We start from the raw sequence: 144,179 nt of genomic DNA, 5'->3' as shown, positions 1-144,179 counted from the left end.
GCTGCAGTAGAGTGAGAGGTTTTCTAAAAGGGACTCTGGTGCTCAGAGACACTACCAATGTTGTCCACAGGGGGGCGACAGAACCCCCACAAAGATAAAGTTAGTTTTAACGTAAATAAAAACTTGATCATCGTCACACGGACGTTTCCGGCAAGACGGACTTCTTCTGTATTCTGTCAATTTCACCATCAATACTACAATTATAGAACAAGTAGAAATATATAATAATTATTATAAGTATAGGTGACCCAACAGGGGGGGGGCACAATCTCTCAGTCACATGACGTAAAATATTCAAACATGAAATAAACAAGAAAACAACACAGATTGTTTTCACTTCATGAGAATAAAAGACTCAGATTATATCTCCTCATTTATCTCGTTGGGAATGATGTCGCTGTAGTCAAGTCTCAAGTCCCAACCATGTGCTTCTACACGTCCTCCACCCTCTCCACCCTCTGCAGGCCGTAGCAGAGCGAGAGACGCCAGAAGGTTTACTGCTGTGCAAACATCCACCTGTAAAACACACTCTGCTCCACCTCGCCCCCCGTCTGCAACAATCTCACCCATTCATTCTGTCAGGCTTCATTACTCATGTGACATGAGGTCAGTGTGTTCATTCACACTGACTCCATCCAGAAACCCTGACATGATGTCAAATGTAGCAGTGCAGAGATACATATATATATATATATATATATATATATATATATATATATACACATACATATATATACGTATATATATATATATATATATATATATATATATATATATATATATATATATATATATATATATATATATATACGTATATATATATATATATATATATATATATATACGTATATATATATATATATATATATATACGTATGTATATATGTGTGTGTATGTGTGTGTGTATGTGTAGTGGTTCAGTATTCAGTACCTGGACACAGTCTGTAGTCTCCTTGGGGCATCATGCTCTTCATCCTGAAGGCTTCTTCAGGGTGGTTGAAGCGGAAGAAGGCTGACTGGCCGAAACACAGCATGCAGCCTGGAACACACACACACACACACACACACACACACACACACACACACACAGACACACACACACACATCATTAGTGTTAGTGCAGGAAGTTAAAGAACACGTTCAGTGAGGTTCACAGCATGTATCTCCAGATGTAAAGACGTTTGAACACCATCGCTCCATCTAGAAAACACCAGCCAGTCACTTCATCAATTCATCCAAGGAGCTTGTTGGGGGGGGGGGGGGGGTTGCCCTGATGAAGCAGTGATTTCACATAATTTAGCCAATTAGTGTTAGTCAGCCTCACTAAGCTAACAGACTCCCAGCACTATAAGTACCTCACAGTAGCTCTACTGACACGTTTTAGGACCTTTTTACCAGATGTTGAGAAGTCCTTTCACACAAATACAACATGATGTAAAGCTAGTCCTGAGCTAACAGGATGAACTGTTCCTTTACTAGTGATATATAGTAGACTGATATACATACTGACGGAAGAAACATGTTCTATGTATGCCAGCTGTGATTGGTTGTTCCTCGTCACATGACACGCTGCAGCGAACGAGCCTTCTGCTCGTCTACATTGACAACAATGGATTTGAGGGACCAAGTCAAGTCCCAAGTCAAGACCGACAAGTCCCAAGTCAAGACCGACAAGTTCCAAGTCAAGACCGACAAGTCCCAAGTCAAGACCGACAAGTTCCAAGTCAAGACCGACAAGTCCCAAGTCAAGACCAACAAGTTCCAAGTCAAGACCGACAAGTCCCAAGTCAAGACCAACAAGTTCCAAGTCAAGACCGACAAGTTCCAAGTCAAGACTGACAAGTTCTGAGTCAAGTCCCAAGTCAAGACCGACAAGTTCCAAGTCAAGACCGACAAGTCCCAAGTCAAGACCGACAAGTTCCAAGTCAAGACCGACAAGTTCCAAGTCAAGACTGACAAGTTCTGAGTCAAGTCCCAAGTCAAGACCGACAAGTTCCAAGTCAAGACCGACAAGTCCCAAGTCAAGACCGACAAGTCCCAAGTCAAGACCGACAAGTTCCAAGTCAAGACCGACAAATTCTCAGTCAAATTCCAAGGCTAGTCCCAAGTCCCAAATCAGGTCCCAAAGGTCTAATCCAATCACATCAATGAGTTTGAGGGCAGTAAAGACACGTGAAGACTAACACTACTTTCATGTCTGTGTGCTGAATATGAAGCTGAAGTGTGACCTGCTCCTTTAAGTTGACCATCAGAACCCAGAGGACCGTCGTGTTAGAGGTCAGTGAGGTGAAGACCAGGCGTCAGAGTTGAAAGCAGTGCAAAGAGCTAAAAACAGGAAGTAACAACACCAGGAGGAAGTGCTGACTCAGCCTTCACCATCATTAACAGAGACTCTCACAAGAACACGAGTCCCTGGTCACTATGTAAAAGTGATGATGATTTATTAAAATTTCCACAAAAACACACATTTTTATTTGCATTTCAAGCGGCATCAGAAGTGTAAATGACTTTTTTTTAAATTATTAAAATACCCCCCCAACATCAAATAGGTCTTCTCTCTGATTGAGAGATAAAAAAAAAATGACTGTAATGTAATCCCATCGGTCTACAGACGATCTGATGAGCCTCGCCCAGACATCCTGCTTCTGCAGGAAATACATCCAATTAAGGAGATAAGATGCTCCAACAGTAAACACAGCGATCATCTACTTAACGCTCAGTCAGTCTGGTAGAAGTTCGTTAGCTGGGTCCAACATAAGGGTCTGTGAAGCCTACAAGTCAGTTGAGGTTTCTAGGTCTGAGGTGTTTTTATCTCAACTAAAGTGCTGCTTCTGGGTTTAACTTCTTGGAGCTCTTCAAAGCTGCACTAATCAATAATATTATAATGTTAATAATGGATGAAATCACTCTGTGATGGTAATAAGGGATCACTCACAGTTACAGAGCAACTTAGATTCATCACCAAACTCTGCAGTTCCCCTCATCGCTACAGGCCAAAGACTTGAGCCTCAACTTGTGGACTTGTGACCAAAGATTCAACACTAGACTTGGACTTGAGACCAGACAGACCTGACCTATAGCTCAACAACAATACTTTACTTGGACTTGTGATTAAAGACCTGAAACTAGACTTGGACTCGAGACTAAAGACTAGACTCTAGGCTTGGACTCATGACCAGAGATTCAAGACTAGACTTGGACTTAGGACCAGAGAGACCTGACCTACAGCTCAAAGACTAGACTTGGACTTGTGACTAAAGAACTGAGACTTGACCTGGAGTGGTGACCAAAGATTCAAGACTAGACTTGGACTGGAGACCAAAGAGACCTGACCTATAGCTCAAAGACTAGACTTGGCCTTGTGACTAAAGACTTGGACTTTGCTCCATCTCTGCCTCAAACCTGCTGAAATAAATCAGGTTATTGGTTCAAGAGAAGTGAAAGTTGCTGACCATGGTTTACTATTATTGATGATTATTTCATCCATTCATCATGACTGACTGCTGACGCTGATCAGCCTGTATTCACATGACTCACTGAGTCTCTATGGCACCATTCACCATCGTTTAGCTTCCACTCACCACCCTGGTCTGAAACGTTTAAACCGTAACGTGCATCAATAACTCCTCCCCTTCATGAGCCGCGAGCTCCTCCACAGATAAGCCGTCTGGTGTTCACCGCCTTCACCAAACACAGCAGCGCCGTACCGCTGCGATGACGAGGTGCCGAGATAAGATCCGTCTCCGTCGTCAGCCGGGAACACGAGACGGGAAAAGATGGAAACTTCTCCGTTACGTTTAAAGGTCCCAGATGCTCTTTTATTTTGGCGGGACAGGAAACCGCCTGATTGTGAGCTGCGTGCAACGACGCAAATAAATGGAAAACTACGCAGCTCATAGTATGAATGTATTCCATCAATGGAGCCGGTTGTTGTGAGCGAAGCGCCGGTTTAACAGAACGTAGCTTGAGGCGTTTGGTGACGGATCTGATCCAGTTCTGATCCAGTTCTACTCAGCGGTTAAATGTGTGATGGAGGGTTTGATGGAAACACTGATGGAAGGTGAATAAAAGACCAAAAGTCCACTAATGTCATGTTTGATCATATAGTTTTATTGTAATAAAACACCTAAAATAACCCAAGAAGGAAGAAATTAGGAACATGAATCTATTGTAGGTAAAATATTTCTATTACTATTCCAGAGTATGCAAAGGGGCGGAGCTTCAGGGCTCTACTTATTGACTGTAGTTCACTTTTGCTGCTGGATATATAAGTTCTTCAGAGCTTCACGTGTTAAAGCTGCATTCTCTCTAGTGTCCACCAGGGGGCGACTCCTCTGGTTGTATAGAAGTCTAGTCTAAAATGACTCTACTTCTCTCTTGATTTATTCCCTCAGTAAACATTGTAAACATGAGTTTATGGTCTCAATCTCTAGTTTACAGTCTTCTTCAGTACAGAATGATGTTCATGTGGTAAATTATAGAATCTGGTGCTTCGTAGATCGTTCAGTGTTTTGTGGACATTCAGGACAAAGAGGACGCTACGAGTTGACGGATGAGAAGAGACGTGTCTCCTCCTCTTCATCGTCCTCTCAGCACAAACTGCTGCCGGCAGCTGACACTCACTCTCTGCCCCTGTGTGTGTGTGTGTGTGTGTGTGTGTGTGTGTGTGTGTGTGTGTGTGTGTGTGTGTAGCCACCAGGGATTAGCACACGATGAGTCAGCTAACCAGAGAGCACACATTGTACATAAACACAAACACACAAACATGCTCGTTCAGAAACAAAACACTGAGGTCGTGTTTTCCTCTGACAGAAAGTAAAGTACACTAAAGTTACTTTACTGTACTGTATGTGCAGCACAGACATGCTTAGGTGGTAAAAACATTCAGGTAATTATTATTTTTATATATAAAAACAGTGTAGTGAGTCTCTAAATTTAGAAATTTACAAGTTTACATTAATTACTTCCTGTTTTATAGTAGTTTTCATTAATAGTGGCAGAGTCCGCCATTGTTGTTTCACTCTACTAACATCTGCATTAAGTGACTGACGCAAAATGAGCATTTCCTACTGAGGCTGTTTCACAATAAAAGCATCCAACGAATCAACCAGGACTGAAATGTTCAAAGATTTACAGCTTGATTTATTGTTTGCATGTCTTCCACTTATATTGCTCCTATTTCTCTTTTTCTAAAATACACCTCAACATTCAACATGCTTGACGTTTACTGACGCTCATGAATAAATCACACGGAGACACTTCAAAGGACAACAGGACGTAAATATAGAAAACTGACCTTTTAAAAGATGCTTTTCAATAACAATAAAAAAACTAATTAACGGTTGAATCACAAAGTGAAGCCGACGCATCAATCATCCGGTTTCATCCGTCGCTGTAAATCTCTCGATGCCACAATTAGCGCTCATCAGCCAGGAGAGACACTTCAGGGAGCGTCCGACCACAGAGCTCCACAGAGCTCCACAGAGCCGGCGTAGATTTATGGAGTCTTTATCCAGGTCCCTGGAGGGTTCTGGATCTAAACGGATCGTGTATCACACTCAGCGAGGCGCGTTGGGATCATAAATCATGTGGTTATTCATTATAGAGCAACCGGCAACGTGTTGACGCGGAGAAACTGCAGCGCTTCATTTTGCAATTACAGGAAATGAAATGTAATTCAATGGACGCGCTTTGTGTAAAGTCAATAGAGTGGAGGTGGGGAGGTCTGCTGGGACGCTTCCAGCTCCAACAACGGTAAACGTAGAAAGAAGCGACTTATCTTTAGTGTTTATGGAAACAACGTCAGCCAGTCTCCACTCAAACATCGGGGGGGGGGGGGGGGGGGTTCCAAACCTTATCTCCAGACGAGGACGCTCTCATATTGAAAACAGACAGCCGGGCGTGGGCGGTTAATGAGACCGAACCCAAAACCACGAAGAGAAAACAGCCCCACCTCAAACACCACTAAGTCCCTGTATTCAGGCTGGAGAGGCTCTCAGTGGAGGACGATGAGGGATGAGTCCATTTTTCCGGCACGTCTGAATGTTGCTCAACACATTTATGACTTTGTGTTCCTGACAACTACATAACAAGACTCAGCAGAGGGGAGGCCACGCCCTCCTGGGACCTCAGCTCGGGGGAAAGAAACACGGTAGTCAACGGCAAAAGACTATTTAAGAATGTAATAGTATTTATGCTAGATCCACATTACTGTTTGTTTTAAAACACAAAGGATCTCAGTCCAGATGAAGCAGGAAACCTCCAGGTCTGAAAAGTTCTTCAGAGCTTCATGTGTTAAAGCTGCATTCTCTCTAGTGTCCACCAGGGGGCGACTCCTCTGGTTGTATAGAAGTCTAGTCTAAAATGACTCTACTTCTCTCTTGATTTATTCCCTCAGTAAACATTGTAAACATGAGTTTATGGTCTCAATCTCTAGTTTACAGTCTTCTTCAATACAGCATGATGTTCATTTAGTACATTATGCTCCATTTAGAGTCAAACAGACCAGAAAGCAGGGGATGCTTTAGGGGTGGGGCTACACGCTGATTGACAGGTCTTGAAGATGCAAAAACGCCGACACACATTCTTTCCAGATAGCCCATCAAGCTCACTTCTCCCTCGGTGGTCCGGTCTGGTTTTAACTTTCAAGGCCTCGTCTTCAAAAAGGTCACGTTCTCCAGGGCGATCAGTCCTCACAGGAGCTAGTCAGGAGAGTGAACCCGGGGGTGACGGAGGAGGTTGAGCTCAACTTTCCCCACACAGAGGGTGGTCTCTTTGACATTTGGAAGTCTAAGTTTCCAAACTCAAAGCTGAGGGAATGAAAGAAAAAAAAGCTGCTTTTGGGGTAAATGAAGGAGAAATGTTGAAATGTTCTCTCTGGGTTTGATTCAGATAAAATACCACTGAATGGGGGTTTTTCTGCAGATTCAGATCTGCATATTGAAGCGGTTTCCATTCAGTATTTTAATGCTGACACTGACAATCCTGTTCTCTACAGAGCGAAACAGATTTACTGAAAGCTTCTGTCTCCTTCCCACCAGAGAAAATGAAGATATGGATCTTTGTTTTCTGCCCCTTCAGTTAAAGAAGCGTCATTCAAGACATCCATCGGGCTTTTTTAAAGTCCAAATGAAATTCATGTGTGTCACTTTATTAGCTACTGTCCCATCGTATTAATGGTACAACTATTTCTCAAGAAATCTAGAAAAATTCAAACGTAGAGTCTCCTCATATTAGATCTGGTTCACCGTCCAAATCCAACATGGTCTGATTCTATAGAGTTATTCTTGATGATGTCATCGGAGCCACCGGGTCGGATTCTAGTGAAACCAGATGAACTCATGCAGGTTCACCAGAAACTCCTTCAGCTCAGACTCCAGCAGAGACCTGGTCCACCGTGGACAGACCCAGATCCTCCAGCAGAGACCTGGTCCACCGTGGACAGACCCAGATCCTCCAGCAGAGACAGGTCCACCGTGGACAGACCCAGATCCTCCAGCAGAGACCGGTCCACCGTTGACAGATCCAGATCCAGAGCGCCGGAGGGAGTAGGAGAGCTCAGCTCCCGGCAGCAGCGTCTCCTCCTCCTCCTCCTCCTCTTCCTCTTCCTCCTCCTTCTCCTCCTCCTCCTCCTCCTCCTCCTCCAGGAGCAGAGCTTCTCCTCTCTGCTGGAGACCCAGGACGTATTGCTGGACCCTCTGGAGGGAAGGGAGGCAACGGGAGAACCAGAACCAGGACTGAGAGGGTCAGACTGTCAGACCCTGCTGCAGTAGAATGAGAGGTTTTCTAAAGGGACTCTGGTGCTCAGAGACACTACAGCTTTAGTCCACAGGGACCGTCTTTTCTTTTGGAACTAGTCATACAAACAACTTATTGTATCGCGATGTGAAGGTTGTGAAAATGCGTCCTAAAAGGAAGGAGCTCATCTCCAAACATCACTGCAGGGATGGACCGAGAATTGGGTCCTATTCCAATTTAAAATCACCAACAGCTCATTAACGGTGATCTGGATCAGTGCTGCTACTGCTTGCTTTCATGTGCAGCAGTAGAATATATCAGCTCCACATGTGGCAGAAAACACACACCAGCAGATCTTCTTCTCTCTCTTCACGAGAACCCTCTGACCGGGAATAAAGAAACCTCTTCCAAGAACACTGTGGTTCAGGATTAGTTTTCTCTGAAGCTGAGCTCAGCGAAACCAGAGAATCCACTTAATCAACGGCTTCGAAAAACAGGGAGAATATGACACATTGCCATTTTCATAATTACAACAGCGTCGTAAAAGGAGAGGAGAGGCGGCGTTGGTGAGACTGTGGAGAGAGTGTAGTGTGTCCTGTGAAATCCAGCCAGGTAATCAGCTAGATTGATTCCCTTAACCGGAGCGGGAACCATTTCTCCCTCAAACACTCCAGGAATGATTCATCTAATCGCCGCCGTCCAATCGCGGTGAGTGCACTCCGAGTGTTTACTGCAAGATCAGCATCTTCCAGCCCGAGCGCCGTCCTCCAGAGCGGCTCCGCTTCGAAACCAAAGAAACGGACGAGAACGGCGTGCCAGGAAAACGCTCAAAGGGCGGTGCATTGAAATGCTTGGTGGGCGAACATTCATCACGTCCGCACAGAGCGTCCCGCGTGGCTCGTCTTCTAGGAGCGAGGACACATAAAGATGCTCGCTACCTTCCCTCAAGGACACTTCAACCCCATTCTCTAATAAAACTAAGTGGATTATTGAGAACATGCGGTCATGCAAACAAGGATCCAAACAGACTGAAGGTGAAGATCTATAAATAGGACTTGTCTGTCAGCAAAAATAAAAAACACACTTCAGTGTTTCATCCTCATAAGTACACTATGAAATATATATTATACGATGTGTACTACTGGAAATACTCGTTATACATTAGAGAACCAGATAAATTACTTCAACAATCAATTGACTCTCAATCTGCAGGTTAATTAGCTGTCAACCCAGTTTTTAAATTATAATTTTATTAATTTTGTTCCATATATTTTTATGCATTATGCAACTGGAACAAACTCCCAGAAAACTCTGCTTCTGATTGGTTGGTACTCGTTGTCTTCTTTGGATAATGTTTAATAAGTGTGTTGCTGATGGAGAAGGTTGGTGGAAGGTTTTTAATGATTTAAACTCAGATGTGAATGTTTTATTTCCTGTAAAAGTGCTCTCATCTGTAATTATAATGTCCTGATTGTGGGAGGAAAATGTTTTTTAAAGATTGCTATGCACGATGTAATAGATGTGCAGATTTTAAATGACATTTGAGTGAAAACAAAAAGGACTTGTGCTCAGAAGTTATGAGTCTGGAGTCTTTTTCCACTTTTGATGACGTGTTTGTGGTCAACGATTTGTCCCGCCCCTCCTCCCCTGTGATTGGACGGTTGGGTAAAAAAGTAAACCAAAGTTAAATATTTTTCAACTTTCAGCACCCAGAAAAACAAACGCTAGCATTGGCGAAAAAGGTTTTGATGAATACAGGAATGTCTCAACAGAAACCCACATATATATAAATCACTGGGCCATTGAATCAATCACCACTGAGATATCTCCTCCAGTGATAGACTGTGACTTCACACACATTTATGGAACAGAAATCCTAGAGATTGACACTTTAAACGTTGATTAACAAGAATACGTAACAGTGGCTGCTGTCTGCTGGTCTAGTAACTCCTCTACATGTGAGATTTAAGGCTGAAAATTAATTCAATAATCTTTAGACTAGATTTTTCTAATACTGTGTCACAGTGGTCTAAATGACAAGTGAAAAAAGATGGGACCTTAATCATCTATTAAAGCTATGTATTTAATACCAGAACAGACCAGAACGATCATTGTAAACCCTGTTGAGAGTCTTCCTCTGAAGCCAGATCCTGCCTCGAGGGCTCTGTGGCATTAAGATGAGAGGTCTGTTCAACCTATCCGACATATGTGACCAAATATATTCCATCATTGCTCTAATAGCATGGGTTTTTTTTTCCCCTTCACTCTGGTATGACCACATGAAATCTTTCCAGTGAGTCAGCTCTGAAGATTAGATGAGAGGAACCAGAGGTGGTCTGAGAGAGAACGCTTCATGTTCTTGTAGAGTCACCAAAACTCATCGGCAAGATTCACAAGATTGGGTTTTTTTTAAACAATCGGAAAAAACTACCCCGTTCATCGAACTAGAAGCTGTAAAAACAGACATTATCGTCAGATTTTCATCTTTTCGACGGACCTCAAAAACGCATCATGTGTGACGAAGCCTTCTGTCAGGAAAAAGCAGCCAAATCAAAGCTTAAAATTATAATTTCATCAAAAACATTTTATTCTACATGTTGTCATTATAAATGTCTCCTCTAACAAAGAGGTCACTTTAACCAGATTGTGTTAAAAACATTAAGTTGTGAACTCATCAGTGAAACTATGACGTCATGATTGATTCATCTGAGACCAACAGTCATGTGACAACAAATCAGAGAAACTTTGACTGAACTTCAGGAAGTGAACACAGAAATTCAACTTACATTCTTTTTAATGACTGATGTCATCATAACTGTTGTTCTGCACTAAAGACATGTTCTAGTTCTCTCTACTTCTAGTCATGACGGTTCTGACGGTTTCCATAGAGGAGCAAGAACTTTATTTTGAAATGAAAAACAAGACCACAGAGAGTAAAATGTGACGGGAGCATGAAACTGCTTGAGGTTCAGAGGTTTTAAGTGTTGCTCACACTTAGGTATATAAATGCTGGTAGTAACACATCACAGCTGTGACTTCCCATCCAGCTCAGGACTGCTGTCACATGTCATTGCCTCTCTGCAGCACGCTGCCTGTCAGTGAAAACATATTTCATTTCATGCACACATGTCCACAGGAATCCTGTCATCCAGAACACCAGAGAACACCAGAGAACATCAGAGAACATCAGAGCACGCAGAACGGAAGAAAAACAGTGAGAATGTGTGGATTCAAGCACTGTATGTAGTTTATTTTACTGGATTTGTATTTGATGAGGTTTCTGTTGTTAGCGCTGTTTTCTCTTACTGTTCAACAGTCATGCCAACTATCGAGTCCTTCTGTTTATTGTATCCTGATATTATCTTATCCTGACTTAAATATCCTGATATTATCATATCCTGATATTATTGTATCCTGATATTATCGTATCCTGACTTAAGCATCCTGATATTATCGTATTGTGGGGTCTCTGGTGAATCTCACCCCTAAATAAGAGAATTATTTCCAGCACACATTTCAGTCTGCTCTTCTAAAAAAAGCCTAGCGAAAAGCTGAAAATGTGGAGTTTGGTATATTAAAGTTTTCCACTTGATACCACGATGAGAGCATAACTCATCCCAGCAGCATCTGAGGAAAGTCCTGACTGTGATTCACAGCAGAAAATCACCATAAACTACCCTGAAGCTATGAATCTACGAAGCTTCAGCTACACTTCATGCCACAGAATTCATTCTCCTCGCCAAGTCTCTTACTTTTTAATCAGTAAACTATGAGGAGAAACTCTGCTCATGTTGTGATTATAAAAACAAAAGCACGGCGACGTCACGGTGAAGTGCAGAGGAGCTGCAGACAAAAGAGATGCCCACAACTAAAGCCGACGGTTGCTATGGAAAGCTGACGGTTTACAGCCTCGCCAAAGGCCGGGGAGTCAAACCCAGCGGTTAATCAATGACTTGTCTTCAAACACAGACGCACATACCAGAGGAAGATACGGGGCTGGTTTGAAAGGAGGGAGAGGGAGGAGGAGGAGGAGGAGGTCTGACCCGGCATTCCCATCATGTGGCGAATGAGCGTCTGAAAGGTTGGAAGAAGTGATCACATGTTGGAACCAGCCTGACGCCAGAGAGATGCCACGATGGAAGATATCTGGAGACGGCGGTTGCTCCTGTGACACACATGTGCTTTTGACTTTATGTTGTGCAGCGAATCCACTTAGAAATGTGGGTCACATACAAAAACAACATCCAGTCTCACAGACTGAGATCATAGCGTTATGTGTGGAATAAAAATATGAAATTTTTGGGTGGTTTGAAAACTAATCAATCAAATGTTTTATGGTCACAACTCAGCTCCTAGTTGGTTGGATGGGTTCTATGATGAAACCTCTTCATATAATCAGGATTTTCTCTCAGACTGTAGATAAGAAGTGGATGTAGTCGTCGTGACGTCACTCATTGGTTTGTGTTCTGAAGCCTCAAAATCAGCGTTTTGGACGTCGTCATCTTGGTTTTTTTTGCAACCAGTGAACAGGAAGTGACCATATCTGGACGTAGAGACACCGTATACATCTCTGGTAGAGACCTGAAATGACTTGAACGGAAACTGAAAATATGTTTAGTTTGTTGTTGTCATCGCAGACGAAGACTTTACTCACCGATCTCAGTAACCCTGGTGGAATAATGTACTAAATGAACATCATGCTGTATTGAAGAAGACTGTAAACTAGAGATTGAGACCATAAACTCATGTTTACAATGTTTACTGAGGGAATAAATCAAGAGAGAAGTAGAGTCATTTTAGACTAGACTTCTATACAACCAGAGGAGTCGCCCCCTGGTGGACACTAGAGAGAATGCAGATTTAACACACTTTAAAGAACTGGATGTTGCCTCCTGGGTTTTCTTAACGTCAATGGAGTGAATGAATTGGAAATTCACCTTTCAAAATGTTCCCAGTTGGACTGGTTCCCCTCCTGACGTAGACACTGAGCTTCAGGAGTAAAACCAGCAGACTGTCCCTTTAAAACTCTTAATCAGATCCCGTTGCTCACACGGACCAGATGTAGTCTCCAGCAGGCTGTCAGCTGCAATGGACGCTCTCCACGGTAACATGTCCGAGGCTTGTCAGAACAGATGTTCCACCCCCCCCCCCACGCTCCCAGAGGCAGATGGCTGCAGGTCTGAGCATCAATAAACATTACCCCAGACTGTGATCTACACGTGGCTTAGAGGAAGCCTGTTGATTGGTTCGGCCCTTTTTAAATAACCAATCAGTTCAACTTCTAAAAGCTGGTTTTGTTGCTTTATTTCATTTGGAGGTATTGTTATGTTTAGGCAACTAAATAAATGTTGTGTTCAGAAAAGTCTCGTGGTTGTTTTTGGTCCCTTTTCTGGGAGGGAAACGTTTCAATAAGACTCAACGACAAGTCCTTCAATGAAAACGCCACACAAGCTCGTCCTGCTTCCGTTCGTTCCCCTCCACGTGTTCTGGAACCACCACAAACATCAGAGTCAGCAGATACGACACCTCTGGTGTCTCTTTCCTCGGTGTCGTCGGAGGATGTGCTCTTCAGAGAGTGTGTCAAACACAACGCGCAGCAACACGACCGGCTGCTGCCAGCTTCCCCTCCACACATGCCTGACCCGGTCTCTGGGCCCCGCTGGGAGAACCACATCACATCCACTGAGGACTGTTTGCAGAGGGGGGGGTGTCTCCTCTCTCTGACTCCTCACATCCTTGTTCTCTCTCTCTCTCTCTCTCTCTCTCTCTCTCTCTCTCTCTCTCTCTCTCTCTCTCTCTCTCTCTCTCTCTCTCTCACACACTGGGGTTCAACGCAATGTGTCAGGGAGATGCCATGAGTTGAGGAGGTGTGGTGGAGCAGAGAGGACGACACGGTCCTGGTTTTGTACCGGGACCTTCGGATCCACAGCGATACTTCTAGTACGTGCATCGAACACGGTGACGACTCGTGGACCCGGAGACCTCTGGATGAGCAGAATGCATGAAAGCAAAGCTCAAGTCTATTCCAGTTAGCAGCCCCGGTTAGGTCACATTGGCAACCAGGAATAGCAGTGTAACAGTAGACAGACACAGAAGGCTCTGGTCATGCCAGGCTAGATGGGGGGGGGGGGGGTCTGGTAGACTTGTATATGTTTGTGGTCTATAAACAGAAGTCACATGGAGTCAGGGGGGAAGTTAGAGCTGAAGAGAGCAACGTTAAAGCAGGTGTTGCGTGTGTGAGGTGACAAACCAAACTCCGTTCAGAAAACTCGCATTTTAAAGTTTCCACGCCTTTAGGGGGAATGTAGTGTGTTGAAACGAGACTTAAACAACTGGAAAATGTCAGAAGGGTATTTCTTAAATAATCGGCATGAAAACTAGCCCGAAGCAGCTCTTCATGTAAATAAAATCTATGTTTTAGTGGTGTGCTAACATAGCTAGCTGCCACCCAGCAACGTACTCCAATGGACGAGAAACCCGTGAAGAACAGCCACTAAAAGTAGATTTATTAAACGCTCGAGTCAGTAATGTTTGGTGTTATGTATGCCAAATTGAACAATGACTCCTCATAAACCTCAGAAAGCCAAAAGTAACATTCTATCACGTGTAGTTTACCGATATGCGAGTACAACGTTACAATCGACAGGTTTCTGAAAGGAGTACGGTGCGAGTGAGCGTTTTGACTTAAAACTGCAACGCAAGAAGCTGAAGCAATGCAAGAGCGTGTGCCCACAATCTGCTGACCGCTCACTCGGAGTCGTTAACCCCACGAGCGGCTCTTCGGTCCCCGCAGTCTGTAACTCCATCTACCGGCTTCAACTCACTCCGGAGCCCCCCGAGCAAAGCCTGCAGACCAACACCTTCAATAAAAACCTCCAAACACTTCAAAACAAACTTACTTTAAGTCCACTGCACGAGCCTCCTCTCTCCCATCGTCTGCTCCTCTAACACGAAGCCACGTGTTTTCTTCCTGTGGATTTATGGAGGAGCGTTTATGTCTCTTTATTGTCCCGACGCGCTTTTGTTATGATAATCCTTTTTCTTTAAAAAGCCCCAAAAGACTCTGTAATATATTCTGCAGATATGTTGAGTCGCTGTCTGTTTGTCCCGCCGGTTGAGAGGAACACGGCTCCACGGACGCGATGCTGTAATCCACTTTATTAAGAGGAATGAACAAAATGAAGAAAAACACATCGTTTAAGTCATTGTTTTATCCATTGTCTCAGTGTGGAGACGAGACCAGGGAGAAACAGCTGGCTCTCAGTCCGCAGAGAGTCGGGACTGTCAGAGAGGAGGAGGAGGAGGAGGAGGTGGAGATCCTGAGTCAGAGCTGTGCAATGAGAGGGGGGGGGGCGACCACACACATCTAAATCCACAACAGAAGAACTTAATCAATAAAGTGAAATGAATGGATCATAAAAATGATCATCCTCAGGACTCTTCTCTTTAAATACACACTTTAATAACGTACTCTATTAGTTTATCTCATTCTATTGTTACTTTATTGTTCTCTTCTCACTGTTGCACAATGTTCATCGTCTTTCATGTGAGACGTTTCTGATTCTTTAATATGTGTTCAGACTGACACAGATCACACTGAGGTGTGTCTCCTATCAGATCATCAGGGACAGAACAAAGTATTACCGCGCCTGAAACCATATAAATACACAATAAAGGAAGTATTCAGTGTTCCCTGGAGACACGTAAATACTAGGATACTGTGTGTGTGTGTGTGTGTGTGTGTGTGTGTGTGTGTGTGTGTGTGTGTGTTTGGTTTTAACACACGTATCTCGACTTTAAATAGACTCAATGTGAATCTACTGAAACAACAGTAGAGTTAAGAACCTGTTCCTGTTCAGAACCGGGTTCACAGCAATAGTCGGCATGCTAGCGGTTAGCATCTGCGGCTAGCAATTAGCATCAGTGCTAGCAATTAGCATCAGCGCTAGCAATTAGCATCAGTGCTAGCAATTAGCAGAAGCTAATTAAAAAGGGTTTAGCGTCCAGCGTGAACAGTGATATATAAAAAACAACACAGCGTAGGCCTATAGGAAAACATATAGAGAGGCCAAGTCCCGCCCCTTTTCACTGTCCCCCCCCCAATGGGACCTTATTTTGGCGACAGACAAATGACATCACTATGACATCCCAGTGTTTCCGTGAGCCTAAATGAAGCTTCTCCACTGCAGCAGGAGTCCATATATATATATACATATATATATACACGTATATATATATATACGTATATATATATATATATATATACGTATATATATACGTATATATATATATATATATGTATATATATATACATACATATATATATATATATACATATATATATATACGTACGTATATATATATGTATATATATATATATATATATATATATATACATATATATATATATATATATATATACGTATATATACATATATATATATATATACGTATATATATATATATATATACGTATATATATATACGTATATATATACGTATATATATATATATATATATGTATATATATATACATACATATATATATATATATACGTATATATATATACGTACGTATATATATATATATATATATATATATATATATATATGTATGTATATATATATATATATATATATGTATATATATATATATATATATACGTACGTATATATATATACGTATATATATATATATGTATGTATATATATATACATATATATATATATATATATATATATATACGTATATATATATACGTATATATATATATATATATATATATATATGTATGTATATATATATATATATATATGTATATATATATATATATATATATATATATATATATATACACATATGGAGGTTTTCCCTCCACCTCATTTAAATCTGAACAGATCACCGCTTTTCATTTCGCAACGACGCCGACGTGTCGCCACTTGATCCACTACTTATTTGCAAAAACCCACATTACATCAGCGACCCGCCTCGCTGTGATGCGTCCTCTACTTCATGAAGTGTGACGTCTCACAGTGAATTCAATGTTGTGCAACCAGTCACTCGCTGTTGCAGCTCTTCCAAAATCCTGACACATGAACTCTGGTTTACCCTCACACGCCTTCTCCAGCCTGAAACCCCCTCTGGGGCTAAAGTGGGATCCACGGGGTAAGAGGGGGGGGTATAAATATAGCCCCCCCCATGTGTCCCCGCTCCGGTTACCCGGCCAGAGTCCAGGTTGAAATACCAAAAGACAAGAGGGGACGTTCTGTAGAGTGAAGCCAAAGCTTCATGAGTTAAAGCTGCATTCTCTCTAGTGTCCACCAGGGGGCGACTCCTCTGGTTGTATAGAAGTCTAGTCTAAAATGACTCTACTTCTCTCTTGATTTATTCCCTCAGTAAACATTGTAAACATGAGTTTATGGTCTCAATCTCTAGTTTACAGTCTTCTTCAATACAGCATGATGTTCATTTAGTACATTATGCTCCATTTAGAGTCAAACACACCATAAAGCAGAGGATGCTTTAGGGGCGGGCTACACGCTGATTGACAGGTCTCTACCAGAGACGTATACAGCGTCTCTACGTCACTCCTCCTCAGTCCAGATATGGTCACTTCCTGTTCACTGGTTGAGAAAAAAACAAGATGGCGACGACTACGTCCACTTCTTATCTACAGTCTATATTTAACCGTTTACGTCGTAGCAGATTCTGACATCAAGCAAACATTCAGAACAGTTTTAATTCAACGTTTATAGTTTTTAAAGTTGTCTGGACAACGTATTCTGTAAAAGATGAGTTATTGTCTCATAAGGAGAAATAAGACTGGAGGGTGTGATGACACATCCATTGAGTCACGGTGAGTCGTGTCCCTTTAACTTACTCACATTAACACTGTACTTCCTCTAAAGGTAAACTTCTAGGAATTTCCATGACTGCAGTCGATTCTACAGTCTGATGTGTTGAAGCAGCGCTGGTTATGATGTAAAGAAGTAACTGAAACAACATTTATGGTTTCTTTAAGATGAAAGGTTTTGTTTTTCTGGTGTTGGTGTTTTAGGAAATGTAAAAAATAAAAGTATTATTATCATCACTGCGTACTATAAAAAATAATATCAGTAATCATCAACTGTACTGTAAAAAATATTATAATAATTAACTCCATTGTTAAGTTGGTGCCGTGTCCTCAGATCGGTCACTAAAATCTTAATTGTAGTCCAAACTTTGACTTCCTGCAGCCTCACTGTTCTCAGTCAAACTCGCTGACCTTTTCACTGAAACTATCTTCAGACCTTTAGACCACGTCTTCCTTTACCTTCAGAATAACAACCCCAGCGGATCGCTTTAGTCAAATGCTCAGCAGTGATCAATCTAAGATCCACCCAGTGTGAAGCAAACTGAAAATCAATCCGTCCCTCCCTCTGGTTCTTCAATACCTGCATGCCTGAGCTCGTTAGCTCGTTAACACAGGAGCCTCGGGCGGTTCTTCAATCGATCGGCTGTTTAAAAAGCATTTTATCGACCAGACCGGCTGCCTCGAACGCTGTAAAAGATGTTGTTTCATGTAAAGTTAAAGTAATCAAAGTAAAAGTGCTGCAGAGACCCGTCCAGTCCAGCAGAGCATCTCACGGGACAGGTGTGAGACCTTGTTCCTCACGGACAGGTGTGAGACCTGGTTCTTATGGCCAGGTGTGAGACCTGGTTCCTTATACAGACAGGTGTGAGACCTGGTTCCTTACAGAGAGGTGTGAGACCTAGTTCTTTACGGACAGGTGTGAGACCTGGTTCCTTACGGACAGGTGTGAAACCTGGTTCCTCACAGAGAGGTGTGAGACCTGGTTCCTTACAGACAGGTGTGAGACCTGGTTCTTTACGGACAGGTGTGAGACCTGGTTCCTCACAGAGAGGTGTGAGACCTGGTTCTTTACGGACAGGTGTGAGACCTGGTTCCTTACCTTGTGACAGGCGGACTGGCTGAGAGACCCGGAGCCCGTCGATGGCACAGAGGTTCCCACAGGGGTGCAGCATGATGACCCCCGACCTGTTCTCGATGTAGCAGTGCTGGGCCTCCACCCCGGGGCCCTGGATGTTGACGTCCATGGAGCCATGACCCAGTGTGGTCCGTCCTGTGGAGGGGGGGGAGATTAACATGTGACGTGCATATTTGAGGAAAATATTAAGATTAAATAAAAGTATACATCACATTAATGAGAGGTCTCTGAGAGCTACGAGGTGGAAGTGGAGCGGCCATGTTGGAGGGTTCCAGCAGGGGGCGCTACACATATAGGGTTAGGGTGTTGGGATGTTGGGATGTTGGGATGTTGGGGTGTTGGGTGTTGGGTTCTTGGGATGTTGGGGTGTTGGGGTGTTGGGTGTTGGGTTCTTGGGGTGTTGGGTTCTTGGGGTGTTGGTGTGTTGGTGTGTTGGGGTGTTGGGGTGTTGGGTTCTTGGGGTGTTGGGTTCTTGGTGTGTTGGGGTGTTGGTGTGTTGGGGTGTTGGTGTGTTGGGGTGTTGGGGTGTTGGTGTGTTGGTGTGTTGGGGTGTTGGGGTGTTGGTGTGTTGGGGTGTTGGGGTGTTGGGTTCTTGGGGTGTTGGGTTCTTGGTGTGTTGGGGTGTTGGTGTGTTGGGGTGTTGGTGTGTTGGGTTCTTGGGGTGTTGGGTTCTTGGAGTGTTGGGGTGTTGGTGTGTTGGGTTCTTGGGGTGTTGGGTTCTTGGAGTGTTGGTGTGTTGGGGTGTTGGGTTCTTGGGGTGTTGAGTTCTTGGTGTGTTGGGGTGTTGGGTTCTTGGAGTGTTGGGGTGTTGGTGTGTTGGAGTGTTGGGGTGTTGGTGTGTTGGGGTGTTGGGGTGTTAGGGTGTTGGGGTGTTAGGTTCTTGGGGTGTTGGGTTCTTGGAGTGTTGGGGTGTTGGTGTGTTGGGGTGTTGGGGTGTTGGGTTCTTGGAGTGTTGGGGTGTTGGTGTGTTGGGGTGTTGGGTTCTTGGGGTGTTGGGTGTTGGGGTGTTGGGGTGTTGGGGTGTTGGGTTCTTGGGGTGTTGGGTTCTTGGAGTGTTGGGGTGTTGGGGTGTTGGGTTCTTGGAGTGTTGGGGTGTTGGTGTGTTGGGGTGTTGGGTTCTTGGGGTGTTGGGGTGTTGGGGTGTTGGGGTGTTTCGCTGTGAAATAACGTCACGGCTCAGAAGACAATGACACTTTAAGTTCACCGGGACGTGAGACAGTCAGAGGACAACGTTCACAGATCAGCAACATGGAGCTGGAAAAAAAGGGGGAGGAGCTAAGAAGAGTTGAGGTAAAGACCTGCAGGGCTCAGTGAAATATCACAGGGAGGTACGATACACACACACACACACATACACAATGACTCACACACACTATCGTTGCCTGGACTTAACCTCTGGAATCTCCCTACATACCAACCTGCAGAGGTACAGACAGACAGGAAGACCAGCAGACAGAGAGACAAACACTCAGACAGACAGACAGAGAGACAGACAGACAGACAGACAGACGTCTCTTAGCCGCTCCATTGCTTGTGTCACTCGTAGTGTGAACTTAGCATGAAGCTAACTGCCGTGTTGTGTTCTCACCCTCAGGTAGCGGCAGCAGGGTGATGGCGGTACTCAGGCGTCCACTACCCAGACTGACCAGGTGGGGGCGCTCTGCCTGGAACTTTAGCCCCTTCCCGGTCTCGATCAGGTCCAGAGGGGTGCTCTGGGAACAAACGTCAGAAAAAGTGTCATAACTCATTCGCTGCTGCAGTATCAATGCCTGTTCTCAGGCTCCACCATAGCTACACTTTCAAAGGTTAATGTGCTGTGATTCATGAAATCAACTGTGTATGTAAGTGATCCACATATTCATGAACCAGGAAGTACAAACCCAACACAGAGAGGACGGGTCAAACAAAAACTGGTCTTTTCTTCAGGAGAACTCGAGAGAAAGGAGAAATCAACGTTGATTTATTTTGTAACGTAACTTCAGTACTTATTTTAACTCAAACAACCATCTTTAATTAAAGCTAACTAAGTAGTGTTGTGGCCTGAAGACTGAAGTTTATTTTGAAAAGACTGTAATCATGTCAGGAGCTGAATTAACGCGTGTTGCTGGACTTCATAGGAAACACAAACTGTCACTTCCTGTCCACTAGAACTAACTGGTATCAGGAGCATCAGAGGAGCATCAGAGGAGCATCAGAGGAGCATCAGAGGAGCATCAGAGTCTCCATCGTTAACAGACTCCTTCACACACACACACACTGGAGGGAGGAATCTGTTGTGACTCCCTCGTCTCCCCCTCTGCCTAAAGCACCACAGTGTGCAATCGACACCACAACGAGAGGGGGATGGGGGTGGGGGGTGATGTTGCCGTGGCAACAGCACTTTCCGCAATTAAGACGACGCGAGTCTCCTGGAGGTTCTGTTCAACGAGCGGAACGTGAACAACAAAGACATGAAGACAATTCTGCTTCTTCTTTAATGTGAAGTGAACGTCTCATGTTGAGATGAATTACTATCAGTGAATACACTGGAGGAGGTTTGAGGCTTAACAATATGCAGTTTTACATAATTTTTAGCTACGATGACGCCCAAAAAGCTTAAAGACTGAACTTGTTATTGTCAAATAATGATATCATTGCACACATCACAGCCTTCATTTAAAGACTACGAGCCTCACAGGACCCCGTCTGTTCATCAGGTGACCCTGTGCCAGATCACGACCCCAAGCTTGAGAAACGTTCCTTCCTGGTTTAATGACTTCAAATGTTAAATGAACTCATTTGCATATTTTAAAAGCTACATTTCTTATTTACAACCAGCTCTGGCATCCTGACAGATCACGTGATGGAGGTGGAGTGGAGGTGGAGGTGGAGTGGAGGTGAAGGTGGAGTTGAGGTGGAGTGGAGGTGGAGGTGGAGGTGGAGTGGAGGTGGAGGTGGAGGTGGAGTGAAGGTGGAGGTGGAGTGGAGGTGGAGTGGAGGTGGAGGTGGAGGTGGAGTAGAGGTGGAGTGAAGGTGGAGGTGGAGGTGGAGTGGAGGTGGAGTGGAGTGGAGTGGAGGTGGAGGTGGAGGTGGAGTGAAGGTGGAGTGGAGTGGAGGTGGAGTGGAGGTGGAGGTGGAGTGGAGGTGAAGGTGGAGTTGAGGTGGAGTGGAGGTGGAGGTGGAGTGGAGGTGGAGGTGGAGTGGAGGTGGAGTGGAGGTGGAGTGAAGGTGGAGGTGGAGGTGGAGTGGAGGTGGAGTGGAGTGGAGTGGAGGTGGAGGTGGAGGTGGAGGTGGAGTGAAGGTGGAGTGGAGTGGAGGTGGAGTGGAGGTGGAGGTGGAGGTGGAGGTGAAGGTGGAGCCTGTAAGAGGGTTGGTGAGTCACAGACTGGGAGGAGCTTCACCTCCTGGTCGGTGGTGTGCTGCTGCTCCCCTGTGGTTCACACAGAGACATGAGTTCACAGATAAAGTCCTCTCCTCTCTAGGTTGGTTTATTTGCTCTCGTTGTCTTTGTGATTCTTCACGGTTCTTCTTCTGGTGTTTCAGAGACTCTTCAGCGTGTTGAGTCCTCCTCTCTACCTGCTCAGATTCTCCTTCCTCATCACCTCAGCTTTACACCAGCTGCTGTCTTAACAGCTGTGAGTTCTAACAGCAGCCATGTTGGTTGTTTACGTTCCTGGTGATCATTTTGGGGAAGTGTCTTCAGAGGTGTTGAGACTTTTAGATCAAGTGCTACGAGATGCTTTTATTTTGAAACAGGTTTCTAGGTTGGATCCTTTTTAAACTCTTAATCTATCAAGTTCAAACCAACAGTAGCTTCACGTGGAAAAGGCGGGACAAAGAAAAGCCACGTCTACGTCAGCTTAACTTGAACTGAACAGATGCAATCAACCAAATTTGTGGAGCAGAAATAGTGTCGCAAAAATAATGAATGAGAAAAGTTAAACAGATAGTCGTCCAGAACCCGGTTCCTCCTACAGGAATCATTAAAGTTTAATCTCATTTGGTTTTATCTTCCATTCCTCTGCCTCTTTACAAGAACAGACTGAAGACACACACACACACACACACACACACACACACACACACACACAGCCCTCCCTTAAAGCCTGATGGGATTGTCAGACCCAGCAGGTGGTAAACACAGACAGCCAAATCTCCGGCTCCGTCTAATTACTGACTCTGACTGAAGGTTTCCTGCTTTTAGAGGACGTCTTCCCTGACGCACGGTGTCAGGACGCGTCTCGGCTGCCTGATCTGAACCCGCCGCCTCTTCAACCGAACTCATCATTCATGCAGAGTGTCGGAGCAGCCGGTGTGGTGACATTTAACGTCAATGGATCCACTGTTATCAGAAGAAGAGAGCGCTTACTGTGTGAGTGAGCTGAGGAAACACATGGAACAAATCTGTCACACTGACAACATAAGGCTGTGTCTTCCTGTTGCCGTTGACAAATGAAGCCAACGCTGAAGTGCCAAAAAACTGTAGTTCATCAAATGGCCACTTGAGGCTTTAAAAGAGAGTAAATCCTCATAGACCTCTATGTTAAAATAAAGCTTCACGTGTTAGAGCTGCATTCTCTCTAGTGTCCATCAGGGGGCGACTCCTCTGGTTGTATAGAAGTCTAGTCTAAAATGACTCTACTTCTCTCTTGATTTATTCCTTCAGTAAACATTGTTCGGTCTGGGAGTTGCATGTGTTTCATAATGTGTTTTTTCAGTTCATGACATTTAACTGTAACCTTTTTGGTTGCTTAAAAATGTCTCTGCGTTTGGTTGTATGGAAAACCGGCCACTCTTGACTGCGATGGACAAAATTACGAACTCAAGGCTTCGAAACCGATGCGCTCACCATCCCAGGCTAGTTAGCTTAGCTCATTTTACTGAAGGACACTTTAAGGAGTCGGCTGTTCATTTCTGGACAGACAAAATCCAAGATGGCAACAGACAAAATCCAAGATGGCAACAGACAACAACCAAGATGGCAACAGACAAAAACCAAGATGGCAACAGACAAAATCCAAGATGGCAACAGACAAAAACCAAGATGGCAACAGACAAAAACCAAGATGGCAACAGACAACAACCAAGATGACAACAGACAACAACCAACATGACAACAGACAAAATCCAAGATGGTAACAGACAAAAACCAAGATGGCAATGGACAAAAACCAAGATGGCAACAGACAAAAACCAAGATGGCAACAGACAAAAACCAAGATGGCAATGGACAAAAACCAAGATGACAACAGACAACAACCAAGATGACAACAGACAACAACCAAGATGGCAACAGACAAAAACCAAGATGGCAACAAACAAAATCCAAGATGACAACAGACAAAAACCAAGATGGCAACAGACAAAATCCAAGATCGCGACGGACAAAATCCAAGATGACAACAGACAAAAACCAAGATGGCAATGGACAAAAACCAAGATGACAACAGACAACAACCAAGATGACAACAGACAACAACCAAGATGGCAACAGACAAAAACCAAGATGGCAACAAACAAAATCCAAGATGACAACAGACAAAAACCAAGATGGCAACAGACAAAATCCAAGATCGCGACGGACAAAATCCAAGATGACAACAGACAAAATCCAAGATGGCAACAGACAAAAACCAAGATGGCAATGGACAAAAACCAAGATGACAACAGACAACAACCAAGATGACAACAGACAACAACCAAGATGGCAACAGACAAAAACCAAGATGGCAACAAACAAAATCCAAGATGACAACAGACAAAAACCAAGATGGCAACAAACAAAATCCAAGATGACAACAGACAAAAACCAAGATGGCAACAGACAAAATCCAAGATCGCGACGGACAAAATCCAAGATGACAACAGACAAAATCCAAGATGGCAACAGACAAAAACCAAGATGGCAATGGACAAAAACCAAGATGACAACAGACAACAACCAAGATGACAACAGACAACAACCAAGATGGCAACAGACAAAAACCAAGATGGCAACAAACAAAATCCAAGATGACAACAGACAAAAACCAAGATGGCAACAGACAAAATCCAAGATGGCAATGGACAAAAACCAAGATGACAACAGACAACAACCAAGATGACAACAGACAAAAACCAAGATGGCAATGGACAAAAACCAAGATGACAACAGACAAAATCCAAGATGGCAACAGACAAAAACCAAGATGGCAATGGACAAAAACCAAGATGACAACAGACAACAACCAAGATGACAACAGACAACAACCAAGATGACAACAGACAACAACCAAGATGGCAACAGACAAAAACCAAGATGGCAACAAACAAAATCCAAGATGACAACAGACAAAATCCAAGATGACAACAGACAAAATCCAAGATGGCAACAGACAAAATCCAAGAAACCAAGATGGCTTCCTACATACAGTTCCACATCCCTCACATCTCCAAACACTCACACTCACCTGTAACACCTGGTGGGTTTGCCGTCCACACTCGGGCATGTTCCTGTTCAGGCGGTCCATGTCCACTGAGCTGTCCACGGCTCCCTGAGACACATGAAGATCCTGAAGGAGGAAGTGAGATCATGACGTTAGAGAGGAACAAGAGTCATCGTGAGCGAAGACAACGGTTAGTTACAGCATCCAGATGTTGTGTGTTTTGTGGTCAGAAATGTTCTCATGGTTAGTGGCATTCCCCCTCTCCCCACTCTGCCTACACACAGAGTGATGTGTGTGTGTGTGTGTGTGTGTGTGTGTGTGTGTGTGTGTGTGTGTGTGTGATTCATGCTGTCAGCACACACACACACACACACACACACACACACACACACACACACACACACACACACACACAAACAGATGGTAGACAGTATTTAGCAACACACTCTGAGGAAGTGACACACTTAAAACACGCACACGCATTTAAATCTCTTGGTAGTTCACACATTCACTGGAAATCCGCCACCTTGGCTGAGCTCTTGTCTCTCAGTCTTTATGAAAACACACACACACACACACACACACACACACACACACACAAACTCTCTCACACACACACACACACACACACACACACACACACACTCTCACTGTGCCCAAATCCCATAAATTCCTCCCTCCTTACTCATTTTTTTGGGGTATTTCCATCAAGTCAGCACTGAACAAATGTCTATAAATATGTTCCGTGTCTGTATTGGTGCACATGTTAAATGGAGCGGTTGGAAAACACTTGATTACAGCAGTCGCAGAGATTCAGAGCACCCGGAGTCATTTGCATGCCTAAAATGTTGTGCAGCGGGGACGATGCGCTCTGCCCTGCAGGAGAACCGAACGCTGCAAACGGCATGGTGTTTGCTCTCCTGACAGACCCGGGGAACGATATTCAGTCGGGCCGCGGGGAAGTCTCACACAGTCACAAAACAACCAGCCAGAAAATCAGAAACAAATGTTGAGAATGTATTATCTGAGGATGAGGAACTCTTTCTCTCTGAGCCAGAGGGAGCAAGAAGTCTGCAAACCACCGCCTCACTGAGGTTCACCTGTCCTTTGTTGTCTCTAAGTAGAAGAATTACCTTTCTCCAGGTGTCCGGCACATGCACAGCCTCCATGGCGAACTTGATTGACCGGGACACCTCTGAGGACTCGAGCGTCTCTTTGTCCTGATCTCACTTCTTTTGTCCTCCGCTGTAACTCCCGTCTCAGGAGGTGGACCTGTTGCTGCTTGTTCCGCTAAACTAAGACCTGCATTCCTGACTGGCAGCCACAGAAAGTCCCAGATAACAGAGACGCGTGTGTGTGTGTGTGTGTGTGTGTGTGTGTGTGTGTGTGTGTGTGTGTGTGTGTGTGTGTGTGTGTGTGTGTGAGTGAGTGAGGATCAAAAGAGGAGAAGAAGAAGAGGAAGGGAAGAAGAGAGAGTGGTGACTGAAGTTTGACTAGAATAAAGCTCAGAATAAAAGTGGTGAAAGAGGAAGCAGGAGCTCTGTAAACGCATCGCAATGCTTCCACTACAAATACACAACTAATCGTATTAATACGACACGTTCATGTTGTTTATTTCCTGCAGAAAGACAAGAGAAGCTGAGCAGATTAAAAGCTTACTGAAGCTTTACGTCACGCTCTTACTGCGGCAACAAAACAGTTAGCCAATGAGCTTCCTTGAAACAGATTTATGTAGATATGCATTAATGACTGAATGTGTGACACTATGCAGACGACAAGTGAGTTTATGTCTGTCCTCCAGGTGATCCTGGAGGACAGAGAGTCCTCTGAGACGATTGAAGCAACATCTAGATTTAATCACGGATGGGATGATATTAAAAGACAAGTTTTAAATGAGGCCTAAAACTTCAAGTCCAGTCAAGTTTCCACTGCTGCTCAAACTCCTGCCAGGACTCAGGCGTGCAGAATCACATCAGTTCATTTCGGCCTGAACCGGATTCATGCGATTCAAGTGATCAAAACACCTGCAAAGTTCCCGCCGTTTTCTAAACGACTTTCCAAATGACAGCCTCTCGGGCGGTTCTGTGTCTTAAAATCATCCGGCGGCTCAGGTTTGGTTCAATTTAGTTAGAAAAGCAGAGCATCGGTTGACTCCACACAGCTCTCAACATGGCGACGGCTGAGCCAGCAGCTTGCGGCAGACGGTGCTAACAGCGCTAACAATAGCAACAGCGCGGACAGAGCATCCTCAAACAACGGTTCGTACGATATCCTACGAAAAGTTAAAAAATGTTGTATGCGTTTTGTTACAAAAGACGAGCAACACGTGAACATTGAAGTTCGTTTCATGAATACAGTCTTTCCAAAATAAACTTCCTCAGGAAACTCAGGTTTAGGAAAAGATAGACCAGCTTATACTTTACATAGATGATCATTAGATGTATGTCGTATAGAACCTTTAACATTGAAAACAACAACATAGCAGTCTTGCTTTTGAAAACGTGCACGTTAGCAAATTAGCTAACGAGCTAACGAGCTGACCTTCTAACCTCAAACCATCTCAGTAAGCTAGCTTTGTTTTCTATTCAGATTTTCTCTTTATAGTTGCTCCTTCTGCCATTAAATTACATTTTCTAAACTCCCACATTGCTGTGAGGACATCTGACTGTTCTCACCACATCAAAGACCGGTTCTCTCAGACTGAGGGAGGACGTCCAGAAACTCTCTCTCTCTCTCTCTCTCTCTCTCTCTCTCTCTCTCCCTCTCTCTCTCTCTCTCTCTCTCTCTCGGGGGCAGAAAGGCTGCCATTGTTTCCTGAGTCTTGCTTTATTATTACTATTATTTGAAGGGGTGATGAAAGTGAGGGAGGGGAGCTGGACAGCCAACGGGGGGGAGGGGGGGGGGGCGTTAAAGTGAGTCCATCTATCTGAGTCGAGGACGCTTTGCCGTGATGTCCGTCCTCTTGTCCTCTGGGACGAGTGAAGGGTTTTATTTGAACAGGCGAGGGGCCGTCTGAGAGGACGTGGAGATAATCAGGAATGTGAACACAGAGAGATGGAGTCCAACATTCCTCTGATGTCAGTCTGATGACATGTTGTTGTTCACTTAGTCCAAACAAAACCAGTCTCAGTGTAGTCCTGGTCTTCTATCAGACCTCCATCAGTACAGAGACCATCAGAGAGAAGATGGTCTGTTTCTATAGAGTTATTCTGAATGATGTCATCGGAGCCACCGGGTCGGATTCTGGTGAAACCAGATGAACTCATGCAGGTTCACCAGAACCTCCTTCAGCTCAGACTCCAGCAGAGACCTGGTCCACCGTGGACAGACCCAGATCCTCCAGCAGAGACCTGGTCCACAGACACACACACATGCTCTTCTATCACTCTGAACTTGCTCTGAACAGAGATTCTTCTGTTGGAGTTCTTCCGTCAGATACTTTGTGACTGCGGTTGAAGGTCAGTGGTCCCCGTTTGATGTTCAGGAGCACATGCAGGCCCTAAAGCTGCAGCTCTGTGTTCTGTGTGATAGAACCACCGCCGGCTTGTTACACGTGTGCAGCTTTAAACGCGTGTCAGAGAACTGAAGCCTCGGGGGGGGGGGGGCAGCTGAGTCAACGAGACGCTCACAGCAGGAAAGTACCAAACAAGGGCTTGAATGAACGGAGGTGACACACCTGGCGGCTTTATGGAGCTCCAACGGATCAAATAAAAGGTGGGGGGGTGTGCAAATACTGAGTAAATAACACCACCTGTACAGACACCTGAAGACGACTAGTCTTTGTTCCTCAAAGAGAGACTCTCAGGTTAGAACCTCCATGAATACACTTCATGTGAACATCTGATTCTGTTTGTTGTGAGTGAAGCTGGAGGAGAGATGACGTCCAGAAGAACAGGAGCAGAAACATCATGGAGGACTTGGACGTCAACAGGTTTCTGGATGTGAACAGACGTCTGACCTTGACTGAGACGAGGTCTTTTTCAGACACGTTATGTTTTTAGAAACAAACCACAGAAGTGCAGTAGACGCTGTCTCCGTGACATGTTCACCACATGATGTGAAGACATTCTAAAAGACAAATCTTTTCAATCACTTCATTCCAGCTGTGAAGTTGAGCAGATGTTTCATTAAAATGCTCGTGGCTGGAGAGAGACGAGGGAACTGATTGTGATAAAAAACATCTCAACAACAATGACAAGAGAGTCAAACATCTGGAAACCACAGCATGAAGTCTACACACACACACACACACACACACACACACACACACACACACACACACACACACACACACACAGAGTGCATTCATGGCTCCTACACAACGTTTATGTGAAACCTCAGTCTGACAACACCCAGCAGACCACCGCTGTCTGTTCTTCAGTTCTACAGAGACAAGTCCTCGTATGAGAACCAACAGAACGTCACTCCTCCCTGTGTTCACGCTTCTCCTACTTAAGTCCAGCAACACGTGAATAGTCTTTTCAAAATAAACCTCCGTCCACACCGGAACAAACTTAGTTAATTTAAGGTGACAAAGTTAGAAGCAGCTTTAACCAAAATGAAAAGGTCTCGTTTCCCATTGAAGTCCTGGAGCTGTTGTTTGGAGACACAGGAAGACGCTAGTGAGTGAAACATCACGTCCATCTCGTCTCCACAGTGTTCCACTACACAATAAATAGACTGAGAAGCTAAACACAGGCTTCACAAGCTGCTCGGGTCGACCCTGAACCGCTCTGGTTGGAGGTGTCTCGGCTTCAAGAAGAACAACAAAGAGAACTTTCTCTTCTGAGAACTTTGTCTTCTGAGAGCTTTCTCTGTTCATGTTGATGTGAATCCATCAAATAATGTGGGAAAATATGAAGCATTGAGAAGTAATCTGTAATTTAAACAAGCTGACCAACGTGTGCTGTGTGATGAGGTAGATGCTATTCAAACACATGAATAATAACTTTTCATTCATGTCACAATAAAAGCAGAGTCCATTTAATCAGGGTTGGTAGTCCAACAGGAAGTCATCATCACTGGTTGGCTCCACAAGCAGCCAATCACATTCCTCCTTCAGATTTTAGATTAACGTTTCTGATTCTTCCAGGTTTTGTTCGTCAAACGAAAAAATCTCTCCAGCTTGTGTTAAACACAGACTTTATTAAAACATCTAAACTAAAGCTCGCTGACCTCCAGACGAGGGAACAGGAAGTGAAAAAGTAACTTCCTGTTTCAGGACTCGTTCCTGCAGTAGATGTCGATCACAATGCATTGTGGGAACATCTCTCCTCCTCCCAAACGTGTGTGTCCTCAGACTCAACGAGAGACAGAGAAACAAGCAACAGGAAGTGTGTGACAGCAGCGTCACTATAAGGAGACTTCCTGCACGACGAACACTTCCTGTTAGTGACACAGGTCCAGGTTAACCTCTGACCTCAGCTGTGAACACTAGAAGTCATCGTCACATCCGCTCAGACGTCGTCCTTCTACTGTTTGAGTTCTGGTTACTACTGTAGTGATGAAGAACGATATCAGATGAATTTTAATACTTTTATGATGTTTTATTAGCTGATGTTCATCTATTCTTTCAGTATCTTGTATCTTATAGTCATAATCTCTGAGAGTTTGATCGATACAGAGGGGAAAATATAAAAATCAATTAAGGAACAATTAATAAGTGGATCGTGGAGAATTTCCATTAAAGAGATAATCGTGAATATCGTCACAAGTGACTTGTTGCTATTGTTGTTATTTATTGTTTTATTGTTTTTTAGGGTTCCTTATCATTTATGATTATCTTATTCAAGATTGTTTTATTTTTTATTTTTTTACAAACAATTATGTTCACTTAAAAAAAAGATAAGAGATAATCCAAAAGCTCAAAACAAGTATAATAAATAAGACAAAAAGTGATATGTATATGTATATATATGATATGATCGGACTGAATGGTTGTTTGTATTTCACATGAATATGAGGAAATATGTGTCTGTTATGCCATAAAACTATTTAAATGTAAAGTGATTCCATATGTTTTAGCGCCATTTTAACAGTTTTCATGATATTTTGATAATTAATCGGGATATTAAAGTAAATCACATTTATTTTGATGGTCGTGATATTTACATATGGTAAAGAATCTTTACCTTCTAATATGTTTTATGTAGCGATCTGTTGCCAGAACCTCTTTATAAGGACGCACCGCTGCCCTCAAGTGGCCAAAAACAGAAAAGCATGCAAGAAAATGAGATTTGGTTTGAAGCGCGGTGACAAACCAGCCGTCAGCGCTGGTGCTGTTCCAATCGATGAATTATGTGCCGACATCAAAAAAACTGAGCACGACAGAAGAAAATGCTCCAGAGTTCAAATTATAATCTTGTATTTCTCCACAGATAAGAGAAGAACGACCAGCGATAAACATGCAAATCTATCACGACAACGATCCAGCGCCTCCCTGACAGCAGTGAACACATTCAGTGAACACATTCATTATGCTGGCAGGAAACACGCCGCTATCAGCCGGCAGCTAAACGCACCAGCTGCCCCGTCTGAGTCTCCAACACACACACACACACACACACACACACACACACACACACACACAAGACGATACAGAAATGAATGCCAGGACTGAATGTGGAAAAGAACAGAATGAATGTACCTCTCATCTTCCTCAGTGACTACTGCTGAGGTTCTCTTGAGCAACACAACTGTTTACAGGCGTTACACACACGGGATGTCACGAATAAACAAGGAAATATTAAATATGTAGGGCTTTTATTGTGAAGGACTGAGTGGATCTGGTAAGAGAAATATTATTTGCTGATATTTATATAGAAAAAACATAGAAATAGAGTAGGAGTAAAACGTACGTTGTTGTCAGTGGTCATTTGAATGGTAAAGCATGATGGGATTAGCTCACCAGCTAACTAGCCAGCTGTCCGCTAGCTAGCTCGTTAGCTTGTTCTTCTCCGGAGCATAACTTTACTACTCCACTGCTCGTTTTAGTCTTTACTCTGATATCTCCTCTCAGTGAGTCTCTACTTGCCGTAAGTCTGAATAGTTTAAACGGAAGCTAACCCGCTACAACGGTACACATACAAAATGGCCGCCGCTCTGACCATCCTGTTGATTTGAATGGGAAAGCACCACGTCATTGGTTGATGCCTTTATTCGCGGTGCAAAAGCTCAGAAAAATGTAACTTTTTCCCGATTAAAAGTATTTTTTACATACATTGATGTACGAAAAATAATCACAGGAAACAATGTGTAAAGGATTTAACACTAGAACTCTGTGAGAAAGATAATCCTCACGGGATTTTCCACGGATGGAATCGAGATAACGACACAAACACAGAGGTTTGAAGAAGAAGAAGAAGACCCTGGCGGTGTCACGTTGTCGTCGTGTGTCACAGATCATCACCAGCAGAGACGTGTTCAGAGGATCAGAGAGCTCGTCATTATCGGATTATCGTCTCCGGTGACACTAGAAATTATACCTCGAAGCCTCCAGGAAAGAACACTTCCAAACCACAGCTATCCAGCGGAGCCACAGGCCGACGTGACTCACCGCTCTCTCCGGCTGCCTCTCTGCTCGGCCGGTTTGTTGCAGTAAAGTATTAAATATTTTAATCTTTGTCACCTCCCTGTTAAGTCCAGTTGCACATCTATTGCATTAGCTCAATGTTTCCAGTTGCTGTCGCTGCTGCTAGTTCGCAGTGAAAGGTTTACACCACTGAATATCCACAAACTCCCTGAAGGAGAAGACTAGAGGTGATGGTGAGTGAAGCCGTCTTTACAACGAAGACTCAGAGCCGAGGAGTGAAGGTGACCAGCTGGTCATAAAGGATGAATACTTTGCTGGTAATCTATAAACAGACTTTCTTCATCTCCGAGTTAATGTTCCTGCAGACGGCACCACAGTTGGTCAATTTGGACCCAACCGGAGCCAATTGTGAAGTGTTTGAAACAGAAGTTCCTCTAATTCCATTGGATGGAAAGGTCTTGTCTCCTAACTCTCCCAAAGGTATGTATCTATTTTTTTTAGTTATAGTTTTGTTTTATTGTTTTATTTAGGAGCATAAAGCCATTGAGGGGTCCTGGCCAAGATGGCGGCGTAACAGCACAAACAGTGCAAACAGTGCTAACAGTGCAAACAGTGCCAACAGTGCTAACAGTGCTAACAGTGCTAACAGTGCCAACAGTGCTAACAGTGCAAACAGTGCCAACAGTGCAAACAGTGCCAACAGTGCTAACAGTGCTAACAGTGCTAACAGTGCCAACAGTGCTAACAGTGCTAACAGTGCTGACAGTGTTTAACTGAGGGGGAACAACAGGGTGGATGCTACGTTTCTGTTATCAGCTGTAATCGCCATATCAGATGTTTTTCCAATTTTTGTAAAATAAATTATCAAAAGGAATTCAACTTGCATTTTTTCTTAATTTAAAAATAATAATTGATGTCATTATAACTGTTATTCTGCACTAAAGACATGTTCTCGTTCTCTCTACTTCTAGTCATGGTGGTTCTGTTTCCATAGAGGAGCAGGACCTTTATTTTGAAATTAAAAACGAGGCCACAGAGAGTAAAACGTGGCCCAGTGAGAGTAACGGTCACGTTTCACTTCCACCTTCAGACTGAACAGGGACAGTGGGAGTGGGTGACTGGTATTCCAGAGCTCAGTGGTTCCGTTGACTTTTGGCTCAGTGTTTCAAAGACGTGGAGCTGGACAGACATTCCAGCCTCGCGGACACAAAGAGGCTCTTTCAACAGCAGTAATCCTCTGGAGGAGGAGCGGGAACGCCGCCGGCCTGCTGCTGGATACTGGACTACAGGACCCACAGGTTCACACAGCAGTGACCCTGTTACACCGATACATGGGGTCCATACGGGGCTTTTATCAAGCTGTGGGCAGGAGGAGAGCTAGCAACGTTAGCAGCACCGCTAACGGCTAACCAACGGAGGTTCAAAGCGTCCCCTGCTTTCTGGTCTGTGTGACTCTAAATGGAGCATAATGTACTAAATGAACATCATGCTGTATTGAAGAAGACTGTAAACTAGAGATTGAGACCATAAACTCATGTTTACAATGTTTACTGAGGGAATAAATCAAGAGAGAAGTAGAGTCATTTTAGACTAGACTTCTATACAACCAGAGGAGTCGCCCCCTGCTGGACACTAGAGAGAATGCAGGTTCAAGACACATGAAGCATCGGCTTCACTCTGCAGAACTGGAGGTTGCCTCCATTGTTTAACTATAGTAACCAGCAGCTTTGTAACTGTGTTTTAAAACATGTGTTTGTGTATTAGAATGTGTCAAAGGTTTCCCACAGACAACCAATCGAGTATCGATCCATTCAGCAATAAATAAGTAATAAATGAAAACATCAGACTTTTAATTGAAGGCTGATATGACCTCTAATGAACATCATCCTAACCAAAACAAAGCCGGCAGCATGTTTCTGTCCTACGCCCATGAAGGAGGAGCTTTGTCTTAATAATAATAATAATAATAATAATACACATACACACTCATTCACAGTGTCACTCACCCTCCTCCCTCTCTTCTGTTCAACTCTCATTCAAAGCTTTACAAATCCACCCAGCGTCCTTTCTCTAATGCGTCCAGACGTCCACGCAGCTCGTTCATGTGTAGGAATGAACATTGTTGGTGAACTATGAAAGAAGGGAGCGGCGGGGAGGAGGAGGAGGAGGAGGAGGAAAGGAAGTGAAGGGGAGAGGAGAGGAGAGGAGGGGAAGCTGGGATATCCCTTTGAGTCATGGAAAGTGGTCCAAAGAGCAGACATGTGTGTGTCTTTGTGTGTCTTTGTGTGTCTTTGTGTTGTCATTCAGCCTCATTGACTCTGGAAACACTCGCTGTACTTCCTGATGGAAAACATGCATAATATCACTGATGAATACACAATACTCAAGTTCTCTGTGTTCTTCTGTATGGATTTGATTTTACTGAATGTTTTATTATTTGTCCATTTGTCCTGTTTCACTTTCTACAAATAATATTCTGTTTCATTTAAAGTTACTGTGAGGAACTTTAAGTTCTCTTGGTTCTGTTGGTCCCTGTGGACTAAAGCTCTGAGCACCAGAGTCCCTTTAGAAAACCTCTCATTCTACTGCAGCAGGGTTCTGACAGTCTGACCCTCTCAGTCCTGGTTCTGGTTCTCCCGTTGCCTCCCTTCCCTCCAGAGGGTCCAGCAATACGTCCTGGGTCTCCAGCAGAGAGGAGAAGCTCTGCTCCTGGAGGAGGAGGAGGAGGAGGAGGAGGAGGAGGAGACGCTGCTGCTGCTGCCGGGAGCTGAGCTCTCCTCCCTCCAGAGCTCCAACTGCAGGTCCAAGACTGCAGGTGAAACCGGATCTGGGTCTGTCCAGGGTGGACCAGGTCTCTGCTGGAGGATCTGGGTCTGTCCACGGTGGACCAGGTCTCTGCTGGAGTCTGAGCTGAAGGAGGTTCTGATGAACTTGCATGAGGTCATCTGGTTTCACCAGAATCCGACCCGGTGGCTCCGATGACATCATCAAGAATAACTCTATAGAAACAGACCATCTTCTCTCTGATGGTCTCTGTACTGATGGAGGTCTGATAGAGGACCAGGACTACACTGAGTCTGGTTCAGGACCAGATAGAAGATCCTCACAGTAACTGTTAATATACTATAGATAGTATTTACATTAATATTTAACCTCATATTTGCTAATTTTATCATGTTTTTCTTGGTGTATCTCGTTATATTTTAAATATCTCTGTGCGGATCATCAAAGTTTCCGTTATATAGTCTACGACACACACATCATAGTGCATCAGTGAGCTCACTGACTTTCCACCAAAACAGTCATACAAAGAGAGTGTGCGTGTGTGTGTGTGTGTGTGTGTGTGTGTGTGTCAACAGGCCAGGTGAAGATGAGGAGCAGCAGCCAAAACACCATGACATCACCCTTTACAAGGCTGCTGCCTCTCTGCCAAAATCCTTCGTTACTATAGCAACTCCACAGTGAAAACACCGTGTGTGTTTGTTTTGTGTATGTGTGTGTGTGTGTGTGTGTGTGTGTGTGTGTGTGTGTGTGTGTGTGTGTGTGTGCGTGTGCAGCGTATGCCTCAGAGTTGGTTAGATGTTGTAAAACGTCATCTTATGAGCCAACAGCTCTTCTATCAGCGTGTGAGAGAATGATCCCGTCTGTGTTTTGGGATGAAGGCTCACTGATAGAAGACAAAGACAATGAAGGGAGGAAGTGATGGGGGAGGAAAAAGAAAGGGAGAGGAATCTGCAAAGGTCATATCCCAATCTGCAGATGAAACGCATTCTGATTGGCTGCCTGATCCGTGTGTGTGTGTGTGTGTGTGTGTGTGTGTGTGTTGTACATGCTGCAGCTGTTGGGAGAGGCGGTTACAGTACATTGTACAGCTGTTTGTGTGAATAACAAAGTGGAGGCAGCAGTTAGTTCCCTCTGTTGTCCTGATGAGCTGCTCATTCTCATGGCTTCTCCCTCCGTCAGTAATGTGCTCCATCATCCCTCTGAACGAAACCAACATCTAACCAGTGGTGGAGCAACAACTGACCCTTCTCTCTGCCCCGTACACTACACTACACTACACACTACACACTACACACTACACACTACACACTACACACTACACTACACACTACACACTACACACTACACTACACACTACACACTACACACTACACACTACGCAGTACACTACACCATACACACTATGTTCACTACAACAAACACACTATGTTCACTACAACAAACACACTATGTTCACTACAATGAACAGACTATGTTCACTACAACATACACACTATGTTCACTACAACGTACACTACAACAAACACACTATGTTCACTACAACAAACACACTATGTTCACTACAACGAACAGACTATGTTCACTACAACAAACACACTATGTTCACTACAACAAACACACTATGTTCACTACAACGAACAGACTATGTTCACTACAACATACACACTATGTTCACTACAACGTACACTACACCATACACACTATGTTCACTACAACAAACACACTATGTTCACTACAACGTACACTACACCATACACACTATGTTCACTACAACAAACACACTATGTTCACTACAATGAACACACTATGTTCACTACAACAAACACACTATGTTCACTACAACGAACACACTATGTTCACTACATCGTACACACTATGTTCACTACACCCTACACACTATGTTCACTACAATGAACACACTATGTTCACTACAATGAACACACTATGTTCACTACATCGTACACACTATGTTCACTACACCCTACACACTATGTTCACTACAATGAACACACTATGTTCACTACATCGTACACACTATGTTCACTACAATGAACACACTATGTTCACTACACCGTACACACTATGTTCACTACATCATACACACTATGTTCACTACACCCTACACACTATGTTCACTACATCGTACACACTATATTCACTACAATGAACACACTATGTTCACTACAACGAACACACTATGTTCACTACAACAAATACACTATGTTCACTACAACGTAGACTACACTATACACGCTTTGTACACTACAACGTACACACTATGTTCACTACACCATACACAATGGATTCTGAACTGAGATTACGTTGTCCAACTTGATGTGTGACAGAGCCTTGATAATTAAAATATATTTTAGTTGTATTCATGTTATTTATCACCATTTTATCATTCAAAATGAAACCCTATCAAATGACTTTAATTACAGCACCTCCATCAGTTCAATTAGTGTATAGTGCACATGGTTTCCTCTATATTTGGTTTCTAAAAAAACACAAAAGCAAAACCCACCACCCCAGTTCTTGTTCACTCAGCAGCTCAGTGCAAAGAGGAAGCCTTCAGTTTTTGCTGAATGCAGTCAAATAGTGTCACCTTTAAATGGACGTGAACCAATCAGCAGCACTCAAGGAGGTCGATTACCACTCACACTGCTCCACGCTGATAAAGACCCTGATGTAGAAGTTGAGTGGATGTGATGCAAATTGCCTGACTCCTACTCCACATTTAGGAAACCAGCATCATTTGCACATTTCCCCCCTCTATGAATGCACTCACGTCCCATGAGGTCTTTTACACTAAAGCCGCCATGATGCACCGAAATTACAAGCTTATCACAGTCCTCCGGTGGGGAGCATCCTACAAGGATGGAAGAACATCTGCAAGGCCACGAGTGTATCGCTGACAAGTAGAGCACCCAGAGGAGGCATTAAGACCCAGAGAGTGGGTCTGGATGGATGGGTGTGGGGTTGAGGGTGATGTGATGGGGTGGGGGGGTAGATAGAGTGCCTCTGTGCTTGGCCTGATTATGCTCTCAACAGAATGAGCTCACACAACAAAGGATTTATTATCACGAGCTGGAGAGTCGCTGCGGTCTGGGAACTCCGTACGGCCGTTTCTCTTCTGCCAGGCGCCCGAAAAATGTGTCCCGGCTCTGCTTCGGTCGGGAGGTTCAAACAACAGCCGGCCCTGTGTCGGGTCTCCATGAAGCAGTCAGTGTCTCTCCCGCTCACGGGCCCACGCCATAGCTGACAACTTCTGTCCTCCAAGTACTTTAACGCCGTCCAAATTACTCAATTCAACGCACTAGAGAGGTTTAGCTGCTTCAGCCTCACTTTTTATGATGGTGGCTAATGTTAACAGACATAATTAATAGTTTAACATAGTTTAATAGTTTCTTTTCATGACATGATGTAATGTAATCACTACCATCCAGCACTATATTATTATATATTATATATTTAATTTATTTTCAGTAAATGTGTTTTATTTAATTCTTTTTTTTTATTTAACTTTTTTTTTCTTTCTTTATTTTATTTTGTTTAAATGTGTTTTAGGCACATTAAATATATGATTTATTAATTAAGTCTATTTCTACAGGAGGAAGCACAGTGATGAAAGTATATGTACATATTTGCAGTATTACATAATGAGTGTCTGTGGGAACATTCCCTGAAAAACGCTGTATTATTGTTCTCTCTATTCAATACTCACAAAATATGGAACTATGCACAATTCTGAAAAGTAGCATTTAGTGTGTAATTACAACCAAAGACTCTAGAGTCAAAGAGCCAGCAGGCTGTTACCACTTTAAAGTGATGCATCTTACAGCAGACATGATGAATGGTCTCTGAGAAGCAGCACAACAAGCTGAAACAATAAAACTGGAATATCTTAAAGTTTATACAGCAAACATTATATGAAACTTCAACCCGCTGTGTGAGACTCCTCCAGTCTGGACTAGCTGTGTCTGCTGCTGATAAGAAGAAGGACACACTCAACCTCCAGAGACGGAAACATCCAGAAGCTCAAAGACAATACATTACATCATCTGATGAAGCAGCTACAGCAGCAGCTCATTCACTCAGCTCCACGTCTAGTTGATTTGCTGAGTGTGTTCTTAGGTTATCGCAGTAAAAACACACAAAAAAACGATACGGAAACCAACGTCCTCCGATCTAAATGACCTCGTGCTACTAACACGACGATGTCATTAGGTCACTGATAGCGGCGCTCATGTTGTCCAGACGGTATATAAGAAGCGGTTTGTGGACTGCTGTTTTGAAACCTTGAGTTCGGCATTTTGCTCGTCGCCATCTTGGTTTTTTTTTCCAACCAGAAGAGACACGAGAGGGCGGAGCTACGAACAACGTTAAAAATGTTACAATTAACTGTCATGAAGTGAAAACAAACTCTGAAAGAGTTAAAGCTGTAAAACAAAAACACAGACAACTCTCTGGTAGAGACCTGTCAATCAGTGTGTAGCCCCGCCCCTAAATCATCCCCTGCTTTATGGTCTGTTTGACTCTAAATGGAGCATAATGTACTAAATGAACATCATGCTGTATTGAAGAAGACTGTAAACTAGAGATTGAGACCATAAACTCATGTTTACAATGTTTACTGAGGGAATAAATCAAGAGAGAAGTAGAGTCATTTTAGACTAGACTTCTATACAACCAGAGGAGTCGCCCCCTGGTGGACACTAGAGAGAATGCAGCTCTAACACATGAAGCTTTGACTTCACAAGAAAACTTAACAAAGTATCACTCTAAAGAACTCCCAATACATAAAGCCATTATTGTACATTATTAGCCATTTTTGCGGTTCTTTCTGACATTTTGAGCAGCTTGTATACAATAAGTGTATAGATATGAATATTATAACAACATGATACAAGAAGTATACTTTGCAAATCATGAATTTCTCTTTTTAAATCAGACTGTACTCTAAAGATGTGACAGCAGCTCTATGATCAAACTGTCTGACATCACAAACAGCATGTGAACAATGAGTGAAGCTTCTACTTTACCTGGTGGAGTGGTGGTTGTAGGTGTGTGTGTGTTTGTGTATGTGGTGGTGGTGGTGGTGGTGGGGGGGGGGGGTCCAGTAACACCACAGGACTACACAAACACACTGCTGCTGCTCATGAAGACGGGACGCGAGCAAAACTCCAAAACTCCAAAAGACTGAGATCCAAAGAGAAAGCTCCCTTTCTTTGTCCTCTCTCTCTCTCTCTCTCTCTCTCTCTCTCTCTCTGTCTCTCTCTCTCTCTCTCTCTCTCTCTCTCTCTCTCTCTCTCTCTGTCTCTCTCTCTCTCTCTCTCTCTCTCTGTCTGTCTCTCTCTCTCTCTCTCTCTCTCTCTCTCTCTCTCTCTCTCTCTCTCTCTCTCGTCGTCAGGGTCTTTCACTCACTGCGCACACACACACACACACACACACACACACACACACACACACACACACACACACCATGTCTGTCGCTGTCATAACACACACTGGGCTAAAGCCATGTGGCTGCTGACACACACTGTCTGGTTGCCTCCCTCTCACTCTCTCTTGACTCGCATGGTCACTCTTTCACACTCTCTCTCCCTTTTGCCTTTACTCTCTCTCACACACACACACACACACACACGCACACACACACACACACACACACACCTTGAACACACGCACCCTGCGGGTGCTCCTGGTCCGGTCAGCCTCTCCCCAACATGAGGGGACACAAGGCGTCCATTCTTTCGGATAGAGAAATGCAGCGTTGTTCATGAAAAACCTGCAGAAATGTTGGGACTGGAAGGTGAACTAGGTGGTGAAAGAGGAGTGAGGTACAGTGAGGGTGTGAAGGGGGGGGGGGGGTGTTTATTCTCTCACACTGGAGCTACTGTTACTCTGATACTCACATAATCCCACATGTTCACCTTCTCAGCACCGAGGCTGCTCTAACAGACGTGCTTCCGTATCATTTAAACACATTTTATGTCGTGTTTGAATCGTAGAAATGAAATAGGAGCGGGAAGGTTCAGAGCGGCGGACATTTTTATGTTCATACGGAAGCTAACCCTGTAGCGGGTTAGCTTCCATATGAACTAAACTGACTTACAGCAAGTGACGGACTCACTGAGCTCAACGACTCAAACAAGTTAATGTTTCAGCCACACACTCGGTGTAACAGAAGAGTGTTTTCTGTAGCCAGTGTAGCATTTAAGTCTGTAACTAACAAACTAGCTAGCTAGCTACCAGGAAGCTAGTTAGCTAACTTGCTAATTCCACCATGCGTTAATGCTACACTGGTTACAGAAACATTACTAACTAACTAATAAACTAACAGAATAAACTAGTCTGAGCACAAGTGGAGCAACGAATCATAAAACTGCAAGTGTGTGTGTGTGTGTGTGTGTGTGTGTGTGTGTGTGTGTGTGTGTGTGTGATTCTGTCTTTCAAGACTTAGAGACTCAAACTGCCAGACAGTCTACCTACGCCAGTCATAAACTCACACACATTAATATGGCCATCAACAGTGTTTTGAGCACATATTGTAACATCTGAGCGTCGTTGGTGCACAGAAGTGAAATAATTCAGTAACGCTAATTCACATTAGATCAAAAGAGAGTAAAAGTAACGCCGTGTTCTAAGTCTACAGGACTTTGTGCAGCCTGCAGAAACACTGCAGACCGTCACCACAGCTGAACAGCTGGTTGCTCTCTGACCAAACTGGATCCACTACAACACCACTGCAGCTGTAACCACTGCATGCATCTGTGCTCATCTGGAACGTCTTCGTGTTGATTTACATGACAAACATGTCTAACATTCCTGCAAGGCTGGGTGGGACCTATCATGATTTATATGTATATATATATATATATATATGTATATAAGTGCCCTTAAATCAGCTTAAATCACACAGCTGGGCTGTTGCAGAGGAAATCCTCCCAACCAAACCTCTGATGCTGGTTATGACAGCTGGTGGGAAATCTTCTCTGCAGACGCTTCAAAGTGCACAGATTGTAACTGCTGTAAATATATCAATGCGGGGCTGACGAGTTAACCCCCCCGCTGAGATGTCTGTCTTTCAGAACTCCCTTTCTTGCTCAATGCTCAAGTCACCTCCCACCACGACCATCTACATTCCCACATTTCCCATTTCCAACTGCTCAGCAACGCATGACGGCCGGTTCTCAAGCTGAAATGGTTGATATTGCAGAGTTCTCCCTGTAGAGCTCACACGTCTCCATTGGGAAATTATATATTATTTGCTGCTAACTGGCCTCCAACTGTGCTTTTGATAGAGGTCACATGTTTTTATTGGCCCAAGGTCTAAACCGGCCCCATTTTAGTTTTGCATAGGATACACAGGCTAGTTATTTATAGACCACATTTCTGTTAAAGTAAATATGAAGACGTGTTTTTGTGGATGGAGCGTAGGGGGAGGCAGAATCACGTCAGATAACGCTGGCTTGCAGGTTTTGTTGGCTCAAATAAATACAAATTTATCTCAATACATAGAGTCACTCACTCCTCTGGACTGTGAGCATGTTAGCCGATTCCTACGCCGCTGGCAGACCGCTCTGCCGGGAGGAGAGCAGACGGCAGCTCCAGAGAGGACGGCTGGTTAGCTAGCTAGCTAGTCTTGGAAGCTACCGCCTGCTCTCCTCCCTCTTTCACACTACACATTTGATCCGTTGGTAATATATATATATATATATATAAGGCTAAGTGGCCCTTTAAAGGTGACAGATATGAGATTGAAAGCATTTCTATTGCCTCTCGACATGTCGGCGGCTTGCAGCTAACAATGCTAACAACGCTAACAGTAATAATCGTCTAATAGTTTAGCCTGATAGCAACATTTTTCTTAATGTCGCTAATAGTTTAGCATGTTAGCAACATTTATGTTAACGTCGCTAGAAGTTTAGCCTATTAGCCACATTTATCTTAATGTGGCTGATAGTTTAGCCTGTTAGCAACATTTCTCTTCATCTCTATAATAGTTTAGCCTGTTAGCAACATTTATCTATAATATATATATTGATAATGGTCCTATAAGAGTGCAAGATCGGAGATCGGAAACATTTCCATTGCATCTAAACATCTCTCAGCGTGTCGCCGGCCTCGCAGCTAACGATGCTAACAGCGCAAACAGTGCAGCGAACGCGCTGACAGAGCTAACGGTGTTAACCTGAGGGGTTGTTTGCTGCTATATGAATGTTCAGAATGTTAAATACAACTCTTGTGTGCAGGATTACCCAGAGCAGCTTTAATACGCAGTGAACACACAAACAGACGAGCATGTGAGATCGTCCTTCACGTCTGGATGGAGAGACGCTAACCAACACGTCACTGAAGCAGTGACAGAGGCAGCAGACAGTAGCGCTGCGTGGACGAGCCTCCAGGTAACCACTAACCACCCAGAGGTGAAAGGTTCACTTCTCTTTTATGTGAACACACACACACACACACACACACACACACACACACACACACACACACACACACACACACACACACACACACACACTTAGCATAAACAGACATCAGAAACAGTAAAAGCTCTCTCGCTCCTTTCATCTTTAATGAAAAGCATATTTGGTTCTGCTCCCCTCATCCTCCCCCCCCGACGCCACACCAGCACCCACGTACCCATTGAAACCCTCACGTCTTTATAGAAACACACAGCAGCAGCCTGCAGGGCTGAGCTGAGGGAAGCGCTCGTTATGAACATCAAAGCTGTGGATGGGCGCTGACTTGATCCTGTGAGATGATTGGAGTATCTCACTCAGGGAACAAAAGAAAGAAGGTTGGACGTAGGATGGAAATTCAATTAGCAAGCGATTCAGGGCCTGGCACAGGGAGGGAGGGAGGGGGGGGGGGGGGGGGGGGGGGGGGAATGTAAAGATTTGAAGGAAATGGGTCATCATCATTTCTGTTGGCAGGATGTGTTTGCAGCTGATGGGTGGTGGATCAGACTCCCACATGTTGCCCCTGAAGCCCCCCGAGGGCCCATGTGTCTGTAGGAAGCTGTTGTGGGCCCACAATGTGCCACCAGAGAACATGTTTTTTGATTTTATTTTACACCGTCGCTGCGTGTCTCCCCCCCCACCCCCCCCCCCACCCCACCCCACCCCCACAATAACTTCCACGTCAATCTTCGTGTCATGCTCCATCGCTGAAATGTTGTTCCCGTTTTGAGACAATGGCCAGCGGTGGTTTATGTGGAGACAAACGTCCGGGAGTGCTGCTGTTCTGAGGGATTACTGAGAATTTAGCTGCAGGCGTCGCTCCTTTATGGTGGGAGTCTGAGCCTCTGAGACGGAGGGCAGGGAAGCAGCAGCACACCAGCGCCACCTAGTGCTGCTCACACGTTAGCTGTGATGGGATCCATCATAGAGATGTGAGGTCCTTCCTCTGCTTCTTCTCCTTTTAATACGCTTTAACAACAAACTATATATTAATGTCAACAGAGACCTCGTTTTTCTGCAAAGATTGAATATTTCTGATGTGGATAAATAAGTAGTTTATAGTGAGAAAATGTTACAAATACAACAGATAGAGAATTATTATGATGTTTAGATGTTTCTAAATTTGCAGAGTTGTTTATTTAAAAATTACCGAACATATTAACTAAAAGGAATTTGTAAAAAAAATTTAAATTTGTAAAAATACATAATGTATCCTGGTTAAATGAGCAGAGAGATTTAGCATTCAAGGCAACTCTTAAATCTGGTTTATCACAGGAACAGAGAAATGTCGTCGTAAAAGAACCAAGACAGGCCAAAGCTAATTATTATATTAAACTAATCTAATTAGTTTGGGGAAATTTTTTTATAAAATGACATAGTAGGAGGTAAATCAGTTCAAAATGTAGTAATAAAGGAACAATCAGCAACAATCTTTAATTCATTCTTTGTAGGTTTGGCCCAAAATTTGGGTGCAAGATTATTTAATGCAAGATTTGTTGAAAATGATAAATCAATACGACGTAAACCTTTAACCCATCTCATGAATATATCAACAACAAGCTGCAGTAGTCGGGGTCCCTCAGGGGTCTATATTAGGACCACTTTTATTTAGGATGTTCACGAACTTCCTCAAGATGTTTCCTGTGGTGTCGTGTTTAAAACCAGACTTTTGGCTAAAATCAGCACAAAAGTGTCGACACTAACGATTGCCTTGTTCACTATTTATTGTGTTAATGCTGCTGATTGTAGGTATGATCTCACACTGATGGACTGTTGTGTTGTTTCATGCTTCTACAGCTAACTGGTGCAGACAGTTGTAATTGTGTACTATTACTGCAACACTGGATTTTCCTGTCAGAAGCACAGAATACGTTGAATTTAAATGACTGAAGAAGTTAAACACAAACACTTCTTCCTGTTGAATTTGAGAAGATCACGTTTTGTAAAGTGAGCTGAAGCTGGACGTTGGAGACAGAATGTCGCGGCTCGGTGTGAGGAGAGAGATCAGCTGAGCGGCTGCTGTTTGAACACTTAGAGAAGACAGTTCACATACGGGTACAGAATTCCTCCGACATCGTCTCTGTGTCTCTGTGTCTCTGAATGCAGACGAGTCAGTGGCTGCAACTGTTTTTAGTCCTTTATGAAGTATAAACGTGTCTCCGTGGTTACGTAGGTCTAACTATGATGTTTTTACAAAACATAAGTGGTTTTGTTGCCTAAACCTAAACATAACTTTTCTGAGTGAGAGTTCTTGTCTCTGTACAGGAAACCACAGATTATATTTTGTGAGTATTTCATGAACAGCTGTGAGACTGTGTGTAGTAGTGTGTAGTAAAGTGTAGTAGTGTGTAGTAGTGTGTAGTAAAGTGTAGTAGTGTGTAGTAGTGTGTAGTAAAGTGTAGTAGTGTGTAGTAGTGTGTAGTAGTGTGTAGTAGTGTGTAGTAAAGTGTAGTAGTGTGTAGTAGTGTGTAGTAAAGTGTAGTAGTGTGTAGTAGTGTGTAGTAAAGTGTAGTAGTGTGTAGTAGTGTGTAGTAGTGTGTAGTAAAGTGTAGTAGTGTGTAGTAGTGTGTAGTAGTGTGTAGTAAAGTGTAGTAGTGTGTAGTAGCTTGTAGTAGCGTGTAGTAGCAGAAGTGGGTAGTAGTGAGTTGCTCTCTCTCTCTCTCTCTCTCTCTCTCTCTCTCTCTCTCTCTCTCTCTCTCTCTCTCTCTCTCTCTCTGACACACTTCTCGGGAACAGTGTCACCTCTCGGTGGCTCTCAGGAACAGCTGCACTAACAGGTGAGAGTGTTAAACGACATGAAACAACTGTGGATGACCCTCCAATCAGAGTATAAACTCACATGACGCCATAGTAACTGTTGCCACAGTATGTCCTTTCCACGGTGCAGAGCTCCATAACTATTCGTGAACACGAGCGACTCAAAGCCAGGAACCAGAGAAGGAAGTCTCAAAACTAGATACAACTGAGGACGACTAGTGTTGAGAAGACGTCGGTCTGAGGAACGTTCTCAGGATCATGAATGACGTCACGTAGGAGCCTCCCTCCAGACGCACTGTCACCAGAAGAACTTACGAGTCTATGAAGAGGAGAGGACTACAAAAGAGACGGAGTCACAACGCGCACCGGCCGTCTCTCACCGGAGACTACCGGACATCGCCGGGTAACCGTCGTCACCTCTGAGTTACGGTGCATTATGTTGATGAACAGTGGGAGCTGCGTTCACACGCTCTGACTGTATGAAGACAGAAGACACACATTCTGATGGAACGTGTGGAACATGAGGATGAGGACGTCGTCTTGAGGTTTTGGGAAACACTTTTCAACATGTTACAGACCAAACAACTCATCGGTATATCAAGAAAATAACCAACAATAAAAAATGAACCTCCTCAGAAACAATATTGTCACTGTGGAATATTCAACTAAAGTTAAGGGCTCTTTGATCTCATTTCCTGTTGTTTTTAACGTCCTTAAAGGACAAAGATTGATGAAAAACGTAAAAGCTCACGATAAAGACTCACAGATGTGGACATCATGACTAATAACAGGCTACTTGCTATTAGCGTCTGACAGCAGTAAACCTTCAGCGTCTGTTCCTGTGAATCTGTAATTATCACCTCGGTGTCACCAAACACACAGCGAGTAGCTCCGCTTCCCTTTGAACCGCAGACAGAAGCAACATGTTGCTGCTTCACTTTGAAGAAACGGGACCCGAACACTTACTCAACATCTGCTTCATTCATGTCATGAGGATTCTTTTTTTGTATTAGGATCACAGATCAGTGGTTTAGCTCTTATAGTGGTATTAGTACTGTAAACAGGACACTAGAGTGTATATACGACGGCTGAATAAAACATAAATAAGGATAATTTTCTTACCTTGAATCTCACTTTCTTGAGCATCATCCTTGAATCCAGGTGAGTGACGAAGATGAGACGTTAAACAAAACTCCCATTCAGTCAAATAAAAACAAATAAAGACCTTTTCTAAGAAGTGTAACCCTCCAGACTGAGCTCCAGCGTCGCCCTGCTCTCCTCCTCTGAGGCCGTCACAAAGATAATCAGCCGGCTCATTCATTCAGAAAACAGACACGCCCACTTTTTTATGACTGGAGGGCTGCTATTAACACCCCTCCTCCTCTTCCTCCTCCTCCAACAACAACACCCCACAGTCCTAATATGGGAGGTGGTAAGCTCTCTTCACCTCGCCCCGTCTGACCCTGTAAAGCCCCCCCCCCCCCCCCCCCCCACACACACACACACACACACACACACACACACACACACACACAGACTCTTCATTTCCCAGCATTCACCCATCTGTCGGGCCGAAGCGTCTCAGCCGGTTTCCACTAATAAAGGTTAAGAAAATAAACTTTATTAACAACACAGCAATAAAAGAATCATCTGGAAAACGTGAGCCACAGCGTCTGAGAGCGCTGAAGATCCAGGATCTGAAGAGTGAATCCAAAGCTTCACGTGTTAAAGCTGCATTCTCTCTAGTGTCCACCAGGGGGCGACTCCTCTGGTTGTATAGAAGTCTAGTCTAAAATGACTCTACTTCTCTCTTGATTTATTCCCTCAGTAAACATTGTAAACATGAGTTTATGGTCTCAATCTCTAGTTTACAGTCTTCTTCAATACAGCATGATGTTCATTTAGTACATTATGCTCCATTTAGAGTCAAACACACCATAAAGCAGGGGATGATTTAGGGGCGGGGCTACACGCTGATTGACAGGTCTCTACCAGAGACGTATACGACGTCTCTACGTCACTCCTCCTCAGTCCAGATATGGTCACTTCCTGTTCACTGGTAGCAAAAAAAGGCCGTAATTTTGTCACTACTTATTTATTATATCTTTACTGTTTGATTAGTTGTTTATTTTACTTGATTTGTTTTCAGCTGGTGTCTCTTGTTGTTGCTCTCACTGATCATATATGATAATTCCCTCGCTGTCGGACTAATAAAGAATTATTTGATCTTATGATTTGGGCTTTTTTTTTTTTTTTAGGTTGAACACTGCCAGTCTGAATGTCACTAAAGGAGTAACGGAGGGATTGTTTTGGGACTTTGAAGAAGTGTTCCAATGAAGAACCGCCACCCACTAAAGAACCATTTTATCTATTGGACGGTTCTACATGTTTGTCATATGTTTCTGGGGGATATTAAGGGTTCTTGATAGGGTGATGGTGTAAATTTGCACAAAAAAATGTTTAAAGGTTCTTTAGAGAAACTTTCTTTTCTTTAAGTTCTTCAAAGAACCAGAAATGAAAAATGTGATGGCTGCTTGAAGAACCTTTTCCGGTTCTTTTGAAGTTCTCTTTGAAGTTATTTTCAAAGAACCGTTTAAGAAAATGGTTCTTTAAAGACCCTTGGTCTGAAAGGTTCTTTGTGGACCCAGAAACGGTTCTTCTACAGAAGCGTCTTTAGCTTTGTCTGCGTGCAGCAAAAGGTCACGAGTGGGATTGGAACCCCGGCCTCTGATGTAAAGTCAGAGCTTCATAAAACGATGCTTCTGCTCCACATGGTGAGCAGAGACTCACATCAACACACTACTACTTAGATCTGATTCACCCAACGCCAACATGAGAGGAGGAAACACAAACGCAAGCTTTTTATCTAAAAGAAACTCAATGAGCACACAGCTAATACATGCTAACGGTTAGCAATGTAGCTACCTCATGCTACCCACACAAACATTACGTCATTTAGAAAAGCAGCGGCTCCACAGACTCCAACAGTTTTATCGCTTTACAACCAAAACTCACTGAACCAGCAACTGAAGAAGAGGAACCATAAACTTTAAAGAACCACGAATCACATCTTACCTTTTGTTTTGTCACTTCTGGGTTCATGCCACACGTCTCCAGAGAGTTTGCACACTGCACTACTCCAATAAAGAGCCTGTCCTCAGCCTTGCGTGTTAAAACAGTCTTTGTCTCCACCTAGTGGATGAACTACGTCACTACACTGAATCTAAAGGCTTTGAGAATAAAGTCCAGAGAACGAGAGCTTCAGTCAGAAAACTACAGAAATGGTTGATGAATAAACCAGATGTGTAGTGTTATTTCAGTTTGATCGGTTTAGTGAGTCATCTTAAATCATTAATTGTTGAACATCTATATTTTATTAGTTCTTTATTGCTATTTTACATTATTTTATATTTATACTCAAAGTAAAGCATAGTACTTTATATTTTAAATCTGTATGCTTATATACAACATACACATTTCTCCCTGGAAATGAATCAAATTAGATTGCTTTCTTTCTTTACCTTTTCTTATTTGACTTCCTCCTGGTGACCCCGCTTGGTTTACAAGTCACAACGCTATGAATTGTGGGTAATTACCTCCAACAAAGTCGGCAGAAATGAGGACTTACAGAAAGTACGAGAGAGTCGACATTTTAACTTTTCCCATCATCCTCAGCTGTACTTTGTCAGTTAGCATGTTAGCATTCTGACATTAGCATTTAGCTTGCTAGCTAGCAGCTGTAGAGCCTTAACTGGTCTTTGGTAGATGTGACCGTAGACACGAGGTCACAAGGCCGGATTTAAGACTCGAGAGGGTCGCTGGAGGGTGTGAAACACGGAGTCACTGCGGATCAGAAGCGAGACCTGAGGCTCCATGTTGAGTCTGGCTTCAGTGACCCTCAGCTAAAGCTAACGCAGGAGGTCACCGAGCTTAAAGCTCCGCTTAGTCAGCAGATTAACTCGAGTTCACACAGGAAGTTATTTAACCGTTAAAACAATTAGTGTGTCCTACATGAACCAGTCTCAGTGTAGTCCTGGTCCTCTATATGAACCAGTCTCAGTGTAGTCCTGGTCCTCTATATGAACCAGTCTCAGTGTAGTCCTGGTCCTCTATATGAACCAGTCTCAGTGTAGTCCTGGTCCTCTATATGAACCAGTCTCAGTGTAGTCCTGGTCCTCTATCAGACCTCCATCAGTACAGAGACCATCAGAGAGAAGATGGTCTGTTTCTATAGAGTTATTCTTGATGATGTCATCGGAGCCACCGAGTCGGATTCTGGTGAAACCCGCTGGAGGGAAGGGAGGCAACGGGAGAACCAGAACCAGGGCTGAGAGGGTTCAGACTGTCAGACCCTGCTGCAGTAGAATGAGAGGTTTTCTAAAGGGACTCTGGTGCTCAGAGACACTACAGCTTTAGTCCACAGGGACCAACAGAACCAACAGAACACGAACGGTTGCTTCTAGTAACTTTAACAACACAAAAACCAGAAGTCAGACTTTTCAATAATACATTTTATTCCATTAAAGATTCTTTTTTTTTTTTCTAATTGTACACTGGAATGTTAAGATTCCCCTTCAGTAATTTAGTTAAAAATGCTCAATCTAGTCATTTTCAACCCCACATCCACACAACCACTGGATACAATGAAGTTTGGGGAAAACAAATGAAGGAAAAAACAAAAACAAAAAAAAACATGAAAAAGAAACTTCATATCTTGAATAATGATGTTCAATGAGAATGTAAGTAAAGGATGACGGGGGGTGGGGGGGGAGGCCTCTCTGCTTAACTCAGATCTGACAGGAAACAGTTAGTCTCTGATCCCAGATATCGATGTGTGTGTGTGTGTGTGTGTGTGTGTGTGTGTGTGTGTGTGTGTGTGTGTGTGTGTGTGTGTCTCTCGTGGGACGTCAGATTAAAGGCGTGGTCGTTGTTCAGAGTGCGTCTTTCCTCTGATGTCTGATGAACAGAGGACAGAACCCGGCGTCTCTCTAAACAGTGAGGAGCGGCTGTAATGTGTTAATATCCAGATTAGTGGTAAATCATACAGTAAAAAATAAAATGACAACCGCAGACACTCAGACACACGTTTGCATGTGTTGCCTCTACAAAAAACTAATAATCATATTTTCAACAGTTTAAGGATTAAAGAGCGACAGACGTAAAGAAAAGAAAAGCGTCTCCTCGTGGGCGAGGAAGGATGCTAAGCTAGGTCCCTCTGCCCCCCCCACAGTCATCCTCTACATCAGTGTCGTTTGTGTTTCCTGTTGATTTAACTCTCTATATATAGAAGCTCCTCTCATACAAACATATAAATACACCAGCGCTGCTCCGCCCCCCCCCACAGGAAGAGGCTTGGCGTAGTCCGGTCGGTGGACTCAGTCTCTGACGCAACCTTCAATCTCTCTCTGTCGTTACTTTGGGACTTTTTTTTGTTGTTGTTGTTGATTTTTTTTTTTTTTTTTTATGTTTTCTTTGTTGTTGTTGTTGTTGTTTTTTTACAGGATTTCATATTTGTCGACAACAAAGGAGGTCTCTGAGGAGAATCTAACGGGGCCGTCTCCGTCTACGTAAGTCGCTTTGGTGACCTGAGAGGAAACAGAGAAGAGGAAATCATCGTCATGAACACTGAAGAGCAGGAGACCAGCTGACGTCTTGAGTCAGCCGGTGCCTCTAAACCCCGTGGCTCCGGTCACCTGGTCCCGTCGGGTAGAGGTCTCACCTGGATGTCGCAGTAGTTGCGCTTGGACACAAAGGACACGTTGATGGGGAAGAAGTCGTTGGGCTGTCCGGCGATGCTGAACTCCAGGCTGCCCGTCTTGTTGTTGGCGTCGATGACGGGTAAACACCACTCCAGCATGTTCCGCCTGCTGTCGTGTTTGTACTCTCCGTCCAGATCTCCGATCATTGGAGCTCCAACACCAGACCTGCAGAGCGACGCGTATGAACGCACACGTCAAACATGCAATGAAAGAGGAAATATGAGGCCACACGGGATTCATCAAGTCAGGAAGTGACGGTTTGACCATCGAACGTCACAGCAGGTTGCCGTGGTGATGTACTTACGGTACAGGGATGCCGATGACCACGTCGTTGAGCTCGAGGCTCTCCTCCTGCAGCTCGTATTCAATGTTCACGTCACAGCCGGTACCGCTCTCTGAAGGCCAGCAGTTAACTGAGGAGGAAACAGCACGTCATACGACCACATCACATACAAACACTGACTCACTGACTCACTGGAAGTAAACTAGACAAAGCACAATGACCAGGAGTCATGTGAGCCGGAATAATGACAAGTTTAACCATCATAGTGGTCGTTACCGGCCCGTTTGAAGTAAAAATATGAGCTTTGGAGATCGGCATTAATGCTTTCTAGACGCTAGTCTGATAATGAAACGTCAACAACAAATCTGTTTAAAATCGTCAGTAGGAGAGCTAGTAACGTTAGCGACCCCGCAGCGGCGGTAGCGACCCCGCAGCGACCCGCAGCGGCGGTAGCGACCCCGCAGCGACCCGCAGCGGCGGTAGCGACCCCGCAGCGACCCCGCAGCGACCCCGCAGCGGCGGTAGCGACCCCGCAGCGACCCCGCAGCGGCGGTAGCGACCCCGCAGCGACCCCGCAGCGGCGGTAGCGACCCCGCAGCGGCGGTAGAGACCCCGCAGCGACCCGCAGCGGCGGTAGAGACCCCGCAGCGACCCGCAGCGGCGGTAGCGACCCCGCAGCGGCGGTAGCGACCCCGCAGCGACCCCGCAGCGGCGGTAGCGACCCCGCAGCGGCGGTAGAGACCCCGCAGCGACCCGCAGCGGCGGTAGAGACCCCGCAGCGACCCGCAGCGGCGGTAGCGACCCCGCAGCGACCCGCAGCGGCGGTAGCGACCCCGCAGCGGCGGTAGCGACCCCGCAGCAACCCCGCAGCGGCGGTAGCGACCCCGCAGCAACCCCGCAGCAGCGGTAGCGACCCCGCAGCGACCCGCAGCGACCCGCAGCGGCGGTAGCGACCCCGCAGCGGCGGTAGCGACCCCGCAGCGATCCGCAGCGGCGGTAGCGACCGCGCAGCGACATTAGCGACATTAGTGACCCCGCAGCGACGGTAGCGACGGTAGCGACCGCGCAGCGACGGTAGCGACCGCGCAGCGACGTTAGCGACCCCGCAGCGACGTTAGCGACCCCGCAGCGGCGGTAGCGACCCCGCGGTAATGTTATCACGTTATGATGTGTTCAAATGGCTAACCAGATGAATTATGGGATGTTTAACTTCGTAAAACTAGCATTTTTTTTAATCACTAAAAATATTTGTGTATATGTGTGTTTTTATGCAAATTACCACTATAGATGACTTAAAAAAAAGAAAGTTAAACACTATAGTTGATAATAAATACTATAGTTGATAATAGCTGTAGCCCTATTAGACATACTGAGGTCAACAGTATCGTGGTGGTTTGAGGACATGTGGATCTTACTGGTTAGCGGTATGAGGGCCTCGTCTGTGGTCTGTAGTCTCCACTTCAGAACACCGACGTCGTTGTTGAGGGGGAAGGACTTCTCTGGGTTCTTCAGGCCGATCACGGAGTCAGCGGTGAACAACTTCTTGTCCACGTTGGGATGTGTCTGAGAGGAGAAGACAGACACACCAGCATCAGTACTCCGTGGTCACGCCGTCTACCAGCAGACGGTGATGGCGTGTGGAGGACCTACTTGCAGCTGCAGTCCTTTGTTGTCGTTGTTGTTGATGATGAGGCGGATGCGTCCGTTCTTGTCGTCGGAGACTCGGAGCGTCACCATCCCCAGAACCTCCATGTTCTGTAGGCCGCCGTCACGACCGCAGGTCAGCGAGATCTTCTCCTCCACGCGCAGATGTACGCTGAGACCACACACACACACACACACACACACACACACACACACACACACACACACACACACACACACACACACACACACACACACACACACACACACACACACACACACACACACACACACACACACAGAGAGAGAGAGAGAGATAGAGAGAGACAGAGAGAGAGACAGAGAGAGAGAGACAGAGAGAGAGACGGAGAGACAGAAAGAGAGAGACAGAGAGAGAGACACAGAGAGAACGAGAGAGAGAGACAGAGAGAGAGACAGAGAGAGAGAGAGAGAGAGACAGACGGAGAGACAGACAGAGAGAGAGAGACAGAGAGAGAGAGACAGAGAGAGAGAGAGAGACAGAGAGAGACAGAGAGAGAGACAGAGAGAGAGACAGAGAGACATGTCAATAGATTAATATATTAAACACAGAGAGCCTTGTAGACACAGATTCCACTGTTTCACAATTTTTGTAAAATAAATTAAAGTATTTTTTGTAATGATTGATGTCATAACTGTTATTCTGCTCTAAAGACAAGTTCTAGTTCTACTCATGATGGTTCTGTTTCCACAGAGGAGCAGGTCTTTTATTTTGAAATGAAAAACGAGACCACAGAGAGAAACATGTGAAGGCAGCAATAAAACAACCTGAAACTGGTTTGTGGTTCAGAGTCAAGTAATGAAACAAACCATAATGAGAACGTGAAACCAGGGTTAACCTGTGAAATAAAGATATTCTCTCTATATAGAATAAAGATATTCTCTCTCTATAGAATAAAGATATTCTCTCTCTATATATAGAATAAAGATATTCTCTCTCTATATATAGAATAAAGATATTCTCTCTCTCTATATAGAATAAAGATATTCTCTCTCTATATATAGAATAAAGATATTCTCTCTCTCTATATAGAATAAAGATAGTCTCTCTCTATATATAGAATAAAGATATTCTCTCTCTCTATATAGAATAAAGATATTCTCTCTCTATATATAGAATAAAGATATTCTCTCTCTCTATATAGAATAAAGATATTCTCTCTCTCTATATAGAATAAAGATATTCTTTCTCTCTATATAGAATAAAGATATTCTCTCTATATAGAATAAAGATATTCTCTCTCTATATATAGAATAAAGATATTCTTTCTCTCTATATAGAATAAAGATATTCTCTCTATATATAGAATAAAGATATTCTCTCTCTCTATATAGAATAAAGATATTCTCTCTCTCTATATAGAATAAAGATATTCTCTCTATATATAGAATAAAGATATTATCTCTATATAGAATAAAGATATTCTCTCTATATATAGAATAAAGATATTATCTCTATATAGAATAAAGATATTCTCTCTCTCTATATAGAATAAAGATATTCTCTCTCTCTATATAGAATAAAGATATTATCTCTATATAGAATAAAGATATTATCTCTATATAGAATAAAGATATTCTCTCTATATATAGAATAAAGATATTCTCTCTCTCTATATAGAACAAAGATATTCTCTCTCTATATATAGAATAAAGATATTCTCTATCTCTATATAGAATAAAGATATTCTCTCTCTCTATATAGAATAAAGATATTCTCTCTCTCTATATAGAATAAAGATATTCTCTCTCTCTATATAGAATAAAGATATTCTCTCTCTCTATATAGAATAAAGATATTCTCTCTATATAGAATAAAGATATTCTCTCTCTGCTGCTCATAGGTTGGTTATTCACTTTGAATTATTCATGTTCATGAATAATATGTGGGTTCAGAACATCAACCCTGTAACATGTATGTGGTACCTCTCCACGTTGACGGGTGGAGGCAGAGCTTTGGACACGTCCGAGCCTCTCTTCCCGGTGCTGGCCATGATGGTTTCACCCTCGGACTTCAGCTTGTCCACGAAGTTGTCCACCTCTTTCCCTTTAGCGCCCAGCTTCAGAGCTTTACTGGGTCCACTGGGTCTGGAAGAGAAAGACGAGTCACCTTCTGGAACGCTACGAGTGAACCCCGTCACTCAGGGGTGCAGGATCTGGGTCTGTACCTGACTGCAGCCGGAGTGATCTTGGGCTTCTCGGGCTCGACGATGGAGTCTGTGATGATGGAGCCCGAGGAGACGCTGGTCATGCCGCCGCTGCCGAAGCCGCCGAACGCCGGCACCTTCTTCCCGGAGCGCTCGGCGTCCCTCCTGGCCTGCTGCAGCTCCTTGGCCTTCCTCCTCATCTCCGCCTTGGCCTCTCTCTCCTGGGTCTGTGGAGCAACGACCAAACGGGTTGAAAGACATCTGTGGTTCATCTGGAGATGCACTTTAAATCTAAACAAGGAGCTCACCTCTCTGACGGCCCTGAACACCTTCTCCTCGTGGGAGTCCATCTCTGTGAAGGTGCGGATCTGAGCCAGGTTCACGTTCTCTCTGTAGCCGAGCGCCACGATCTCATCGAAGGCGAAGATCAGGTCGAAGCAGTGCTCCGAGATCTCGCTCTCCTCCAGCACACGACAGTACTCCGGGATCTGAGGAACGGAAAGGTCACACGGTCCTTTTTAAAGAACATCACGCGGGGAATGACTTCAAGAGCAGACAGATTCTACGAGACAGAAGGCCGGCGGTCGCACGACTCCACGTCTAAGCACAGGCGCTTCCTCACCACGCGGGAGAAGAGGCGCAGCGTCTCCAGGTCCTCCAGGATGTTGCTGTTCTTGGTGGTGATGAGGACCATGTAGAGCTTCTCCAGCGGCTGGTACACGTAGCGCACGCTGTCCGTCTCCACAAAGGTGTGCTGCTTGCCCGTGTTCATCAGCTTGGGGAACGCGGCCAGAAGACCCTCGACGCGCGTCCGGGTCATCTCCACAAACTGACGCGATATGATGGCCTTGCCGGCCTTGGTGCACACCGCCGCTGCCAACAGCACCTGCAGGGCGAGGAGGAAGCTCACCTGTTAACGTGCTCACAGAGATTTAATTATGCAGCGTGTCGCACACGAGACAGCTCCCTCTTTACACTTCCTCTGAAGTGTGCATCGGTTTAGGATTCAATTAAATACCCGCTCAGCGAGCAGAACAACTCCTTTCGTCGGTCGGCACCGCTTAAGGCGACCGGCTGCGTTTAGCCGTCTGCCAGCCAGCTGCACAACCTGACACTGATGACATCATCGCTGCCACTGATGACATCATCGCTGCCACAGGCGACATGTGTGCTGAATGTGACGGTGGTGGAGATGTGACCACGTCATGGCCACCATGTGTGCACAGGTACGACACGTTTACGTTTGAAGCACCTGTGCAAACATAGAGCGCTTCATGAATGGAGGAACACGTTGAAGGTAGACATTAAAAAGACGCTCGACTGAGATGGATCTGAACCTAATGTTGACGTTCATGAATATTATAAATGACTTCATTAAAAAGGTTAGATGGTGAAACATCAATAAACTGCCTACACAGGTTTCTGGTGTTATTTGTTCCAAAGCTTCTGACTGATTAATAATCCAGAAACACAGAGATGTACTCAGACTATAACCGGTTACAATAACTCTCAGAGCGGCTCCAGGTTCGCGTAGATTTCTCGGTGATGTGAACGTGTTCAGAACAACTTGTTTGGTCTGTTCTTGTGGTTTTATGGTCGACAACACAACTTCCTGGTCGGAGGCGAATATTGTCGACATTCCTGAATACACGTTGGATCAGCCGGTCGACTTTAATTACAACACACCTGTATGTCCAGGTGAGGGTTTTTGTTAAAACAACGGCAACAGACAATATGACAGCAGCTAACGTTAGCTTCGGATTCGACTAGTGACAGGAGCTAATGCTAACGTGTCAAGCTAAGTTAACGTCACCAATGTCTGCACACACAGAGCCGCCTCCTCACCCGATGTGTGTAACTGTGTGTAGTGACACAACGCTCACCTGATTTAAGTAACTAGATGCCACATTAAAAGGCTACGTGTTGGTTTCTCTGTTAGTTCGCTCTTGGGAGAAACAAGTTAGCCCATAGCTAGCTTCTTAAGCTAGCTGCCAGGTTAGCTTAAAAGCTAGCCCACAGCTAGCTTTTAAGCTAACCTGGTTAGCCAGTGTTATGATAATTGCTAGGCCTCGATAAAAGCCTCGGAATATCTTGATTTGTGTGGCACTTTGTCACTCACCATTTTCGGTCTCTCTCTCTACGGTACGACGATCTTCCGTCTCTCGTGCTTTGTCGATTTCGGGTGATTTTTCTTGTGTGTGATTGTTAGCCAGCTAGCTAGCGTCAAATAATATGGCAGCAGAGAGCAGAGCCACGTCTCCACCGGAAGAAGAGCAGCGGTAGACCCGCCCACCGTGGAAACCAGTGACGTGTGCACCAAAAACGTTGGGCCGGTTGCGTAAATAAAGTTCTTCTTCTTCTTCTTCTTCTTCTTCTTCTTCTTCTTCTTCTTCTTCTTCTTCTTCTTCTTCCAGGTTTATTGGCAAACAATGAATTGGTACATTACGGCTATCAACTACATTACTGTATGGAGTGTGGATCAGGATGTCTAGTACCTACAGTTTAGTATAACAAATAAATAAAAATAAAAAAATAAATAAAAATAAAAATAAAAACAAAATAAAACAAAATAAAAATAATAAATAAAAAATAAAAAATTAAATAAAAAAATTAAAAAAAATAAATTAAATTTAAAATAAAAATAAAATAAACATTAAAATAAATAAAAATAAAAATAAAAATATAAAAATAAAAATAAATTAACTCTGAGTAATTAATTTGTGTATATAAACTTTGAAGATCAGCAAACTATTGGTACTTAGAGATCTGCTTGGTCACCGTTATCGAGACTGTACATCAGTGTTATGACTGGTTTGTGTTAACTTCATTGACGGTTTGATCGGCAACGTTCACAAATGAGTACTACAAGTACTAAATCCTTTGTTTAGACGTGTGCTCATATTCTGACAGATGCCCTGTGTGTCAGACGTACTCCACCGTGTAAACACGTTCACAGTGTTGCAGTAGCTGTCTTTGGTCACCAGGTGTCGTTATTTAGAGTGTGTATGAAGAGCAGAGCGCCACACGGTCAGCTCTGTTTATTCTGTGTGAACACGAGGCGTTAACTCCAAATATCCCCAAAAATAAAACCTCAACTGTGAGAGACATGGCTGATATTTCCTCATGACGTAGTGGATGGGTTGGTATTTTGTTGACAGAAGTCCATAGTTTATATAGTTATTTTTTTTTAATCTTCCTTTACTCCCTTTATTTAAATTCGTGCTGTCATATATTTATGTATTCATCCCTTAAATCAGTGCTCCAGACGTCATCAGGTAGGCCTACTACCCGAGACAGGAAGCTGAAAGACGGAACCAGGAAGTGACCTCTAACGCGGTCCGATGACGTCACGGGTTCATTCATAGTGGAGCCGCACGAGAGGAGTGTCCCGACTACTCTCAAGGATTTCCTGGTTTTTTTTAATGGTCTCTGGGTCAAAGCAATTCGTACAACGTCAGCGGAGTGATCCGGATCACAGACATGTCGGAGGAAGCAGGTTCTGCGGTAGGTTTTCTAACCTAAATGGTCTTTTCTACACACACACCACGCACGAAGCACCTTGAGTGCGAGCGCTCATTTCCGCATTGCCCGTCATTTGGAGCGCCGTGATTGGTCAATCCTTTGTGTCACTTTTCAGAACTCGGCTCTCCATTGGCTGTCAAACTTGGTGACAGATACGAGCTAGAAAAAAGCAAAAATGAACCGGTTTACTTTTAAATTGTATTGTTTTGACCTCTTAGTTGACCTGCTTGATTAATAAAGTACGACGATGAACCATTTCATCATTTCATCTTTTCATCGTCCCGTATTTCAGCTGTTTTTATCGCACAATTCCACTTTTACGACATGGACAGCTAGAGTGACAGTAACTACTGACAACAACCGCTGGTATTCAGCTACAGGCCCCGCCCCCTTCACGAGACGAGCGGTGGATCGTGAGTGAACACAGTGACGTAAGAAGTACAATACTTCACCTGAGTAGTGGAGTAGAAGTATAAAGGCTCTCGAGTAAAGTACAGTAAATGTACTTAGTTACATTCTGACTGAAAAATGATGATGTTTTTTTACGACGAAGCAAAACAACTTTTAAATAAAATATATTTGAATGCAGTTTTATAACATACAAATATTAGTAGTCACATCTATATTATACAAAACATATACAAATGAAAGAAGTAAATTGTGAAATAATGTAATAAAATTAAACCTTATTAAAAGTATTTTTTATACTATTACTCTACTATAAATAATTGTATTAATGTTCATTATAAAAGGGTTTATTTAACTGTAGTTCATAATTCATTTAAGAAAGAAGTTTTTTTATTATTTTTACACGTTGGTCTTTTTCCTGTGTGACTCTTTTTCTTTATTGTTCACCAATCCAACATTTAGAACAGTTATGTTATAATATTTGACTCTAGTTTGCACTCAGTTGAGTTTCTCTGGTATGGAGTTTGTATTTATCTCAAACCCTTTGACCACACCTCAAACACAGAACCCCCCCCTCCCTGTTCTAACGGACTCCATGAAACGGTTCACTTATCTTCTGGAACCAGAGACGTCTGAGGGTGGAGGTCCTGGAGGAGGAGGAGGAGGAGGAGGAGGAGGGGGGGTGGGGGTGGGGGGGGTGGTCCAGTAAAAAGACCAGTGTTCAGTATGTTGAGGCTTCATGACCTCAGCGGACACGCTCAGTGAGGACACGCTCAGTGAGGACATTCTCAGTGAGGACACTCAGTGAGGACACTCTCAGTGAGGACACTCGACGACGACGATGATGATGGAGGGACCTTACAAGTACCGGAGGGTGAGAGGAGACGAGGGTCCGTGTGTGTGAGGCTGCTTCAGGGCGTCAGGGTGAACGTTTTCATCGCTCCTCTGGGCTGAATCTGTCTCCTCTCGTGTTCTTTGCAGGACGGCAGCGGCGCGGTGAGTCGGGTCATCCGGGTCGGAACCCGCAAGAGTCAGGTACAGAACCGTGATGTCGTGTGAACATGTCTTAATGCGTGTCAGTCAACATAAATCATACTAATAATCAGAAACTCTTCAGTCTTAAACTCTAGATGTAGACAGTTCTGTCATATCACATAGAGAATACATTAATATTCTATATTCATATTTAAGTTGTTCCACAGAACCAACAGATTTTAAGTTTATAATTAATATTTAAAGAACTATTTTATTGTCATTACAGATTTAATGTTTTAATGTTTTTCTTCTATATATTTTCACTTTAATCTGTTTCTAATTGAAGGATTTGTTCTGTTCATGACATTCTGTGTGTTTGAAATGAGACCTCGTCTGATATCTGCATCTTATTTGTGTTTTATATGATTATTATTATTATTATTATTATTATTTCTCATGTTACTTACTTATAGTTCTTATTCTGTAAATCTTTTAATCTGAAATGCACTTTGTGCTTAATCCTGGAAAAGTGCTCTATAATAATAATAATATAATAATAATATAATAATATATAAAGATGAATTGTGTGCTGCAGTGTTGCTCTGTGCAGCAGTTAAAGATGTCTGCAGAGATAACAGCTCTGACTCCACACTGTCTTTATTTTAAGATAAGCTGTCTGTTAAACTGATTCAACGTCTCTGACTCTTTACAACACTTTACGACCATCAGTAGAATAAGGTTCTAAAGGTCTAAAGTTCTGAGGTTCTCTTCCTTCAGCTGGCTCGTATCCAGACGGACAGCGTGGCCGACAAGCTGACGGAGCTTAACCCCGACGTCAGCCTGGAGATAGGTGAGGACTCTAACGACATCCCATATCACATGTTCTAACAACATCCCATAATCGCATGTTCTAACGACATCCCATAATCACATGTTCTAATGACATCCCATAATCACATGTTCTAACGACATCCCATAATCACATGTTCTAACGACATCCCATAATCACATGTTCTAATAACATCCCATAATCACATGTTCTAACGACATCCCATAATCACATGTTCTAACGACATCCCATAATCACATGTTCTAACGACATCCCATAATCACATGTTCTAACGACATCCCATAATCGCATGTTCTAACGACATCCCATAATCGCATGTTCTAACGACATCCCATAATCGCATGTTCTAACGGCATCCCATAATCACATGTTCTAATGTTAAAGAAAAAATAATAAAAATAAAAATAATATATATATATAAAATATATATATATATATATATATATATATATTTATATATATTTATATATTAATTATGAATAGCCTGATAGTAGGAAGCCTTTACTTCTACCATCGTATCCTGTTGTTCTGGGCCTCCAGTACACCGTGTCTTTAATATTGATAGTTGATCTTTTGTTTGTGCGATATGATTAAATGTTTGTAACGTCTCTCTTTCAGTCGGCATGTCAACGATCGGAGACAAAATCCTGGACACGGCTTTATCAAAGGTGAGGCTTTACCTGATCGTCACAAATATAAAACGTTTCTTATATTATAGTCACTATTTAAATGAGCTTAGACATGTTACACACTTACTGCTCTCCAAAGCCTTCAGATTTGGTGTAATATTAGTTCATAAGGTATGATTTAATGCTTGAATACATTTAGATGTAAGATACAATGTGAATCTGCTGCTTGTAAATGTCTTATTTTCAATGTAACGGATGAATGTAAAGTATAAAACCAATAAAAGAACGTTATGTTTTTCTTCTTTTAACAGATCGGAGAGAAGAGTTTGTTCACCAAAGAGCTGGAGAACGCTCTGGAGAGGAATGAGTGAGTGTTACCACCGAGTCTCTCAGAGCATCAGAGCTGAACCTCAGCTCCTATAATAAGTCTGTAATAAAGCTGCAGACACTCAATAACATTCTGTCCAGCTGACAAGTTGTCTTTATTAAGAAAAAGACTAGTTAGTGAAAGTAATGTCAATACTTTCACAAAATCTGTATTAGCATAATGCTAGCTTCATGCGAATGATAGCAGGGTAAGTTGAAGTTAAGTAGTAGTAATAATAGTAGCAGTAGTAGTAGTAATAGTAGTAGTAGTAGTAGTAGTAGTAGCAATAGTAGTACTAGTAGTAGTAGTAATAGTAGTAGTAGTAGTAATAATAGTAGCAGTAGTAGTAATAATAGTAGCAGTAATAGTAGTAGTAGTAGTAGTAGTAATAATAGTAATAGTAGTAGTAGAAGTAATAATAGTAGCAGTAGTAGTAATAGTAGCAGTAGTAAAATAGTAGTAGCAGCAGCAGTAGTGGTAGTAGTAGCAGTAATAGTAGCAGTAGTAGTAATAATAGTAGTAGTAGAAGTAATAGTAGCAGTAGTAGCAGTAGTAGTAATAGTAGTAGTAATAGTAGCAGTAATTGTAGTAGTAGTTGTAGCAGCAGTAATAGTAGTAGTAGTTGTAGCAGCAGTAATAGTAGCAGTAGTAGTAGCAGTAATAGTAGAAGTAGTAGTAGTTGTAGCTGCAGTTATAGCTGCAGTAATAGTAGCAGTAATAATAGTAGTAGTAGTTGTAGCAGCAGTAATAGTAGCAGTAATAGTAGTAGTAGTAGTTGTAGCAGCAGTAATAGTAGTAGTAGCAGTAGTAGTAGTTGTAGCAGCAGTAATAGTAGTAGTAGTAGTAGTAGTAGCAGCAGTGGTAGTAGTAGTAGTAGTAGTGGTAGTAGCAGCAACAGTAATAGTAGAAGTAGTAGCAGTAATAGTAGCAGTAATAGTAGTAGTAGTAGTAGTAGTAGTAGCAGCAGCAGCAGTAGTAGTAGTAGCAGTAGTGGTAGTAGTAATAGTAGTAGTAGCAGCAGTAGTAGTAGTAATAGTTAAGCATCACTTAGCAGGTGTTCATTATCAGGACTTAATGGACACCCTGCAGCCAATCAGAATCGAGTATTCACCAGATCATGAAATAAAAGAATGTACTCTGTGAGAGAGGAAAATAATATTAATATAAAGTATATGACAGTTTTTGAAGCGGACATGTTTGTCCTCTGTTTTGTGGGAGACAGACGAGTTCAATCATTTCTGTAGAGCTGGATCCAGAGCTTTGAGTGAACGCTGTGGGTCTGTTAGTCTGTTAGATCTGTTAGAGGCTCATCTCATCAGAGCTCCACTGTTTGCGGCTCATGAAGTCTTTGAGTCACAGCCTCAGAAGTAGCAGCTGGCTCAATGGTGTTAAACATGCACAGTACTGAATGGCTGTATTATGAGCACCAGACATGGAGGCAGCATGTACTGAGTACTGAGTACTGAGTACTGAGTACCGAGTACCGAGTACTGAGTACTGTGTTCCTCTGCGTCCCACAGGGTGGATCTGGTGGTCCACTCTCTGAAGGACCTCCCCACCACGCTGCCTTCAGGGTTCACCATCGGGGCCGTGCTGAAGTAGGTGCTACTCTCACATGTCCTGTGTCTGTGTGAAACTCTCACTGTATCATGTCTTCGTCTTTTAATATGTTGATATAATTGTATGTTTGGGCTGAAGGATAGAAGAACTCAAGAGTCCTTTCTGCAGCTCATCATAGTTTATTAATCCTGAAGGAACTGATTGTTTTCATTAAAGATTACAGCAGAAGAATAAGAAAAAACAATAGAATACAAACATATTGTTGTTGTGATTGTCATTGACCGGTCCTTTGCTTCCTGTGTGCCTCTAGGAGAGAGAACCCCCATGATGCAGCAGTGTTACACCCCAAACATGTGGGGAAAACTCTGGAGACTCTGCCAGAAAACAGGTAGAACCCAACTCTCCGTGTTCCGTGTTTCCTCTCACATCAGAACTGTGGATAACCCGACGTCGTCCCTCCTCTGTTGTTTGTTTCGTGTAGCGTGATCGGCACCAGCTCACTCCGCCGCGCCGCCCAGCTGAAGAAGAGATTCCCTCACCTGGTGTTCAAAGACATCGTATCCTTTCAGGAAGCCATGGCGGTAGCAGTGGTTAATGTTGTAACTGTGTGAGTGAAGGATGGATATTTGTGTTTCCTGAGCCGTCGTCTCCAGCGAGGGAACCTGAACACGCGCCTGAAGAAGCTGGACGAGAAGGACGACTTTGCCGCCATCATCCTGGCCGCCGCCGGCCTCCGGAGGATGGGCTGGGACAACCGGATCAGCCAGGTAACGCGTCACCACCGCGACCACCTGAAGTCCTCAAATCTGTGACGTCTGTCTAACGGTCAAACCGGTTGTTTCCACCTCTAGGTCCTCGGCCCTGAAGACTGCATGTACGCTGTTGGACAGGTGAGAATGGACCAATGTGAGCGAGAGGAGGCTCAACGACGACAACACAGCACACTGTGTTCATATTTAAATGTGTGTGTTCTGTCAGGGGGCTCTGGCGGTGGAGGTCCGGTCCAGAGACGCCGACATCCTGGAGATGGTGTCGGTCCTCCACGACCCAGAAACAGTGCTGCGCTGCATAGCTGAGAGAGCTTTCCTCAGACACCTGGTACACACACACACACACACACACACACACACACACACACACACACACACACACACACACACACACACTCTTTGACTTATTGTGTGAACATGTAAATCCTCATGTAATGAATTGATCGTTTGCAGGAGGGCGGGTGCAGCGTTCCGGTGGCCGTACACACCGAAGTGAAGAACTCCCAGGTAGCTGCAAACACACACACACACACACACACACACACACACACACACACACACACACACACACACACACACACACACACACACACACACACACACACACACAAAATACATTTTGCATGCATACACTTAACCATTTGCTAAGCTCCGCCCCCATCTAGTTATTGCTGCTGCAAGATATCTCAGGAACATCTGGTGTTAAGATCAAACTGATTCGATTTGCTAATTAAATATGTTAAATATGACAATTTCACACAAATGTCTAATAAGATAAAATGATGACAAACTCAGGTTCTGACGAGTGAAGACAAAGCTTCACGTGTTAAAGCTGCATTCTCTCTAGTGTCCACCAGGGGGCGACTCCTCTGGTTGTATAGAAGTCTAGTCTAAAATGACTCTACTTCTCTCTTGATTTATTCCCTCAGTAAACATTGTAAACATGAGTTTATGGTCTCAATCTCTAGTTTACAGTCTTCTTCAATACAGCATGATGTTCATTTAGTACATTATGCTCCATTTAGAGTCAAACAGACCAGAAAGAGGGGATGATTTAGGGGCGGGGCTACACGCTGATTGACAGGTCTCTACGTCACTCCTCCTCAGTCCAGATGTGGTAGCTGTTGCAGCTGTTAATTTGTTCTAACATAATCCCGGGTTAGAGGTTAGGTTGAAGACTGTTCATCATTTGTTGTTCCAGCTCTACCTGACGGGGGCGGTGTTCAGCCTGGACGGGTCCGACAGTCTGAAGGAAACCATGCAGACGAGCGTCGCTGCTGACGACAAGGTACCAGCAGAGTGAGCGGCGTGTCCGTCACATTGATGACCTTTCATTCCGTGACCCCGGTGCTCCACAGGGAACCGTCACAGTGCCCCTACAGTTCCCATCCACCTTCGTCTGCTGTGTTGACTTCATATTGTCGTTGTGTGTTTTTGTACACAAGCAGAGCTCCGACGCGGTGGACGAGCGGGTCCAGCGGGTCGGCGTCACGGCCAGTAAGATCTCCGGCGAAGCCCAGGACGGAGCCGAGCGGCTGGGGGTCGACCTGGCCAACTTGCTGCTGAGCAAAGGAGCCAAGGAGATCCTGACGGTGGCCCGGCAACTCAACGACGCCAGATAATCGCCGACCGGGTCCTCGAGGACCGCCCGTCTCCGCCTTGTGTCCAGTAAAGCCTTTATTTTATGTTATGTTATGTGGAGAAGAAGAATGGAGATAGATGAATAGATTTTAAACACTACTTGGACCAAAGTTGTGTGCTGCCGTTCATCAGTCCGATGCACTCGTGGACTTGGTTCCTTCTTAGTACCTCATGGAACCAGCTCCATGTGGAGACCACTTCACTGGGACTATCGGTGAGGAACACAACGTGGCCTTCAGACGTAGCAGAATAAACAGGATGCAGCTGAAGTCTTGCTTTTTAAAGGTTTCCTCCCATAACGACGTTTGCGTCACTGTTGACCCAGACCGAGACGTCTGACGGTACCAAAGATCAGTTCTGCTATCACGTGTGCACATGTCGTGGTTCTGAGCGGTGAAACGGGCCTCATCTAAATATAAATGTTTATTCAGTCACAAGGACTTGATCGGACCATAAAGCATAAATCTCACATTGAGTCGTGTTTCATCTCGTTGGGCTCCTTCAAAATAAAAGTCCTTTCTCTTCAAAGCTTAACTTCTGTGTGAGGTACTTCTGCTGCTGCCTCCTGCTGTTTGTGTTGCTGTGTGACTCAGAGTTCATTCAGATTCACACAAGTCATAATCATGTGAGTATATACTTTAGTGGATGCCAAGCTTTTGTTTTTATAAAATTAACAAAGAAATAAATGGAAAACATTGCTGTAATGTTCTGTAAGATGCTGTACTCCTCACATAATAACTGAAGTTTTTATTAAAGTTCCATCTCATGAATGTTATTTCTGCCTTACATAAACATCGCCTGTTCTTTCTTCACTCTGTTCCACCATGTTGTATTACTTTTATTTTATAGGTCTTTATTGTACATTGTACTTAATTTAAACCTCCTGAGACAATGTGAGGCAGCGTTAGCCATTTTTGTTTTCCAGCTTTAATGCCTGTATGAATTAACGTAGAATGTTTCTGATTCTTTATCGCATTACTCATCAATCTGTCAATGACTAAATATTCACACGTTGTCTTTGTTTTGCCTCTGTGAACTCATGTCAAGACACAAATGTTAATAAAGCTTTTTGTGTTATACCTGTCCATTCTTTTGTCCTGTGTTTTGGTATTACTATATCAGAGCATGTTGCTTATACATCTTAAAAACATAACTTCTTACCTACATACTAACGACAAGAAAAATCTACAGGCATCAAAGTTGTTACAACTCATCTGTCGAGACATTTTACTCAAAACCTCAAGTATCAACCTGCTGCTGGTTCTAGAGGAAAACCAGAGATCACCAAAGTCATCAGGATCCATCATCTAGGAAGCATGAATGTCTATGAAATTGTATGATAATCAATTCATTCATTTTGAGATATATCAGCTAAAATAACGTATCCTCATACGACGGTTTGTATCAAATGTTATGAAAAGTTACTCATTTTTTCCTGCGTTTTCCTCTGAAAGTCCAGCAACACGAGTCAATTTTAAAGTTCAGACAACTAAACTACTTAATTTGGTTCAGACAACTAAACTACTTAGTTAGATTTAAACAACTAAACTACTTAGTTAGGTTCAGACAACTAAACTACTTAGTTAGATTCAGACAACTAAACTACTTAGGTTGAAACAACTAAACTACTTAGTTAAGTGGCAGCTCAGACGACCTTTAACCGTAAACCGTCATCGAGGTGAACGGCTCTAACTCACCATGAAGAACTGGCAGAGGGTGATGTGGGGGAAGATGTTGTGGGCTTTGTTCTTGCCACAAGTGACCCGGCTCTGCTGCCAGAAGTGCGAGAGCTGGTTCTGAAGAGGTCCGCTGGGTCGCAGGTAGAGGACGAACTCTCTGGGTAGAGGGTCGTCCAGGAACGGGTCGTCCACGTGGGAGAAGAGCCTGGAACCAGGACAGACCTGATTCACATCCTGCCTTTCATCTCTCTTTGTACAGATATATAGACAACATATACAGATATACAGTATATACAGTATATATATATATACAGATATATATATTTTTATAAGGACACGTTATCATAAGCTCAGTATCCCAAAAAAAAGTGTAGAAAAATTTGATTCAGACAACTAAACTACTTATTTAGGTTCAGACAACTAAACTACTTCATTTAGAGGAATGATCTTCGGTGATCTTTGGAGATCTTCGGTTGGGTTAAAATACCAACAAAGTGAAATACCTACTGAAGTACGCAAGTTACGTGAGAAATAAATCGTTGGCTTCTTGTTTCACACGAGGAACGATCCCTCTTATGTGTTTTTATTCATAAGATACTTCCAGGCGAAGGGAATATTCCTGAACAGTTCAGGACCTATTTTAAAGCAAATTCAAAGGCTAATTCTTAGTCAACTTTTGAATTTTCTTACTTTCTTACTGAGGTAAATGTTCCGATAAAGCAATGGTGGGGCTTTTCCCACCTTTGTGCATTGTTATATTGTGCAACTAAACTAAAGTTGATGGTGAATGGACAGTTGTGACCTGCACTAAAAAAGAAAGTTGCAGGGTGTCGCCAAAGTCAGTAGGATGCATCCTCTTGGGACCATGAATGTCTGTGCAAAATTTCATGCCAACCAATTCAATATTTGTTGAGAGATCTTTGTCTGAGCTGAAGAAGCGGATCAACCAATGTCATCACCATAGTTTAAACCAAGATTACAGCCAAAAATAATGGAACACATTATTTTATTGTAAGAGTTGGCGAGTTGCTAAGTAGATCGGACAAAGCCAACCGCCGACTCGTTAGGTCTAAACCACAGAGCTCGTCTTCATTGTGTCCCCTCGTCCAGTCAAACTGCAGTCTCCCGTACTGGGTCTTCCCACAGGGATTCATAGTCAAGAAGGTCTGTTGGGCGTTCAACGGGATCACGTTGTGGAAGTGAAAGGACGAGGGGTCCACGGTGTCTTTCATCCCAATCTTTTGCACCACCCTCTGGTGGGCTACTGCCTTGCCAGGCCGCAGCGAGGGGATGATCGCTGCAGGTCGTCCGGCATCTGAAGACTCGACAGGATACTCGACAGGAGGCTCTCTAACGGCCGGTGGAGAACAGAAACCTTGCAGAAGTCTGTGCAGGTTCTTCCTCCAATTAGACCTCAGCCCTCCAGAATTAGACTGAACGGTGGAGTGCGTAGAAGCAAGAGGACGCTCAGTGATGGTGGAGTGTTTCCCAAGGCGTGACAAGTTCTTGGTGCCAGCTCTGTACTTCTTGTAGAGCTCCAAGACTCTTTGATCAAGGGATACCGGTGTTTGGTTTCCAATGTTGTCATATTTGGTGGAAGAGAGGAGGAACCTTTTATCTCTGATTGGCGAGAACTCAGGAGGTCCAAGGTCTGGTTGAGGATCCTCTGGGGTTGGAAGGGGAGGCTTCGGGGGACAAGGAGTCAAGGTTTTGGGCTCTGTAGGTGGTTTGTATGAGGTTATCCTGGGTTCTGTGAGTGTGGAAAGGTACATGTAAAACAGTGAATGTACAATTTCAAGAGTAGTAATTTAAATACGGTAAGAACCAATGAACCTCAGGCAAGAACATTTGGGAATTTCTTTCCGAGACGTCCCATCACCTGCTTGTACAAGTGTCCCAGATTGGATGACTACAGTGGTAGTGTCTCTGAGCACCAGAGTCCCTTTAGAAAACCTCTCATTTTACTGCAGCAGGGTCTGACAGTCTGCCCCTCTCAGTCCTGGTTCTCCCGTGCCCCCCTTCCCTCATACCGTACGACGGGTCTGGACTTCTCCTGATTATCGCTCATAACTGAGATAAAACTCAGGTTGTCTTAAATCACTTCTAACTTAAGAACAATTCTGTCCCCACATGTGGTTCTTGCATGAGGCCCAATGTCTTCATACATTGAATATATATAAAGTGAGCTATGTAGTGTTGGTGACAGTCACCTTGCTTTGAGAGGACGCCGTCTGCAGACACCACAGGACTTTCCACTGGAGGCTCCGGCTGCGCTGAAGTCACGGAGAAAAGAAAACATTAAAAACATAAATGTTCAAGTGTACAGAAGATCTCTGAGGTTGGTGTCTCCTCTGCTCGTACCGGTGGTTGTGAAACTGGATGTTCTCCGTTCATCCAGATGTTGGAGTGGAGGTGTGACGTCTTCACGAAGCTTCAATTCTTCTCCATGCTCTCTCGGTTGTTTATTTTCATGACAGGAGGTCGGTCTAGAACATGAGGTATTGAAGGTTATTGTGAGGACTTGTTGAACTTGAAGTTCTGAATGATTGCGAACCAGTTTTAAAGGAGACATTACTTACATGAAGGTCTCTCTGGTATTGTAGCGGACTTCTTCCTTCTGAGGCTCCTCATTTATTCGTCCGTCATCAGATGTTTCCAGCTGGTTCTGCAGAGTGATCTTTGTCTGGACGTCGTAGGACTCCTTCAGGAGGACACTTCTGTCCTCTCCTTCCACCTTTGCTTCCTCCTCTTCCTCCTTCTCATCTTCTTTCACATCGCCTGTCTTCTCCTCATCTTGTGCGAACGACAAAACTCTTGTCCTCAGGTCCTCCCGATCATTTGTTGCGTCTTCGTCCTTCCGATGAAGATGAGACAAGATGTCCGTCTGGGGAAGACGCGTTCCCTTCTTCCTCCAGCTGCGGATCACAGAGTTTGGGATGTAGCCGTCTGGAGCGATGGGCCACCTCTCCGTGTTCACGTCGACGGTTTGAGACATGGTGTGATATCTATATTATATATAGACATGGTGTGATATCTATATTATATATATTATATTACATATATAGCAGCAGATAGTTAGCTTAGCTTAGCATACAGATGGAAAGCCCATTTATTTACACATCAAATCTCATTCAACCTCTACAAAAACGGAAAAGCTAGGCGCAGTTTTGTTACATTTGGACAGAGACAGGAAGCTGTTTCCAGTCTATGCGGTATGCTAAGCTAACCGCTCGATTTACCAATCTGTACCATAGACTGTGTATAAGAAGAGGACGTAGTCGTTGTGATGTCACTCATTGGTTTGTGGACAGATGTTATGAAGCCTCAAGTTCGGCGATTACGCCGTCGCCATCTTGTTTTTTGCAACCAGTGAGCAGGAAGTGACCATATCTGGACTGAGGAGTGACGTAGAGACGCTGTATATGTCTCTGGTAGAGACCTGTCAATCATATGGTAGCCCCGCCCTAAAGCATCCCCTGCTTTATGGTCTATTTGACTCTAAATTTGTTGTGGTTATGGTACTTCCTGTATTAGTTTCCTGTATTCACGTACCGAGGAGTGATTGACACGTGTCGCTGGACTTTTGTAGGAAACGCACGAACAATGAGGAGTGACTTTTTGTAAGACAACATGAGGATACGGTAAAAACGTTATTGAGGTCCACGGCATCACATGACCCGGACGTTGTAATTCCACAATATTAAATTAGCTTCGAAGCTCTTTCTGGGGGCGTCGGCCAAAAACACAAGCAGGGCACCCAGCGGCTATCGTGGGATGATTTCTGAAGATGATTATTGATTATTCGTGATCTGTTGTACACGTCGTCTCTCAACTACAACTCCAGTCTCACGTCTTAAGTTGCTAATCGGAATTTAAACAATAAAGGCGTCAAGTCTTGGCCCGAACATTTGTTTTCAGTTAATCCGCTTTTCAAACGCAAAACCGAAGATTAATCGTGACAAACAATGAACATAAAAACATAAAAAATCACCACCTGCCTCTTCTGTTTTAACACATTATTATTATGATCTAAAATCCAGTAACTCACCAGGAGGACCTTCCTCTTCCTGCAGGCTTGTGTTTCGACAGGTCTGCTGTGCTCCATTCATATTTCAAATGTAAACATTTCAATTTGAATCTTAACTACTGATCTACAGGATGGAACTCACAGCAGGGTCACCTCCCACAACCAGTGTGTGTGCTCCAGGAAGTCGATTGCACTAATAACTACAACATGAAGGAAATAAGTGAAATAAAACATAAAGCCTGAAATACAAAGTAAATAATGATGAAGTGTTCGTCTAATGTGGTCCATTGAGAGTCTCTGTTCTTCATTGAATATGGAAGTTAAATAATAAAGAAATAAGGTTTACAAATGTTTTCCTGACTGAATATTCATCGGTACTTGTTTTAAATTGTTCACAAGTCCTCAAGGATCACATGAAACGGTCCTAAAATAAGTTTCTTCTGTTTTGTGACTGAAGGGAAACAGAAGATCCTCAGATTCACCTAAACACGACTGCAGGCTTTCATTTGGAAGTTCAAGACTTCATGAATCAGTTTCACTGACTCTGTTAAAATAAAGCAGCTCGCTCTACCACACCTCTTCCTCCAGGTCCTCAGAGGCCCCGAAGGTCCTCAGAGGCCCCGACGGTCCTCAGAGACCCGGACGGTCCTCAGAGACCCGAAAAGGTTCAGAATAAATCCACTGTGGTCCAAGTGGTGACAGTTTTGCTTCAGATTTAGTTCAGATTTAAGTCGTCATCACTGGGTTCCTCACAAACAGCCAATCACATTCTTCATATGATTCTGGATTATTACATAAAACAAACGTTTCTGATTCTTCCAGGTTTAGTTCATTAAGATCTTCTTCACTAATGAACTGAGGTATTCTGAGGTAAGAAGCTGACGTTAGTCTATAAAGGAACTACGACGTTCGTTGACGTCGCCATCTTGTTTTCTAGTCGTCGCCGTCTTTTGTTTCTTTAGACATTTTAAGGCGACCAAACTGTTCTTCAAAGCGATTGATAAACAGGGTCATTGTGTAGCTGACGTAGAAACAGATTAATAACAGTAACACACTAAAGTTCATCTGGAAACACACAACTAAACAGAGAGAAGGACGTAGAGTTTTATTGTATTTGTACTCGTTTACAGTATTTGCAGCGTAGTTCAAACCAAACAGATGAATAGAAATGTTGTGTCGCGTCACTCTTCACCTCCTGAGGCCATGGAATATTCAGAATATGAAAATAAGGTTTTAACAAACAGAAGATTCATTCAAAGAGAAGAACGTACATGAAGCCCGACAGACGCACTTCATCTCACGTTAACGTCTGGACACGTTCAATGAACCGATGAATACAGACGACAGGAACAACGAGTCTCTCTTTTGTTTTTTAATATCTGTTTAATAAACTTCATTCAGAAGAGAAAACCTCTCAACCCGTCCTCGACCGCAGAGCGACATTTCTACGTCAACGCAATCGCACAATAACAACGAGCCGGATGAGCGTCGGCTGGTGGACCGTCCATAATAAATACCCAGAAACATCTATTTTGTGTCGTTTCCCTCTTAATGAAACGTGAATTTAGTTCCCCTAGTAAGCAGTGATGCAGCGCTAATGTCTGGGGCTTTTATTTTGAAAGGGAACGGAAGGAGTAACAGCATACGCTCACGTTTCCCATTTTAATAAACACAAAGTACCTTGTGTCTCTGAGCACCAGAGTCCCTTTAGAAAACCTCTCAGTCCTGGTTCTGGTTCTCCCGCTGCCTCCCTTCCCTCCAGAGGGTCCAGCAATACGTCCTGGGTCTCCAGCAGAGAGGAGAAGCTCTGCTCCTGGAGGAGGAGGATCTGGGTCTGTCCACGGTGGACCAGGTCTCTGCTGGAGTCTGAGCTGAAGGAGGTTCTGGTGAACCTGCATGAGTTCATCTGGATTCACCAGAATCCGACGAGCATTAAGTACTGCGGTTTCAAGAGGTCGTGGTCTCGTGTTCTGGTCTCTTTTGTAGGAACGTGATGATGGAAAATGTTTCTCTGGACGATTGAAACCTGACTGAGAATTAAAGTGTGAACCATCGTCTTTAAAAAACACCTGATGTCAGACGGACACATTAACATCTCCATGAAAGACTCCAAGACAAAGTTCAAAACATGCAACTTCTTCTTCTTCTTCTTCTGCTGCTTTGAGTCCGTCCATCAGGAGACTTTATTTCCAACATTCACAACAACAACAGTCACTCATAAGCTGCACATCTGCACGTCTTCAAAGCACCTGAGATAACGAGCATAAACTCTGCATGCTGTTCATGTTCACAACATCTGGAAGAAAGGTTTATCAATAAATACTAAATACAACAGGAAGAGCTTCTCTTCATGCTCAGCTCCTCTGAAGCTACCGGGTGATTGTCCATACTGCGTCCTGAAGACCCGATGTGTTGGTCTGTGCAAGAGAGCAGCTCTGATGTGACGCAACACTTGTGTTATTGTCACGGTAACAAATGTGAACTTTGCGTGTTTCCGTAAACTGCTTGTGAGCGAATGAACTCTGCTACAGGTCTGTTTGGTCAGAAGGAGGCGCTAGAGGTCACGCATGGCTGTGATCTGCCACAAAAAACAGAGTAGAAGAAGAAGTAGAGCCACCTAAAGTTTAACGGGGTCCAGAAAGAGAGAATTTCCTCGTCAAACATCACAGCAACGTCTAACCTGTTCTATGATTTATGTATTTATGTATTGATGTCAACAACTGAATAAATAAAGTTAATTTGAATATTTATTATTATAGTTTTCAAATTGAACTGGATGAATTATAAATAAAACATAATCTAATAATGATCCGGTGTTTCAGAGAGAAGCTCTCCCACACAGACTAACGTCTCCCTCATTCATTCATTCATTCATTCATTCATTCATAAGAACAACAAGGAAGCGGTGAGATTCTCTAAACCCTCGGTTCACCGACCAATCAGCAGCCGGAGCTCCTCAGCTCCAGACGGGAAGCTTCCTCAGACCGTCACTGAAAGGGTCCAGTACTTTGGGGTTGGGGGGGGCGTGGGGGTCTCACCGGTCTGAACCTGGTTCCTGCGGCCCAGTACGTGATCGGGTTGAGCTCAGTCATTCCTGCAGAAGCGTCTCCCTCCAGTCGAAGGAGTGGTTCGGTCCGTGCGTGAGGGGGAGGATGGGAGGGTCCACCAGCTGCCAGACCCCCGTGTCTCCCTGCTCCTCACAGGAGCAGAAGCCCAGGTAGGGGATCTGAGGACCAGGAGGAGGGATCAGGATTTAGTTTGGCACATTCGTTCATCCAGAACATTTAAGTCCTAGCATACAGAAATGAGGGGGGGGGGGGGGGCTTAGGAAACCAGATGGGGGTGATGAGGATGGACAGGACACTGGGACCTTTAATGATCCAGACGGTCTCAGAAGTGAACCGACCTTTCGGACCACTTGGATGAAGTCCTTGGCGCTCTGGGGGCCGCGGCCCTGCAGCTGCCTGGTGCAGGCCTCTAAGGACGACGCGTGAGCTACAATCAGCACGTTGTTTCCTTACGGAGAGAGGAGAGAGGAGAGAGGAGAGAGGAGAGAGGAGAGAGGGAGCAGCATCAGCGGTGGAACAACACAGTGAAACAACAACCTCCTCCTCCTCCTCCAGGAGGTGCTGGAGCGTCTCTCACCAGAGGTCCTGCAGGCCGACAGGATGTCTTTGGTCACCTGGTAGCTCCGGCTCATGTAGCTCTCGTAGGGCTCGGACACCGTGAGCTTATTCACCGGGATCAGAGGTCTGCGTGGAGCAAGAAATGGAGGCGGAGCTTTGTTTTCAGAGGAAAAAGATCACAAGATACGCAAAACCACAACGAGGAGGACCAGCTGCAGCAGCAGCGGGACGACGGTGATCGGTTTTACAGGTGTGTTGGTCACCTGTATGTTGTGTCCACGCTGAAGTGGGCTGCAGCCAGGTCAGCGGGGGGTATCCACGCCGGCAGAGAGTTCCCAGAAACCCACTTGGTCCACTCGAAAAGCCCCGGTTCCACTCGCACCTTCAGCTTGCCGTCCTGCTGCAGACCTGATTTACAGGAAGCATTAGAGCTCACCGCGAGAGTCCACGACATGAATGGAGGAGACTCTTTGGTACCTTTCAGGATGTTCTGCGCCGTCTGAACACATCGCAGAGACGGAGAACAGTACACGGAGTCGATGGCGGCGCTGCTCTCCAACAGGGCCTCGCCTGAAAACACACACATTAACACACACTTCACGTCTCTGACGGGATGTCTGCAGTCCTTCTGACTCCAGGACACGTACCCACTAGTCGAGCCTGCGTGGATCCGAACACGGTGATGGGGGCGTCCATGTCGTAGTCCCTCTGCCCCCCCCACAGCGGCAGACCGGGAGGCATGTTGAGATTGGAGCGAACATAGCGACCTGCAGACGGACAGAAGCCGTGAGGCGGATCATTCACAGTAGAGCGAGGAGGGGGAGGAGGAGGAGGGGGAGGAGGAGGAGGAGGAGGGGGAGGACGCTCACCTTTACTGTCGGAGCAGAGGGAGAGCCAGTGTTTGCCGAAGACCACGTCCATCCTCTCACCGTGCCGACACACAAACAGAGTCCGCTTGGGCTGCCGAGAGTGACCGGCGCTGATCCGCAGGACCTGCTAGATACAAAGAGACATCGATTGTTATTTGACCCAGACCCAGATCCTCCAGCAGAGACCGGCCCACCGTGGACAGACCCGGATCCACCAGCAGAGACCTGGTCCACCGTGGACAGATCCAGATCTGGAGCTCTGGAGGGAGAAGGAGAGCTCAGCTCCCGGCAGCAGCAGCAGCGTCTCCTCCTCCTCCTCCAGGAGCAGAGCTTCTCCTCTCTGCTGGAGACCCAGGACGTATTGCTGGACCCGCTGGAGGGAAGGGAGGCAACGGGAGAACCAGAACCAGGACTGAGAGGGTCAGACTGTCAGACCCTGCTGCAGTAAAATGAGAGGTTTTCTAAAGGGACTCTGGTGCTCAGAGACACTACAGCTTTAGTCCACAGGGACCAACAGAACCAACACTAAGTTAAAGTTCCACCTAGTAGCTTTAAAAAACTTATTTTTCAAAGACACAATATTACATAAATTTCATAACATCAACCTGCATCGGATGACAAATAAGACTGAGGGTGGGCGTGTCTCCAGGACTGGAGCTGTCGAGGCGCCGGCTGTCCAGCAGCCCGTCAAACATCCCTCTGTCCTTGCTGGTCTTGTCACTGGGCCCACAGCTGAAGAAGGAATGGGAGCTGTGGGACACAACGAGAACCAGATCATGTATTTGAAAATCATGGTTTGTAACAGCAAATATAAATATCCTTGTGTGTGCAAAAACAAACTGTGAAATAAGCCGCTTGCGATCCCACTCACCCGTGGAAGACCCAGGTGTCCGACTCGTCGGCGAGGCTCACGTAGTTCTCCGGCAGCAGGCCCGACAGCCCCGAGGCCAGCGAGGTCCCGTAGACCCAGCCCTCGCTGGTGCTGCTCTGGTCCACCGGAGACATGAAGACAAAGTCGCCGGGGACCAGCTCCAGCTCGTCCTCGTTCTGAGGCGCGTAGGGGTACATCACCCGCAGGGTCTGCAGACGCACGGAGATTAATGGTTGATGAGACGTCTGTGACTATTAGAACATCGTGAGTGTGAATATCAAACACCTCGTGGTTTGCAAAGCGAATGTCCCGGGAGAACAGGACCGCCAGCCAATCGCAGCCCAGCTTGACTTCGATGCCCTTTGCCAGTTTCTCCAGCGACGGGAGGTGATTGGTGGGGAAGTTGTAGGCCAGAGTTACGTGAAGCTGCTTCTTGTGAGGCTCCACATGGACCTCTGGAGACGAGGATAGTAGTGATACATGTGGAAAGAAGTAGTGAGAAATGGGAGATATTGATCATCTGGACTCGTTGACATATTTACAACCAATTTCCTTTACAAAATACGCTTCTTTTATCTCCACAGGAAATAACACCCAACATGACCTCCATCCTGCCACCAGCCGGTCAACACATTACAGTGAATGCATTATGACGCCACACAGTGATAAAGAGAGAAGACATGCAGCACCCGGGGGGGCATTGTGGGTAAACGGTTCGTGGTTCCTACCCGCCTTCCTGGCTGCCTCTGTGGCGAAGTCGGCCGCAAACAGCTTGAGGACGTCGGCCACCTGCTCCTCCACGAAGAGGCCGATGAAGTTGGAGGACGTGTAGAGCTCCAGAGGCAGCGGGCTGGGGAACCGACCCCGCCAGGCCTGGACGGAGGCCTGGAGGGCCTCACACAGGGCTTCTACCTGGTGGTCTGCACACTGTGGAAACAAGACTACTCAGTTAGGTTGAGATGACTAAACTACTCAGTTAGGTTGAGATGACTAAACTACTTAGTTAGGTTCAGACAACTAAACTACTTAGTTAAGTTTAGACAACTAAACTACTCAGTTAGGTTGAGATGACTAAACTACTTAGTTAAGTTTAGACAACTAAACTACTTAGTTAGGTTCAGACAACTAAACTACTTAGTTAAGTTTAGACAACTAAACTACTCAGTTAGGTTGAGATGACTAAACTACTTAGTTAAGTTTAGACAACTAAACTACTTAGTTAGGTTCAGACGACCAAACTACTTAGTTAGGTTCAGACAACTAAACTACTTAGTTAGGTTTAAACAACTAAACTACTCAGGTTGAGACAACTTAACTACTTAGTTAGGTTGAGACAACTAAACTACTTAGTTAGGTTGAGACAACTAAACTACTTAGTTAAGTTTAGACAACTAAACTACTCAGTTAGGTTAAGATAACTAAACTACTCAGTTAGGTTAAGATAACTAAACTACTTAGTTAGATTCAGACAACTAAACTACTTAGGTTGAGACAACTAAACTACTTAGTTAGATTTAAACAACTAAACTACTTAGTTTGATTTAAACAACTAAACTACTTAGTTAGATTCAGACAACTAAACTACTTAGGTTGAAACAACTAAACTACTTAGTTAAGTGGCAGCTCAGACGACCTTTAACCGTAAACCGTCATCGAGGTGAACGGCTCTAACTCACCATGAAGAACTGGCAGAGGGTGATGTGGGGGAAGATGTTGTGGGCTTTGTTCTTGCCACAAGTGACCCGGCTCTGCTGCCAGAAGTGCGAGAGCTGGTTCTGAAGAGGTCCGCTGGGTCGCAGGTAGAGGACGAACTCTCTGGGCAGAGGGTCGTCCAGGAACGGGTCGTCCACGTGGGAGAAGAGCCTGGAACCAGGACAGACCTGATTCACATCCTGCCTTTCATCTCTCTTTGTACAGATATATAGACAACATATACAGATATACAGTATATACAGTATATATATATACAGATATATATTTTTTTATAGAGATAAGGACACGTTATCACAAGCTCAAAAGATGAAAAACAAACCAATCTGTAAACAACAATCCAATAAAAACAAATAAACACATGAAAAACAATACAGGAGAAAAGAAAAAGATATATATAAATATATATAAATAAATATAATTCTTGATTTTTGTTTACTAGTTGGTTAGTGTTTCTGCTTATTTTATGTTCTTCTTTTTTTGCTTTGAATCATACTAGCTTAGTATTTTGTGTGTCTTTGTTTCTGTTTGTTGTGTTTCCCATGATTAAGGTCCGTTGTGTAAACCTGATGCTTCTTCACCTTTCCTGTCAGATTTCTTAAATATTATTTTTTTAACTATCTGGATTTTATAAAATCTGATGTGTGTGCAAAAAAAATAAAATAATGATGTTGCACAGTTTTAATGAAATTCTGCCGAAATATAACCTTCACAGCCCTGAATGCAGATGATTTTGTCTGTAGAGCACAGCTCACTGATGTGGACACATTCTAGTATACGGAGTGTTTACCAGCCTCCTACAGCAGGGGGCAGCACAACACACATGTTCTCATACATGAACTCACCAGTCACATGCTGCTTGAACACTGCGACCTCCTGTTGACACCAGAGCCTTCAGTCTGTAACAGAGCACAACAGAATCCACTGAAGTCCTTCAAACACTCTCTCCTACAGAAAGGACTGTGACGAGGACTCTCACTGATCTTCTCTGGACAGGAGTTTGTTTGCAGCAGCAGATGGTGACCAGAAGAAGGACCGTTTGAGATCCACGGAACACTCCGTCAACACTTCAGAGGTACGAGACGAGGCCTCCCAAGGAAAGATGGAAGGCTTTAAGTTACAGAACAGAGCTGAGTCGGGAGAAGGAGAGCTGGTGAAGTATTCATATTATTCAGACTGAACGTCGTCACAATGTCAGGAGGAAATGCATTTCAATCCCTCGTTCTCTAAAGCTGGCGGGATAGTCATTGTTAAAATGTTTGTATTGAGCTTCTACATCTAAACATTTGTTGAAGTCAGACGGAACATTCAGCGTGAAGGTCTCGTTCTGCTCAGCTACAGCTGGAGGCTGGAGGCCCATCAGATAGTTCACGTCACAAACACAGAGCGCTAATTAGCCGACGCTCAGGAGGAGATAAGAGCTCGTATCTGTGGGGAGGAAGCAGCCTCCTCAGCATCCTGTGGGACCACGGGACGCCTTAATGACTGCAGGCTCTCACAGCGTCAGGATGTGGTTATTGCAGGTCGTTGAAGGTGGCTGCACATATGATTCAAATAATAATGATCTGCTTTAACTGTGTGTTTTATTTGTTTTCATTAAGACACACGATGCTGATGTGAAGAAACCTTTTCAACCCCAAAATAGAGTGATTGAAACGCATGTCTTCTTCAAACGATCCCCCAGAAATACACCGTTTATCACAGCCAGGGGCAGTAAAAACAGACAGGATCTTCAACGTTCTGATGGTCCTCGAACACATCATGGCTGATGAACGCTTCTATCAGGAAAAAGCAGACAAATCAAAGCTCAAAATTGTGATATTTCGTCAAACATATTTTATTCTACGTCTCGTTAAAAATGACGCTCCAAATAAATCGTTTACTTTAATCAGATTCTGTAAAAAAACAGTAAATTCTGAGTTCCTCAACGCAACTATGAAGCCATGATAGATTATCCTGAGACCAACAGTCACGAGAGAGAGAGAGAGAGAGAGAACCAGAAAGAAGGAAGAGAGAGAGCGACAAGCTGAAGGTAGCTGGTAGAGGAAAGACCAAAACCACCTGAACCCAACAAACAGTGAATATGAACATAAAGAAACTAACACCTGGGTCACATATAGAGTCAATGACCATCTGATATGTGACTGAAGGGCTTTCACAACCACGAGAAAAGAACTGAGAAGGAGAAGTAGGTCCTGTGATGCACATGTCATTCATTTTGTCACTATATTAGTCATTGTAGAGATTCTCTAAAATCTTATTTAAATATGTGTATACAGCAAATACGTGGAATTCGCGCGAGTTTAAATTTTTCCGAAACTCTCCTCCTGTCATCACTGACGTCTTGATATTAACATAGGTATATAGGTTATAACTATGTGTATAAATGTATGTGTATAGACCATATACTGTCTATGGTACAACAAAATGATAACTAAGCTGCCGTATTGACGTCTGTATGAAGACGCTACAACGTTAGCGTAGCCTAGCGCCGATCGACCCAAACTCCATTCAGAAAACAAGCGTTTTAAAAGTTGTTTGCTCGCCGTCTCGCAAATAGACTTTGACAAAGAATGAATTCAGACCTTTTACAGATCGTCATCATTACGTCGTCGTTATTTCAGCTTCATTTTTTACCTGTTTAGCTTAAACTAGCTAGTTAGCTACAGCTGATCTGTCTAAGATAACTAAGTTTATAAGATTTAGATGACGTGATGGAGTCAGAATGAGCCAATGCACCGAAGAGAAGAACATATTTTGACTTTAGGTAATCATTAGAGTATTTGTCATTGTAAATATATCATCTCATATGGTTGTCAGCACATCAAACCGTGATCACAGCTGATAACAGCTCCTATTGAAACCCTACAAATCCCTCGGAGGCTTCACCAAACTACAGAGATGTTGATCACGGCACAAGAGGCTGTTGGCCAACTTTCAACACGTTCGCAAGAAAAACGTCCATCAACGAGACTCTTCTGACGTCTGCGGCTCGAGTTCACGACAACACTTTCAGAAACATCAACATCGAGGCAGAAGGCATCGCTCAGCAAGATAAACACTCGACTGACTCTGAAGGACTTCTGGGAAGAAGCTCAACAAACAGATGAGTCACAGCGAGGTATTTGTGGCACGGCTCCCGTTACGTCTGTTGTAAAGCAAAACACCACATTCCACGGGAAAGACCCTCGCATGTGGTGGCGGCCGTGTCAAAGCAGCATGAAAATCATCCAAAAATAAAACATAAATCACACGGGAATGGCTGAAGAAGCAGAAATGTACAGTTTTGGACCAGCTAAGTCCAAAAACAAGAGCTTGAACAAGCAACTCCTGCTTGAAAAGCAAACGAATGTTGCTGAGCTGAAGTGAAACGAGCCAAAACTCAGCAAGAACTACTGTAATTAGTCTAAATGAGACTCTAAATCTGCATAACTTGCCTCAGTAAACAAATCAACAAAAGGATCAACAGTGCAATACAACACATTTTGTGGTTCTTGGTCAAAATACAGACTTTTACTACTTAGTGGGGATCAAGCTTCAAAACTTTGAATCCTACAATTCCCATAATGCAACTCAACAGAGATGGGAAAGCATGTTTCCTTTAAACGATCACAGCTAGAAGCTTTAAAAACTGTCACAAACGTTAGATCATCTTTCCGACGGTCCTTGAACACAACATGTGTGACGAGACAACTTTTTAATTTGTATTATTAATGATTGATTTCATCGTAACTGTGTTATTCTGCACTAAAGACATGTCCTCTCTACTGCTACTCATGATGGTTCTGTTTCCATAGAGGAGCAGGACTTTTATTTTGAAATGAAAAAGGAGACCACAGAGAGTAAAATGTGACGGGAGCGAAAAAACAACCTGAAAGTGCTTTGAGTTCAGAGGGTTGAAGTTACCTGTTTCTGAATCACAACTAAAAAAACCACAACAGGAGCAAAAAAAACAAACATATGTGTTTGGATTCAACCCACACTTCCTGTTTCTGCTTGTTGCCTGTCAGGGTTTCCATGGCTGTGGGTTGTTGTTTCATAAGGCGAGTTGAGTCAAACATGACGATTAGAGGCCAGCGGGGACGCCAGGACGATCCCATGTAAAAACAGAGAGGAGCTGTTTTTAGGAACAAACTCATTTCAGTTTGAATCATGAAAGAAATGCGAGCCCCATCTGTTCAGAGAGCTGCCTCGCTAAAGCCTCAAAGGCCCGATGCTCACCACTCCCTCAGCCTCCAAGATGACTTTCAACCTTCAGCGCTGAGCTCACGATTGATGCAGCTGAGCCGAAGTCAACGGCTCGAAGCGGTCGCAGCGTAAAATAAAGCTGTCAACAGAAAACGTCTTATCCTCTTTTACTCTGGTTTGCGTCTCTTAAAGAGCCGGCATATTTCAATAAGGCGTTTTTTTTGGAAAAGCCACCAGTGTCTTCTGCTGCGTTTCTATTTCTACATTTCTAGTTTGTTGGAAGACCAGTGGTCACATCCAGTTTACAGCCACAAATTATGGACCAGAAACACCAGAAACCGACGAACATACAGGAAGCATCAACTAGTCCTGAATATCGTCTCAACAAGGTGGGCTAACCACAGAAACAGAATAAAAGTAAAGCAGACATTGAACTGGTTTCCGTGGTCATTTGATTAAAACAAAATAAAATGGCAATTAGTGTCAGTTGCAATAGTTATAACACACGTCAGTGAGGCCGCAAAATGTGTGTCGCAGCTCCCCGAGATGATTGGCTCGTTAGCTAGGTTGCTAGTTAGCTTGTCCTTCTCCGGAAGCAACAGGGAGTGAGGAGGAGGGACTTAGCGCTGCCACTGACCACCAGCATTCCGCTCATTTTTGTGTAGCCAGTGTAGCATTAAAGCATGGTGGAATTAGCAAGGTAGCTAAATAGTCTGCTGTTTGCTAGTTCGGTAGTTAGCCAGTTAGCTTGTTCTTCTCCAGAGTGGCGGGGAGAGAGGCAGAGGGACCGTTAGCGCTAGCTGGCCGTTCGGGTAATTTGTTGAAACCAGTGTAGTATTAAAGCAAGCTAACTAGCCAGCTTCACACTAGTCAGCTAGCTAGTCTGCTAATTGCACCATTTTTGTATGTTATAGGGGCAATTTTTAAGCAAAAACTCATTGGTTTTACTTTATTTATTTTTTTGTTTCTTTTAAATATATCTGGAGTTTTGTGCTCTTTCAAAACACGCAATCTGAATACGTCACGATGGAATCTGTGAAATTGTGATGGCATTTTCTGACATTTTGTAAACCAAAACGATTAATCCACAAAAATAATTGGTAGATTAATAGATAATAAAAATAGTTGTATCCCTGTATATCAAAATATTGGCTCCATGCATTTGTCAAATTCTGGTGTTTGCCGCTCCCTGAATCCCCACGATAGAACGGCTGCTCTACAGCTGAGAATACAGAACAGTGTGGGTTGACTGAATGGACTTTGTCGGAAAACGTCCCTCAGTGATGATTTTTCCTCATCAGTAATGAAAAATAGAGAAAAAACCTCCGTCAAACTAAACACCGGCTGTTGAGTGCTGCGCTGCTTGTCCTCAGCTTCACTCTGAGGTCACCTTTTGTCACCTAGATAACACATCCAGTCATTCTAATCTTCTTCAAAGCATTTTATTGTGAGAAATCCACCGTCTCTTCCTCGCCCACAGAGACGTGAAACCAAGTTTTCCAACTGTAGAGAGAGAGAGATCCTCTGTTAACTCGACTCTCAGAGAGAGACAGGAAGAGAAACAGACAAGGCAGCGAGCAACACGCCAACGCAACGCAACACAACACCGCTCAGAACCTGCACATCATGCAGCAACGTGAAGCTGCTTCATGTCCTCTTCCAGGTCCATCTTCTTCATATACGCTCACATTCTACGGGTCATTTTTGTCATATGGATTTACTTTATTCTGTAATCATGACGTCTATTGCACCTCAGAGAGTTTGTCCTTCTCCGAGGCGATGGTTAGGATAGAGAGTGTCGCATGTTGTAAACATTGTGAAGCTCCTGGAGGCAAAGTGTGATTTGTGATATTGGGTATTCTAAATATATTTGACAAAAGACAAATAATTATTTGATCCCGTTTGAATCGTGTAACGAATTACAAATATGATGTTTGTAAGTTAAAAGCATAATTTTGCATGTTAAGAAAGTCTCAGTTGGTCATAGATTTGTCATAGTATCATTTATTTTTTGCGTGAAACCGCTCAGTGAGCTACATCTCTCATCTCGCATAATGTACGTCACCAACACAGCTGTTAGCTAGCTAACTTAGCTATGTTCCAAATGTAACGTTATGTTACCTGCAAGCTAGCTAACTTAGCTATGTTCCAAATGTAACGTTATCTTACCTACTAGCTAGCTAACTTAGCTATGTTCCAAATGTAACGTTTATTTGAAGTAAACTAGCTAAAAATAATATTATTAAAAATAATAAATGACATTTGGAGAAGCAGGATGTTCCCGTGACATTAACGTCAGGTTAGCCTACTTGTTGTTTTGCTAACGTGGTTTGCTAACCTTGGTAGCTAATACGATATGTGAAACTCATCCTCTTGTTCCTTAACATTTATGGACACATGTAACCTCCAGTATGTCAAGAAATGTCACATTATCAATGAGCTACTTTGTCATTTGAGTTTTGCAACAGTTCTCTAATAAACTTCTCATATTATTTGTGTTTTTAAACTAAATATACTGCTTATTATAATGGAAGAGACCAATTAAATATCATGCCAATACCTGATAATAGTTGACAGTAATCCACAATGAATAATTGAGATAATTCATTAATAATCTAAATAATTCATATAGTAGAAATACTCAACATTTTCTAGTATTTACTGCAAAGCTTTTCACACTCGACTGCTAGCTCTTCGTCATGTCATATAATTTGTATAAGTTGTACAATATTGTTATATTGGTGAAACACTTTGACACTCAGTGGGTGATTTGTTAGGTTTTAACTGAGGGGGGAGGGGAACATTCATTATTTCCATTGATTATTCAATCAGACATCCTGCATCTATTATTCAGCAGAGCTTAGTTTCTCTCGTGACTCACCCCCTCATATCAACTAAAGAACAACCTGGCGTTAACTTCACTTATTATTTCATGCCCACATCGTTAGTCATTTATTCTCCACACACACACGTTGTGGTTTCAAACTCAAAATGTTCCAAATTCACCTGAAGAAATAAACCGTGACGGACATTTAGTGTCATTTAGTGAATCAGAGATGTGTCATAAAGGAATATAAAAGTCAAACATCTAGAATAGATTTAAATTATAGTACATGGTAGTTAATAATGTCAGGCTGTTGTGGGACCGTACGATGAAGCAGGTTGATGTCTCCTGCTTCATAGCAGCTGTCAGAGGGCTGCAGATCATATGAAGGAACTAGTCAGCAGTTGTCAGGGCCAGTTGTCTTTGCAGTGAGGACAGAAGATAATTCCAGAGGCTCTGATCCGTCCCTTCATTGTCTGACACCTGCTGAACCTTCATTAGTTTCGCCTGCTGCCACAGACCCATGCAACACATGTGGAAACCAGCTGCACTCACAACTCATAACGTTATAATTCAAGTGTGGCTCGTGAAGTAATTATCAGCTCATAATGTACATGAGTCAAGTTGAGTTAAACTGGACTTTGTGTGTTTGATGTGGAGGACATTTTCAATCAGTTCCAAGTTGTAGTGTTACAGTGAGGAACTTTGACCTGGTCCTGAACCAGTCTCAGTGTAGTCCTGGACAGACCCAGATCCTCCAGCAGAGACCTGGTTCACCGTGGACAGACCCAGATCCAGCTTCACCTGCAGCCTTGGACCTGCAGTCGGAGCTCCGGAGGGAGGAGGAGAGCTCAGCTCCCGGCAGCAGCGTCTCCTCCTCCTCCTCCTCCTCCAGGAGCAGAGCTTCTCCTCTCTGCTGGAGACCCAGGACGTATTGCTGGACCCACTGGAGGGAAGGGAGGCAACGGGAGAACCAGAACCAGGACTGAGAGGATCAGACTGTCAGACCCTGCTGCAGTAGAATGAGAGGTTTTCTAAAGGGACTCTGGTGCTCAGAGACACTACAGCTTTAGTCCACAGGGACCAACAGAACCAACCCTAAGTGAAAGTTCCTTGAAGGAACTTAAATAAGTGATTCTTACCATAATAGGTCTCTACATCATTTACTTACGTTACTTTAATATTCACACGGACCACAAACGAGCCCCCCCCCCCCCATGTAAAGAGGAAGCACACGCTGCTCACTCACGGGAAGCCTCGTTCAGCTGAGCCGAATCCTGTCGCTGTGGGAAATCCCACCGCTTCATGCATCCTCACACTTCCTGTTTACAAAGACCCACACACACACACACACACAATGACCACACACACACACACTGTGGAGACTTGAGTACACAAACTGGCATCTGAACACGTGAACAGAAACAGATTTGTGAAGCAAGTCACCTCAGTTCCAACAGAGATAGAAATCTACTGCTGCTCTCACTGTTGATGACGCAGTGACTCTAAAACATCACAAGGCTGCAAGAGCTTAATCATACACAGTTTAACCCTCTCTCAAGTCAAGACCAACAAGTCTCAAGTCAAGACTGTCAAGACCGACAAGTCTCAAGTCAAGACCGACAAGTCCCAAGTGTTGTCTCAAGTCCCAAGTCAAGACTGACAGGTCCTAAGTCAAGACCAACAAGTCTCAAGTCAAGACCGACAAGTTCTATATATAGTCTCAAGTCAAGACCGACAAGTCTGAAATATTGTCTCAAGCCCCAAGTCAAGTCTTAAGTCAAATTAGTTTTAAGTGTTGACTTGCTGGGAATGAACAGCGTTTACCTTGGTTGATCAGGAGATGAATTGATTTGTGAAACACTTTTTAAACAACATAATTATAATTATTTTAGGGTTGGGCTAAAGTTGACTAACTTCTTATGCTGCGTTCCTCCAGATATCAGTTGGTTGGTTGGTTGCTCCTAAAGCTGCTTCAGTGGTTGTGTATTTGTCAGATATTTCTTTGTGTTTGTCCTCAGACTGTTTCTAAACTCACACAGCATTGTGATGTGTGAGGCCAACGGGGAAACAAACCTCCGTCACCATAATAGAACTGATAATCTTTTTTTGTGTTCCTGTGTTGCTGTACATTGTTCCAGCCAGACAAAAGCACCCAAATACAAACACTTCAGCTCAGACTGGTTTCTTCTTTTTACTGAAAACCAACACCAATCCCCATGAAGATATTTGTGGATTTAAGCTGCCGTTGGCTTAGATGCTTAGATTTTGTGCCAACTGACCACAATTTGGACAATAAACGTAGTTTAATGGACTGCCTTGTATAAAGTCTGTACTATTCTCTCCACTACACTTATATAACTATTGTTTTATACCTCAAACCAACAGCTCATTAATGACAGCTAACACTTGCTCATCACTTTTAAACAATTTATTAATTAGCCGATTTATTTCATAATAACGTATCTATTTAATATTGACCACTTTCTGGCTTAATACAAAATAGACCCTAACCCCGTCATGTTTATCAGTCTGAATTCAAACCGACACATTCTTAATAAAACCATAAAGATTATCATTTATTGCAGGGCTCTTTAAACCATAGCTTTTCTTCCTGATTGAGAAAGCTTGAACCACTTTCGTCTCTGCAGTGAAACGACTCGTCCTCATTCAGGAAATGTTTGAAGAGCTAAAACCCTAATGTGCTCAGTAACAAGAGGAGATTCTGTGTTTAGAGCCTTTTGTTGACTAATTGGTCCTTTCTGAAGACCCAAGCCCACAGAGAGTCCAGTTATACACACATATTCATTGATCAATTTAAAACTTGGCATTGACCCACCAGACTCTTCTCTCTCTGGACCGACCACAGTCACATTTCTGTCACTGTGAGGTCTACTGCTTCACAAAATCAGTCAAATAATAGTCAGATATGGAGCAACAAGAGCATTCATTTGGAGTCATGTTTGTGTCCACCTGATGAATTTGAGGCCAACATTCACTCTCCTTTTAGCTCCATGTTGGGTCTCTACCAACTTCTGCGAAACATTACGAAAAAGCTACAGCTCATGTTCCAAGTCCAGCAACACGAGTTTCTGCTCGTTACATGAATACAGTCTTTTAAAAATAAACTTACGTCTTTACAAGAAACAACTTTGTTAAGTTTAGGCAACGACATTACTTCTTGAGGTTTAAGAAAATATTGTGAAATACTTAGTTAGGTTTGGGAAAAAGATCGTGGTTTGGGTTAAAATAACCACGGAAGTGGTGTTACTGAAGTACTGAAGTACTGAAGCTACTTGACAAATAAATCAACACTGACTCCTCGTTTCACACGGAGAACAAACGGTGGTCTCCTGGAGTAAAGACCTGTTTTTGTTTGATCTATGTGGGTTTTTGCGGTCGTTACGCTTCATGATAACATTGATTACATACATAATTCATTTTGACTTTTTTAAAGCCCTTCATGGTCTTCATATATTTCTCACAAACACCGGGTGTTTGACCCGGTCCGGCCCCTCAGGTCCTCTGGCTCGATGTTGTTCCAAAGTATTTAAATGTTAACTTAAAACCTACCTATTCAGCCAGGCCTTTGTTTACAATGATTATAATCATTTTATAAACATTATAGACATTTTAACATTTTCTTTTATGTTCTACATTATTTTATTCTGGTATTTTATCCTATTTAAGTTGTAAAATGTTATTCTATATTATTGTTGTATTTATCACTGGTTCTATTGTATTTAATTTGAATTACTTTATTTCAAATGTATTGTTCTGTTATTTATCACTTATTTTATTGTACTTAAGTAGATAATTGCATTCTACTTTGTTGTCCTTGTTTTTTTAAAATATTTTTTTGTATATTCTATGTATGTATGTTGAGAGCAATGTAAAAACCGGAGTCAAATTCCTTGTATACATACGCATACATGGCCAATAAAGCTGAATTGTTAAATTGTTTAATTACTTTATTTCTAATTTATTGTTGTATTATTTATCACTTATTTTATTATATATAAGTAGATAATTGCATTCTACTTTGTTGTCCTTGTTTTTATATTTTTTTGTATATTCTATGTATGTACGTTGAGAGCAATGTAAAAACCAGAGTCAAATTCCCTGTATACGTACGCATACATGGCCAATAAAGCTGAATTGTTAAATTGCTGAATTAATTTGTTCTGTTGTAAATTGAGGTTTTTTTTGTCACACAATAAATTCTTTCCCCCTTTTCAATAATTTACATCTCACAAACCAAACCCCGATCATCTCTTTGACATAACATCTCATTGAGAGCAGAAGCAGAGTGCTCGCATCAACTGGAGCGCTAAACACAATTATTGTCATTAAACGCAAGATATGGAAGCTCAGGCATACCCTGTAAAATGTTAAATGTGCTCACTGGAAGACATTAAGGTCACGGCTGAACGGAAACATATAGAAGAGGCAACGAGGAGAGAGATCTACCATCACAGACATGTGACTCAAATAAGATCCCACTCAGAGCTCCTCATGGTTTTAAAATGAAAGCTCCATTTCCAATCATAATCAAAGGTGTGAATCATAATAATAGAGGTTGAAATGAACTTTGTTTTCCATCTCATCTAAAATATCTTAGGATATTGTCTTAAAGTGATCTGCTTCTAGAGGTGGAATCAGATCTATTTCTTAAGCTTGTTGCTTTCCTCTTTAGACCAAAGTATTGATTCCTGAAGGACACGAGGAGAACTTAAAATCATCGATACCTTGTGTACATTACTGGATTACTCATTGAAAAGACTCACTTCTTTTCTGCAGTGATGTCTGGTGGTTGCACTCCCTCGACATATAAAAGGCTGAATGCATGAGAGCACGTCTTCATGGAAGGATGAGCAGCACTGAAACAGCTATAGATTAGATATCATGTGACGTAGAGGAGCTGAGCTTCATCTCTGTGTCAGGAAACGGACTCTTGTTGTGTTTTGTTTGTTCTGATGCATTTTGATAAGTCACGTTCTATCTGACGGGTTCTTTATTTTAAGAGAGTGGAATATGCACCATTTTCATCTGTAACTAACCCTGCTGTGATGCACATTTGTATTCCATTTATTTATTTTGTATTACATTTTATTTCGTTATTATTATTTTTTACATTATTTAATGTTTTTAAATGTATATATGTGTATACCTCACATAGGTATGTGTGTGTGTATATGTATGTATGTGAATATATATTAAGATGTATATTTACTATTTGCCAAGTTATTATTATTATTTTTTTATATTATTTAAATTGTTGTATTTATTGTCCCCCTCTTATTAATATTATTAATGATTATAATTAATTTTATTTTTAATATATGCCCTGTTTTTTAGGTCTTATTTCAGGGGTTATTCCGTTGTGTTAAAAATGCAGAAAATTAATAAGATCTGGACTGTCTGGTTCTATGAAACGCTCGGCGATGTACATCCACGTCCAATCAGGCCTCTGATTAAATGTCTCATCAGATCGCTGTGGTCCGGTCATGCAGTAGGACAACCGGAGCAGGAAGACGCTCCAACGGGGAGGAGAACTCCTGCAGAGTCTCAGGGAGGTGGATGTGAGGGAGCTGGAGGACGCCGGCTGCTGGAGACGCTCCAGGAACCGTAATTTTGGCAAAAGTACCACAGCACAGATGGCTCGGTCGCCACTGAACACACACACACACACACACACACACACACACACACACTGACAGGAGACGACACATAAACACACCACACGAGTACAACATCCACACTTATGTGAATGAACACACACACACACACACACACACACACACACAGTTCACATCAAAGTGAACGAGATTATCTGCAACATCAAATCTACTTCCTGATCCTTTAGACCCTGTAGGCCCTAAAAAATAAAAACAGCAACTGTGTTCACAGAGTAGTGGTGTGTGTTAAAGAGAGAGGGGGGGAGAGAGAGAGAGAGAGAGAGAGAGAGAGAGAGAGAGACAGAGAGAGAGAGAGAGAGAGACACAGAGAGAGACAGAGAGAGAGACAGAGAGAGAGAGACAGAGAGAGACAGACAGAGAGAGAGAGAGAGAGACAGAGAGACAGACAGAGAGAGACAGAGAGAGAAAGAGAGAGAGAGACAGAGAGAGAAAGAACGCCCCAGATGTCAGGAGAACAAATACCAGTTTAGCATAAATACTAAGGTGATTGAACACAGTATGAGTTATAGCTACCTGGGTTTAACCATCACAGCATCAGGGAGTTTCAACATGGCAGTGAATGCACTAAAAGAAAAAGCTCCAAGAGCTCTTCATGCAATTAAGAGAAAATTCTATAATTTTCAAATCCCAATTAAAATCTGGCTCAAAATCTTTGACAGTGTCATCCAGCCCATTGCGCTGTATGGTAGTGAAGTATGGGGTCCACTCAGTCACCACAGCTACACCCGCTGGGACAAACACCCAACAGAATCTCTACACGCAGAATTCTGCAGATACATTCTACACGTACACAGAAACACACCAACAAATGCATGTAGAGCAGAACTAGACAGATTCCCACTGATCATCAACATTCAGAAGAGAGCACTCACATTCTTCAATCACCTTAAATCCAGCCCCCTACACACCCTCCACTCCAAAGCCCTCCAGACCCAATAGCTGAGCCCAGAGAAGAGTCCCCTATGTCAGCTGGTGCTGAGACTAACTGCCTCCTCTCAGACACACCGGGACCAGTCTCACAACAACACCTCTCTCCAAACACCAATCAGAGTGAAACGCATTCTAACACGATGTAAAGAAACCTATCTGGAGCACTGGAAGGAAGAAACCAAAAGACAAAGTAGACTAGAATGTTATCTGATGAAGAGTCAGAATATGTCTCTACTGTCAGAGAGAGACAGCAGAGACAGATCCTCACCAGGTACAGAGAGAGACAGAGAGACATTATGAAGAGTCAGAATATGTCTCTACTGTCAGAGAGAGACAGCAGAGACAGATCCTCACCAGGTACAGAGAGAGACAGAGAGACATTATGAAGAGTCAGAATATGTCTCTACTGTCAGAGAGAGACAGCAGAGACAGATCCTCACCAGGTAGAGAGAGAGACAGAGAGACATTATGAAGAGTCAGAATATGTCTCTACTGTCAGAGAGAGACAGCAGAGACAGATCCTCACCAGGTACAGAGAGAGACAGAGAGACATTATGAAGAGTCAGAATATGTCTCTACTGTCAGAGAGAGACAGCAGAGACAGATCCTCACCAGGTACAGAGAGAGACAGAGAGACATTTTGAAGAGTCAGAATATGTCTCTACTGTCAGAGAGAGACAGCAGAGACAGATCCTCACCAGGTACAGGCTCAGTGACCACACACTGGAAATAGAAAGAGGAAGACACAAGAAGACATGGACACCAAAAGAGAACAGAACGTGTGGTCACTGTGGGACAGGTGAGACCGAGACAGAGATGCACTTCCTCCTAAAATGTGAAGCGTTCAATCAAATTAGGAACTTTTACTTTAACAAATTCAACTCTGTAATTTCAGATTTTAAAACATGTAATAACAACTCAAAATTAAAAATACTCCTAGGAGAAGGAGATAGGAAGTATCTAGCTGCCCAATATGTCCTAACATGTCACAACATGAGGGACAATGAGTGACACACACACACACACACACACACACACACACACACACACACACACACACACACACACACACACCCACTGTACGTATGTAATTAATAATCAATCTAGATGTTATATTAATGATATTGTATATTAATCTTATTGTGTATTCATATTATTGTATGTTTATTTTTGTTGATGCTTTGGTAATACTGTTTCTAAACTTTCATGCCAATAAAGCTATTGAAATTGAAAATTGAAAAAAAATTGAGAGACAGAGAGAGACAGACAGACAGAGAGAGAGACAGAGAGAGAGAGAGAGACACAGAGAGAGAAAGAGACAGAGAGAGAGACACATACAGAGCGACAGAGAGAGAGACAGAGAGAGAAAGAGAGAGACAGAGAGAGAGAGAGAAAGAGAGAGCGAGACAGACAGAGAGAATAATCATTCTTCTCTTTCCAGCGTACAGCTAACGAGGTTTAGTTAGAAGAGAAAAGCTCTGAACCGTCTTGTTTTGCACAAATAATGCAGTCAGCTGCTCGCTTTATGAATTTGAGCTGAAACAGTGAAACTTTTAAATGAAATGTGCTGAAGAGCATAAAGAGTTGGTTTATGAGCGAAGAAGCAAGTTTGAAGGGTGATGTTTTAAAGGGAGTCGGACTGCAGCTGCAGAGAGCTGCTGTTCCGAGTCAAAACAGAGACGAGTCAGAGTTAAAACAAAGAAGAGTCAGAGTTAAACAAAGAAAGAGTCAGAGTTATAACAAAGACGAGTCAGAGTTAAACAAAGAAAGAGTCAGAGTTAAAACAAAGAAGAGTCAGAGTTAAACAAAGAAAGAGTCAGAGTTAAACAAAGACGAGTCAGAGTTAAACAGAGACGAGTCAGAGTTAAAACAGAGACGAGTCAGAGTTAAAACAAAGACGAGTCAGAGTTAAACAGAGACGAGTCAGAGTTAAACAGAGACGAGTCAGAGTTAAACAGAGACCAGTCAGAGTTAAAACAGAGACGAGTCAGAGTTAAACAAAGACGAGTCAGAGTTAAAACAAAGACGAGTCAGAGTTAAACAGAGATGAGTCAGAGTTAAACAGGTTTAATACTTTTCACAATATGGGACCTTTAAGCCGAATGTCAGCCAGTTTCTGTGACAAACATGCAAACAAAGGCAGCGAGTGTTGTCGACTCTCACAGACAGTAAATGTTTGGAACTGGTTATTTATTTACCCGACATGGGAGAATGTCAAACGTTCAAGCTTAAGCTTTAATGGCTGCTGGAAAGATGACCTCAGCATACACTCACACTCGTTTTATGAACTCTACATTTGTTAGTAATACTTGTGGAGATTTAGAGAAATCCCATCCATCCATTACACATGACATCATGCAGACATTGAAGGTCATGACAGCACGGAAATACTGAAAAGTAGACATTCATTCAACAGAAAAGAGCTACGATGTTTGCTTCAGCAGGAAGTACAGCGGAGTGCAATAACTCCTAAGTAAGAACCACAGACTGTATAGAAGAGGACGTAGTCATCGTGACGTCACTCGTTGGTTTGTGGACTGACGTTTTGAAGCCGCGAGTTTGGCAATTTGGCTGTCGCCATCTTGTTGGTTTTTTTTGCAACCAGTGAACAGGAAGTGACCATATCTGGACTGAGGAGGAGTGACGTAGAGACGCCGTATACGTCTCTGGTAGAGACCTGTCAATCACTGTGTAGCCCCGCCCCTAAAACATCCCCTGCTTTATGGTGTGTTTGACTCTAAATGGAGCATAATGTACTAAATGAACATCATGCTGTATTGAAGAAGACTGTAAACTAGAGATTGAGACCATAAACTCATGTTTACAATGTTTACTGAGGGAATAAATCAAGAGAGAAGTAGAGTCATTTTAGACTAGACTTCTACACAACCAGAGGTGGAGGAAACCTAGCGTGTAAAGCCCACGTTTGTGGTCTGAAGGAGAAACACACCTACTATTAAACATCATGAAGGACTTGGATATCAACAGGTTTTTGGTTCCTGATGTTCCACTTTTACACATTCTGAAGGGATTAACAACAATTTAGGGCGTCGACCCATCAAACACAGAAGAGAAAGGCGTCGACGTGGGATTCACGGTGATGAGGATGAGTCACGGTTAATCTGAATACAAACGGCTGCATTATTCATGCAAACAGCTTATTAGTAATATCGTCTTGCATCATTCAAATGTAGTCGTTAGATTGTCAATGAATAGCTTCTTTTGGTCAATGACATCATCAAGAATAACTCTATAGAAACAGACCATCTTCTCTCTGGTGGTCTCTTTACTGATGGAGGTCTGATAGAGGATCAGGACTACACTGAGACTGGTTCAGGACCAGTTAGAAGTTCCTCACTGTCACTTTAAGGCACTGAAATAGTAACTACTGGAAATCATCAGCTTCAAACCCAAAGATAACCTACTAACCTCACCAATAGATATCACTCAAACCTTCACGCGAACGGACTGATCCACTGTTATTCTGCTCACGTTGAATCACGTTGAATCTCTCCATCAGTGCCTGAGGCCACCAGCTAATAGACACAAAGCCTCCGGTGGTCAAATACTGGATGAAACCATCCAGGAAGGGGGCTCGCATCAACACGCCTTTAATATAAAGGATGGAAACAACCACCAGAGGCTCTTCTTGTAGAGGAGGTCGTTTGTGATGATAACTTGCTGCACTACCTTGAGTTTCTTCCACACGGTGAGATATCTTGAGTGCAGACGAAGAAGGCTCATAATCTGATAGCGCCGTCTGTTCGCCTGCTTTCTAAATGAACCGTGATATGATCAGCGAGCTGCAGTGGAAGTGAAGAACACTGATGCACCTCTCCTGTTTCAGGAAGCACAGCTAATGGCATTCATGTGACCTTGTTAAGAAGCTCCCTATTGATGGCAGACACAAACACACACACACACACACACACACACACACACACACACATATATATGTGTGTGTGTATATATAACAATGACACGTGGAATGTAATAATAGGTACATCAGAAGAGCTGAGAGGGGAAAAACCTTCAGAATAAACTCACATTCATCTGCATTTCAGAGATGCTGGGCTGGAAAAAAAAAACAATACAAGGGAACTCAATAATTCATGAGTTACCAACTCCACTGCACTGTAGAGCTCCCAGCTAGCAGACGTAGCAGACTTGAGCCCACGTATATATGTACACAGTTTTACTTTTCCTGCTTCAAAAATCAGCAAATATGCAGCAGAGCTACACTGAAAAAAATCTCCCATGAAGACGGCTGTTAAAGACGGGAGGGAAGACACTAAACCAGCAGGGAGAAAAGTGCACATTAAATATGTCAAACATACATATGTGGTGCATTATAGAGCTCAGTGTAACAGTATTCACTGTTATGACCGGAGCAACTGTAAAACAAAAACACAGGAAGTGAGTGGGCGTCCATGTGAACCTCAGATCAATGACACAGTTCACCGTTAACCATCACAGTGTAAATAAAGTTTAACATTAACGTCAGAGTGTAAATAAAGTTTTAACGTTAACCATCAGAGTCTAAATAAAGTTTACCGTTAACCATCAGAGTGTAAATAAAGTTTAACGTTAACCATCAGAGTGTAAATAAAGTTTTAACGTTAACCATCAGAGTCTAAATAAAGTTTTAACTTTAACCTTCAGAGTGTAAATAAAGTTTTAACGAGCTAGTAACGTTAGCAGCACCGCTAACGGCTAACCAACGGAGGTTCACTTTAGTTACACTATGATGCCTTCAGGCTCTGCTCAGTGAACACGAGGACTGGCTGAAGGTACATTATAACGTCATCGTGATGTGTTCACATGTAATCTGTAAAATGTAGTTTTGGTGATGAACTTGAATAAATCCAGTAGTTTGAAGGAGATGTTTTCACATGAATATAAAATAGATATTAGAGATGAATTATGATGTTTAACTTCATAACACGAGCTATAAGCTCATTATTATAATTCATTAAAAATAATAGTGAAGAGATTTGTTTCAATCAATACTCGAATCAAAGTGACTTCAGAGCGGTCTGGTCAAACAACAAAGGGATCTGTATTTGTTGACAATGATCATCAATGATCGGTTATTAGTATCAGTGGTAAAACTCTGTGGGTCAGAACCATGACAGGATCCAAACCGTCAGATGTAAGACCACATGTCACAGAGTCCTCTAGATGTTGAACACTTAAACACTGCATGGGTTCATCTGTGAAGAACACTGCAGTGCAGATTCACTCCCAACTTCAGCTGCTGCAAAAGCGCCACGAGGCGTTCAGCGTTATGAAACATCTACTCTAGTGGATTCAAACAGAGACCTTTAATAATTAAAAACCAAACTTCTATCCACTAACAAGACACTGAGAGGCTTTCAAAGAACGGTCACAGTTTTAATAAACAACAATGAAACACATTCATATCTATGTATTTATTTTACAAAAGTTAGGAGTCAATGTTGAAGTGAAGTCTGATTAATATCTAAAGCTTTGGTATCAGTAAAATAATATTACTGAATAAATTGCTCAATAAATAATAATTATTTAAAGGATTAAAAATGGAGTAAAAATAAATGTTGCCTGTTTGATAAAAATAAAAGCCCAACACTTTTTAAAAAAAAATTCTGTTACAGTTAAATGTAATTTATTTCACGCTTTTATTTTCTTCTTTTTTTTATTTAGTAATAATAATAATAATAATGCTAATAATAATGATATTATTAATAAAAATGATAATAATAATAATTATATTAATAATGATGATAATACATTTTATTTGCGCTTTAAAAGGTACTCAAAATGAACTTTACGTGGTAAAAAAAGAAACAATAAAAACAATAACAATAGCATTGAGTGCGTTTAATTAGCTAGCTAGCTAGCTAACCTAACAACATGGAGTCCTTTCAGCTGCAGCATTTATGACACAGGTGATGATGGTTATCTACATATTGCTGATGCATTAGAGTATGAACTCCTTCACCAGCAGCTAAAGTATCTTAACTGTTCAAATATAGTCGTCGTGGCAGGAAGACGCTGATGTCTTTAGAGTTAAGAGCGTCCTCACAGAGGACAATGTCTCACGCCGACATGATTGATTGATGATTGATGGTTACATTAAGACTGAGCTGATGTGGAGAGATGCACCATGTGACTTACTGGAGGAGAAGAAGAATGAATATATATATTATATATATATATATATATATTTATATCAGTCCAAATATGGTAACTTCCTGTTCATTGGTTGCAAAAAAAGAACAACATGGTGACGGCCGTAATCCAAGATGGCGACGGTGAAATCCCCGAATTCGAGGCTTCAAAACATCCGTCCACAAACTAATGAGTGACGTCACGATGACTACGTCACGATGACTACGTCACGATGACTACGTCCACTTCTTATGAACAGTCTGTGGACGATAAGCACAATACTGAAAAAGTACTCAGGTTGAAAACCCAGTCCTGGTTGAATCTATACATGTTTACAACATCAAAAGTTAAAGCCTGAGGAAGTAAAAATACCACAAAATTTAAACTATTTTACATGTTAGGAAGCCGTTGGACCAGAACAATGGCCTGACAAGAAAGAACCCTTCAGCAGCAGAAACAAGACACCTGATGTTGGTCAGGAAGTTTACTGGGTCGACTGAAGACCACTTTAGACAGAAAAGAAGAGTTCATCAGTGTCCGTGTCGAGGCCGAGCACGCATGGCTGATATGAAAGAGGCTGTGGCTTCCCTGAGGGAGGGTGTTCTGGGCCATCGTCTGCTGTGTCTACTCAGCAAACCACAGCACACTTCCTCTGACACACACACACACACACACACACACACACACACACACACACACACACACACACACACACACACACACTCATAACATCTGTCTGGGTGAAAGAGGTGGAAAGACTTTGAGGTTAAATGTATAGTAGTGAGAGATAAAAAAAAAGTGCTTTCATAATTCCCTCAGACTTCAGAAATATGGACAAAAATAGTTTTTTCTGCTTTAACTTCATGTGTTAAAGCTGCATTCTCTCTAGTGTCCACCAGGGGGCGACTCCTCTGGTTGTATAGAAGTCTAGTCTAAAATGACTCTACTTCTCTCTTGATTTATTCCCTCAGTAAACATTGTAAACATGAGTTTATGGTCTCAATCTCTAGTTTACAGTCTTCTTCAATACAGCATGATGTTCATTTAGTACATTATGCTCCATTTAGAGTCAAACAGACCATAAAGCAGGGGATGATTTAGGGGCGGGGCTACACAGTGATTGACAGGTCTCTACCAGAGACGTATACGGCGTCTCTACGTCACTCCTCCTCAGTCCAGATATGGTCACTTTTCATTGGTTGCAAAAAGACAACATGGCAATGGCCGTAATCCAAGATGGCGACGGTCTATGGCTGCAGCGTTCATTAAGTTGAAAACTTCTTAACTCGGCACGTCTACATTGACAACAATGATTTTGAGGGCGCCAAAAGTACATGTGACGGGCCCCCTGGTAGAGACCTGTCAGTCACAAGGTAGCCCCGCCCTAAAGCAACACACCCAAAATTGCTTCACACCAACGTGATGAAGTGCTGCTCTCCTGGTTGGTGAAATCCAGTATACAGTAGTGTTTACAGGGAGAGACTGAGGCCGACGGGACGGATGTGAACTAACAGATCTGGGCCAATTCAAAGACAGTCCCTCCATTCATTAACAGCAGAGGACACAGGATGAGCCGTATGACACACACACACACACACACACACACACACATTCAGAGTCATGACTTCATGACTCCTGACTACAGTTTTCTGAACATGACAGCTCCTCAAGAAAACGACTACAACACCACTTTAAATATGACTTAACTAAAATTGACAAAAATCAAACATAAGAAAGAAAATAAATGGTTTAATCTTCAGTAATGGATCCAGTTTAAATCAAGTAAAAAGAGTGAAAAAAGGGGAAAATGTCTATTTTTAGCTAACTTTACACTTGTCCTGTTAACTTTGCTAACTCCGTCTCACGGAGCTTTGTTACAGTACTATACTGTTTTTATTGGATTAAATTCTACTGTTTTTAACTTTATTTGACTGTATTCTACTCTTTAGTTGTGTGTGGTTGTCTACATTGAGTGGCTTTAGTTTAAACCAAGGTCAAACAGTGAAAACAGGTAAAACGTTGTCAGCTATTTTAAGCTAACGTTGAACTTGTGTTAACTTTGGTAACTCCGTCTCGCGCCACACTTTTGAGCTCTGTCACAGTAATATCCTGTTTTTTATGTGTTTATTTTTTCTACTGTTTTTTTACTTTATTCGACTGTATTCTACTCGTTAGTTGTGTGGTTGTTTACATTGAGTGGCTCCAGTTTAAACAAAGTAAAAACAGTGAAAAAAGGGGAAAATGTTGTCTTCTGTAACTCCGTCTCTTGCCTAACGTTGGAGCTCAGTTACAGTATTATAATGTTTTTAATGTGTTTAATTCTACTGTGTTTTTACTTTATTCGACTGTATTCTACTCTTTATTTGTGTGTGGTTGTATTCAGTGAGAACCAGCTAGCTGTGTGGAGCGATTTGTACGACCCTAAACAGAAACCCTTACTGAACGCTCACTCACCGGCCATGGTCCCCGGATGACCTCCGCACATGCCTGCGATCCTCCACACACACACACACACACACACACACACACACACACACACACACACACACACACACACACACACACACATACTCACACACACATACTCACACACACAGCTACTTACGCCCTCGGTCTTGGGAAGCCCATGGATAACAACACGTCCAGGTTGGAGCCCGATTTCACCGAACCCGACCGGTTCTGCCGGAGCCTCCGCGGGATGATTTTACTGTACAGGTCCTCTTTGGCAGCCATGGTCGAGAGTCCGCGTCCGGCTAGTCCGAGAGCGTCGGCCGGGTCCGCATGAGTGGAGAGAGAGGGAGAGGTGAGGACGACTGAAGCCGTTTGGAGAGCAGCGCTTTGCGGCCAGTGAGGCAGGCAGAGCCCCGCTACTCCGCCCACCGGACGAAGCAGCGAATCAGAGCCGCTCACTGGATGTTCACAGCCGAATACAGGACACAATATACGGGGGCTAAAGGGTCACAATGTGGGGGTTTATTTCAACTAGTCTGAACTATAGGTGTGTGTGTGTGTGTGTGTGTTTATTATTGACAAAATACATTATACTAAGAAATCAGGTTAAACATGTGCAGCACATGCAGAAGGTTGGGTTGTAAAAAACACATAATATTAAGATTAAAGGATAATTACATTAAACAAATAAATGATTAAAATAAATGTTGTATATATTTTTTTATATATTTTTTGTATATATAATGTTAAAATATATATATATATAAATATATATTTTTTAATTATATATATTATTTTTAAATATATATTTATATATATATATATATATATAAAATAATACATGTATGTATTTACATATACTTTTTAAATATATATATATATATATTGAACAAAATAATATATATATACATACAAATAAAAATTAAAGGACAATTACACAAAAAAAAAAAAAAAAAAAAATATATATATATATATATATATATATATATATATATATACATAGATACAATCAGAGATATTAGGGGAAAAAAGCTCCCATAATTTTCCAATAGGGTTTTACTTTTTTGATGTTCAGTAAACTAAGAGTTGAGAGCTAAATTCAAAAAGAAAGTGAACTATCTGTGTTTGTTTGTTTTTTGACAAAATGTATTATTTAGAGTCATTCGGAAACACGTTAGCGGCATATATAGAGAATAAGAAGGATATATAAGAGATATACAAGTTTAGAATAGGGTTTTATTTTTGTTGTTGTTCAGTAAACTAAGAGTTAAATTCAAAGAGAAATGTGTGTAATATGTGTTAAACAGTATAAATGACAAAACACAGAGATATATACAGTTGCTTTTAATTTGTGTACAAAAATTACATTAATTATACAAAGATAATATCTATAGAGCCGTGATACAACAATGCATCACGTGCAGAAAAGGAATGACTTTTTGATAAATTAAAACAAAGTCATTCAGATTTCAGTCCTGGTTGATTCAGTTTGTATTGAAATATTTTTGTGTGTATAAAAAATGGAGAAAAAACGCAATTCAGCATTTTTTTCCAAGAATATCCTCCAGTTCATAATACTGCAAATATATAAATACAGCAATACTTTCATCAGTTGCCGGTAGACTCGATCACCACCGTGTTCGTCAGCGACAGAATGTGACTAAACATTATTAAAAAAGAACATGAATGTAGTGAACGTAATCTGGACCAAAATAATGACATTCATCTGATCATTTATCACACAAACTGTCACCGAGTAGTTTTAACACCCCTGATTGTTTTGGATTTGTGTTTTTTCATTAATATTCCTCACAACTCATAATTCATAACTGATCACTGATCGGTGAGATGACGTCCTGTGGCTCAGCGTCCTCCACCGACGGGGTCGTACGGCGTGATGACGCAGAAGACACAGCCGGCCTCCTGGAAGGCCTGTCTCATCTCCACCTGGTGGACCAACACAGAACACCTCAGAACCAACAGAGAACACCTGACCCCAGAACCAACACAGAACAGTCAGGAAATATGTTTCTGTAAAACCAAAAACCCTAAATCTCATCTTAAACTGAGATAAGACAGGATTTTAGACTGAGGACGTTTCTGTAATGAGGCCTCAGATCATGGACATTAAAATGTATTTTTTAGGGTATTTATATTTAACTGGTTTTTATTATTATTAATCATCAATCTGCTTCAAATTCTGCAAAATGTTAGAGGTAACAGAACAGAAAACAAGTCACCTGTGTTCACCAAACAGGTGGAAATATAGTGTATAACATATATATATATATATATATATATATATATATATATATATATATATTCTAACTGCTTTGTTTTTCTTCCACGTCAAGAAAATGACTTTTGTTTTCTGATCATTGAAACGAGAACTTTCTTTGTTTTAAGGACGGAAAAGTTACGCAAAGATCTGCGATAATCAAAGTATCAGGTAGAGTACCTTCAAATGATGCAGAACATGAAAACAGATCAAAGAGACAAACTCGATCTTTCATTTAGCAGAGAGCCGCTCATTTAAAATCGCTAATTTCTGATTTAACTCAGGAAGTCAACATGAAGACAAACCAGTCGTACCAGTCTGGCTTGGTCCAGACACAGACCCACCACGGTCCCCCCGCTGCCCGGCAACTTCACCGCCGAGCCAAACTGCAAAAGAGGAGAAAGAAGGTAACGAATGAAGAGAGAGGTTCTTCTCCATAGTCTGTGTATTACTACAGTAGATGGAGTATTGAAAAAGAATCAGGATCAGAGACACCAGACAGTGACTCTATCTCTCAGATCACTGGAGCTGTTGTTCTTCTGCTGCCATCATCGGTTAATTAGTTTATTAGTGTGAGACTTTGGTTAGTTCACTTTCACCAAAAGTCACACATTAACTCAAACACACAGCAGTAGAACAACAGCTCCAGTGTTGTGAGAGGTAGAGTCAGTGCTTTAGTGAATGGAGTCTGGTGGTTTTATAGCGATCATAGATGGATTCATGGGCTTCAGTTCTGTACTGTAGAGCTGTCTCATGGAAACGTGAACCAGGCAAGATGTTCTAGCTAGAACATGAACTTAAACTGGCATTGATTGTTTTAGGTAAAATACGTCCACAGCAACACATTACTTTGCTGTAGTGCTGGAACTCCATCTACCCTGACTACGGAGAAGAACCTCCTAGAATCACACTTCAGAAGATTCAGAACGCTCCCTTCAAGTACCGACCTGCCTCGCCAGCTGAACCATCTTGAGGTTCCCAGGACCCAGACACTCGTCCGTGTAGACGGACCTGTGGGGAAACACGGTTACTTCGATACGAGCTCCTCAACATCTGCACGAACACACGTGGATGTTTACCTCCGCAGCTCAAAGTTCTGGTCCATCAGTTGCGCCAGGCGCCGCCAGTCCCGGTCCTGGAGAGCCGTCCTGAGGGGGAGGACATTTTCAAAACCAGAGCTCAAACTTCAACATCTATTGTTGAGGCCACCCAACAGTCCACCTCCTGGTTCTCAAACCAACCTGGCTTGATCAGTGAGCTCCGCAAAAGTCTTCATGGCCTCGACCACCAGAGGTTCTCCTGTGGAGACACGGTAGCTCAACAAATGAGCCAACATCTCCATTCTTAATACAACGTTCACTTAAACTGGATTAGATGTTTACGTCTACCTTTGTCTTAAGCGTCTAAATACGTTTTTTTGACGTCCTCGTCCACAGTACTACATCACTTTGCTGCTGTGCCGATCTGTTTCTCAGACCTGGGACGTATCCATCTCACCTACAACCGTCTGCTGTCGGTACTATTAATACCTCATACATCTACCCCTTTAACCTGAGGACGCACCGCTGATCCAGCGCTGCCTGATGTTGCTGTGGATGCGTCCGGAGTCACTGGGGTCGCTCAGGTAAGCCAGCCAGAAGGGAGGCAGCCCACTCATGTCCATAGAGACATAGCTCCCTACGAAACACACACACACACACACACACACACACACACACACACACACACACACACACACACACACATCAGGAATGAAATGGATTTGTATCGTCTGCTCAGCATTTACAGACTAAAGTGGACTTCAGTACCGTGGCCCTGCTCCTCCATCAGCTTCTTGCTGAAGTCCATGTAGACCAGCCCTTCATAGACCTGCAGAGGGACAGAAGAGACGGTTTGAGTTCTACTGGAGGAGTTTGAGTCAAAGCAGAGTAGAAGAGAAGATTCTGACCTGAACAACGCGGTCCTGAAGACCAGCTGTGATGAAAAGCTCCTCGGTCTCCACGTTGAGGATGAAGTTGGCTCGGATCGACTTTGGGAGATCCTGGAGCAGAAGATGTACATATATGAAGACGTGGATATGTTTTTAAAGTTCAGTCACACATATATATATATTTTTCTGAACTTAATTTGAATCCGTACGTCGTCTGTGATGTTGTAGAACTTCATCAGACACTTGAGCGTCGCTGAGACGATGGCACTGTGAGAAGAAACCACCGTGACCTCGTAGATAACCAACTTCATGAACGCTCTAACAGATCAGAGAACCAGTAGAATGTTTACCTGCTTCCAGCGAGACCCTGCATTTAAAACACAACACATCACTTCATGGTTACACGACATTCTCTCACTGAACACTGAACATCTCCTCCAGACCAGAACCGCAATGGTTCCTCACCACTTGACGAGGAATGTTGGTGTCGTACTTCAGAGTGAAGTTCTGCTTCGTCAACGCAATGCTGCAGAAAAAAAGACACAAGAGGATTCGTTGTTCTTTGATTTAAACCTGAGATTTAGTTTCAAACAAACATGATGTGGAGTCTTGTGTCTGGTGACCTCAGAACTTGTCTCACCCTTGATTGGAGCAGAACTGGTAGAACTTCTTGCAGGTGGCCTGCAGCAGCCTCAGACCTCCCAGGTACCTACAGAGGACGAGGAACGTTTAGAAGAACCCAGAACGTGACCCGGTCTGCAGGACTTTAACTGGTCCGTGGTCTCACCCTTCCTTCCTGCTGATGCAGAACAGGTCCTGCAAGCTCCCAAACTCGGTGGGGTCGTTGAGCGGATGAGGGACCAAAACCTGCAGTCACAGAACCTTCATGTGACGTTTTTGCACAAAGCATTCTTAATTAAAAGGTGTTCCAGCCGGTGAGTGTTACCAAAGTCTGGCTCTCCACCAGAGTGACCTCGGCCCAGAAGTTACAGATGGACATGGCGATGGTTTTCCCGTTGAAGCCGTCTGAGGGGTTCCCCATTAATCCAACCCTGAGAGGAACCAGCCCGTCTGTCAGCTTGTGCTTGAACATTTCGAAAACTTGGAGTCCAGGTGTTCCTGATGAACGGACCAGACCGGACCGGACTGAAAACAGCCCGGTGATCTGAGCTCAGGTCAGACTGTGTCGGTGTTTTCTTACCTGGCGAAGGACCTGCATGTGATTGGTTTAGCCGGAGCGTCTTGTTGCTTGGTGGAGTAGTGAGTGAGCCACCTGGTGTAGTCTGACAGACCCTGAGACGTCAACAGGAAGCACAGAAACAGCATCAGTCGCCATCTTGTTTTTTTGCATCCAGTGAACAGGAAGTGACCACATCTGGACTGAGGAGGACTGTCAATCACTGTGTAGCCCCGCCCCTAAAGCATACCCTGCTTTATGGTCTATTGGACTCTAAATGGACCATGATTTAAATTGCATTGTGGGTAATGTAGGCGGATGGACTGAGGTACGGATACAAACCACTTGTCCAATGAGCTGGAAGCCGGTAGGAAGCTTCATCCCAAACACATCGAGCTGCTTCTGGTTGACGAGCCACTCCTGAAGAGAGCGGAGCCAAACATCTCATCATGATGATGAACTGATGCTATAAGTAATCATAGTCTAACTTCTGATCTTAGAGTTTTGTCACAATGAAAAGCAAATTCACATGAAATCACATGAGGGAACAATTAGAATAAATCCTCTCCACTGAACACGATGTTGTAAAGAGAAGTTGTGTAACATTAAAGTTACTGAGAGGAACTTCTATTTACTGTTGGTTCTGTTGGTCCCTGTGGACTGAAGCTGTAGTGTCTCTGAGCACCAGAGTCCCTTTAGAAAACCTCTCATTCAGCTGAGCTCTCCTCCTCTCTCTGGAGCTCCGGATCTGGGTCTGTCCACGGTGGACCAGGTCTCTGCTGGAGGATCTGGGTCTGAGCTGAAGGAGGTTCTGGTGAACCTGCATGAGTTCATCTGGTTTCACCAGAATCTGACCCGGTGGCTCCGATGACATCATCAAGAATAACTCTATAGAAACAGACCATCTTCTCTCTGATGGTCTCTGTACTGATGGAGGTCTGATAGAGGACCAGGACTACACTGAGACTGGTTCATATAGAGGACCAGGACTACACTGAGACTGGTTCAGGACCAGATAGAAGTTCCTCACAGTCACTTTAACGGTAATTAATTAATTAAACACTTATTTCAGCACTTACGAACCCAGAATCGTCCGAAGGACCGGTCTGTTGCTTGAGGCTGCAGCTTGAGGAAGTCGGACAGGAAGGACAGCGTGTCTCTCTGGACGCAGTAGAACACAACGCTGGCCAGTCGGGATGATGTCAGTCCTTCCTGCGGTTTCTCCAAGAAGCGAGTTATCCTGTTTCACAAAATTACAATAGATCACATTCACAACACAGTTTTGAAGCCTCAAGTTCGGCCATCTTGTTTTTTTGCAACCGGTGGACAGGAAGTGACCATATCTGGACTGAAGATGAGTGACGTAGAGACCTGTCAATCAGCGTGTAGCCCCACCCCTAAATCATCCCCTCTTTATGGTCTGTTTGACTCTAAATGGAGCATAATGTACTAAATGAACATCATGCTGTGTTGAAGAAGACTGTAAACTAGAGATTGAGACCATAAACTCATGTTTACAATGTTTACTGAGGGAATAAATCAAGAGAGAAGTAGAGTCATTTTAGACTAGACTTCTATACAACCAGAGGAGTCGCCCCCTGGTGGACACTAGAGAGAATGCAGGTTGCAGCTTGTGGTGCATTATGGGTCTGAATGATAACAGCTCACCTGTGGGAGTCCCTGCAGACCTCCACGATGCCTCTGGAGCTGCTTTTCTCACTTTCCTCCAGCTCGTAGTAAATGATCAGCTCTCCAGGCTGCAGCACACAGACACAGAAGGACCTGATGCTCATGACTTCACAGAAACATTTGTTTGACCGTGATAAACATCCTTTGCACACAACAAACTGTGTGTTTTATGTCCACTAGAGTCAACGCATCGTGGTAAATCACCTCTGACCTGAAGAAGCGGATCACTTGAGCGATGTCAAAGTTCTGGTCCGCACACAGCATGTCTCCTGCGATCTGCGTCACGTGACAAACATTCATTCAGCTTCTACTAGAACACTCTCAACGTAACGAGCAGCGACTCATCGTACTCATCGTACTCATCGTACTCATCGTACTCATCGTACTCATCGTACCACCACGATGTCGTCCTGCAGCTTGCGGCTGCGTATGACGAGCTCCAGGTCGGCCACGGCGCCGAGTCGGTCCTCCAACGTCGTGCTGCCGTCGTTCACCACGTTCTCCACCGGGAAGTCGTTGGCTGTGGCCCAGCGCTCATAGTACTTATACCTAAAAATATATATACACCTTATGTTATATATACCTATAAATGTATATACCTTATATCATATATACCTAAAAATATACAGTTGTGGTCAAAAGTTTACATACACTTGTAAAGAACATAATGTCATGGCTCTCTTGAGTTTCCAGTTATTTCTACAACTCTGATTTTTCTCTGATAGAGTGATTGGAACAGATACTTCTTTGTCACAAAAAACATTCATGAAGTTTGGTTCTTTCATGACTTTATTATGGGTTAACAGAAAAAGTGACAAAATCTGCTGGGTCAAAAATATACATACAGCAACATGAATTAGCAATTTTGGTGACTTAGAAAGTTGTGTCAATGAAATGAGCTTCATAGCATGGCCTCTTAACTTCTTGTGAGTGATTATGAGTGACTACAGCTGGTGACTTCTCTGAGGCCATTTAAATAGGGCTCATTGGATACAAACGCCCACAAACGCTACAATGGGAAAGTCAAAGGAGCTCAGCATGGATCTGAAAAAGCGAATCATTGACTTGAACAAGTCAGGAAAGTCACTTGGAGCCATTTCAAAGCAGCTGCAGGTCCCAAGAGCAACAGTGCAAACAATTGTTTGTAAGTATAAAGTGCATGGCACTGTTTTGTCACTGCCACGATCAGGAAGAAAACGCAAGCTATCACCTGCTGCTGAGAGAAAATTGGTCAGGAGGGTGAAGAGTCAACCGAGAACCACCAAAAAGCAGATCTGCCAAGAATTAGAAGCTGCTGGAACACAGGTGTCAGTGTCCACAGTCAAGCGTGTTTTGCATCTCCATGGACTGAGAGGCTGCCGCGCAAGAAGGAAGCCCTCGCTCCAAAAGCGGCACCTTAAGGCTCGACTGAAGTTTGCTGCTGATCACGTGGACAAAGATAAGACCTTCTGGAGGAAAGTTCTGTGGTCAGACGAAACAAAAATCAAGCTGTTTGGCCACAATGCCCAGCAATATGTTTGGAGGAGAAAAGGTGAGGCCTTTAACCCCAAGAACACCATGCCCACCGTCAAGCACGGTGGTGGTAGTATTATGCTGTGGGGCTGTTTTGCTGCCAATGGAACTGGTGCTTTACAGAGAGTAAATGGGATAATGAAGAAGGAGGATTACCTTCAAATTCTTCAAGATAACCTAAAATCATCAGCCCGAAGGTTGGGTCTTGGGCGCAGTTGGGTGTTCCAACAGAACAATGACCCCAAACACACATCAAAAGTGGTAATGGAATGGCTAAATCAGGCTAGAATTAGGGTTTTAGAATGGCCTTCCCAAAGTCCTGACTTAAATCCCATTGAGAACATGTGGACAATGCTGAAGAAACAAGTCCATGTCAGAAAGCCATCACATTTAACTGAACTGCACCAATTCTGTCAAGAGGAGCGGTCAAAGATTCAACGAGAAGCTTGCCAGAAGCTTGTGGATGGCTACCAAAAGCTCCTAATTGAAGTGAAAATGGCCAAGGGACATGTAACCAAATATTAGCACTGCTGTATGTATATTTTTGACCCAGCAGATTTGATCACTTTTTCTGTTAACCCATAATAAAGTCATGAAAGAACCAAACTTCATGAATGTTTTTTGTGACAAAGAAGTATCTGTTCCAATCACTCTATCAGAGAAAAATCAGAGTTGTAGAAATAACTGGAAACTCAAGAGAGCCATGACATTATGTTCTTTACAAGTGTATGTAAACTTTTGACCACAACTGTATATACCTTATATTATATATATACCTAAATATATATATACCTTATGTTATATATACCTATAAATGTATATACCTTATATTATATATACCTAAATATATATATATACCTTATATTATATACACCTAAAAATATATATACCTTATGTTATATATACCTTATATTATATATACTTTATGTTATATATATATACCTAAAAATATATATATTTTGTTATATTATACCTAAAAATATATATACACCTTATATTATGTATACCTAAAAATATATATACCTTATATTATATACATTATACCTAAAAATATATATACCTTATATTATATATATTATACCTAAAAACGAAGCATCGATGATGATGATTAGTTGAAGTTATGTGACTCACCTGTTCCCTCGATTAGTTCCCTCAAACTTGCACATTTAAATGTATTTGAGTACAGAATTAGGTGATTTGTGCCACCACACTAGTTCCCTCAAATTCCTATTTTCTACTAATTTGTTCCCTATTTGTTCCCTCACATTTGTTCTGGTGCATTTCTACTGAATTTATTCCCTTAAATTATCTTTTTAAAACTTAAAATTGTTCCCTAATGATACACATTTGTTAATTGTGTGGTAGGATCATAAGTGTTTCTGGACACAACTAGTCTTCTAACTAACAATAGATCGTAACGTTGTCTTTCTTATTTTGGTAGAAACAGGAACTTGATTCCACCAGAATAAAAGTCATTTAGTAACAAATGGACTGGGAGAAGAAACAGTCTCGCCTCACTTGTCTGCATTGGTGACCAGGTAGACTTCAGTGAACAGCTGTCGCCTGCAGACAAATCAAGAGTTTCCGTCAGAAGACGTTGACTGTTTCTAGGACAATCGTTCCTGAGATCTCCTGTTCGTTACTCACATGTTGACCGTTTCCCACCAAAAGTCGAGGATCTTCTTTCCTCCGTTTCCAGGAAGTAAAGCCTTCGGTACTCCGGCCAGGTGGCTGTATAAACCGGTGTCATCATTCTGGGAGAGGAGAAAAACCAGCTAACGTACTAATAAAGTAATAAAGTAACAAAATAATAAAATAATAAACTAACAAACTAATAAACTAACAAAATAACAACATTCACAGGATTACTGCGGCATAGTGGAGTATGTATACTGTATGTATACTATATATATATATATATATATATATATATATATATATATATATATAGTATACACACACACACACACAGTATAAAACAAAGACATAGTAAAAAACAAGATCAAAACAAGTATTATAATAACTAAAATATTATATATACAGAAAGAATAATTGTTGTATTGCAATATTATACTTAGTTGTTGTACTTAATTAAAGAACGTTAGCTCTGTAATATTGTCTGTCTTTGATAAGACCAATAACACAGAATATATTTATAAATATGGCAATAAAAAGTTATGGATATTCACAAAAAAACATCAGCTGATAACACCGCTACACCGCTGTTTGTTTGGTTAAATCTTTGCATTACCGTTTAGTTAGTTCATTTAATATTATTCTATTTCATTTCATATATTGTGCATTTTTTATATTTAATATTTGTTACTGCATTTTTAAACTTTCTTTCTTTCTTAAAGTGATCTCCTTTAACTCCCCACAATGCCCGCCAGGGGGCGGTACAGACCACGAGCAAAAGAGAGAAAAGGTACATTTATTATGAATACCAGTGACGTTGTTGGGTCACATGTGTGCCGAATACTTCAGTGGACCTCTGTGGTCCCGTAGACCTCCTACCTGTTGGTCTAACAGGTGTAAACGCGACCTGACAGGTGAACCAGCACTAAAGAGACAGTTTCTCTAAGGTAGTCCGGCAGTACGGGTGCCCGCTTACGTAAAAAAGGCGAACTTTGCACCGCTCCAACTTATCTGCTCTTCTTCTTCGTGTGCTTCATTAAACCGTCTTACCTTTATCTGAGCCTCCAGCACGGTTCCGTGACCGGCTACCAGCAGAATGCAGATCATCGGTGACGCGTCACGTGCTCCTTAAGTTACGTGTTAATCAACAGAAATCAATAAAAACAGAGAAGAGGTGGAGAAGAATATCTGCAGCAGTTTCCACCAGCGTCAGCCAACTACTTCCGCTTGGAACCTTCAAAATAAAAGACTCACGCAGGACCACTTCAGTAGCTCTGCTCCCAGTAGACCACACACTAAAAATCTGTGCAGTATAAATATACATTCTGTCTGTATATATAATATTTTAGTTATTGTGGATTTTTTACTTTACTTATTTAATATTCTTTACTGTATTATTACTAATTATTATTATTTATATATATATATATATATATATAAATATATATATATATATTTATATATATATATATATATATATATCTAAATATATATATTTAGATATATATCTAAATATATATATATATATATATATATATGTATATATATACTGTATACTGCTGTAATCCTGTAAATGTCCCCGCTGCAGGACTAATACAGGATTGTCTTATTTTATCTTATCTTATTTTATCTAGTAAGACAAATACTGTAAAATCTACACTTATAATTAAGATGAAAAAAACACATTTTAACCAATTTACCAACTTTAATAAACACAGCAGAAAGTGGCTTATGACATACATACATTATTTGATTTTTTCTTTTTTCTTTATTATAAAGACATACATAGCCTACCCACAATGCAATGCTTTACCAAACCCCTGTTTGTTTGTTTGTTTAGTTACATTGTTGCAATGTAATTGTCGTCCCCAGGGAGGTTTCATGAAACGTACAAAAAAAATTAAAATACAAAGCAAAAAGAAAAAGAGCTGAAGTGGATGAAGAACCTGCGATCAGCTGATCAGACGACAACAAGTCGAAGCATGAATACAATGTTTGTTTTGAGACATTAACGGGAGTGTATTTGATAGTGCAGAGGTTACCATGACGATGAGAAGTCGGTGCTTTAGAGCGAACCGGACTGGAGGTTAATGAACAATCGTACAGTGTGTGTAACTCATTAAACTTCTTTCACTAAAGTTTCTATGATTGGGTTTCATTCACCGGGTAAATGATTTAGTAAAAAGCTTCAAAGATAATATTCAAAGGTGTCATGAGGCAAAGAAGCTTGAATATTAATGACCCCCCCCCCCCCTCCTCTCTATTTCCTGTTTTCTCCGTCACAATTAAAGTATCTCAAAGCGTTTCAAGTTCTCTTGTGGCCCGTTGCTGGTCTTCAGGTTCTGGTTCTGGTTCCTCACTGGGGTTCTGTGCTGGATGAGCCCACAATGCCGTGCTGTCGCAGCAGGTTCCTCAGGATCTGATTCTTGGACTTCCAGTCCTCCACCTGAGGAACAACACAAGTAGTAGTAATGAATCTAGAGGTGTAACAGATCGTTAAACAGTTTACTGTTAACCATCAGAGTGTAAATAAAGTTTTATCGTTAACATCAGAGTGTAAATAAAGTTTTAACGTTAACCATCAGAGTATAAATAAAGTTTTAACTTTAACCATCAGAGTGTAAATAAAGTTTATCGTTAACCATCACAGTATAAATAAAGTTTTAACGTTAACCATCAGAGTGTAAATAAAGTTTAACGTTAACCATCACAGTATAAATAAAGTTTTAACGTTAACCATCAGAGTGTAAATAAAGTTTATCGTTAACCATCACAGTATAAATAAAGTTTTAACGTTAACCATCAGAGTGTAAATAAAGTTTAACGTTAACCATCAGAGTATAAATAAAGTTTAACGTTAACCATCAGAGTGTAAATAAAGTTTATCGTTAACCATCACAGTATAAATAAAGTTCTCCTGACGATGGTTCTCCTCCAGTAGTCAGTAGAACGTGTGTTATTAGTACGGTGCTGCCGTAGAGTTTACAACCTGTTAAAACTACAGACATGGAATGACCCCTGACCTCCTGTCTGAGCAGCTGGTTGTCGATCCGGAGTCGATCCAAAGTGCTGATGTCGTCTCCCAGCTTCAGGTTGCTCTGTCGGAGCTCCTTGATGTACTCGCAGGCTTTGGACAAGATTCCTCCTTTACTCTGAAAACCACAACAACACAACTCAGTGACAAACAGATCTCAGGGTCCAATAGAAGGCGTCTCCTCGGTCCTCTCTGGTGTCACCATGTGACCGTTCAGGTTCCTCTACCGGTTCCTCGTCTCCGTATGAAGAGGTCTGAGCTCACCTGTCCGGTCTTGGTGTAGTCGATGTTACAGTCGGGGATGGCCTTCGACAGCTGCACGATCCAGTTGTTGATCTTGTCCCGACGCCGGCGCTCAACTGTTGGAACAACGACGACGACGTGACTTTAATGCTTCTCTGCTGCTGTGATATTCATATAAAAACACATCTACATCTCTCACACTCCGGACCTTCGTTGTGCTGAGCTCGCCGTTTATCGTCTCTGGAGCCGCGAGGAGCTTCCTGCTTTCTAAAAAACAAAAACAACAAGATTTAAAACACTTCCTGGATGTAAGGAAGACTCTTTTAAAGAATGCCAACGTTGCAAAATGTTTGTTTTATTCCCGATTAGACGATGGCGTCATTACGCGATGTACGGCTGAGTGCGAGGTGCGATCGTCCGTTGGTTGCACCCGGTCAGAACCTCCTGCGGTGACATCATCACATAGAGCTGCCCTGTCAAAACAAAAGCTCACAGTCAGCCGATTGGAATAAGTTCATAATGATAGTAATGAGTACAAGTAACGAGCATTAGGGATTCCGACAAAATGTCGGCGAGGCCGTAAAAATGTGTTCGCAACAAGAAGACGCAGATGGCTGGCTAGTTAGCTAGTTAGCTTGTCCTTCTCCAGCCCACTGTTCGTCTCAATGTCTGTAACAAGTGTAGCATTAAACAATGGTGGAATTAGCAAGCTAGCTCGCTAACTAGCCTGCTGTCTGCTAGTTAGCGAGCTAGCTAGCTACTACACTGGTTACGGAAAATGAGCTGAACAAAGTCGTCACTCATCTGCTCTCCTACGCTGTGGATGAAGAAGTAGACCCCGATGAGACGGAGACGCTTCGCTAGAAACACGTCGTCCACAAAACTACTTGAAAACTGACTTCCTGTTTTGATGCTGGGAGATGTGGTCGAGTTAGCTAGCCAAAGCTTCATGAGTTAAAGCTGCATTCTCTCTAGTGTCCACCAGGGGGCGACTCCTCTGGTTGTATAGAAGTCTAGTCTAAAATGACTCTACTTCTCTCTTGATTTATTCCCTCAGTAAACATTGTAAACATGAGTTTATGGTCTCAATCTCTAGTTTACAGTCTTCTTCAATACAGCATGATGTTCATTTAGTACATTATGCTCCATTTAGAGTCAAACAGACCAGAAAGAGGGGATGATTTAGGGGCGGGGCTACACAGTGATTGACAGGTCTCTACCAGAGACGTATACGGCGTCTCTACGTCACTCCTCCTCAGTCCAGATATGGTCACTTCCTGTTTACTGGTTATAAAAAAACAAGATGGCGACGGCCGCTGCTCTGACCATCTTGCTACATTAAGTTAAAAGTGAACGTCTATTTGTTTCTGGTCTTGAACTTAACAGCGTCATCTTCAGCCCGTGTTTCTGGGTCAGTGTTTACCGGTGGGTGTGGTCTGGCCCAGCAGAGTGTCAGAGGCCTGCACCGTGGTCACCATGGTGCCGGTGGCGGCGTCGGCGATGGTGGCCGGGTAGTAGGTGTACTGGGTCTCAGCGCCGCCGCCGTCGCTCTCCAACCCGTCGGGCTGAGAGAACACAGCCTGACACCAAAGACAACGTTAACTCATTAACATATTAACTCATTAACCTATTAACTCATTAACATATTAACCTATTAACTCATTAACTCATAAACCTATTAACTCATTAACCTATTAACTTATTAAATCATTAACCTATTAACTCATTAACTCATAAACCTATTAACTCATTAACCTATTAACTTATTAAATCATTAACCTATTAACTCATTAACTCATAAACCTATTAACTCATGAACGTATTAACCTATTAACTCATGAACGTATCAACCTATTAACTCATTAACGTATTAACTCATTAACATATTAACTCATTAACATATTAACTCATTAACATATTAACTCATTAACGTATTAACTCATCATATTAACTTATTAACTCATTAGCGTATTAACTCATTATCATATTAACTTATTACCTAATTAGCGTATTAACCCATTACCTCATTAACATATTACTGGATTAACTCATTAACATATTAACTCATGAACTCATTAACTGAAAACCCTCGCGACTCGTTACAGAGCTTCTTCTCTCAGACCTCCATGAGGTCGGCGGTCTGGAGGACCAACCAGGGCTCCCGGTCCTCCTCACCTGCGTGACGGTCTGACTGGTCGCTGGGAACCCGGTGACCAGGCTGACGGCCGCGGCTCCGTCCGTCTGTCCGTCCAGCTGTCCATCGGACACCTGGATCACTCGATAGGTCACCTGGACGAGACGCGTTCACAGGGATTATGGTGTTGACACAACACAGCCGAGCTCTGGACCGACTTCTGCTTGTTCAGGTCTAAGTGGGTCATGAGTACTGGGGGGGGGGGGGTAATGTGATCCTGACACGCTTATCAAGATGTGAACCAGTTCCTGAATCACAGTAGAAACATGTAATTCATGTTGTTGAGCAGCTTCTTATCTACAACATGAATCTGAAGGTGCGTCTGTGTTCAGGTCACTGAGTTAGTCTCCTCCCACAGGCCGACATCAACGCATGTTTAATATTTAATAAGAGCTGCAACGTTCCCTTCATGTTCTCTGTGATGTCGTTACACTTTAACATGATAAATGAGCCCAGTCAGCTCCAAGCCTCTTACTGCTGCGACATATTATGAGCTCTGTTTCTATTTTAGTGTTTCAATTGTGCAAAATAAATAATCTAAATAAAATAAATAAGTAAACTAACTAAACTAAACTAACTAAATAAACTAAATAAATTACACTAAATAAAATAAATAAATAAAATAAACTAAATAAACTAAAATAAATAAAATAAATAAGTAAACTAACTAAACTAACTAAATAAAGTAAACTAAACTAACTAAATAAAATAAACTAAACTAAATAAAATAAACTAAATAAATTACACTAAATAAAATAAAATAAATAAACTAACTAAACTAAACAAAATAAAATAAATAAAATAAACTAACAGCTCAAGTAGTCACAGACTCGTTGCGTTGTAAAGTATTCAAACCTCTTTGTGTGTTTTTCATATTTTGTTGCATCACAACCTGAAATTTAAATTCAGATTTTTATTCAGATTTTATTGTAACGAAACGACACAAAATGGTCAAAATTGGAGAAATGAAAACATGAACAAACATGAATCAGATCCGCTTCAGAAGACACATATCTAATAAAGTTCACCTGTGTGACGTGAAGTGTCTCAATTTAACCCGTTATTACAGAATAGCACGAAAACGACCGAACAACGGAGCTGCTAAGAGACCAAAGACGACCCTGAGTTCTGGTCCTGGTCTGGTCTGGTCCCTGAGTTCTGGTCCTGGTCTGGTCATCTACATGACTTGACCCTAACGAGTCCACACAGGTGGACTATAGTTAACTAGTGAAGTGACTTGTGGAGGTCAGATCTCCTTTCACTGCTCAGATTTGGACTCTTTTAGTGAGTTTTAATCCACATTCATTTCAGGTTGTAAAGCAGCAATAAGAACGACTTGTTCCGAGCTGTGTGTTGGAGTAGTACTTGGTAGTAGTACTTGGCAGTAGTACTTTGTTCCCACCTGGCCGCCGGCTCCCTCCGTCTTGAACAGGTACTTGATGGGCTGGTCCGTGTAGGTGGCAGCAGACTGGATGGTGGCGATGGCCGCCGGGTCCTCCGCCGTGGCCACAGAGCCTGAAGGAGCAGGAAGTCACGTCAACTTTACAAAATAAAATCAGCTTTAAGGACATTAAGGACACAGTATTAGTGTTTCAGTTATAAGCACACAGCCGCCTGGCGTTGATGGTTATAACTGTCTTACTACATGAAGTCATGGTGGATTTAAAAGACAACTCAGGTTTATTCACACAGCAACAAACGGAGCTTCATTCTATTTATTCTACTGTTTTTAATGGTTCTTTTGATGTCATCTTTAATGTCCTTCAGGATTAATGACGTTTATCTCATTTTATATTTCATAAAACATCAAATGCAAAAGAAAACCAACATAAAAAGAACGTTTAAATACAATAAACATTAATTTAAGAGCAAGGAGAACGAACAATAAAAAACGAGCTAACAGAGAATAAGACATAAAGAATAATATTAAACATTGTATCAAGTAAAAGAGTGAATATGGACAGTTTGACTCAAACACATTAACCATATTAAATAACTTTACTGGTGACATGAATATGAACGTGTTACCTTCCTCGTTGACAGTCACGCTCTCATCCGGCTCAGGGCTCTTCTGTTGGCTGCACACATTAAACATAGAACTAGTTGCATTAAACAATAACCACACATAATAAATGGTATTAGCTGACAATGGCGCGTGCCGTTACCCGTTGACGTCACCACTCACCTCTTCATGTCTGCCGACAGTCTTGCACGAGGAGCCCGCCTCAGACTGAAGGGACAGGTTCATGAGTTTAACACTCCGGAGGACAAACAGCGGCGAGCGACGCGGACGCGAAGCCGGACGCTCTTTAGATCGGCCGCTGTGGTCGCTTTGGGTCGCGAGGCTTCGTCGAGCTGAGTCAAGTGGGCGGAGGTTACCGCGGGTGGCGACGGAAACTGTCTGTGTTGGGGACTTCGAAATAAAAGCGTCGCGTTTAGAGCGTTTCTAACAAACAACAACAACAACAACAACAACAACAAAGAGTCGTGGGGCGTTCTAGTGTGTGATGAGGACATTTAATTGCGATAACTCAAACATGCAGTCTGGATTATTAACGTTTGAGCACTTTAACTCAAAAAATCGTTCAGGAAATTTAAACAAATACTTCTTAAAATAAATGTTTACAGACTGGCTTTCATGTGATGTCGTCGCTTTTCTGTTTTATTTTTATTTGTTGATTTTGCTTAATTATTTTAATAAATATATTTTATTTTTATTTGTTGATTTTACTTAAATATTTTACTAAATGTGTATATTTTATATATATATATATATATATATATATATATATATATATATATACATATATTATTTTATTTATTTCTTAGTTTATTTTTAGCGTATCGACCATCTCACTGATCTTTCTGTTATTGTTAATATTTCTTTGATTTTGCTGCTTTGTCTGTCAAAGCATTTTTTAAACTCTGTTTTTAAAGTTATTATTATTTTACTTTGGTGATCCGCACCGGAAGTCACACGTCTTATTTCCTCCAGCTTGACCCGGATGCTACCTCGTCTCTGCTACATTACAGCGGTTTTCTTGTTACAGATGTTCAACGAAGCACTTTCCCCATTTCCGCTAACTTTGTGAGCGCAGTTTCCCGCCTAAAGCAAATACGAGCAAACCTCAAACTATATTGAAGGAGCTAAAACGCGCACAAAGTGCTGAATTGCGTAGAAAACGCTGCAGTATGAACAAAGATCTACTTACGCCGCAGTGGTCCCGCCCCCTGATATTTGTCAACAGAGCACAGCGTCGGGTGTCGGCTTGTACGCATGCGCGACCGGAAATTATAATAGATCCGACCCGCGGTCTGTGGCTGATATTGCCGCATATTTTTGGTGGAAATGGGGCGTTCAGGAACACTCGGATTTACTACATAGTTTACTGGAGAATTCAAAATACCTAAATAAATGATATAAAATTCACATTTTTTTATATATATGTGTATATGACTTATATCTACTCATATTTTCTACTACTTGTGTACATAATATTCAGGTCAAACCCCTTGTATGTGCACGTATACGTCGCTAAAATAAAGATAATTCATCTATATGTGCAATATAAGGCTTTGATATTCTTTAAATGGCTCGTTGCTCTGACAGAACAATACAATGAAACTCCTTTTCTTAAATATATTGCACAATATATTGCAATGTAAACATTTTGGAAATCCTTTATTTTGACATTTTACAACCGGAAATCCTCAATCTTGCGAGCTTGCTTATTTAAAAAAAAAGAATGCAGGCCGAGAGGATTCACTATCAGCTGAGCGTCTGACGGCGTCATAGTGTCGCACATTCTTCACGACATTCACTGTAACATCAGATTGTATGATTTAAATTCAGCTGAAGAGGAAATATTAAAATGTTAGCGACAACAAAACAAAACACTGGACAACACCCGGGTTCGATCCCACAAACGGGAGGAACGACGTATTCTCTGAGAGAGAAAGATCGTAGTAACCGCTGAGCTAAACCAGCGTAACAACGTTAGAGTGAAACTGTCTTCATGAACATGAGAGTGCTGCAGAGTCTCCTCTGTGATCATGATGACGTAACAGACAGCAGCAGCCTTTATAAAGTCTACTTCCTGTTGACATAGACGCACTGGTTTAGCTCAGTGGTTACTTCGATCATTTCTCTTTCAGAGAATCAGACTCTCCTCCCGTTCGCGGGATCGAACCCCGGGTGCTGTCCAGTGTTTTGTTCTGTTGTCACTAACATTTAATATTTCCTCTGCAGCTGTACTTAGCTGCTACCAACTGTTCTACTATGTCCAGCTTTGCTGTAGTCCCTGTTCAGTAGGAGACAGTAGAACCAGGTCATATATTTTGCCTCCTATCCCACATTGTAGAAGTCTGTAATAGAGCCCTTCATGCCAAATAGAGTTGGAAGCTTTCTTGATCAATCAATAAAACAAGAGAATATTTCACTATTTTTAGTTTGGTGTACATGTTTGTTAATTATAGTGTGAAGGGTATACACATGGTCGGTGGTGCGGTGTTTTGGGAGGAAGCCAATTTGATTTTTACTCAAGATGGAATGTTCGTCAAGTGAGTGAGTGTGTGTGTGTGTGTGTGTGTGTGTGTGTGTGTGTGTGTGTGTGTGAGAGAGAGAGAGAGAGAGAGAGAGAGAGAGAGAGAGAAATAAATATTAAAATGTTAGCAACAACAAAACAAAACACTGGACAGCACCCAGGGTTCAATCCCACCAACGGGAGGAGAGTCTGATTCTCTGAAAGAGAAATGATCGAAGTAACCCCTGAGCTAAACCAGTGCAACAGCTTTATAGTGAAACTGTCTTCATGAACATGAGAGTGCTGCAGAGTCTCCTCTGTGATCATGATGATGCAGCAGACAGCAGCAGCCTTTATAAAGTCTACTTCCTGTTGACACAGACGCACTGGTTTAGCTCAGTGGTTACTTCGCTCCTCAAATCTTTCAGATTACGTGGTTCTCTCCCTCCTCGGGATCAAACCTCGGGCGCTGTCCAGTGTTTTCTCAAGTTTTGTTTTTAGAGCAGGCGACAACAAAAGTGAAGTAATGCTTCATGTGTTAAAGCTGCATTCTCTCTAGTGTCCACCAGGGGGCGACTCCTCTGGTTGTATAGAAGTCTAGTCTAAAATGACTCTACTTCTCTCTTGATTTATTCCCTCAGTAAACATTGTAAACATGAGTTTATGCTCTCAATCCTTTATTTTGACATTTTACAACTGGAAAACCTAAATCTTGCTTATTAAAAAAAAAGAATGCATGCCGAGAGGATTCACTATCAGCTGAGCGTCTGACGGCGTCATAGTGTCGCACATTCTTCACGACATTCACTGTAACATCAGATTGTATGATTTAAATTCAGCTGCAAAGGAAATATTAAAATGTTAGCGACAACAAAAGAAAACAATGGACAGCGCCCGGGGTTCGATCCCGCGAACGGGAGGAATGACGTATCCTCTAGAGTGAGAAATGATCGAAGTAACCACTGAGCTAAACCAGTGTAACAACTTTATTGTGAAACTGTCTTCATGAACATGAGAGTACATCCACACTACTCCGTTTTCGTCCACACTACGCCGGCGTTTTGGAGCACCGTAAACGGAGGAGTTTAGATACGATCCCGAAGCCGGATAACTTTGGAAACTCCGGGTAGCGTATTCGTGTGGACGGACGGAAACGCATACATTTGGAAACGATGACGTAACACCCGCGATCGACTACCAGGTTAACTGACAACTGATCACAGGCGTTGCTGACCTTGTTGTCTTTACTAGCAGCTGTTGTCCAGTTAAAGTCTGCATGTCTGCGGAGGAAACAGCTGTTATTGTAGCGCTCGGTGAGAGAGAGAGAGAGAGAGAGAGAGAGAGAGAGAGAGAGAGAGAGAGAGAGAGAGAGAGACCCGCAGCGCTGGAACTAACGTTAAGTCTGAAAAATAAAACGTATGAAACTTTCCACGAACTGTATCTGTTTGAGTTTATAGAGGAAGATTTGAGAGAAGATCTTAAGTATCAAACACATACTTACGATCATTAAAGACTACTTTATTACTCTGGTTGCTTAGTTACAAAATACGACAATCTACTTCCTGTTTACATCAGCGCATGCCCAGTGAACGTGAAGAGTCACGTGATATTCGTTTCCAGGCGTGTAATATGGACGGAGATCGCTTCGGAAACGATGGCTGAAACGCCGTGTGGACGGAGATCGTTTTCGTTTGAAAACTCCGTTTCCAAACGAAAACGGAGTAATGTGGATGTAGCCTAAGAGTGCTGCAGAGTCTCCTCTGTGATCATGATGACGCAGCAGACAGCAGCAGCCTTTATAAAGTCCACTTCCTGTTAACACAGACGCACTGGTTTAGCTCAGTGGTTACTTCGATCATTTCTCTTTCAGAGAATCAGACTCTCCTCCCGTTCGCGGGATCGAACCCCGGGTGCTGTCCAGTGTTTTGTTCTGTTGTCACTAACATTTAATATTTCCTCTGCAGCTGTACTTAGCTGCTACCAACTGTTCTACTATGTCCAGCTTTGCTGTAGTCCCTGTTCAGTAGGAGACAGTAGAACCAGGTCATATATTTTGCCTCCTATCCCACATTGTAGAAGTCTGTAATAGAGCCCTTCATGCCAAATAGAGTTGGAAGCTTTCTTGATCAATCAATAAAACAAGAGAATATTTCACTATTTTTAGTTTGGTGTACATGTTTGTTAATTATAGTGTGAAGGGTATACACATGGTCGGTGGTGCGGTGTTTTGGGAGGAAGCCAATTTGATTTTTACTCAAGATGGAATGTTCGTCAAGTGAGTGAGTGTGTGTGTGTGTGTGTGTGTGTGTGTGTGTGTGTGTGTGTGAGAGAGAGAGAGAGAGAGAGAGAGAGAGAGAGAGAGAGAAATAAATATTAAAATGTTAGCAACAACAAAACAAAACACTGGACAGCACCCAGGGTTCAATCCCACCAACGGGAGGAGAGTCTGATTCTCTGAAAGAGAAATGATCGAAGTAACCCCTGAGCTAAACCAGTGCAACAGCTTTATAGTGAAACTGTCTTCATGAACATGAGAGTGCTGCAGAGTCTCCTCTGTGATCATGATGATGCAGCAGACAGCAGCAGCCTTTATAAAGTCTACTTCCTGTTGACACAGACGCACTGGTTTAGCTCAGTGGTTACTTCGCTCCTCAAATCTTTCAGATTACGTGGTTCTCTCCCTCCTCGGGATCAAACCTCGGGCGCTGTCCAGTGTTTTCTCAAGTTTTGTTTTTAGAGCAGGCGACAACAAAAGTGAAGTAATGCTTCATGTGTTAAAGCTGCATTCTCTCTAGTGTCCACCAGGGGGCGACTCCTCTGGTTGTATAGAAGTCTAGTCTAAAATGACTCTACTTCTCTCTTGATTTATTCCCTCAGTAAACATTGTAAACATGAGTTTATGCTCTCAATCCTTTATTTTGACATTTTACAACTGGAAAACCTAAATCTTGCTTATTAAAAAAAAAGAATGCATGCCGAGAGGATTCACTATCAGCTGAGCGTCTGACGGCGTCATAGTGTTGCACATTCTTCACGACATTCACTGTAACATCAGATTGTATGATTTAAATTCAGCTGCAAAGGAAATATTAAAATGTTAGCGACAACAAAAGAAAACACTGGACAGCGCCCGGGGTTCGATCCCGCGAACGGGAGGAATGACGTATCCTCTAGAGTGAGAAATGATCGAAGTAACCACTGAGCTAAACCAGTGTAACAACTTTATTGTGAAACTGTCTTCATGAACATGAGAGTACATCCACACTACTCCGTTTTCGTCCACACTACGCCGGCGTTTTGGAGCACCGTAAACGGAGGAGTTTAGATACGATCCCGAAGCCGGATAACTTTGGAAACTCCGGGTAGCGTATTCGTGTGGACGGACGGAAACGCATACATTTGGAAACGATGACGTAACACCCGCGATCGACTACCAGGTTAACTGACAACTGATCACAGGCGTTGCTGACCTTGTTGTCTTTACTAGCAGCTGTTGTCCAGTTAAAGTCTGCATGTCTGCGGAGGAAACAGCTGTTATTGTAGCGCTCGGTGAGAGAGAGAGAGAGAGAGAGAGAGAGAGAGAGAGAGAGAGAGAGAGAGAGAGAGAGAGAGAGAGACCCGCAGCGCTGGAACTAACGTTAAGTCTGAAAAATAAAACGTATGAAACTTTCCACGAACTGTATCTGTTTGAGTTTATAGAGGAAGATTTGAGAGAAGATCTTAAGTATCAAACACATACTTACGATCATTAAAGACTACTTTATTACTCTGGTTGCTTAGTTACAAAATACGACAATCTACTTCCTGTTTACATCAGCGCATGCCCAGTGAACGTGAAGAGTCACGTGATATTCGTTTCCAGGCGTGTAATATGGACGGAGATCGCTTCGGAAACGATGGCTGAAACGCCGTGTGGACGGAGATCGTTTTCGTTTGAAAACTCCGTTTCCAAACGAAAACGGAGTAATGTGGATGTAGCCTAAGAGTGCTGCAGAGTCTCCTCTGTGATCATGATGACGCAGCAGACAGCAGCAGCCTTTATAAAGTCCACTTCCTGTTAACACAGACGCACTGGTTTAGCTCAGTGGTTACTTCGATCATTTCTCTTTCAGATAAACTGACTCTCCTCCCGTTCGCGGGATTGAACCCCGGGTGCTGTCCAGTGTTTTGTTCTGTTGTCACTAACATTTAATATTTCCTCTGCAGCTGTATTTAAATCATACAATCTGATGTTATAGATTGTATGAGAGAGAGAGAGAGAGAGAGAGAGAGAGAGGGAGATCTTGGTGTGGTATAAAGGAGACCTTTGCCATAAGATCTCACCAGTAAAACAGGGTAAATCACACATTTGGTTAAGGTTAGATCAAACCCTGGGCATAACCGATAGGGATCTATACCTCTGTGCTATTTACATACCGCCAGTAGATTCTCCTCATTTTGAAGAAGACATTTTTGAAACTCCAACCTGGACTCTGAAATAAATACAAGTGGCCGTAGGCCTGTACATAGTTAACGGTCGGTTCAGAGGGGACTCTTTAGGACGATACACATACTCCTCAGATCTTAGATCTAGTGTAGGAGACTATGCAATCACTGACATGGACCCCTCCACCATCACTGCAATCACTGTCAGACACCAATGGAGTGGAGACAAATTCATCATGGCCTTGAACTCACCTGATCTGATGGATGACATATCAATATATCACCAAAATCAATATATCCACACCAGAGATGGTGTAAACGAGGCCATTGATGAAATCAATGTGATATTTGACAAGGCAGCTATTAAAGCTGACCTTATAAACGAGGCCTATTTGCAGGCCTCAGCTCGAATAAAGATAAGAAATACCTAATTAAGTGTATAATTAAATAAAAAAAAAAAATTTAAAAATATTTTTTTTTAATATATTTTTGAGATGTGAAAAGTCATGGAAATATCAGTATACATGTTACAGGTTAACATAAGATAAGGATGGAACACAGCACAACTTGGAAAATTCAAAAGCTCGCTCTGGAAAAACAGCAATTTCAGGATATTGGTTTTTGGAAATTATGGAAATCCAAGATTTAAAATATTCCCAGCTCTTATAACAACTGATAAAGGCCCTCTATACACAGTTATACATAGATACAGTGAAACATTTATAAAATATAGAGCATATAAAATTAAAAAACTGATTAAATATTCCAATATTTGAATAAAAAAGTATTTTTTAAATTCAAAAACACTCTATATCACTTTTATGTATCACTCATGATGTTCAATGAATCAAAAGACAGAAGATTGGACCTTTTTTGAGTGTTTTAAGCTCTTTCTATGCCCTTTTTAGTTATTTAGTTTATGGTCACATACTGCTTCAGATTCAGCCCACTCTCTCTGTTCAGGGCTGTATCTCAGCCCCCTTTTCTCCGATTTTCACCATTGAGACCTCCTTCGAACCGTAGGAGCCAATAGAATTGCCTGGAATTGAAAGCTAGATGATTGACAGCACTATTAGCCAATGGGAATGATAAACGTCCCATCTGATGGCAGATCTGAAATCTAATTTGCTGAGCTTCCAACCCTCCCAAGAAGCCAAGGAGTGTCGGAGAGACACGAATCGAACGGATTCACACGGAGCACATGCAGCTGGACATACCAAGCAGTGGAAGTACGGAGATATTTCATTTTTTCGCTGAGATTCGACCAAAAGTAAGTACAATATTTGATGAAAGCTGTGTGACTTTTTGTGTTCGAAGCTGAATATCTCTGCGATGGTTTACCGGGGAGAGAAATGGAAACTATGTCCGTGATCTCCGTCAAGCGGACGTGCTTTTTCATGCTGCATGTTTGTAGGTAGCACGTTGGTAACGGAGTGTAGCAGCTGTTTTCTCCGGTCTGTCGCAGTCATATCGAGTATGATTTATGATATTTTGTTATTTGTTTGCTTGGCTGATGGGAGATGTGTTTGTCTCATGTAGAAGTGACCTAGTTCATGTTGTTCCCAGGACGCTGAGGTTTCTGCAGAACTATAACATCATTATATTCGTTCTTCGTGGGTTCTCTGCCAGTTACTTTTAACACAAAACTTTCTAAGTTTTTATGTACTCTGCGTCCAAATGGGGGACCCTCGGGCTTACCTTTAAACAAAAACAGAAGCCTGTTAAAAGGCAAAACACTGACAAATGGTTTGATCAAGAATGCAAGAGCATCAGAAAAGACCAACAACCCAGCCTTACGCATTAGGTACAATGACATGTTAAACACATATAAATGTACAATTAGGAACAAAAAGCAAAATGATACCCACATGAAACTTGAAGATATTGAGAACGCCATTAATCAAAATCAATTCTGGGATATGTGGAACAACTTCAACACAAAGCAACCACAAGCATTACTTGTCTTCCTCCCAAAACACCGCACCACCGACCATGTGTATACCCTTCACACTTTAATTAACAAACATGTACACCAAACTAAAAATGTTATTTATTATTATTATTTTTCAGCTTTAACCCTTTAAAAGTGTGTTTTCACTTCATGAAGGTTAATTGAAAAATGTTGGTCCTAAATATGTCTCATTAAGGGTTCACTTGTTCTTAGCTCCGCTCACTATAGTGTCACTTCTGGTTGCAAAAAACCAAGATGGCGACCACCAAAAACCAAGATGGCGACAGCAGCTTTAAGACACTTCAGCTTTGAGTTCACTTTTGTTGTCGCCTGTTTTTAAAACAAAACTTTCAGACTCACATGTTCCTCTTCAGACTAGAACAATAGGAACCAGAGAGGAACTGTTAAGTCTACTTTAAACTATTGAGCAGAAACAATACTGGAGGTGGAGAATGTTTATGGAGGATGAACCAAAAAGAGACGGCTTCACTCAGTGTCTCTGGTGTTCATGAGAGTCTTTAACAGAACCACAGAGAGAGAAAACACTGGACAGCGCCCGAGGTTTGATCCCGAGGAGGGAGAGAACCACGTAATCTGAAAGATTTGAGGAGCGAAGTAACCCCTGAGCTAAACCAGTGCATCTGTGTCAACAGGAAGTAGACTTTATAAAGGCTGCTGCTGTCTGCTGCATCATCATGATCACAGAGGAGACTCTGCAGCACTCTCATGTTCATGAAGACAGTTTCACAATTAAGCTGCTGCACTGGTTTAGCTCAGGGGTTACTTCGATCATTTCTCTTTCAGAGAATCAGACTCTCCTCCCGTTCGTGGGATTGAACCCCGGGTGCTGTCCAGTGTTTTGTTCTGTTGTCACTAACATTTAATATTTCCTCTGCAGCTGTACTTAGCTGCTACCAACTGTTCTACTATGTCCAGCTTTGCTGTAGTCCCTGTTCAGTAGGAGACAGTAGAACCAGGTCATATATTTTGCCTCCTATCCCACATTGTAGAAGTCTGTAATAGAGCCCTTCATGCCAAATAGAGTTGGAAGCTTTCTTGATCAATCAATAAAACGAGAATATTTCACTATTTTTAGTTTGGTGTACATGTTTGTTAATTATAGTGTGAAGGGTATACACATGGTCGGTGGTGCGGTGTTTTGGGAGGAAGCCAATTTGATTTTTACTCAAGATGGAATGTTCGTCAAGTGAGTGAGTGTGTGTGTGTGTGTGTGTGTGTGTGTGTGTGTGTGTGTGTGTGTGTGTGTGTGTGAGAGAGAGAGAGAGAGAGAGAGAGAGAGAGAGAGAGAGAGAGAGAGAGAGAGAGAGAGAGAGAGAGAGAGAGAGAGAGAGAGAAATAAATATTAAAATGTTAGCGACAACAAAACAAAACACTGGACAGCACCCGGGGTTCAATCCCACCAACGGGAGGAGAGTCTGATTCTCTGAAAGAGAAATGATCGAAGTAACCCCTGAGCTAAACCAGTGCAACAGCTTTATAGTGAAACTGTCTTCATGAACATGAGAGTGCTGCAGAGTCTCCTCTGTGATCATGATGATGCAGCAGACAGCAGCAGCCTTTATAAAGTCTACTTCCTGTTGACACAGACGCACTGGTTTAGCTCAGGGGTTACTTCGCTCCTCAAATCTTTCAGATTACGTGGTTCTCTCCCTCCTCGGGATCAAACCTCGGGCGCTGTCCAGTGTTTTCTCAAGTTTTGTTTTTAGAGCAGGCGACAACAAAAGTGAAGTAATGCTTCATGTGTTAAAGCTGCATTCTCTCTAGGTAAGTTTATTTGTAGAGCACATTTCAACAACAAGGCAATTGAAAGTGCTTCACATAAAACCATTGAAAGCATCAAAACATAATGCAAAAGAAAAGGAGATTTAAAAACAATTAAGAACATTCATTGAAACATTGAAAAGAAGTGGAAGAAATAAAATACAGTAGTAAAATGCAGAAATGCAGGAAATTGATTAATATCCTTGAATCTGGTTCAATTAAAGGCAGCAAACAGAAAAGTCTTCAGTCTGGATCTAAAGGAGCTGAGGGTCTCAGCAGACCTGCAGCTTTCTGGGACTTTGTGTAACTTTGTAACGTGAAACTGTCTTTATGAACATAGACTGTGTATAAGAAGTGAAGTGAGCTTCCTCTGGGGGACGCCAAAGATCCTATTGGGTCTTGTGTGTGTAAATCTAAAACGTGACCACGCCACGTGGGACTACAACATGGCGCGAGACTCCAAAATGGCAAGAGGCAATAGAGACCGGAGACCGCACACGTGTCTGTGATAGTTAGCTAAACCGGACAAATAAAAAGAAGAGGAAACCAAACAAAACAAAAGAAGCCTCAAATCAAGGCAGATCCTCACCGCCGCAGTAAAATAGGGAAACTGTGACTCTACCACACAGAAACTCGACTGGTGAACTTGGATTCGACCAGCCACAGTTCTGGTTGTTTTACTGATTAAGCCACAATTACCAACTTCAGCACAGCACTAACAGAACTCGGTGGTCTGTGAACATACACAACACGTTATAACAATATAGTGAACTTAGAACAAAACAAGGTAATAAACACCCTCTGACCTAACTGTATCTCTGCCCAGACACAAGCCTCTTACTCTGAGACGACTTTGTAGCGGTCAATGTTGTTCTTCGAGTTTCTTGGTTAAAACTTGGATCCGGAGCTTCGAGCTGCGAGGCAATTAACCTCTGTGTGGCAGAGAGGCTTCCTCAGAAGTTAAGGGAATTCTTCTTCCTTACGACCGGCAAAATGTTGACGTTAACAGCGAGAGAACGGGGCATAGAACTTATCCGTTCTCTCCTTCAGGATAAAAAAAAACCAGACAGTCTATTATTCTTCCAGCGAAGTTAAGACTATCACCCAATGTTTTCTAAAAAGCATTCAATGCAAATCGAATCGCGTGGGATGGCACAGAGTTGGAGGTGACGCTGGTTTTTTTGACCCTGAACCGGAGGGCGGATATATAAAGGCTGCTGCTGTCTGCTCTGCTGCTCCTGATAGGAAACATCCTCACTGAGCTGTAACTTTGATCCTCCTTCACAAGACAAGCATGTAAAAATCAGCTGTTGTGGTTCAGTGGGAGAGAAAACAGTGGACAGAACCCGGGGTTCAATCCCACCAACGGGAGGAGAGTCTGATTCTCTGATAGACAAAAGATCGAAGTAACCACTGAGCTAAACCAGTGCAACAGCTTTATAGTGAAACTGTCTTCATGAACATGAGAGTGCTGCAGAGTCTCCTCTGTGATCATGATGATGCAGCAGACAGCAGCAGCCTTTATAAAGTCTACTTCCTGTTGACACAGATGCACTGGTTTAGCTCAGGGGTTACTTCGCTCCTCAAATCTTTCAGATTACGTGGTTCTCTCCCTCCTCGGGATCAAACCTCGGGCGCTGTCCAGTGTTTTCTCAAGTTTTGTTATAAAAGCAGGCGACAACAAAAGTGAAGTAATGCTTCATGTGTTAAAGCTAGCTAGTTAGTGCTGTGCATAAATAACTGTGTATTCCATCGTGCTGAAACAGTGTTGTGATAGATCAGTCACCGCGAGTGAAGTTTGTAACTGTGGCTTCATCAGTAAAACAACCAAAATTTAATCCCTTCAAAATCACATACATGAGCTAACTTCAAATCACATTCATGAGACAATTTGTCTAATTTCAGATTAGATTTTAGAGGAAATGGTGCATTGTTACAAAATCATTTCACCTCAGATTCACAAAACACTGGACAGCACCCGGGGTTCGATCCCACCAACAGGAGGAGAGTCAGTTTATCTGAAAGAGAAATGATCGAAGTAACCCCTGAGCTAAACCAGTGCGTCTGTGTTAACAGGAAGTAGACTTTATAAAGGCTGCTGCTGTCTGCTGCATCATCATGATCACAGAGGAGACTCTGCAGCACTCTCATGTTCATGAAGACAGTTTCACTATAAAGCTGTTGCACTGGTTTAGCTCAGGGGTTACTTCGATCATTTCTCTTTCAGAGAATCAGACTCTCCTCCTGTTGGTGGGATTGAACCCCGGGTGCTGTCCAGTGTTTTGTTTTGTTGTCGCTAACATTTAATATTTATTTCTCTCTCTCTCTCTCTCTCTCTCTCTCTCTCTCTCTCTCTCTCTCTCTCTCTCTCTCTCTCTCTCTCTCTCTCTCTCTCACACACACACACACACACACACACACACACACACACACACTCACTCACTTGACGAACATTCCATCTTGAGTAAAAATCAAATTGGCTTCCTCCCAAAACACCGCACCACCGACCATGTGTATACCCTTCACACTATAATTAACAAACATGTACACCAAACTAAAAATAGTGAAATATTCTCTTGTTTTATTGATTGATCAAGAAAGCTTCCAACTCTATTTGGCATGAAGGGCTCTATTACAGACTTCTACAATGTGGGATAGGAGGCAAAATATATGACCTGGTTCTACTGTCTCCTACTGAACAGGGACTACAGCAAAGCTGGACATAGTAGAACAGTTGGTAGCAGCTAAGTACAGCTGCAGAGGAAATATTAAATGTTAGTGACAACAGAACAAAACACTGGACAGCACCCGGGGTTCAATCCCGCGAACGGGAGGAGAGTCTGATTCTCTGATAAACAAATTATCTAAGTAACCCCTGAGCTAAACCAGTGAAACAGCTTTATTGTGAAACTGTCTTCATGAACATGAGAGTGCTGCAGAGTCTCCTCTGTGATCATGATGATGCAGCAGACAGCAGCAGCCTTTATAAAGTCTACTTCCTGTTGACACAGATGCACTGGTTTAGCTCAGTGGTTACTTCGATCATTTCTCTTTCAGAGAATCAGACTCTCCACCCGTTGGTGGGATTGAACCCCGGGTTCTGTCCACTGTTTTCTCTCCCTCTGAACTGAACCACAACAGCTGATTTTTACATGCTTGTCTTGTGAAGGAGGATCAAAGTTACAGCTCAGTGAGGATGTTTCCTATCAGGAGCAGCAGAGCAGACAGCAGCAGCCTTTATATATCCGCCCTCCGGTTCAGCGTCAAAAAAACAGCGTCACCTCCAACTCTGTGCCGTCCCACGCGATTCGATTTGTATCGAATGCTTTTTAGAAAACATTGGGTGATAGTCTTAACTTCGCTGGAAGAACAATAGACTGTCTGTTTTTTTGGGATCCTGAAGAAGAATTCCCATAACTTCCGAGGAAGCCTCTCTGCCACACAGAGGTTAATCGCCTCACAGCTGGAAGCTCCGGATCCAAGTTTTAACCAAGAAACTTGAAAAACAACATTGACCGCTACAAAGTCTTCTCAGAGTAAGAGGCTTAGAGGCTTGTGTCTGGGCAGAGATACAGTTAGGTCAGAGTGTGGTTATTACCTTGTTTTGTTGTAAGTTTACTGTATTGTTATAACGTGTTGTGTATGTTCACGGACCGCCGAGTTCTGTTAGTGCTGTGCTGAAGTTGGTAATTATGGCTTTATCAGTAAAACAACCAGAACTGCGGCTGGTCGAATCCAAGTTCACCAGGCTCCGACCGATTGTCAAACCTGAGATTCACAAGGAGCAATGTGGATTTTGTCCTTGCCGTAGAAGAGTGGACCAGATATTTACCCTTGCAGGTCTGTTGGAGGGGGAAGGGTTTGCCCATTCAGTCTGCATGGATTTTGAGGACTTGAAGAAGACTTACGGCTGTGTACCCCGAGGAGTACTGTGGAGGGTACTGCTGGTCCGTCCAGTCGGCGCCCTTTCCAAGACGCCACCCAGAGACTCCAAGAAGGCCAGGTACTAAGAACTGCGAGTTTGGTTCAAGAACCAGTGCGATGTGTGGAGATGAGGTATCAACTATATCTAGTTGTAACCCCTCCACCTCCCTCACCAGTTTTTGTTTCAAATATGAATAACCGGGTCTTAGGAGGACGGATATGAGAGTGCTATTGATCTTAACGTTTGGCAACAAAAGCCAATAAGAGTATTGTGAACTCATTCCAGTGACGTTGAATCTGCTCAGTCATCACAGATGCTGGTTCCACTGCTGCTCCTCGAGACTCTGGAGGAGCTTCACAAAGACGACTTTGAAAACCTCAAGTGGTTTCCTCTCTGTGGCTGTGTTGGACGGCGCCAGACCAGTTCCTCCATCCCGGACGGGACACATTGAGCAGGATGACGGAGAGTTGCGAGCGTCGCTGTGGAGACCCTGAAGAAGATGAGCAACAAGGACACTATAGAGCAGATACGCAAGAGCAGCACATGTTTGGTAGAAAAGTCAGTGGATTCTGGATTCTTTGAAGGTCTGACCTGATTCTCTGTATCTCATCTGCTGTGGCCCATCCTGCTGGTCCCACCACAATGAGAGTCAACATAAGAATAAATGGAGCCAGACCGGCATCAGGGAACACAGGTTTGCTTATTTAGAGTAAATTTTTGATAGATTTAGAAATCTTTGTCTTTTTGTTGTTGTTCTTTTAGTTTAATTATATTTATTGTTTAGTATATTTAATTTTTAAGAAAACAAGCAGTGGATTCTGAACTTAGATAGTTGTTAAATATGTGTGTGTAGAGAAAGACAGTTAATAATTGATATTGCCATCAAACATGTGTGTTGATATAATTAATGTGTTTATCATTACAGCTTTAACGTGGTAGAGAGTTGATTCTGAGGTGTCTGTATATATACAGATATACAGATATACATATATCTGTATATCTCTCTCTGCCTCTCTTTCTCTCTCTCTCTGTCTCTCTTTCTCTCTCTCTCTCTCTCTCTCTGTCTCTCTCTCTCTCTCTCTCTCTGTCTCTCTCTCTCTCTCTCTCTCTGTCTCTCTTTCTCTCTCTCTGTCTCTCTTTCTCTCTCTCTGTCTGTCTCTCCCTCTCTCTGTCTCTCTTTCTCTCTCTCTCTCTGTCTGTCTCTCCCTCTCTCCCTCTGTTTGTCTGTCTGTCTGTCTCTCTCTCTCTCTCAGCAGCAGTGGGAGGAGTCAGCAGGGTTAGGATGCTGTCAGGTTGCCGTGGTTTCAGCCTCTCATTTCTTGTGGCGACTGTCGACGGGGATGTGTGTTTGTGTGTGTGTGTGTGTGCGTGTGTGTGTGTGTGTGTTCAGCTGAAGGGTGTGTGAGTGTGAGCCGTGATTCTTACAGCTGTGAGAATATATGACGGGAGGACGGAGGGAAGGAAGAGACGAAGGAAGGGAGGAAGGAAGGGAGGAAGGAGGCGTTGAAGGGTGGATGTGGATTAACGTTTATGTGAAAAGGAATCACAGCGAGTCATCGTTGAACTGCAGAGATCTTCATCACTCCATCTTTGTTTCTGCACAAGGACTGAAGGGAGAGAAAGAAGGAGACACTGAAGGTGAGAAAGAAGGAGACAGTAAAGAAGACAAGTGAAGAAGACATTGAAGGACACGGTGTAGGAGACAGGGAAGAAGGAATGGGGGGAGTTTGAGTCTTCACTGATCCTCCGGTAAGCCTTCTCTCACCTCCTTCATTCAGTCTCATGTTTCTTCTTTTGCTTTTATTTGTGGTTTCATGTATTTTCTCTACTGGTGAAGAATGTCAACCTACTCGTCGTCAGTGTTTCTTGTAAACAGCATCAATGAAGTCTGTTCACATCTGGCTCCTTCACACCCTGTTTGTGTTTCAAAGCGTGAAATCCCAAACAGCAGCATCTCATTTCTACACAGCCGCCATCTTTGATCAGACCTCAGAACCAAGTTACAAATTAAAAACTCTTATTTTGAAAGACTTGTCCATCAGCTCGTAAATAGCAATGATAAACGATGGTGAATGTACCTCGACCTCCATCAGCTGTTCTGCGGCCAGAGACACAGCCTGTGTTCAAAATTGCATACTAACATACAGTAGCTACTGAATACTGCATACTCACTCAGAAAGTACTGCATAGTACATTAAAGAACAAGTATGATTTTACCGGCTGACTGTTCACAGTGAAGTATGCTCAAGCATCCCATGTCTCTGAAAACAATGCAGAACATTTCAAAACAGACATTATTTGTATAATATGAGCACATATTGGTAATCAAAATTGTTACTTTCTTGCATAATAAGATAAGAGAACTTAATAACGTAACATATTAAAAGCTTAAACTGCTCAGTAGACTTCAAGCCTAAATAAACTGACCTAGTGTCTACTGAGACCCCTGACACAAGAACTGGCCTAGTGTCTACTGAGACCCCCGACACAGGAACTGACCTGGTATCGACTGGGACCCCCGACACAGGAACTGGCCTAGTGTCGACTGAGACAACTGACACAATAACAGGCCTAGTGTCGACTGAGACCCCCGACACAGGAACTGACCTGGTATCGACTGGGACCCCCAACACAGGAACTGACCTGGTATCGACTGGGACCCCCGACACAGGAACTGGCCTAGTGTCGACTGAGACAACTGACACAAGAACTGCCCTAGTGTCGACTGAGACCCCCGACACAGGAACTGACCTGGTATCGACTGGGACCCCCGACACAAGAACTGGTCTAGTGTCGACTGAGACATCTGACACAGGGATTGGCTTGGTGTCCACTGGGACCCCCGATACAGGAACTGGGGTAGGTTCAGGACATGGGGGCTGCAGACTTAGGTACCCAAGGCGAATGGACCGGATTGGAGGCTGGTTGCTTCCATGCCGGAGGGTAGCTGTGTTTACAAAGTCCTCTGCTTATCCTGGTAGCAAAGGACTCCTCCTGCTAATAACTCCCTTTCCTCACACCTGAAGGTTATCTCCAGTTATATTAGAGGCACCTGAGGTTATAAGTCACATCATCAAATCCTTCTGCTGGGTTTAGTATTGTTGGGTTCATGCTGTCACAGCTGCTGGAGAAGGCAGCATGGGAAGGACCAAATGGACCAAATGGACCAAATGGACCAGGACCAGACAGAGACTGTTGAATCATTTAATGAAAGAATATCTTTCAAATCGAGACTCCAAAAAGCAGGCAGGTAACAAGCAGGTACCAGCAAACTTAACTCCATGAGCAAACAAAGGATAAAAGAAGAACCGACAAAGAGCAAATTAAGTATGATTATTGTCCAATATCGAAAGGATCGTATCTTTGCGAAAATACCTGAATCCCTTGTTAATGAACAGTTGAAATTATTTTCATGCACTTATTCCAATCTACAGTTCAGTCTGGCTTTAAGCCTAAGCATGGCACTATTTCTGCTACCTCATTAGGTATCAACACTATAGTCTCAGCTTTAACAAAAACACTGCTGATCTTTTTAATGGTTTCCCAAGGCATTTGATGCAGTTGATGCAGTTCTTCCCTGGTTCTGATCATATAGCTGCCAGTGGTTTTAAAATGATCTCTGATAACATTCAGTCTCCAGGGTTCTGTCCTTGGACCAGTCGTATTTTTTATTTATACAAACAATATTACCTCTTCATTGTAAGGCAATTGTTTAACTTCCATCTTTATGCAGATGACACAATGATTTATTCCTGTGCAGATTCTTATTAAACCCCCTCAAAAAGTCTAGAAAATACAAGAAATTCTGGGATGTTATTAATGGATGAGCAGCCAGTTCCTCTCTTAAACCTTCAGATGCATTATGGTACACCATTGCCGACTTTAGCAAACAAATGTCTTGCTGCCAAATTGCTCAATAAGTTGCGTCACTGTTGTAAACATGTGCATTGGGCTTGGTGCAAATTTGACCATAAATCAATGAGACTTTGTCCAAACATCGACAAACCAACTGTTACTTTGCTCAGCTTTAATTATGCAAATTGAGCTGCTTCATTCTGTTGAGCGAAAAAGAGTTTCAATAATAGCTACTTGCAGCTTTATTTACTTTTTTTATTTTAGTTGTCACTCCACTTACTGTATGGATTCTCCCTTAATATGTTTTTGAAAGTTTAAAATGATTGTTCACGGAACAGTGTTGCGACATTTCTGAAAAAAAGAGCCACTTCAACGGGAGTCTCCATTGCAATCAATTGGGTATTTAAAAAAGTGGGTCTTTCAATTGAGTCCTTTGTTGCGCAAGACTGACGATTCTGTTCACCAATCAACAGACTGCAGTGTTTGTAGCTCTGCCTTTATAGTCCTAACTCAGTACGCTGGCTACCTCAACAAAGGGGTGACGGAAAAACGACGTGCTTCGGCTGGTACCATCCACACTTTACTAATGGAAACACCAACATAACCGTTTTAAGATCCAATAAACTGAACTGGAACGCTTGGATCTGCTCGGCCTCCACTCTGAGATCATGTTAACACCTCACCTGCTGGAGGAGCTACAGACTGGGCCGCTGGACTTCTTTTGCTGGTCTAAACTGGATCCCCCTCTGCCCCTTCCCCTACTCCTGGGTCCTTCTTTCCTTATCTCCCCCTCTCCTCTTTTAATTCTCTTTTCCTCTTCCTCACCCGAGGACAGGAAGCATTACATCATGCTCCTCTGAGAGATGCTGCTGTTGCTAGGTTACCACCAGCTGAGTCCCTGTTCCATTTTTAGAAGGATGAGAGACTGAAAGATGGGGGAGGGGAACAATGGAGAGACATGGGGAGGGGGAGAGAGAGAGAGACATGGAGAGAGAGAGGCAGAGAGTGAGAGTGAGAGACAGAGAGAGAGAGAGCACTGGTGAAGCCATAGTGAAAACATTAATTTATTACTACATCAATAGAACACCTGACTGTAAAAACCTGAAAATAAAAGATACAACATGCTTTAAACAATCTGATAGTCCTTCATATTCACCTCTTTTATAACAACACCTTGGAATAGAGCTGTAGATATGTTGCAAAGTGTGTAACAGCTACCCAACTTAAAAACCTGAGAGGAAAAGGAAGAGCATACTCTAAATCTGAGACAACAGGTGGATCTGATCCCACACTGCTGACCGCGTACACTTGCTGAAAACTACGAAAATGAATGAGAAACTGTTCACAAATTAAAGACACTGTTGCGTATACCACCATATATTAATGTAAATCAAAATCAACCATGTTCGACATGGACAACATACAGCAAACATGATGAATAAGTCCCCAATTAAGACCACAAATAATATCAGTAATAAGTAGTAGAACTCTGTAGAACCCACGCAATCTCACCACAGTCCGTATAGATGGCAGGTCTTGTCTTGCAGTAGGGCAACTGTGGCTCAGCGGTGGAGCAGGTCTGATCCACGGCTCCTCTAGTCCATGTGTGCAAGACACTTAACCCCAAGTCTGGGTTGTGAATGGGTGTGGATGTAAGTTAGTCCTGATGGGCAGGTGACACCTTGCATGGTAGGACCTGTCATCAGTGTATGAATGTGAGAATGATGACATGTAGTGTTAGAGAGCTTTGAGTGGTACAGTCCATTTGCCAGTGGCCCGGGAAGTTTCACAACATATAGTCTACAAAGTATGGTCAATGTCCTGTTGTCACGGCGTGTGGTGGCAGACCCAAAAGCAGACGTAACCAGGGGATACCGAGTGGGAAAATTGTTCTGGAACAAGAGGGTGAGGGTGGGAACCGGGCTGGACAGGCAGACTCGGGCAACCGGGAGGATGATCCAAACTGTAGGCACAGGAAAACAAGTTAAGTACAAGGGAAAACAGTTGGATAACTCAAAATAATAACTAAACAGAGCAAACAAAACACCACTGAGGCTGTACAATGATCTGGCAAAGAGTGGGTGTGGAACCGGGGTGGATATGCTGTTGAGTGATGAGTGGATGGAAAGCAGCTGGGTTGACTGGGCAGGTGAGGTGAATGAATGTAATCAGAAGGAGACCAGGTCAGAGTCAGAGTCAGAGACAGAGTCAGAGTCAGAGTCAGAGACAGAGACAGAGTCAGAGTCAGAGACAGAGACAGAGTCAGAGTCAGAGACACACACACACACACACACACACACACACACACACGGCCTGGCTGTGACATTTGTTCTACAGTCACCTGTAAATCCTGCTTTCTGAGCCCACTAAACGCCGACTGCTTCCTCTTTCTGCAGTCTCCATGCTCCAGTTACATTAATTCCCCACTGCCCAGTTTAATACATATGAGGGAAATACAAATAATAATCAGAAAACGTCCATATTCATAACCTGTTTACATAACAGGCCGGTGATAATGCACAAACAAATGACATGTTCCCCATCACAGACTATTTTTCTCATTGCTCAGACTAAAGACAGCAGAGTTGACTTCATTCTACCTCTGGAATGGTTAACAACATCATCTCTATTGTCTACGGTCAAAGAGTTACATTGTAATTGTGATTCCATTGTCCTTTTAATTTAACTTACATTTCATTCCATCATACATTCTACAGTCAGCTTTCAATGTATATAACTGTTTGATTCTTTGCTAATAACACCTGCAGGAAATCAAGCCCTGAATCTGATGAAGCAGATTGTTCTAAAGTGAAACGTCTATCCTGGTGTGTGCTGCGGTTTGATTTCTTTTGGCTTACTGTGGTTTACTCAGAAGAGAAGAGAAGGACTGATGTGCTCCTCAGTTTTATAGAAAGGAGTCCTGTTGACTCACTGGGATGAATATAAGAGACAGACTGTAATCAGTGTTATCTACAGAGATATGGTCCTTTCTGATCCTCCTCAGGTCTTTTGGAGAGTCATGACATCTCAGGAGGAGGCGTCTTCCTTCAGGAGGTTTTTTCAATACGTGGAGGACAGCGGCCTTCGAACGTACGACGGTCTGGTGATCCAAAACGCCTCCGATATTGCCAGAGAGAGCGACCGCATCCGCAACCAGAATAACTGGACCTACCTGCAGGAAAAACACCAGAAGAAGAGACGACAGGAAGAGGCCATCAAGAGGTAGAAAACACAAACAAATAAAAGCTTAAAAACGTGACCACTGCTGAACGTAGATGTTGTATGCAGAAGAGTTCAAAAACTGTTAAAGAGATCAACAAAATTGAAGTTGAAGACGTTGAATTAAAAATGTGGATCTCGATAGTGTGCTGAATCAGCATTCACCATAATATACCCTGCAATGGAAATGTAGCAAACCACAGTTGGCGGTGAATAGTTAATCACATTAGTTTTTGTTCGTGACACTCGGGTGTTGTGTTATTGGTTGATGATCTGCAACTTTGTCTCTCCACCGGTCCATCCAGGATTGGTGAAGATGTAGCCATGGCAACAGACGGGGCATACTCTGGAAAACATTTCAGGATGGGTTTCATGACAATGCCGGCACCACAGGACCGTCTGCCGCCACCAAGTCAGGGCTTCACTGTCCGATCCCAGTCCCTCCACTCGGTGGGTGGAGAAGACGACTCCAATCCAAACCGTAAGCAACCTCCGCCCAAACCCAAGAGAGACCCCAACACCAAACTGAGCAGCAGTTCTGAGACGGTGAATGGAGGCTCCGGAGTCACCAAGACAGACACTCAAGAGACCAAAGAGACTTCGGAGCAGGCTGAAGGTGAGAAACCAACACCTGATGACACCTACTGGTTAAACCTGACACCTGCTGTTTAAACCCAAAACCTGTTGGTTAAACATGACACCTGTTGGTTAAACATGACATCTGTTGGTTAAACTGTTGGTTAAACATGACACCTGTTAGTTAAACATGACATCTGTTGGTTAAACATGACACCTGTTGGTTAAACTGTTGGTTAAACATGACACCTGTTAGTTAAACATGACACCTGTTAGTTAAACATGACACCTGTTGGTTAAACTGTTGGTTAAACATGACACCTGTTAGTTAAACATGACACCTGTTAGTTAAACATGACATCTGTTGGTTAAACATGACACCTGTTGGTTAAACTGTTGGTTAAACATGACACCTGTTAGTTAAACATGACACCTGTTGGTTAAACATGACACCTGTTGGTTAAACTGTTGGTTAAACATGACACCTGTTAGTTAAACATGACATCTGTTGGTTAAACATGACACCTGTTGGTTAAACTGTTGGTTAAACATGACACCTGTTAGTTAAACATGACACCTGTTGGTTAAACATGACATCTGTTGGTTAAACTGTTGGTTAAACATGACACCTGTTAGTTAAACATGACACCTGTTGGTTAAACATGACATCTGTTGGTTAAACTGTTGGTTAAACATGACACCTGTTAGTTAAACATGACATCTGTTGGTTAAACATGACACCTGTTGGTTAAACATGACATCTGTTGGTTAAACTGTTGGTTAAACATGACATCTGTTGGTTAAATTGTTGGTTAAACATGACACATGTCCGATGTTTAAGAGTTTTTCTTTCAGAAGTGATGAAGCTTCAGATTCTAACATCGCTGTCTGTCTGTTTGTCTGCAGCTCGATGCCATCTCTACAGTGAAGACTACAGGAAGATGCCTCCACCCAAACCTAAAAGGAACCCAAACACTCAGCTCAGCACCTCCTTTGATGAATCTTACATCCATAACCATGGCAACAAGAAGTCTTCCTTGCGATGGGATAAATCTTCATCCCAGAGTCAGAGTCCGGCATCGAGGGACACGGACGACGAGGAGCCCGTCTACATTGAGATGGTGGGAAACATCATGCGAGAGCTAAAAGGTCAAGAAGATGTGGAGGACGAGCAGAGCGAGTCGGTGTACGAGGAGATGAAGTATCCAATGTTGGAGGACTTCCTGCAGGACGCTCACTCCACCATCATAGATCCTGAAGCCTGGACGTCCCGTGGCTCTCTCTGCGACATCCCTCCGCCTTTCCCCAACCTCCTGACTCACCGCCCACCGCTGCTCGTCTTCCCCCCCCTCCCTGCTCAGTGCTCCCCGAATTCTGACGAGTCCCCCCTCACCCCTTTAGAGGTCACACGGCTGCCCATGATGGAAAATGCCTCCTACAGCAAATCGGGTGGTGTCGAATATCCTCAGAGCTCCACCCACCATTGCAAAGAGCGGGACCGAGACCGAGACCGGGACCGGGACCGGGACCGGGACCTGGCGTCCACACACACCATCACCTCCTCCGGCCGCTCATCAGCTCCACCTCTCCACTCCAACCTCTACAAGTCCTCTGGCTCCGCCCACAGTGGGCATGGTTACCCCCGCAGCCAATCAGCATGTCCTTCTCCGGTCAGCATGGGTCGCTCTCTGACTCCCCTGAGCCTGAAGAGACCTCCACCCTATGACGCTTTGATGGCAGGAGGAAGTATGCCTCGCTCTTCCTCTTCCTCTTCCTCATCCTCACACAGGGCCGGGGAGGCCGGGGCTAAACTGAGTAACTCCTCCTCCACCCATGGCTCCATGCAGAACGTGTCGATGAGGTCACAGACGCCCACAAGCCCATTGGATGAACTCAACAACCTGTTTACCTCAGGTAGACAGGCAATGAAGAAAGTG

The 144,179-nt window shown here is 42.9% G+C and overlaps 7 protein-coding genes across 10 annotated transcripts in view; 2 read left to right on the top strand and 5 right to left on the bottom strand.

The window, feature by feature from the left end:
* Positions 1-26,357, bottom strand: part of phldb1b (pleckstrin homology-like domain, family B, member 1b) — a 62,539-nt gene extending 36,182 nt beyond the window's left edge. The window contains exons 1-5 of the mRNA XM_068705555.1: positions 26,264-26,357; positions 25,155-25,256; positions 20,315-20,438; positions 18,691-18,861; positions 932-1,039 (exon numbers count right to left, since the gene is read on the bottom strand). Coding sequence (XP_068561656.1) covers positions 932-1,039; positions 18,691-18,861; positions 20,315-20,438; positions 25,155-25,256; positions 26,264-26,299 — 541 coding nt within the window. The 5' untranslated portion in view covers positions 26,300-26,357. The remainder of the gene's footprint in view (positions 1-931; positions 1,040-18,690; positions 18,862-20,314; positions 20,439-25,154; positions 25,257-26,263) is intronic.
* Positions 26,358-51,166: 24,809 nt separating this feature from the next.
* LOC137868636 (coatomer subunit delta) lies at positions 51,167-58,826 on the bottom strand. Its single transcript, XM_068705517.1, has 10 exons — positions 58,668-58,826; positions 57,171-57,434; positions 56,857-57,036; positions 56,570-56,775; positions 56,328-56,489; positions 54,369-54,534; positions 54,134-54,281; positions 52,740-52,848; positions 52,396-52,600; positions 51,167-52,261 (listed from the first exon to the last, which is right to left on the bottom strand). The coding sequence occupies exons 1-10, from the start codon at positions 58,668-58,670 to the stop codon at positions 52,172-52,174; spliced, it is 1,533 nt and encodes a 510-aa protein (XP_068561618.1). The 5' UTR covers positions 58,671-58,826; the 3' UTR covers positions 51,167-52,171.
* Positions 58,827-59,892: 1,066 nt separating this feature from the next.
* Positions 59,893-68,355, top strand: LOC137868648 (porphobilinogen deaminase-like). 3 transcript variants are annotated; one of them, XM_068705545.1, is made up of 14 exons: positions 59,893-60,052; positions 61,460-61,513; positions 62,231-62,303; positions 62,922-62,971; positions 63,244-63,299; positions 64,820-64,897; positions 65,170-65,247; positions 65,341-65,416; positions 65,513-65,626; positions 65,711-65,749; positions 65,838-65,957; positions 66,083-66,136; positions 66,831-66,917; positions 67,075-68,355. In XM_068705545.1, exons 1-14 carry the CDS (start codon positions 60,029-60,031, stop codon positions 67,249-67,251), a joined length of 1,080 nt encoding a protein of 359 aa, XP_068561646.1. In that variant the 5' UTR covers positions 59,893-60,028; the 3' UTR covers positions 67,252-68,355. The 3 variants fall into 3 exon arrangements, with proteins under 3 accessions (XP_068561646.1, XP_068561637.1, XP_068561629.1); XM_068705536.1 differs by lacking the exon at positions 59,893-60,052 and adding an exon at positions 61,206-61,352 and having other exon boundaries at positions 67,078-68,355; XM_068705528.1 differs by lacking the exon at positions 59,893-60,052 and adding an exon at positions 61,206-61,352.
* Positions 68,356-74,075: 5,720 nt separating this feature from the next.
* Positions 74,076-102,729, bottom strand: ubash3bb (ubiquitin associated and SH3 domain containing Bb). The gene is made up of 14 exons (XM_068705510.1): positions 102,449-102,729; positions 80,898-80,951; positions 80,019-80,205; positions 79,071-79,269; positions 78,628-78,797; positions 78,343-78,551; positions 78,077-78,221; positions 77,472-77,598; positions 77,250-77,369; positions 77,080-77,172; positions 76,866-77,010; positions 76,622-76,728; positions 76,383-76,492; positions 74,076-76,202 (listed from the first exon to the last, which is right to left on the bottom strand). Exons 1-14 carry the CDS (start codon positions 102,574-102,576, stop codon positions 76,065-76,067), a joined length of 1,932 nt encoding a protein of 643 aa, XP_068561611.1. The 5' UTR covers positions 102,577-102,729; the 3' UTR covers positions 74,076-76,064.
* An 894-nt stretch (positions 102,730-103,623) lies between these two features.
* Positions 103,624-113,716, bottom strand: gkup (glucuronokinase with putative uridyl pyrophosphorylase). The gene is made up of 23 exons (XM_068705500.1): positions 113,566-113,716; positions 112,528-112,634; positions 112,399-112,443; positions 109,764-109,917; positions 109,573-109,644; positions 109,348-109,436; positions 108,763-108,919; positions 108,022-108,099; positions 107,704-107,795; positions 107,449-107,554; positions 107,290-107,369; positions 107,143-107,211; positions 106,968-107,028; positions 106,853-106,869; positions 106,712-106,769; positions 106,521-106,613; positions 106,381-106,441; positions 106,136-106,249; positions 105,814-105,871; positions 105,652-105,720; positions 105,520-105,583; positions 104,887-104,958; positions 103,624-104,241 (listed from the first exon to the last, which is right to left on the bottom strand). The coding sequence occupies exons 1-23, from the start codon at positions 113,620-113,622 to the stop codon at positions 104,158-104,160; spliced, it is 1,857 nt and encodes a 618-aa protein (XP_068561601.1). The 5' UTR covers positions 113,623-113,716; the 3' UTR covers positions 103,624-104,157.
* Positions 113,717-114,200: 484 nt separating this feature from the next.
* LOC137868602 (upstream stimulatory factor 1-like) lies at positions 114,201-121,238 on the bottom strand. Of its 2 annotated transcripts, none has more exons than XM_068705481.1 (11): positions 121,199-121,238; positions 120,172-120,399; positions 120,015-120,064; positions 119,389-119,501; positions 117,968-118,081; positions 117,216-117,372; positions 116,178-116,265; positions 116,001-116,059; positions 115,814-115,908; positions 115,539-115,667; positions 114,201-114,961 (listed from the first exon to the last, which is right to left on the bottom strand). In XM_068705481.1, exons 2-11 carry the CDS (start codon positions 120,177-120,179, stop codon positions 114,872-114,874), a joined length of 903 nt encoding a protein of 300 aa, XP_068561582.1. In that variant the 5' UTR covers positions 120,180-120,399; positions 121,199-121,238; the 3' UTR covers positions 114,201-114,871. The 2 variants fall into 2 exon arrangements, with proteins under 2 accessions (XP_068561582.1, XP_068561590.1); XM_068705489.1 differs by having other exon boundaries at positions 120,172-120,216; positions 121,199-121,224.
* A 14,619-nt stretch (positions 121,239-135,857) lies between these two features.
* nyap2a (neuronal tyrosine-phosphorylated phosphoinositide-3-kinase adaptor 2a) overlaps positions 135,858-144,179 on the top strand; it is a 13,766-nt gene continuing 5,444 nt past the window's right edge. The window contains exons 1-4 of the mRNA XM_068705469.1: positions 135,858-136,341; positions 141,452-141,669; positions 141,972-142,282; positions 143,149-144,179. The exon at positions 143,149-144,179 is cut by the window's right edge and continues 31 nt beyond it. Coding sequence (XP_068561570.1) covers positions 141,467-141,669; positions 141,972-142,282; positions 143,149-144,179 — 1,545 coding nt within the window. The 5' untranslated portion in view covers positions 135,858-136,341; positions 141,452-141,466. The remainder of the gene's footprint in view (positions 136,342-141,451; positions 141,670-141,971; positions 142,283-143,148) is intronic.

Source organism: Cebidichthys violaceus, unplaced genomic scaffold, assembly GCF_023349555.1.
Source record: "Cebidichthys violaceus isolate CVI_PGR_0920_01 unplaced genomic scaffold, fCebVio1.0.p SCAF_1, whole genome shotgun sequence".
Lineage (NCBI taxonomy): Eukaryota > Metazoa > Chordata > Actinopteri > Perciformes > Stichaeidae > Cebidichthys > Cebidichthys violaceus.
This window is presented reverse-complemented; position numbering and strand designations above follow the sequence as displayed.

Excerpts from the sequence above, each read along its gene's own strand:
- LOC137868636 (XM_068705517.1), bottom strand. Across the intron at positions 56,490-56,569 it reads ATCACTCCGGCTGCAGTCAG|ACCCAGTGGACCCAGTAAAG; the intron begins GTACAGACCCAG and ends TTTCTCTTCCAG. Across the intron at positions 54,535-56,327 it reads CCACCCGTCAACGTGGAGAG|CGTACATCTGCGCGTGGAGG; the intron begins GTACCACATACA and ends GTGTGGTCTCAG.
- LOC137868648 (XM_068705528.1), top strand. The coding sequence starts at position 61,320 with ATGATGATGGAGGGACCTTACAAGTACCGGAGG. Across the intron at positions 61,353-61,459 it reads GACCTTACAAGTACCGGAGG|GACGGCAGCGGCGCGGTGAG; the intron begins GTGAGAGGAGAC and ends TGTTCTTTGCAG. Across the intron at positions 62,304-62,921 it reads CGACGTCAGCCTGGAGATAG|TCGGCATGTCAACGATCGGA; the intron begins GTGAGGACTCTA and ends TCTCTCTTTCAG.
- LOC137868602 (XM_068705481.1), bottom strand. Across the intron at positions 118,082-119,388 it reads CGGAGGGAGCCGGCGGCCAG|GTGACCTATCGAGTGATCCA; the intron begins GTGGGAACAAAG and ends CGTCTCGTCCAG. Across the intron at positions 115,909-116,000 it reads GCGAGCTCAGCACAACGAAG|TTGAGCGCCGGCGTCGGGAC; the intron begins GTCCGGAGTGTG and ends TTGTTCCAACAG.
- ubash3bb (XM_068705510.1), bottom strand. The coding sequence starts at position 102,576 with ATGGCTGCCAAAGAGGACCTGTACAGTAAAATCATCCCGCGGAGGCTC. Across the intron at positions 79,270-80,018 it reads CCCTCTGCCAGTTCTTCATG|TGTGCAGACCACCAGGTAGA; the intron begins GTGAGTTAGAGC and ends TTGTTTCCACAG. Across the intron at positions 77,173-77,249 it reads CACGCAGGCTCGACTAGTGG|GCGAGGCCCTGTTGGAGAGC; the intron begins GTACGTGTCCTG and ends GTGTGTTTTCAG.
- gkup (XM_068705500.1), bottom strand. The coding sequence starts at position 113,622 with ATGATCTGCATTCTGCTGGTAGCCGGTCACGGAACCGTGCTGGAGGCT. Across the intron at positions 106,614-106,711 it reads TCTACAACATCACAGACGAC|GATCTCCCAAAGTCGATCCG; the intron begins GTACGGATTCAA and ends CTTCTGCTCCAG. Across the intron at positions 105,584-105,651 it reads CAGAACTTTGAGCTGCGGAG|GTCCGTCTACACGGACGAGT; the intron begins GTAAACATCCAC and ends GTTTCCCCACAG.